At 40.9% G+C, this 132,558-nt stretch overlaps 2 protein-coding genes across 5 annotated transcripts; both read right to left on the bottom strand.

The window, feature by feature from the left end:
* Positions 1–26,218: 26,218 nt before the first annotated feature.
* ndst2a (N-deacetylase/N-sulfotransferase (heparan glucosaminyl) 2a) lies at positions 26,219–57,985 on the bottom strand. Of its 2 annotated transcripts, XM_041947490.1 has the most exons (16): positions 57,761–57,985; positions 52,660–52,721; positions 45,917–45,967; positions 43,919–45,559; positions 40,219–40,306; positions 39,578–39,732; positions 39,107–39,292; positions 34,589–34,717; positions 33,459–33,641; positions 32,989–33,085; positions 32,779–32,902; positions 32,312–32,486; positions 31,981–32,151; positions 30,013–30,122; positions 29,759–29,861; positions 26,219–28,198 (listed from the first exon to the last, which is right to left on the bottom strand). In XM_041947490.1, the coding sequence occupies exons 4-16, from the start codon at positions 44,990–44,992 to the stop codon at positions 28,073–28,075; spliced, it is 2,721 nt and encodes a 906-aa protein (XP_041803424.1). In that variant the 5' UTR covers positions 44,993–45,559; positions 45,917–45,967; positions 52,660–52,721; positions 57,761–57,985; the 3' UTR covers positions 26,219–28,072. The 2 variants fall into 2 exon arrangements, with proteins under 2 accessions (XP_041803424.1, XP_041803425.1); XM_041947491.1 differs by lacking the exon at positions 52,660–52,721.
* Positions 57,986–65,810: 7,825 nt separating this feature from the next.
* zswim8 (zinc finger, SWIM-type containing 8) lies at positions 65,811–130,799 on the bottom strand. Of its 3 annotated transcripts, none has more exons than XM_041947123.1 (26): positions 129,134–130,799; positions 118,459–118,612; positions 115,820–115,914; positions 113,641–113,813; positions 110,304–110,411; positions 110,082–110,163; positions 108,944–109,064; positions 108,193–108,394; positions 107,033–107,208; positions 105,543–106,869; positions 102,417–102,548; positions 101,972–102,151; positions 100,693–100,876; positions 99,881–99,988; positions 99,538–99,662; positions 98,660–98,981; positions 97,228–97,383; positions 95,209–95,431; positions 90,354–90,643; positions 89,976–90,199; positions 86,832–87,329; positions 75,762–75,939; positions 73,806–73,979; positions 69,774–69,893; positions 69,155–69,333; positions 65,811–68,309 (listed from the first exon to the last, which is right to left on the bottom strand). In XM_041947123.1, the coding sequence occupies exons 1-26, from the start codon at positions 129,309–129,311 to the stop codon at positions 68,106–68,108; spliced, it is 5,913 nt and encodes a 1,970-aa protein (XP_041803057.1). In that variant the 5' UTR covers positions 129,312–130,799; the 3' UTR covers positions 65,811–68,105. The 3 variants fall into 3 exon arrangements, with proteins under 3 accessions (XP_041803057.1, XP_041803058.1, XP_041803059.1); XM_041947124.1 differs by having other exon boundaries at positions 99,881–99,979; XM_041947125.1 differs by lacking the exon at positions 129,134–130,799 and adding an exon at positions 125,496–125,558.
* Positions 130,800–132,558: the final 1,759 nt, after the last annotated feature.

Below are 132,558 nucleotides of genomic sequence, written 5' to 3'. Positions count from 1 at the left end.
TCCTAAAGCAAAAGAGCTTCACTTTAAAGTATTCAATGATATATATCCTTCAAGCAATCTCCTCAGACAAAGATTTAATATAGAAAACAAAAACTGCCTATTCTGTGATGAACACACTGAGACCACGGATCACCTATTCTTCACTTGTACATTCAGTAATACTTTCTGGAATGATATGCATGTGTGGCTGGAGCCCAAAGTTCCCTCTCACTCTCCTTCACTTCACCAACAGAGACATCACATTTGGAATTCTAAGGGAGGATAAGAACTCAGACCTTCTATTGAATACCCTACTTATTCTGGGGAAAACCTTTATCCACAAATGCAAATGTATCAAAACACAACCACTGTTGGCGGTTTTTAAGAGAGAGCTAGCTTTGTTTCATAAATCTCTGACGTTTATGAAGAAGAAAGGGAAGAAACTCCTGAATATCATTGTTGACCTAAAACTGTTATAAGTGACCCCTTAGGGTTTGTCCTTCTTTGCTTATCTTTCGTTTTTTCTATTGTTTTCGTTTCTTTTTTTCCCCTTCTCTCTTTTCTTTTCTCTTATGTTGTTTTCTCTTATTTGATTATGTCTTCTTTCTTTTAATGTACATGTTCTACCTCATTATGTTACGTATGTGGTTCTATGCAAAATGTGGTGTGTGTGTATGTGAGGCTGGGGGTTGGGTTTTGCATGTGCTCTCTCCGACAGTATCGGTGTGGCTTGCGGGTTGGAGGAGGAGCTGGCTGCACACATCTGTGCCTGATCTTCATCAGGAGCTTACTTAAGGCGAGCCCGCCGGTGTTCTCGCTGCCAGATCTTGCCTACATTTACACCCTGGTAAAGAAAGCCCATAAACAGCTGTATTTCTGAAGGAAAATTAAAAACACAAAAATTCCATGGAAAGTCCTTGTCAGCTTTTATAAAGGAGCAAAAGAAAGTATCCTGACTGGAAATATAACAAACTGGCATGGGATATGCACTGCCCAGGACAGGAGGCTCTGTAGTGGGTGATCAAAATTGCCCAGAACATCATTGGCACACATTTAGTGAGCGTCAGTGGTACTGGTATGGTGAGGTGCCTGTGCAGAACCCAAATACAAAGCCTAAAAGTCATACCCACTTAGCAACAGCCTGTTCACTCTGCTGCCATATGGCAAGCGATGCCGAATAATCCAATGCCATACTACCAGACTATAGAGCTGCTTCTTTCTTAAGGCTGTGATACTCCTCAACTTATCCTCCACAGACCACCATAAATAATAGTTTTGTTTATGTAACATCAAGGGATTTCAACTTGCATTTTGTTGTGCAACCCTGTGTTGAAAAATGACAAAGTTTGAAAAAGTAGTAAGTCATCAAATATTACTAACGCCTTTTCAAGTTATCAAGTGGCAACTGAGAATCTTTGTAGTCAAATATTCGCCAAGACAAAATCACCACAATTTCCACACCTTTATTGCTGGCATGAAGATTTGAGCACATTCCTCTTGGCTACACACAATTTAAACAACATTTCAACAAGACTTTAAACGGACAAACAGATAAAGTTGACATTCTGCATTAATTCCAAAAGTTTGAGTTTAGACTTCCGGTGTAGCGACTAATGGAGTAGGACGCGCTTCCCTGAGCTCCCGCAGCTACCTTCACTAATCCTATCTCAGGCACACTTTTGTATCTTTTTCCCGTCTTTTTTCCGCTGTGTGTTTTTTCCCACCACCATAATTTCAATTCAACGCCGACCTCTCTTCGATTAAAATTTTTCCTCACAGTTTTCCTCACAACCCCGGTATCCAACACCTTGGAGGTTCAATACATTACTTCTTTCAGATGATAAGTTTAATAAATTCATTGCAGCTAAAATTTATGATTTTATTGCTTTAAATAATAATGACACAGACCCAATTTCATGCTCATTGCTCTGGGAATCGTTAAAAGCATACCTACGGGGACAAATAATCTCGTATTCTGCCCATTTGAATAAGTCCCGTAAAGCCAAATTGCAAGAACTCTCTAATAATATCAATAATTTAGATCAACAACTTGCTACCTTTCCCTCTCCCAGTTTACTTAAACAATGTGTTGAGCTACAGACTGAATTTGATTTAATTACCACTAATGATGCAGAGCGGCTTCTTTTACGTTCACGCGCCACGTATTATGAACATGGTGACAAGGCAAGTCGGCTTCTTGCTCATCAGCTACGTCGCCAGGCAGCCTCACGTATGATTCCTCAAGTAAAAGATTCTTCAGGTATATTGCATAAAGATCCCGAGACCATTAATTCTGTCTTTCACTTATTCTATTCCTTTTATATAAATCTGAATCTCCACCTGACACCACTGGAATGAATTTGTTTCTAGATAGCCTCAACTTCCCTGTGTTAAACCCAGACTCTGCTAAAGAACTTGACTCGCCATTAACGGTAGAAGAAATTATTCTTGCTATGAGAAACATGCAGAATAACAAAGCTCCTGGCCCGGACGGATTCCCAGTTGAGTTTTTTTTTTTAAATTCAAGATAAACTGTCCCCATTATTGCATGCTGTATACAAGGAATCACTTCAACATGGCACTCTCCCTCCTACTTTAAGACAAGCCTCCATAAGTCTCCTCTTAAGAAAAGATAAGGATCCGGTTCTCTGCAGCTCCAACAGACCTCTCTCATTAATAAATGTGGATGCTAAGATCCTTGCGAAGGCTCTGGCCTATCGCTTAGAAAATATTGTACCATTTATTGTTTCACCTGAGCAAACTGGATTTGTTAAGGGGCGGCAGCTGTTCTTTAATGTTCGTACTCTTCTAAATATTATCTATTCTAAAGCTAACACAGCAACGCCTGAAGTAGTGATCTCGGTTGACGCCGAAAAAGCATTCGACAGGGTTGAATGGGATTATTTATTTACTGTAATTAAGAAATTTGGGCTGGGAAATGTGTTCATTTTATGGATACATCTCCTCTATACATCTCCACAAGCTAGTATCTCCACCAATAAATCCAATCCAGTTTTTTCACTCTTTCCCGTGGTACTAGACAGGGCTGTCCTCTATCTCCCCTACTGTTTGCGCTAGCTATAGAGCCCTTGTCAATGTTTCTCAGGTCCTCTCCATTTTTACTGGGATTTCACGGCACAGAATTTAAATTGTCTCTTTATGCTGATGATTTATTGTTTCAGATCCTGTCCTTTCCATCCCAATAATTTTATCTACTTTTCAGAGATTTGGATCATTCTCAGGCTACAAAGTAAATATCTCTAAAACTGAATGCTACCCTGTCACCCATGCTTCAGCATTACTACTCAAACAATCTGACATCCCTTTTAAATTTAGTCTGTCTGGCTTTAGGTATCTAGGGATCAATGTAACCAGAACGCTAAACTCTCTTTTTTCTGCTAATTTCCTGCCTTTAATGTCTAATATTAAATCTGACCTCCAAAGATGGGGAAGCTTACCTCTCTCATTAATTGGAAGAATTATTGCAATCAAAATGAATATTTTGCCTAGATTTATATTTTTGTTCCACTGTCTCCCACTTTTCCTCCCAAAGCTTGTTTGTCTATATCTTGTCTATATCTGTAAATTATATATATATATATATATATATATATATATATATATATATATATATATATATATATATATATATATATATATATATATATATATATATATATAGTGTGGTATGATATATAGTTAACTAAAAAATCTTTACATTTCATTGGGAATGAGCTTAATGTCTGCTCTCAAGACACAGCCTGTTAACCTGCACATGTTTAATAAGAAGAATTCAAGGGTTGTGTGTTTTTGAAATAAGTCATAGGAAGTCATAGAACCATTTATAGTGCAGTAAAACATAAATTCTTTATAACTGGATTAAATGGTAAATATGTATTTATATAGTGCTTTTCTCATCTGACAACCACTCAAAGCAACACAAGTCTGCATTTGCCCATTCACACACACATTTGCATGATGGTAGCAAGGCTACCTGTTCATAACAAGCATATATTCAAACCCTCTCGCACATTGACGGCATAGCAATTTGGGGCCCTTGGGCCCAGGATACTTCAAAATGGAGACTGCCGAGGCCAGGGATCAAACCACTGGCCGTCTGATGGGTGGACGACCACTCGACTGCTCTACCTCCTGAGCCACAAAAATCTATTCTATGTTCAATAAATGTATTTGCATGTTTGCTATTATCCATATTAACGTGCAATAATAACTCTTCCTGGCTGATCAGGCAGACTGCTGCCTCTCTCTCGCTCTCTCAACCTCTCCACTCTGTGTGCGCTCAGCTTTGCCTGCACATGCCACTACAGACATGAACTGTATGAGCTTCAAAGTTTTCTACACTGTCATCCTCACCTGTAGGTGTGGCTACGGGTAAATTGACCCTGACTGCCACCTGAGGCAGATGGGGAGGAAAGACATCCTCCACCACAACAAAATCAGGACCAGGTGACTCTGGCACATCTTCAGCCACTGGCTGTGCACTGGGCTGCAGCCTAGTCTTAGTTCTGGGTTTGGGAACTGGTTTTGCACAAGGCCGCAACTCTGACCTATGAACTCTCTTAATGGGACCTCCCTCAAAAGGTTCAACAGTATGTGTGGTGCCTTGGATGTCAGCTACCTTGTAGACTGTTGGACTCCATGCGTCTTGAATCTTATGTCTACTCAAGGGTCTGTGACGCAGGTAAACCAACTGACCATTGTCTACAGGGGGACAATACACCTTGTCATGTTGTAGTGCAATTCGCTCAGCTGCCTTCTGCTCGGAGTACTCCCTGGCTCTCTCATGTGCCTGCCTGAGTCTCTCCTGATGAACAGACAACCAGTCTTGCTTGTTGTCTGACACACACTCACGCCCTAGCAGTGCATCTACAGGGAGACGTGGCTTTACCCCAAAAAGCAAATAATAGGGCGAGTACCCTGTGGAATGAGGGGTGACATTATAGGCGTACACTAGTTCAGGAAGATATTCTGGCCAACGCCTTTTTTTCTCGGGAGGAAGTGTTCTTAACAAATCATGGAGTGTTCGATTGTATCTTTCACACTGAGCATTTCCTTGTGGCATGTATGGAGTTGTCCATGTCTTTCTAACCCCATACAGCTTGCACAGTTCTAATATAACTTCACTCTCGAAGTTTCTACCCTGATCAGAGTGAAGCCTCTCAGGGACCCCATACTTCATGAACCACTCCCTGAGCAACACTTTAGCTGTAGTGTCCGCTTTCTGGTCCCTAGTTGGATATGCTTGCGTGAACTTTGTGAATACATAGGTCACAACAAGGGCATTTTCATGTCCATCTGAAGCTGGTTCTAACACTGTAAAATCAACAGCTACAACTTCGAAAGGTCGGGAGGCCAGAAAAGCCCTGACTGGAGCCTGGATTTTTGGCTGAGGCACCTTGGTTAAAACGCACCTCTCACAGTTTTTAACCCAGCTTTCAACATCCTCATAGAGCCCTACCCAAAAACATCTCTCTCTTAGCAGGTTAACAGTGCGTTCTATGCCCTGATGCCCCATGTTGTTGTGTACACTCTTAAGGACTTGATCCCTCAAACAACTGGGCACGAGTAACTGCCACACCTCTCCATGGCGTGGATCTTTGACAACTCTGTACAGCAACGCTTCCCTTTGCTGTATGCAGCTCCACTGTTTCTGCAGCTTTTTCACTTGGCTAGACAAGGCTGCTCTTTCTCTGGGGCTTGGTCTCTTTCCCTGATCCCAGAATGTCCTGATGGCTTTAAGGGTGGGATCACTGCTCTGAAAAACTATCAGCTCCTCTCCAGTATAGCCTGGCAGAGCTGGGGTGTTACCTTGCCTTGTACTTACACCACCCGACCCTGACTCCACAGCACGGATTTCCCTCACCTTGTAACACTCAAGACCCTTACTGACAAGACTAGGGTCCAGAATTGTCCCTCGCCCAATCAGGCTACAAACTGAAATGCAATCGTCAAAATCTGAATCAGGATCTGTTTCAGGCTCCCCTGCAAACTGCTGCCTAGAGAGGGCATCGGCAGCGGCATTGCTAGAACCAGGACGGTACTTAACCTCAAAATCAAAAACAGACAGTTGTGCTACCCACCTCTGCTCTATAGCACCTAACTTAGCTGTCTGGCAGAGGGGGTTATTGTCTGTCAGGACAACAAACTTTGCACCAAGCAAGTAACCCCTGAATTTTTCAGCAACTGCCCACTTTAAGGCGAGCAACTCTAACTTCATACTACTGTAATTGCAGTCATTTTCTCAGCCTGCCGTAGTCTGTGGCTAGTGTAGGCTATGACTTTTTTGGTGTCGCCCTGCTGCTGACACAATACAGCGCCTAGTCCATGCTGACTGGAATCTGTCTCAAGTATGAAGGGTTGTGTGAAATCAGCAAAACCCAAAATGGGTGCAGTGGTAGGTTTTTTTTTAACTGTTCAAAAGATGAGCCACACTCTGGCGTCCACATTGCACAAAACTGGTCACCGTTTTTTCCTGTTATTTTCGCACCTGAACATCTGTTGACTTAATTAATGCAAAGGCCCAGCAACCTGTGAGAAACCTCGAATTAATCTCCTGTAGTAGCTACAGAAATCCAAAAATGACTGCAGCTCTTTAACAGTGGCTGGGTCCTTCCAGTTTTTAACAGCAGAGACCTTGGAAGGGTCAGTACCTACACCCTTTACTGACACCTGATGCCCCAAAAACTTCACTGACTGCTGTAGGAAAGCACACTTCTGCAACTTAACCTTAAGGCCCATCTCTGCCAGTCTCTTAAGTACAGTCTCAAGTCTCTCTAGATGTTGCTCAAATGTTTCAGAAAAAAAACAAGATATCATCTAGGTAAACTAGAAGTATCTGGAAAATTTGATTGCTCATTGTGACTTGCATAAGTCTCTGGAATGTAGTGGGTCCATTACACACACCAAAAGGCATACTCACATACTTGTATAAGCCAAACGGTGTAGTGAACGCGGTCTTCGGCCTATCTCTCTTATGCATGGCCACCTGGTGGTACCCGCTTGCCAAATCTATGGTCGAAAAGAATTTTGCCCCTCTCAGAGCATCAAAACTCTCATCAATCCTCGGGAGTGGAAATGCATCCCGTCTTGTCTTTGAATTTAATCTTCTGAAATCAACACATAACCTCAAAGTACCATCTACCTTTCTCACAAGCACTATTGGCAAAGCATAAGCACTGGTGCCCTCTCGGATGACTCCTTTTTTCAACAGCTTGCCAATGTTTTCTCTGACTTCACTGTACTGAGTGGGTGGGATTCGTCTGTATGGTTTTGTCACAGGTATATCGTCTGTGAGATGTATCTCATGTTGCACTTTGTCAGTGTACCCTAGATCTTCATCTTCAGTTGCAAATACAAAAGAGTACTTTTCCAGCAACAAAGCCAGCTGTGCGCGCTGTTCTGTGTTACCACCTACACTGAGCTGGTCCAAGATGGACTACGTATCTGTGGACATGGCAGGGTGCTTGTCAACACTCACTTCTTCAGTATCAGCTGAGATTCTCTTGAACTGTACCTCACAAACCTTATCACTTTTCACACTGTCTACATGAGTCAGAAACCCCAACCCAGTCCTTGGCTTAGCCAGATCAGACAGGTTCATGACTTGTACTGGGAAAATGTGATTTTCAGTCTGTTGGGTTTGAGTGATATAGTGATATGACGGCTGTTTCTGGTTAAACAAAAAGGATCGTACATCCGGGATGCTGAAGTTGTACCAAAGATGCTCTGTCTAATTGGAGACGAAACAGCCAATCATAATTTTCCTTCTCCAGTTCTCTAATTGGTTGATTTTGTGGCACATTGTAATGCTGTGCCAGGTTGAGCACATGTGCAGGCAAAGTTGAGCACGCAAAGAGTGGAGAGGTTGAGAGAGTGAGAGAATAGATTTTTGTTTGCTCAAGTGAAATAATTTTTAGTTTGCATATAATTTGTCTTTAAAATGTAATTTATGTGCTTGCAAAATCAATTTTTCTGTGCTCCAAATCAACCATTGCTTACTCAGGAATGAGGCACTCCATACAGCTGCCCATGGATTCTGACCCATTGCAAGAATACTGAAACCCTGCTGTCTTATTCTCCATTTAACTGTCAGTTTGTGTTTCACAGTGGGATATGAAATTTTAGCCTTATGTTTCATTCTTAATCTCTGCTTCATTCACAGATGACTCTAATGAATCCCACAGTGGTTTCTTGTGTGCCTCTGATCAGTATCTTGATTGTCTTTTCTGTAGGTAAGTGTTCAAAGCATCCCTAATGGTTTACTCCTTTTATATCACGCAAATGATGTATAGCAAACAGACACTAACATCAGGTATATAGATGTAACAGTATATTGTGGGCAGTAGAGTGGAATAATTCCTAGATTCTAAAAACATGTTGAGAAATGTTTTGTGTTTTCATTTGAAGCATGCAATAACAGCATTATTGGGTGTCTTTATAAATCAGCTATAGCTTCAGCATAAATGACTTTCACTTGTGTAAATATTATAGCCAAGAATAGTGCTGAACTTATGACATTAGCTACCAGTTTTTTACCTGTTGATGAACTGTGGTACCTGTCAGTGGGACACAAGCGGTTTGCTCTACTTATGCTCTACTTAGTGAAAAATAAAGAGAGAAAGAATGTGAGAAAAATAACTTAATTGGCCATATATTTATTTGTCTAAGCTGTTTTGGTAAGAGAAACAAATACAAATATATAAAAAAATCAGCTTAAATGATGTACCTCCTGTATTATTTATTATGGTGTTATTTATATTTTTACTAATCATTAGCTGTTTTATAATACTCTGCATCAAGTCTAACTGAGAAAAAAACAAGCAACAGTTTAAGCAACTATGGGTTTTGTTTTATTATTTTTACATTTTTTAATTTTGGTAATAATTGGTAATATTGTACGGCACAAAATATGTGAGCAAAGTAATTCCTTCATTCTAGAGGGTGATCCTGAAATGTATTTTATTTGTATTTCCATTGTGCTCAAAATATCTTTGAAAAGCTGAATGAGTCAATCTTTTTATTTGTTCTTTAAGTCGCCAACATCCAATAAGCAAAAAAGTATTATTGACACATTAAATAACTTACCTTGAAAAAAAATGCAAACAAGATGGCGGCGCGTGCAGACGCAGCGGCTCGTAGCTCCCGTGTTTACGTTTTTGTTTGTTTGTTTTTACTCGTTTCCACTTTTACTTCTCTTTTGCACATTTCACGTCCATATTTTATTGTTTATTGTTTAGTATATTTTATTGCCTAAGTATATTTTCATTCTGTTATATTTTTAATTGCTTCACGAATATTTTTTTTATTGCATGTTGGTTTATTTTATTTTATTGTAGTTATCGTAATTTTATTCACTCTTTCTAGTCTTATCTTTCTTACCATCTAACATGGGGGTTGCAATGAAAATTTCATTGACATGTGCAATGACAATAAAGACTCTTGAATCTTGAATCTTGAATCTTGAAACAATTCATATGCCAACACATCTGATGTTGCCCTTGCCTCAGTCTAATCCCGTAAATGACTAAAGTTACATAAAAACAAAAAAAATAAAGAAGACTGGAAAGAATTCAGTATGTGATACACTGGGGTACACAAACCTGAAGTTTAGTTGTTGTTTTCCAATTATGTGTAACCAACACTTGGTTTCCTTTTATCATTGGAAATGTCATAGTTTTGCCATGACATTTCACTGGGATCTCTTCATGGATTATTTATTTTCTTTTATAGCAGTGATCTGAACAGTGCAGATTTCCCGTACATTTGTTTGCATACAAATAAAGTAGTATGCGCCACAAGATTCCAGGCACTGCAAAAAAGACAGGTGAAGGCCTAGAGATAGGCCTAAAATGGTTTTAAAATGCTCTAATGTTTTCCTTTGCAGTTGTAGGTTCATATACTATGTGACTTCATTTTTCCAAGAAGAAAATATAACCAGGAAGTGTTGTTTTTTAATTTTAATCACAATTAAAATTGCAACAAAGCCCACAAAAAAAAAACACAAAAAACTTATAATAAATATGCAGGAAAGGAAGATATATTGAAACTGCTAAGAACTAACCATCTTTATGAAGATACAGGTAGGCTAAAAAAATCAATCACATGGAGTACCTAAATGTGTCAACCACTTACTCAACAAAAGACTACCATCTTGTTTCATTAGTTTGAATCAACCAAACACAAACAATATGTATAGTGATTTGTTTTGGAGGTCCTTCTAAAGGACATGATCAATCTATCTCCATTGTCTTAAAAAGCAGATAAGTGTAAGTTAATTTGTCTGCTCGTTTTACTTTTCTTTAAGTATTATCATAATACTTATTTACTTTTTCAGTGAATGTGCATATGTGTGTTTATGATGTTCAGTTTTGTTGTGACTTTGTGGGAGAGGTGTTGACTCTATGGTTGTCTTTGAAACTGTAGACCGGGATGTGAGGGATTAGGGTTACAGTTAGGTCAGAAATTGTCAATTGCTTACCCTGCCAGGCGTCCATTGGCATGTGTGTATGTCACACTCCAGTCAGCCTAGACCAAAACCAGGGTGGAGACGGAGGAGAGGGAGAAGGAACAGTGAATTAACCTGAGATGGTTAGGGCCAGCCACTGGTGAAGGGTTAGGTTGAGGTGTCACATATTGAATTATATTTTATTTCCCACTCCACACATTCATTATAAGCTTTACAAGAGTAGTACTTATTGCGGGATGGTTGTATCAGATTGCTTTACACTACACATGTGTTGTTTCATTTTGTCTCCGTCCTGTATTACAGTATTTTACTGGAAAGACAAACCAGTGTGGAGTGGCCCTCTGAAAATATTGGCAGCAAACAGCTGCAGAAATCAGGTTTACAATAGCTGAAATATTGAACCATAGACGAGAAATGGCTAAATATATAAATGTTCTTAATTTAACATTAGTCTCCTTTCTAACACAGTTTTTTTCATTTGATTTCATTTTTCGTAATGATTACACAAATGTCTAATCAGCATTTCCTATGAAGCTTTTCCATTGGCTCTGGTATCCATTCTTTCAGTGTGCAGATTATTCTATTCTCCACAGACCTGATCAGATAGGTGACATAACATAGCTTCAGTAGCTGGCTACTGAACACAGTGTTCAGGTTTTGTCCCATCCATTAGTGAGCAGGTCAATTAGTCGACAGCTGTAGTGGTCCGAGCACAACAGGCCGGAGTTCGAATGGAGGCCATCATCCTGCCCTTCTTTCTCTGACAGCCAGTATTCCCATTCTGCTGGGAGATGTTGGTGTTCTGGCGAGACAGCTTGGCAGCATGACTTTCTGTCTCCTTGATCTGCAGCTCCAGGTGTCTCTGGATGGCCAGGCCCAGCTCCTCAGGGTCTACAGAGGCCCCATACACCTCCCATGTCATCCCTTCTGCATCCCATTTCACCTCCTTCACTGGGGACTTGGGAGCGCCACTAGGTTTCTTGCCTCTATCACAGTCAGCGTAGGAAGTTTGGCTGCAGGAGGTCTCACTCTTGCTCCCCTCTGCCAGACAGATCTGGGGGAACATATGAGTTGTGACGTTTTGTCCTGTCTGCACCCCAACATCCCTCAGCTCTTTGTGGGTGGTCATGGTCCCCATGTCCCGAGTCATGATTCTGACATGGCCAATGGAACAGCTGCAGCACTCCTCTAAACCAATGTTTTTTGGGGATTGTGGCCCAGCACCAGGAGGCAGTGTGCTGATGCAAGAGCAGTTGAGGTTGCAGCACCGCATCAGGTGTTTAGCATCCAGGCCTGTCTCACTGACAGAGGACATGAGACGAGGCAGAGTGAGGTGGTTCATCACTAAAGGAGGTGCTACTGCACGCTGAATGTCACAGCTGGACTCTATGTGACGTGGCTGCACCTGGGAGGGGGCTGGGATGGGCTGGGGATGGCAGTAGGCAGCAAATGTGTCCTCAAAATTGCCATGATGGATATAGGAGCCATAGCAGAGTGCCTTGTCACATTTAGGGGGAACATGGCCCTTTTTGTCAACACCCTCCATTTTGGCTGCTGCCATGGGTGGCGAGATACCGACACACTGGCTCAGAGGCTGTTGTATGCCACCTTCTCCAATATTGACCCCTCTACAAATAGTGGTTATAATGTTACACTGTTGCAGCTGCATGGGCTGCTTGCAGGCTAACGAGGAGTGACTCTCAGCCTCTTGGATACTATTGTCTCCTCCATGGTAAGCAGGCGGCACTCCCTGTTTAACCAGAATTAAAGTGCCTGAGTGACTCCTATGAATAGGCAGGGAGACTGGCTTTATGCTGCGTACTGCATTGCCAGCCTGAGAGTTGTCTTTGATTGCATGTGATATCTTGTGGTGGTGTAAGGGTGTATATGTCTCAGCCGGACTATGAGGGCGATGTGAAGCACAGGGGTACACACAGTGTTCAGATGGGTTCTGTTTTTCTTCAGCAGGTTCTCCGCTAACCTTCAGAGTGCTGCAGTTAGTTTCTCTTGTAGGGGTTGCTGAGTGTTTTTTATAGATCTTACTGACAGCGTCCTCTTGCTCCTCCTGGCAGGTGTAACCCGGTCTTTCAGCCAGTCTGGAGGGTAATATTACCTGTGTAGCAATCTTGGAGGTGTTAAAGAGTGAGTGACCAGAGAGCTTAGATTCCAAGGAAATAGCTTCCCCAAGCGGGTACAGCTCTGACACAGGGCGTCCCGCTGCTGCCATGGAACCTTTAAGAATAAATAAAACACAGAGTGTGGATGTCTAACACTTGATCAGCTCAGGCAAAATACACACAGAAAATCATATAGATAAATAAAAAATTTGAAGCAATTTTATTTCAAGTGTTTAAGAAATATACAAGCAATAACAAATAAATAGATAAAATCATTGATGTATTTTTTGTAATATGACTATATTCACGCCTATATGAATTGTGGCCAAATTAAATTCTTAGATCTAGTTTTATTTTATCCATAGTTGAATATTGTGATTTTCTTTTTTGGTCAAATTGAGAAATCAACAACCAAGAACCAATTCAAATTGTGGCAGCTAGACTAAATAAGACTAAAATTTGACTAAATAAACCAGTCCACCTAACACTAATCCTTTATGCTACTTTGGCTGCCCACCCAAGCCTGACCTCATTAGAAGTTATTATTACTAACTCATAAAGCATTGCCTGGTTATCTATCTGACCATGCCATAACTTATTTAGGTCATCAAATGCAATTTTGCTTTAATGCACCACCATGCACAGTAGTCCTGTGCAATATATAGCCCCAGGCTTGCTGTGTGGTAGTGTGATTAAACATCCATTTTGCCCAATTGGTAGTCTAGTTTGAACAGGCATCAGCCTTTATAAAGAGTAATCCAGACAAGAGTTTGGAAAAGCCTGCTATGCTTTCTATGAGTTGAAAGCTAAAAATCTCTTGAACCCATGCCCATGCTGTACTTTGACGGCTCCCAGCAGTGATCTAGAATGGTACTTCATCATAGTTCCACAGTACATCAACAGAGTCAGCTCATTGAACTGGATGAGTCACACAAATAATTTTATCAAACCTCAAACACACATCTCTGTGAAGATGGTTGATATCTACTGGTGAAAGCAATCACTTAATTATCTGCTTCGATTGACTGGTCCTTGGTGACAGATGAATACACTGTCGCCCAGATCAGCCAAAGACAAATGAACAGTTCAATCCCTGTTTTCACCAATAAATTCAAGGGTTGTCACACATTAAAGTTTAGGGTTTGGTTGCTTGGTTATTCTTTTCTCTGGCCTCAGAACAAATAAATAACTGAAGTTGTACATGGCCAGCAAGGTATTTCTGTATTTTCTGGACACTCGATATCTGCATGTGATTAGCTTGCAATCACTTTAACAAAAACAACAACAACAACAATATGCACACGTCAGAGATAAAATTCAGATTAATATTAGGATTTTTTTTTTTTTTTTTTTTGGGGGGGGGGGGTTCCCAAAATCTGTTTTATTTCATGCATAAAATAAAGCAGAGAAAAAGCCTAATTTTAAGTATATGTGGTGTTATGATTTATATGCTGAGGACTGTCATATGCTTTCAACCCAAAGATGCTTTCTCCAAACCATATTAATGTTTCAACTAAATATTTCCAGGGAAGGCAACTTAAGACACAGATAGTCCAACAAGTGGCTCGATCAGATGTCCAAGGTATAAGCACTGAGTGGCATTACACATGACAGCATCACAAAAGACAGCTCTATTGCTACAACCATTGCTCAAACCATTCAAACAACTGGACAAAACCTTCACACATAGTAACGACCTCTGGTCAACACTAAAAAGATGGCCATAGAACCACATTAACACCACATTAAAATTGGTAAGAAAATGAGCAATGGATTATGAGTGTGCTTGGGGACCATTGTTGCATGACCTTTAACATTTCACTCTTCCCTCATCTGTTGTCATCTTTCCACTATTGACAATTAGTGTAATTACAATAACTTAAAACTTTGAAGTGCATGCAAAGTAATGATTTAATGACAACAAGAAAACATTGTGAGATTTTTATTGTGACACAATGTTTTCATGGATGAGGAAAACAAAAATGTATGTATGCATCTCCAATTCAGTCTTTGCAAACAGTTGTGAAATGGCTGTACACATCACACATGAATCTTAGCTTCATTAGTTAATTTCCTTCAATTTACTGGTAACATTCAGTATACTGCGTTTTAACCCAAAATGAATAGTTAAACATTTGGAAAATAGTCTGCTCTATATCATTCTTTACGTGGTGAACCGAGTAGGCAATTAAGACAACAAGAGGAAACCGCTAGCCCGGCTGTGTCCAAAGTTCAAAAATACATCTATGTACCAACACCACTAAAGCTCACTTGTTTTCCTGGTGTATATCATGTATCAAATACACATAAACAGAAATGTAAATTGTGACTGTAAATTGTGATTATAGGGGGATTTACATACGGTATTCTTTATAAATTAATTTCAACTTCAGTGTAGATTAAACACATGATATTCAAGGTGTTAATCAGTGAGCATTGAGAGAGAGGTGTTAGTGGTGTAATTTTGAACTTTAGACAGAGCCAGAAGCTAGCTGTTAACATGCTTCTAGTCTTTATGCTAAGGCTAACCATGTCCCGACTCATGCTCTGAATATAACACACATGCTATGGCACTGATATTGTCGAAACTGTTGCAACTCATCTCATTTTCGGAAATAATTTAAAAAATAGTTGCAGGGTGAATCTGATCAAATGAACTGGATCCATATTATGTCATGGGAATGTGTAGTGATTTAAAGCATCACAAAGCAAGTTCCAGGATCCAGACAGCAACAAGTCAGTGTTTGCTAAAAGTGCCAAGTCTGAGAGAGGGTTGAATCCCAGCTTGTGGTGTCTCTGAATCTCAGAGATCATTTTTAGTGTCTCTGAATCTCATGCACACACTGATTTTTAAAAACTTAGTTTAAAAGATGCTGGTCCATCATAATTGAAACTTGAATTCTGTAAATGTATTTTACTTTCAGGCGCTATTTCAGGTGCCGGTTTTAGGACATTAAACTTCATAACCTGATGTACAATTTTCGAATTTACCAAATACGCACACATAGATACACACGTAGATAGCAGCCATGGGGCATTTTCAGGAACTGACTCATTCAGGGAAACGACATGCAGCAACTCTGGTTGCTAACATCTTCTGCACACCGTTGTCACAATAAAAATCACACCCAGGAACACAAAACAGATGCACATACAGTATGCTTTCACAAACAGATGCAATAAGAATTGAGCCCCGGGAAAAAAACGGTTTTTCATCCAAAATCTTACCTTTCACAGAAAAATATTTGCTGCTGAGGCTCTAGCCTCCCCTCTTTCCTTTCCCTTTCGGATGTATGGGGGATGGCTGCATTTCCTTAGAAAGCCTTCTCCTTCTCCTAATATCCACAGGTGACCTCTCCCTTTCTCTCTATCCTTTAACTCCACTCCATTCACCAAGCTGCCTCTGATCCTTTCTGCTCTCCTCCACAGCCTCCTCCTCTCTCCTTCCTTTGTCTCAGCAGCCCCAGCCTGTGCACAAGATGGAGGAGACCTTCAGATAATCCTCTCCTACATCTGATTACGAATGTGAGGATGCACAAATCTTAAAATCCCTGCTCAGTAAGAGAGAGCTGAGCTGGTTAGTGGCTGGCTCATCCAGCTGTAGTGGAAGACAGATGGGGGGGTGGGGGAATGTTGATGAGTGGCGATAGCCAGGCATCCAGCGTCACTGTTCTTCCACCTGGCAAGAAGGGAGGAGGGCTGATGCATCAATGAATGTGTGCACTAGAGAGAAAATGAAGAAAACACCCCTTGTTTCTTTTTCTCCAGTGTCCACAAATTTTTTTTCATTGCTCACATACACGCTCAGTTCCACTCTGAACTCAGGTGCTGGTTTAGTTTCACACTTTGTCATTCTCTTGTTCAACCTCCCTGTAACCCTCACACCTACACCAACCTCTATCACTATCCCTGTTGCTATGGAAACAGCAATACTCAATGGGCCTGTATGTTTTTTTAAGCTGGCAATGAGACGACACAGGCAAAACAAATCAGCTGGGAACTGCTCATGTTGGTGGTTGACTCAACCACAGTCAGTTTCTCACATGAAATCATCGCTTTTCAATTCCACATATGTCAAAAAACACAGATGATGGTTTGTACAGTACTGATGAGGTTAACAGGTGGTGACAAGCATAGACTGTAGAGAACATGGATGTAGTGTCTGTGACATCACCCACAGGTTTGTAATGGAGTAGAGCTTGGGTTTACCCCCAGCTGCTTTATTGGACTACGAAAATCTAAATTTGATCAAATGACAGGAAGCCTGGGTGAAGCGAAGCTTGTATCAGCTAGTGGCAACCCCCATGGCTGACTGCGATTAGCTGCAATACCTGACAATTGTGCAAATGTACCCAAAAACATGCAAATTTCAAAAATGAGATTCAGTTCCCATTAGTTTCTATGTAGAACATGGAACAACACACCTCCATCGCTTTGTTCAGTCTGATTGAACATAAATTTCACTGGCTGCATCTTTAAAGAGTCTCAACCTGCTCCTCTACACACAGTTGAAAATTAACCAAAAAGTGTGGTAACAGTGAACCTTTTGTGGCTATTTGGTACTTTCAGATCAAGGTTTTAATGTCATGGTCTGGGTTTTGTCATTTCCTGTTTTATGTTGAAGGTTCGCCTTATGTGTCCTCTTTTGCTTAAATTCCTGTGTTTTCCCTCCTCAGTGATTGTTTGATTTGTTGTGTCTCATTAGTTGTCCTCCTCTGTGTATTTAAGTCTGTGTTTTTCCCCCAGTCTTTGTCTGGTCGTCGTCTTTGTTCCATGTGTCAAGCCTTGTGAATGTATGTGATTGTTCTCCACTGTATTCTAGTGATTCCTGTGATTTTGGACTTTTTGCCTTATTTTTTCACCTGGACCTTTTGCTATTTTTCTTTTAATGAACTTGCTGAACTGCACCAGCACCCTGTGTATCTGCATTTGGGTTCTATCCTTGTTCACATGTGACCCTAACCTTGTCAGTACGACCTGACTAAACATGAACCCAGCAGACATGCACCAGTGGTCCCCATTCTGGGGGACGCGACTGGCCATCAAGCCAGCTTCCACAAGGAGGAGAATAGGGGTACACTTCTCGTCAAACTCATTTTGACAGGTGTGACTAATCCGCAACCAATGAGGTGTTACCACAACATATGGGCCGTTCCCTTAGACCACTCTCCTTTCCCACAGTTTCCCCGCCCCAACCCCCTTTTTCCTATCCAATGAGGTGTTGTTACGTTAGGATAGGTGTTCCTAGGTATTTTCCAACGGTTTCACCGTCCCCTTTTTTTCTATCCAATGAGGTATTGCCATGTCACGAGAGGCGGCTCTCAGAATTTTTCCCGGGTTTCCCACGTTTATCCCGCCTCCCTCTAGCTAATTGACGGTTTGAGACCTTTGACCTTTAGGAACCTTTAGTAGTTTCCAGGCCTTCGCAGGGTGAGGAGATCCGGACACACGGAGGACGTAAAACATCTACTGTCTGCCCCAAACAAACACACGCACATTAGCCTCGCACATTAGCCTCCTACGGGTCATTAAAATACGTCTTTAACAGCCTGAGGGGACGATAAATAAGAAAGGTAAGATAGAGACTTTATTATCCTCAAAGGAAATACTGGCATCTGGAGTCTGCCACAAACAGACCTCTATGCGGGTAAACACTCGTATGTCATATAGTTCATTCAATCACTGCTTTAACTGCTGTGGAGAGGATGAGAAAAAAAGAAATGACGGAGACATGGTATTTTTGCCTAGGCGCTTATGTGTCAGTACAGACAAATAGATTGACGTGCTGACGTGCTGAGGTAAGCGTATTGTCCCATTTCCTGTTTCCGGTTGCTGCGTTAGTAGCTGTACTCCTGCTGCTCACGCTAGTCTGAGTTTAAACTGCAATTTTCCTTTTATTTATAAAGCGGTTAATCTATCTATTTAAACTAATGCTAGTTCTGCTCAAGCACTCATAGGTCTATCTCTCTAGCGACCGCTAATCTCACTTATTCACACACTTGTTCGGTCTGCTAGCCACATCACCTTAGCCTAGCAGCTAGCGATGGCTTCTCTCTCTCTCTCTCTCTCCCTCTCCCTCCCCTTCTTTTTTTTGCTCGATGTGTCAGATGTTTAGCTATTCCTCTGCCTCCTCTAGTGATACTGGTACATGTAATAAATGTAGTTTTTTTGCTGCCCTGGAGGCGAGGCTTAGTGAATTGGAAATGCAGCTCTGCACCATGGAAACCCAAACTCAAATACAGAAACCATAGATGTAGCTGTTAAACCTGTTGTATTTTTAGACAGCTTCTTTCCTGTCAAGCTTCACGAACCTGTATCTTAGATCCCAGCCCGACCAAGCTGTTAAAAATGTTTTACCCTTAATTGGATCTTCTTTATTAGACATGATTAACCTGTCTCTGTCAACAGGCTATGTACCACAGTAGCTGTAAGAAAACCTCTCCTCAAAAAGCCTAGTCTTGATCAAGAGGTTTAGCCAACTATAGACCTATATCTAACCTACCCTTTCTCTCTAAAATTCTTGAGAAAGCAGTTGCTAGTCAGTTGTGCAACTTTTTACATAACAATAGTTTATTTGAGGATTTCCTGTCAGGATATAGAGTGCACCATTGCACAGAGACAGCATTGGTTAAAGTCACAAACAACCTTCTAATTGCATCAGACAAAGGATCTTAGTGCTGCATTTGACATCATTGACCATGGACCACTGGAACACCTCATTGGCATGAAGGGAACTGAATTAAGCTGGTTTAAATCCTACTTTTCAGACAATTTCAATTCGTAGAAGTTAATGATGACTCCTCTGTGTTCACTAAAGTAAGTCACAGAGTTCTGCAGGGTTCTATGCTTGGACCAATCCTTTTCACTAAATATATGCTTTCTCTAGGCATTATCAGGGAACATGCCATAAATTTTCACTGTTATGCAGACAATACTCAGCTATATTTATAAATGAAGCCAGAGGAAACCAATCAATTGACTAAACTCCAAGCGTGTCTTAAGGAAATAAAGACCTGGATGGCCTGCAACTTCTTGTTATTGAATTCAGACAAAACTCAAGTTATCGTATTTCGTATCGTATCGTATTTCAACCCATGTAACATTGCAAAAATCAGGCACTTCATGTCTCAAAATGATGCAGAAAAACTAGTCCACGCATTTGTTACTTCCAGGCTGGATTATTTCAATTCCTTACTATCAGGCTGTCCGAATTCGTTGCTAAATACTCTCCAACTAATCCAGAATGCTACGGCACATGTTCTGACAAAAACCAGGAAAAAAGACCATATTTGTCCGATAGTAGCTGCGCTACGCTGGCTGCCTGTAAAAACTCAAATAGAATTTGAAATCCTTCTCCTTACCTACAAAGCATTAAATGGTCAGGCACCATCTTATCTTGAAGAACTTATAGTACCCTATTACCCCAGTAGAACATTGTGATCCCAGAATGCAGGCCTACTGGTGGTTCCTAAAGTCTCCAAAACCAGAATGGGAGCCAGAGCCTTTAGTTATCAAGCTCCTCTCCTGTGGAACCATCTTCCAGCTATTATCCGGGAGGCAGACACCCTCTCTACATTTAAGAGTAGGCTTAAAACTTTCCTCTTTGATAAAGCCTACATTTAGGGCTGGCTTAGGCTTACCTTGGACCAGCCTCTAGTTATGCTGCCATAGGATTAGGCTGCCGAGGGACTTCCAGTGATAAACAAACCTCTGTTCTTCTCTCCCTCTCCATCGTTATGCATTCCTGTCCTATCAAGGCATGTTACTGACTTGGCTTCTTCCCCGGAGTCTTTGTGCTTTCTCGTCTCGCAGGTCCGAATGGAGAGCGGCTGAACAGGACTACTGAGTTCAACTGCCGGACATCCACTGCAACTTTTATTGTTATTAGCTATGCTACCATTATTATTAGATCATTAGTGCCGTACTATGTTCATATACTATCTGCTATTAATATGTTAATACATCACATACATAAATCTATCACATGTATGTACTTTGCATACCTATAAATCTATAACAGCTGTCAAAACTGTGATTTCTGTCCAACCCGAACATCTCTCTCTCTCTCTGTCTGGCAAATCTGGCACCCCCCCTTTTGGTTTGGAGTGGTATATATTTTTGTAAAAACTTTATTGATTCTGATGTTTTTAAACAATCTCTGTTTTTCTCTTTTTTGTCACATAACAGACTCTCATCAGCACAGGCACCGTGCCAGGAGAGCCGGAGGTGATTTTTTTATGAGTCGTCTTTTAAATATGTATAAATATGTAACAACTGTATTTAGTGAATGCATGTGTTTTTTATGTTTTACAGCAAAAGCAGCACAGAGACGTTATCGGAGGCGACTGGTGAACAAACAACGAAGAAGGTGGTTGGCCGGAGCTTCTAACTGCTTTCACAAACAGTTCATCCTTCAAAAATTACATGATTTGTATGAAACAGCGAGCCAGACCTATGTTAAGATAGCTGAAATCATAAACTTGTAAACTCTAAGAGGTTAAAAAAATATGTCTGATCTCTGCCACGTTCATCAAAACCTTCATACTACGTACAGAACAAGTTTTCTCAGCAGCAGCGACTGTCTGACCCTTCATTAGAGTCTTCGTCACAGCACGGTGGGTCTCTGTTAGAGCCATATTCTCAAAATCAGAAAGAAACTGTGTTGCAACACCAGCGTTTAAATCTGGAATTAAGATGCATCTTTAACATTCCTCCCCTCAGAGAAGCACCTGATTTAGCTCAATTTTATTTCAACATTTTGCAGATTTAGTGGAGAGAGTCAGACCCGAGGCTAGACGTAATGACCTTGTACAGGTTAATAGATGAAAATGTGCAAGATCATGTCATCATTGGCTACGACGATCAGGTGGACAACATAATGACAGCTTTTGAGGGGTTGTTAGCGAGGTTAATACAATCTAACGCACAGATTAACATAGGCTCCCCTTTAGAATTTGTCATTCAAGTGATCCGAAACCCTCGAGGCGGTGGTAGACGAAAGCAGAAAATGAAAACAACAATCTCTGCTTCGCCGTCAACTTGGTCATCTCACCCATCCCCATTTCACCAATAACCTTTTGGCGGGTCTGAGTGATCAAACGGAAGTAACCCTGAGTGACATAGGCTGTAGATATAGTGGATGCTGAATTGTAAATGGTAAATGGACTGTATTTATATAACGCTTTTTTAGTCTTCCGACCACTCAAAGCGCTTTACAACACGAGCCTACATTCACCCATTCACACCTGGTAGCTAGGCCACCTGCTCATTACGAGCATTAACACACTCACATATCGATAGCAACTTGGGGTTCAGTATCTTGCTCAAGGATACTTCGACATGTAGACTGCCAAGGCCAGGGATCGAACCACCAATCTTCTGATAGGTGAGCCACAGTAAGATGGAAATGGCGAGCCGCGATTGGCCGGGGGAAAAGATGGAAATGAGGTGCCGCGATCGGCCGTCGGCCGAAAGATGGAAATGGGGGCCCGCGATTGGCCAGGGGAAATGATGGAAATGGCGGCCCTCGATTGGCCGTCCGGCGAAAGATGGAAATGGCGTAACACAAACAGCCCAGACCTTTCTCTCGTTCGAATCTCACTATCTGCCAGCAGATGTACAAATGCCCCGACTGTAAACATTTCGTCTCATGTCGTGAGGAGTAAAATGCCCAGCTAGTAGATGTAGAATCTGCGGGGCAGACCATCCTCCCCGCACTGACATAAACAGCAATCAGGACCTGTGTTACATCAGACGTCTGAAACTTGAAATAGACCACGTCAACAGTATTTTTTTTTTTACGATTTTGAAACATTTGTGAACCGGGAGGGTGTGCATGTACCCTATCTTGTGTGTACAAAATTGTTCGCTGAAGAAGAGTGGAACGCTTATGGTCTAGACTGCGTTCAAAAGCTTTCCAAAAATTCAGAAAGAAAAGACACAGGGAGGCTACGTTCATAGTGCACAATGATAAGGGATTTGACAGCTACTTGATTCTCAGTTACCTGGTGGGAGAGGGCATGACGCCCTTTATCATCATAAAAGGTAGTGTCTTTCCTCACCATGCGTCTCAGCGTTATGCCTAAGGCGGTTTTGAGGATAAATCCAAGGGTCATTTTCCTCACAAATTCGGCCTGATGAAATCTGTCCTCTGACCAACACTCGTTACGGGGATTTACCTGCAGCTAGTAAGTCGAGACTGCAGGAGCTGAGAAACGTTTACTGCGTCTGTATGGCAGTGATGAGGGAGCACGAATGGAACGAGATGAAAACGGGCATGTAAAAAAGTTCCTGGTGAGCTGTCCCCTCACTCATTAGGTGTCCTCCCCTGTGTATTTAAGTCTGTGTTTTTCCCCCAGTCATTGTGAGGTTGTCGTCTTTGTTCCATGTGTCAAGACTATGTGATTGTTCGCCAGTGTATTCTAGTGATTTCTGTGATTTTGGACTTTTGCCTTAGTTTTCACCTGGACCTTTTGTTTGTTCCTGTCTCAAACCTTCCATTATTTTCAAAGCACTATAGTTGAGACAGTTGCAGTATGTCCAATCAACTTTCTGCTCACATATTAGCATTAATTATTTTTAACATTTTCCCAGCCTGTCTCTGGCCATGCATGGATAAAGTCATATCAAATGAAAGAACAAAGTGTGTTTCCTATAATAATACAAGATATAAACTTTCTGATGTGAAATACAAAGTACCTCAGGGTTCTCTGCTTTTTCTTTTTCAACCCTGTTTCCAAAAAAGTTGGGACACTGTAAAATGTAAACAGAAACAGAATGTGATGATTTGCAAAACTCTTAAAACCCACATTTAATTGAAAATAGCAGAAAGACAACATATCAAATGTTGAAACTGAGAAATCTCATTGTTTTTTAAAACAATATCCTCATTTAGATTTTGATGCCAGCAACACATTTCAGAAAAGTTTGTACAGGGTCATGTTTATCTCTCTGTTGTATCACCTCAACACTCTCGGCATTTGGAAACTGAGCAGACCAAGTGCTGTAATTTTGAAAGTGTAATGTTTTCCCATTCTTGCTTGACATATGATTTCAGTTGCTCAACAGTTCGGGGTCTCCTTTGGCACATTATTAAATAAGAAATACGAAAATTCGACAAACATTTTCAGTGAGGGACAAGTTGGGACTACAGGCAGGCCAGTTTAGCACCCAAACTCTTACTACAGAGCCTTCATGTTGTAATACATAAAGAACATGGTTTGGCATTGTCTTGCTGAAATAACCAAGGCCTTTCCTGAAAAGATGTTGTCTACCAGGCATCATATGTTGCTTCAAAGCCTGTATATATCATTCAGAATACAGATAACATAACATAGCATAACAAAAGACTTTATTAATCTCCACCTGGGGAAATTCAGGTATTACAGGCAGGAGGTAATGGCAGGTGGAAAAAAATAGCAACAATAATAGAGAAAATACAATATACAAAACAAAAGCTGTCTACATATATATGTACATTTTATACAAAGGACTATATAAGAGAAAAAAATATGTAAAAGAAAAAATGTATACTGCCCCAAAGAACTATAAGAAAAATTACCATAAAAATATACTGCACAAAATTCTGTAGAATTTTAGAGACTTTACACAAATTGCACATGGTGGATAAAGTGACTACATCATTAATGCTATTGCACAGAAATAAATATGTATGTGTCACAGTAGAATACTATCATGTGATGATATGCAGAGTACTCAATGAGAGTGGAAAAAAAATAATATTGCAAGGTAATGGGTGTATGATAAATCACACATTAGTACAAAAAACAGACAGACTATGGAAACCAGTGCTAAATTTAGCTAAGATAACTTTGAACATGGCAGGATGAGTGGTGCAGAGCATAGTTCTACCTTGTGAACAGCAGTTTTCACATACTTCTACTTAATACTGTATCCAATTAATTAATCTACCATTTTATGTGAATTCTGAAGTTTCCCATGCAAATTGCTCGAAATTTATGTAAATGTCTTTAAAGGCTGGCCATGGTACATTCATGTTAAGAACACAGTGTGAGTTGTCTTAGAAACCTTATTCATGACCCCAGTGACATCAGTAGAGAATTAGAGCTCTGTAGCACTGCAAGTACATGTGTGTTTATGTAGGGATATAAGAATTTATCCTACTGTCTCTGTGTGTAAGTCTGTTGGGGGTTGGCTGACAGCAGCTGTGCACAGATTAAGGATAAGATTTTCTTTGAGCAGCTGTGTCTGTGTTGCAGTACAATGTTATTTGCTTGCAATTCATGTACGTTCAAACTATTAAAGTATATTTCTGCATTTTCAGTGCATGTCTGTAGTGATTTTGGATGGTAATCTTCAAACTCTTCATTCATTCATTATGTCCCACTCTCCACCGTGCTGTGTGATCACTCCTGTCAGTGTTCCTGATTCTAACGTCAGTGTGGTGTCCTACAGACTCCTTCCTCTTCAGGCTTTGCTACTTTAGAGGGGGATGATTATTTTATCCTGGATCCGATGAAGGTGATATTGATCAGGTCATAAGTCAAAGTCAATGCACAAGCACAAGTACAAGTACAATCCAGTGATAAAGGAACGCTGTGCTTATGTATTAATGAAGTCAATAACTCTACATGACAAGGAGGCCCCCTATATTCTTTGTTCAAACTACATAACATGTTCCTTCACTGGCTTTTCTCCAGCTAACCAGAGGATCTAAAAATGGTACATCATACAAACAACAACAGTGTAAGCTGCTCCCTGCATCCTACATGAGCTTGATACACCAACCAGCCAGCCCCATAATATGTCAACATGGAAACACTATCATTCTTCATCCATTTTGATGCAAAATATCTTCTGGAACTGACTTGTTGCAATTTCATAAACCCACACAATCACATTTAGCAGGCTCACACTGTCCACAAAGGGGAGCTGTTTAGTTATTGTCAGACCAGTTTTACACATGCCAACTTGAACACCTGTTTTTACAGTTGCATAGCACAGCAGAGGAACCTGTTGGGAACATCATTGTATGACCTGCAGTGCTATACAGCATGTGGTAGGGCAGCACAAAATTTTACTTCCCATTCTAATGATAAATGAATCAACTTAACTTGGCAGCACAGTGGATTAGTGGTTACAGCTATAAGGTCCTGTACTCAATTACTGGCTGGAGCAAATCCTTTCTGTGGGGAGTTTACATATTCTCCCAATTCTTGCATTGGTTTGTTCAGCACATCTAACCCACTTTTGTTAATACTTACACTGAACTTAAATAAGTGAAAAATAGGTACTGGGATTAATGTTCTTTTCTTGACAATAAAACCTTTTCATTATCACTTTTCCTGCCATGGTCCTGCTGACCATGCCGTGGCCTCTTAAAAACACTTAAAAATACTCCTCTTCCTGGATGTGGTTTTGATTAGGCTGATGGCTCTCTATTGTACAGCCTTATCGTTGACTATTTCTTCAATCACATACTTAACAGAAGGATGAGTGCGTAAAAAAGATGCAAGAGCCATCATTTCCAACCTCCCTACATGTTTATTAGAGATGATACAGTGCCCTTTTAACAGTTATACAAATCAAAAAGAAAACAAGACAGCAGCTTCTGATTCATCTCCATACTGGCTTCAATGTCTGTTGTCTGTTCTCTTGTCCAATGACATCCATTGGGTTACTGTTCTCAGATGGAGACAAGAGTGAGTGTGTGTGTGTGTGTGTGTGTGTGTGTGAGGTGAGGTGTGTAGCAATTTTTTCAGAACATATTTGGTTTATAATGACCTATGCCTTCTGTGGTTGTGGAGGAGCTTTGTCACGTCTGAGAAAATATCTCTGATGATGTCATCAGTGTTATCTCAGAGGGCAAGAGGCACAAACTTGACAGATTAAGTTTGAAAGAGGTGGTTATTGAGCAAGCAGGAACAGTATCAAGATATTTTTACATCTGTTGCTTCAAATTTGACCCTTTTTTGTTGACATGATGGGGGGCAAACTTGCTTGCTGAGGCTGATGCAAACAAGAATTTGCTGATGCTAGGGTGCTGACCATTATTTTACCTACATTAAACTTGGGTCCTTTTATTTGGCAACTTCACGTCATTGTGAACGATTGCCAAAAGAATCCATGATGGGGGAAATAAACATTTTTCAGCTTTTTAAGAGGGGCATGACAGAAAAAGTTTGAGATCCACCGGTTTAGTCTCTACAGACAAATTTAATTGGTAAACACACCGTGGCTCATTTTCATTTAATATAACGCTCCTCATAAGTAAAGACGCTGTCTCTTAGAAAATTCAACTACACTAGTGGGCTGTACATATTTCGACTTTGTTTCAGACTAATCATTCTCTCAGCTTGGTATGGAAATCACACTTAATATAACATTGCTTGAATAACCAAATATGCAGTCCTTGAACACATCCTTTGCTCAACAGTTTGTTTGATTCACGCATTTATTGAAATGTAGATGGTCTATTTTCATAAAACTGTGCTATGCAGGTTAACAGCAAGTATATAATTGATCTTAATGTATAAGTGGAGAATGAAGGGAGACCTTAAAGTATATCATTATCCAAAATCCATCTTCACCTTTAATAAACAAAGTATCATAAAGTTGCTCACCAACAGCTGTTTCCCTGACAGGATGTTATGTGTCGGGCAGAGCCTGGACCACTCCTGGGTTTTAGTCAAGTACCAAATCTAACATTATATTTACATTGACCTGTCATCATATTCGCTAAATCCATATTTAAAATGTTTGTCTCTACAGTAAACAGTCTGGAAAACTGTCGGGGTATAAGGAAATGTAGCACCCTGACTGTTGTCTTGACCTGCAGGTGTGTGTGTGTGTGTGTGTGTGTGTGTGTGTGTGTGTAACAGACAAATCTGGACCATGATATGGACTGTCTTTCTGTACGGTCTGCTTCAGGCTGCTGGCCAGTTTGTTTCCCAGCCACCCCTCAAACCTAACATATACAACTGCTTTTGTAAATTGGCTGCTTTACAATCATTCTTTTGGAGAGATTTTTGTGTGTGTATTTGTGCGTGTTCATTCTGTACACTTCATACACTCACATCCAGACTCTCATCCTGTGAGCTGCTTTCGTTGCATTAAGGCTGTGTGACCTGTTCTTTATGCCGTCTGGTCAGCCAGCCCTCTGAATCCAAAGCAAACTGATGTGTAAAGTGTCAGCCCCCTACAAACACACGTCGACCAAGATTGAGGGCTGTCCAGTGCACGCACGATGTTGGCAACAAATCAGGAGTTGGAGGGAGATTGGGATCCTTCTCTAATAGTGACCAACACTTACAGAAAGATCTCATCATGTACTGTCTTTTTTCCATGGAACAGGAGCACCAGTAACTTCAGCTAAAACCTTAAATAGCTGTTTTAGTGTGTGCTGCTGTTTGCAGATCAGTTAGTCCAATCTAATACAGAACCAAATGTTGGCTCATCCATAGATTCCAGTCCCGTTTTTTCTGTGGTGTGTCTGTATGAGCATGTGGCCTCAGCTCCAGCTCGTGCTCTGGAGTTCTTGGCGGAGCCAGGACGGAAGCGGTTGGCCCAAACGATTCAGCAGATGCAGTAGCTCCATGTTGTGCTCACGGTAGTACTCTGCCAGAAAGGCACGCGACTGCATGTGCGCACACAAAAACACACACACACAAAAACACACAAAAACACACACACACACACACACACACACACACACACACACACACACACACACACACACACACACACACACACACACACACAGACACAGACACACACACAATGATATCAGTCAAAGATTAGAAGAACTACAGGAGAAAAAATTATTTGATGTGACATACTGAAGATAAGAATGCAATGATATTCTTTGCACAAGGGGTTTCTCGAGTGCTGTACATAATATTCTCTTCTGTTAACTCAATGGCTGCTGAGGTTTTAAAGGATAATTCTGTGTTATTGAATATTTTTCTTATTGTCAAAAATAAAGGCCATAAATACCAAAAATGTGTCCCACTGTGTTTGTGACACAAATTCATTGGTTCCTATTGAAGATGCAATTTTTAAAAAATGGCTCACAAACGTTTTAAAACATTTATTTATTTTTATCTGATGTTTTCAAATGTATAAAAGCAAAAGAACTTTTTCCTTACCTCATTAAAAACCCTGTTTAATATTAGTAGTTACATCACGGCTCACAGTTTCCTGTGTTGTTACAGTGACACAGATGCAACAACAGCATCAGAGTAAGCAATGCAAAGATTTGCCACTGTAAATGGAGCTCAGGTACATGCTGATCAGATTGTACAGTTAGAGCTACTAGGTTTTGGCTGCTTGTGGAACACAGGTATTTAATCACTGGCATTCAGGGTGTTGTGGTCGATTGAAACATCTAATCTGTGTGAGCTAGTTTCTCATCCCTGCTATACATGAAATACAATACAAGGAATCACCTTTCTGGGGAGTCTTCATAAAGATGCAATGCACACAACAGCAGGTTGACACGTTTGATTTAAATGCCTTCAACCTTTCTATTTTATGTCATCAAACACCAAAAATGTGAGCTCATTTTATTTTTGAAGAGAGATGAAAGAAATACTTTCTACACTTATTAACTTCTACTTGCTACATTTATTAACTGTTAGTTTGAGTAAGCTGAGCATTTAACCATCATCTTTTTTGAGTGATTGAGAATAAGCCCAGTCTTATATTATTTTACTTTATAGTGAAGTTACATTATATATCACATGTGTCACGTGTGCACAAGTATGCATGTAGCCTGTGGACATTTGGGGTTGGGTGAGGAGTGCCATTACAAAATGGAGAGGTGCTGCAGTTTGGACATGTTGAACCATTGCTCTAGTGGGTATTTGGGGTGGCAGGACAGTGTATGTGGGACTGTGTCAAAATAAAGCATTGTGCGTGTATGTGTGTGTGTTCATAGTAACGAAGGAACATGTGTTTGTTTCCTAACATGGGATATGTTGACAGGAAGTAAAATATAGAATATTGATGTATCTTGCAAGTTTTTTTACACAGGCAGAACCAGCACAGCACTCTGTGTTTACTTGGAATGCTAATGCCAATTAGTAATACCAATTACATGGAAAGATCTCATAAACCAGAATTATCCTTTCATTTTTACCACTTGCACATGCCAAAGAGTGAAGCAAGGTGGTGACAGTGTGAGGTGTAGATGTACCTCAGAACTCATCTCTGGGTACTTCCTGCCTTTACTCTTCCCTAGACATCTGGTTCGACCTCCTTCCACTCGCTGACACCAGAAACCTTTGCTGTCATCATACCTGCAGAAACACAGTCAGTTACTTCACAATGCAGTAAAACACCTTTCACATGTAGTGTGAAGGATACAGGTTCTCAGGCTACGCAGGTTCTCATATCTCATAAGTGTGTATATTGTATGTTTGGTACTGTGTCTGTAAGTGCATTACAAACATTAGAGCCTGGGTGTAGTTGAAGATAGGAGTGACACCAAGGAATCTCTGGATTCCCTCCATCAGCATTGCTGGGTTGGAGCGAAGCAGGGCCCCATCCACGATGTGCAACTACAACATATGCACAGAGTCAGTGTCATACATGACTTGTATCTGGAGAGTGGTACATGATATTGTGATGAGAGAAGGAACTACTGCTGCTTCGATGCAATGAAAAAAAGTTGATGAATTTACTCTTTGAATTTGAATTACACATTTTGAATCTGTTTGGACCAAACTAGTCCTCTCTCATTTCAAATATGACTCCATTCCTGCTCCACACAGAAGGTCTGATGATTCTGCAATTGTGGGCATTTGTGGTGGACTTCAGCAGGTGGAAAACACCCATGAAGCTTGGTTCAATCCATGGCCAGGGGAAAGACATGGAAACAGGGCAGGATTAACTGTACCTGGGAGTACACCTGACAACGAGTTGGACTGGGCTAAGGACAGTGAAGCTGTGTACAAGAAGAGCCAGAGCCAACTCTGCTTCCTCCTCTGCTCATTTGATGTGTACAGCACCATGCTGTGTGTTGGGGCAGCAGGGTGAGGGCATCTGATGCTAACAGAATCAACAAGGTGATCAGGAACACTGTCAGTTTGTGCAACTCATCTATTGATGTCAAGAGATGGACTGCAACGGCTGTAGCTCTAGCCTCCATTTCAGCTCTGTTCATTTACTCTCCCCTTTTCTCCCTGGATTACTGTCTCTCCATGGATAATCATTACGACTTTCTGATTGATGGGATACGATGGGATATAATGTGCAATAACTGGACATTACATTCAATGATTATGTCCATGATATTGTACATAATGGGGCATAATCACTGAAATTTGAACTAAATTTAAAAACACTTAAAAGTACTTAAGATTTCATATTGTACATACATATAGTAGCTATATGCCTCTTCTCATACACATGTATAATCCTCACCACAAACCTGTTTATATTGTATCATCCTTATTGTTAACCTGTTATATTTTCTGATATAAACCGATTACATTTTTGGTATGGAGTAAATTTTGGATTTGACACCTAATTGATATTTTTTTAATATATTTTATTCTTTATTTGCACTCTTCCAACTTCCAACAACAGCAATTGTCATTGCTGCATAACATTTTCCCTTGGAATAATATAAGGTTAAATCTTATTTTATCTTGTGACAATGGATGTGCTCTTCACTGAGTTAGCTAGATTTTATTGTGAGCCTGCATAAATCAGCTCTTCGAAAATATGATCAAAGTCACAGCCAATAAGTGCTTAAGGTTGAACATGTAAAAGTACAGAGTTAGTCAGAGAGACTATATTATTATTATTTATTATTAAATTAATTGTCATAATCAGTTTTCAGAAACATTCCAGCTTGTACAAATCTTAGAAGTTGCTACTGTTCTTTTATTATATTGGTGGCTCATGTTTTACGATGTGATGGTGAAGTACATTAGAACTTTTAACAGATATTACTGCAAATAAAAATACCATCTTCACATCACCAGGTCTTTGTCAGGAAAGTGGTAAGCAGACATGGTCTTTTGTTTTGCTATTGGTGGAGACAGGCTAATATAATGTATTGCCATTCCTATAAAGATTTAGCATCACTGAATTTTTTGACCAGTGTTGGTATTGTTTTTCCAGATGCCTCAATGAGTTCACAGAGACAGTTTAAAATAAATTGTTGCACTGAAAGAATCCATTTGTGAAACTAGGTCAACAGTATGTAAGTGCAACCTTGATAGCAGGGAATTCATCCACAAAATACACAGAAATTACTTCAAATTAGCATAAAATTGTTTTATGAAGTGAAGCATTAATATTATTACATTGTTTCCAATCAAAAATACCCAGATGGAAACCAGTAGTTGTATGTGACATTGAAGTAGACTGGACCACACACTAACGTCCACCTGCTCCAGTGTTAGATACCTGGCTGGGTTGGTAGTGTTGCAGCCAGCGCTCCAGGTGAGTAGCATAGGCCCCGGGATGAAGGCAGCGTCTCTGAAGGGCCTGGAGGTCCCTGGGGGCTGAGAGGCCTGCAGTCACCACTGCATGGAAAGTGTTGTTGAGGGCCGTAGGGTCCTGGTGAGCCCTCTGGTGCTGTGGTCATTAATAAATTCACACACACACACAAACACAAAACAGTGAAGGGAATTTCAACTGCTTTGAGGAACCTGTACATTCTGACACAGTACTGGATGTGCGTATAGTTTGATAACAGCAGAGTGGGTGATCTTGCAGTTTGGGTGAAGGTTCTTACCTGGTACCAGGAGTATGCTCTGTCAGATGGGTTGATGAGCACTGCCAGGATTTTAGCTCTGGGAAGCAGGGCAGCAGCTCTCTTAGGTGCTACCTCTGTGTCAAAGTAGTTGGCACTCTTCTCAAACATGAAATCTGTGCTGACATTGGAAGGGAATGGGAAGAAGTCCATGTACCTGAGGAGAACACAGACGAATTAACAAATACTACTGTAGTTAGCTAGTGAACAGAAAAGTACTATTTTACTATTTTGATCACTATAAATTGTGACATTGATGAACAGAAAAGACTCTTCAATGCCAATCAGATCTCTGCAAACTGAGCAAAACTACGTACAATTACTAAACAAATTTGGCAGCGGTTACATCCCATTCTTATTTACTAAAATGCTCAAGCTCTGAAAAGCAGTTTGACACTGATTCTGAATTGGACTGAGGTCCTGGTAATGGACAGTAGTTCTGTCATTACCAGTCAATTCCATTGTCATAGTTTCCTCCATTGAAGAACTGGATCTCCTCAAAGGTGGTGGGACTGGAGAAGGAGCTGGTGATTGCTGGGTGGAGGCTCAGGAATGAATGAAGCGCTGTAGTTCCTTTGAGTAAAGACATTTATAACAATGAAGAGAGATGTACATATACAAGGAGAAATATGAAAATACAGGCAGAGAAAATGTGGTACCTGTTTTCTGTGGTCCAATGACGAGGAACTTAGGGAGTCGGTCACAGGTCTTTTCTTTTGACCAGATATCTTTGTGTCTCTTGTCATGACAAGGATTCTGAAAAATAATGTGGCTAGTTTTACTTTTTATCACATCAAAAAGCAAATATACTCAACACTATGTTCATATTCCAGTTTTTATGCTACTTTTGTTCACACCTTGGTTTTGTGAATTGAATTCTCTCACTGAAATAGTTACATGGCCATTTTAGCTATGTTTCATTAATCTACTATCACTGAATTATGATTGACTATGACAAACATTAAGAACAAAACTGTCCAGCAGATTCATACAAGGACAACTTCAAAATGCATTTCCACACTAAAATGTCAAATTATTATCAAAGTCTTATTAAGCCTATTCACCAAAGAAAGTTAAAATTACAAATTTCTGGCTGCAAAAAAAGAAAAAAAAAAAGATACACACCGACCTGCCAAAGTGGGTCTCTCTCCTCAGGAAAGATCTGGAAGTATTTCTCAGCAAGCTGGACAGGGGGCAATGTCTGCAGCCTTAGGTTGGTCCAACACTGGACAAACTTCACCAAAGACTCAAAGGTGTACAGACCCAGCCGATCATTGCCATAGTTAGACAGGTGGGTCATGAAGATACTGATCTGGATTGAGAGGAAACAATGTACTTTTTAAATTAGTCTAAAATGTACCTGCAGTTCAAGCAACAACTCCTTAAGCTCAAACTGTCAGAAGTGCAGGCTGAGTCAAAATTAGCTAGATAATGACCAACTGTTGTTAAGTTTATCCCAACTACACCATGAACTCAACAGAGCAGTATTGGTTTTCACACACCATGTTTTCAACACCAACATGTTGGCTACAATGGAGAAAAAATCAAGATCTGTTTTTCAAAGGCATAAATTTAGCAGAATTATGATCACCATTTAATTTATACAAAAACCACAATGACATATTTAAAGATGCAAAACAATACAACAAAACATTTTTATTACAATTAAAACAGTAAAAATAAAATTGCATACCACGAGCAAAATTAATCAATTCAACTTTTTATTTTTTGTGTGTATACGTATGTATGCTAAAGCTGTTTTTTAACTCTTTTGAACCAAGTCCAAGTCAAGTCTCTAGTCTATAGAGGGCAAGTCCAGTCCAGTCTGACATCTTTGAGATGTGACTTGCAAGTCAAAAAAGCAGCTTTTGGTCTATCAGTGCTTGAGATGAAAATTTGAATACAACAATGGCCAAAATCACGCCAATTTTTTAATAGAAACAAGGCATTTAATGTACAGTTGCAAATAAGGAATCAATGCAGATGCTGATCTGTATGTAACTAATAGTTCAGTGAGAACACCCAGAACAAAGGCATAACTGTGTAACTAATGAACACATTTTACTAACTATTTAATACTAATCAGGCACGTATTCAAGGTCATGGTAGAGGAGTCCAAGTCGAGTCACAGGTCCTTCTTTTTGTGACTGTAAGTCTACAGCTGTGCTGTGTGTGTGTGTGTGTGTGTGTGTGTGTGTGTGTGTGTGTGTGTGTGTGTGTGTGTGTGTGTGTGTGGGGGGGGGGGGGGGGTCCTCATACAGGGTTTAAGAGGACAGTGAGGAAGAGTTCTCCTCCTCTGATGCTCTTGTCCAGCTCCTTCGAACCTCCTGGGTATTCATTGTAGAAGATTGTATGGGTGAACAGACCACAGGTCTGCCTGGGCAGCACCTAAAGCACACAAAGAGATCATTAGTTGTTTGGTGTATATTTGTTGGGTACTGGGTATCTGGGTACTGCTCTCAGATTCCCCATTGCACTCTATCAGAACAGACTGAACTGCATAGCGTTTTGTTTTGTTCATATATTTCAGTGACATTTTGCAGGAGTTTCAAGTGGTAAGTTGAAACTTCAGTATTTGTTCTTCCGGATGATGCAGAAAGGCCAAAATCCTCTTAGAACGGATTCATACAGAAACTCCTCTCCCTAGGATGGAAAAAATACTATATGACAGTATATAGAATATTGCTGTGACACAAAAACATTTTCTTAAATAATTTTCTAGTCATTTGTATAAATGTACACACACACACACACACACACATATATATACATATATACACACACACACACATATATATATATATATATATATATATACACACACACACACACACACACACACACACACACATATATATATATATATATATACAGCCGTCCTCAAAATTATTCATACCCTTTCTAATTCTTGTGATTTTTTAATTTAGTGATGAAATGAATGCAAATTTTCAAGTTTGTGTACCAGTTATAAGTGACCAACAATTGAAAGAATGTCAACAATACAAAATTCAAAAAAAATCTTTATTTCAGAGGTATTTTATTGATGGATTCCCAAAAGATGCCATGTTCAAATTTATTCATACCCTCGTCCTTTGTCTTTCTTTAATAGTCAATCACATAGCCTTTGTCTGACTGCTTCTAGACGATTCAGGGGCAGCCGTGGCCTAGAGGTTGGAGAAGTGGCTTGTGACCGGAGGGTCGCCGGTTCGATTTCCCCCACCGGACTGGCAGAGAAACTTGGGTGTGGTGGAGTAAGCAAGGCACTTAACCCCCCAATATGCTCCCCGGGCGCCTGATGTGGTCCTGTGTGTGCATGTGTGTGTTTCAGTGAAGGGTGAAATGCAGAGAATAATTTCCCAGTTTTATTCACAATAAAGTGAATAAAATTAAAGAGCTCCCTGCATGTCTCCTGTGGGATGTTGGTGGCGAAGCTGGGCCTCAAACTGAGTCAGATTGGTCAGTTTCCTAGCCATCACTCTGGTCTTCAAGTGATGCCACAAGTTTTTAATGGGGTTCAGTTCAGGACTTTGACTTGGCCATACCTTGGCAGTGTGTTTAGGATCATTGTCTTGCTGGAACGTCCAGTTGTGGCCAAGCTGGAGTTTCTCAGGAGATTCCTTCACATTTTCATCAAGGATCCTGATGTAATCCTCCTTTTTCATGGTTCCTTGGACCTTCACGGGATTCCCTGTGCCACTGGTGGAGAAACATCACCATAGCATTATGTTCCCACCACCATACTTGACAGTGGGCACAGTGTTCTTCGGTCTGTTGGCTTCTCCTTTCTTTCTCCAGACATACTGAGTATCCATATGGCCAAATAACTCCAACTTTGTCTCGTCAGACCACAGGATGGTTGACCAAAAGCTGGGATCATGCTTCAGATGACGTCTAGAAAAGGCCAGGCGAGCTTCCAGATGTTTCTTCCTGAGCAACGGCGTCTTCAGAGGTGTACGTCCATGGAGACCTGATCTGTGCAAAACTCGCTCGATGGTGGACCGTGACACCTGTGTCCCTACCTGGTCAAGCATTTCAATTAGGGACTTGGTTGTGGTCTGTGGGTTGTTGTTGACCTCTTGGCAGATTTTCCTGGCAAGTTTAGAGGACACCTTACGCTTTCTGCCACACCCACTGAGGTTTTTAACAGTGTTGAACCTCTTGTGCTTGTGTTGATGATGCTCTGGACGGTTGACACAGGGACATCATACTGCTTGGAAATGGCCTTATAACCCTTTCCTTCACTGTAGGCACATACAAGACGGTGACGTAGGTCTTCTTCTTGACCATGATGACCAGAAATTGAGAATGACCTGAGCACTTTTCCCCTATTTATACTCTACTGGAAGGATGGTTTTTTTGTTTTTAAATCAGTGTTTAACATTTGGTCAACAATGTTAAAGGGCTTTATTCCATTGTGACAACTTAAAGTAACTACTGGACAAAGATTACCACATTTGGTACATTTTTGTTGAAATATTGTCAGGGGTATGAATAATTTTGAACATGGCATTTTTTGGGAATCCATCAATAAAATACCCCTGAAATGAATATTTTCTTAAATGTTATATTGCTGTCATTCGTTCAATTGTTGTTCACATATAACTGATACACAAACTTAAAAAAATGTAATATTTCATCACTAAATTTAAAAAAATCACAAGAATTAGCAAGGTTATGAATAATTTTGAGGATGGCTGTATATACAGTGGGGCAAAAAGTATTTAGTCAGCCACCAATTGTGCAAGTTCTCCCACTTAAAAAGATGAGAGAGGCTTGTAATTTCTGTCCACAACCTCAAACAGTCACACTCCAAACTCCACTATGGCCAAGACCAAAGAGCTGTCAAAGGACACCAGAAACAAAATTGTAGACCTGCACCAGGCTGGGAAGACTGAGTCTGCAATAGGTAAGCAGCTTGGTGTGAAGAAATCAACTTTGGGAGCAATTATTAGAAAATGGAAGACATACAAGACCACTGATAATCTCTCTCGATCTGGGGCTCCATGCAAGATCTCACCCCGTGGGGTCAAAATGATGACAAGAACGGTGAGCGAAAATCCCAGAACCACACGGGTGGACCTAGTGAATGACCTGCAGAGAGCTGGGACCAAAGTAAAGTGGGACAAAGGCTACCATCAGTAACACACTACGCAACCAGGGACTCAAACCCTGCAGTGCCAGACGTGCCCCCCTGCTAAAGCCAGTACACGTCCAGGCCTGTCTGAAGTTTGCGAGAGTATTTGGATGATTCAGAAGAGGATTGGGAGAATGTCATAGATGAAACCAAAACACAACTGTTTGGTAAAAACTGAACTTGTCGTGTTTGGAGGAGAAAGAATGCTGAGCTGCATCCATAGACCACCATACCTACTGTGAAGCATGGGGGTGGAAACATCATACTTGGGGCTGTTTTTCCGCAAAGGGACCATCCACCCCATTCATGAATGGAATGAATGGGGCCATGTATCGTGAGATTTTGAGTGAAAACCTCCTTCCATCAGCAAGGGCATTAAAGATGAAACGTTGCTGGGTCTTTCAGCATGACAGTGATCCCAAACACACCCCCTGGGCAACGAAGGAGTGGCTTCGTAAGAAGCATTTCAAGGTCCTGGAGTGGCTTAGCCAGTCTGCAGATCTCAACCCCGTAGAAAATCTTTGGAGGGAGTTCAAAGTCTGTGTTGCCCAGCGACAGCCCCAAAGCATCACTGCTCTAGAGGAGATCTGCATGGAGGAATGGGCCAAAATACCAGCAACAGTGTGTGAAAACCTTGTGAAGACTTACAGAAAAGGGTTTGATGTGATTTTCTGGATTTTTTCCCCTCATTTTGTCTGTCATAGTTGAGGTATACCTATGATGAAAATGACAGGCCTCTCATCTTTTTAAGTGGGAGAACTTGCACAATTGGTGGTTGACTAAATACTTTTTTGCCTCACTGTAGTCAGCCTTTTTTTTACATTTTGTATTTCTCTATTTCTGTTGCTGTTTTTTTTTTTCAACTGCCATTACCTGCTGCTTGTAATAGCCAGATTTCCCCGGTTGGGGTATAAAAAAGTCTGTCTCATCTTATCTTAAAACAGGACATTTCAATAGCTTGACGTATTGGAGCACAGGAGGGTTTGTGCTTACTTTGCTGCTGAAGGTATGTATAAAAACAATACTAATCATCATAAAAATACATATCAGACCTGTGCAATCTGTTACCTTTCACTTTAAATGAAGTGTAAGCACCTTCTTCAAACAAAATCCAATTAAGTGTCTTTCACAAATAAAAGTGTAGGTTTATGACCAAACAGCAGTGAAGCATTTAGCTTTGATCCACATAGTATTCGCAAGATGCGTAACTCGGGACTCAAAATGCTTCTCTTGCTATATTCATGACTCTCTTATACAGTGCTCGTTGGAAAAGACTGGAGAGGGCACACTGTATTTTTGTTTTACCTCAGTGTGACAGAAAGGCAAGTAAAAATCATATCTGGCCTGCTCACTACCTGCTCCATTTCTGTCCTCTGGCAGCTACGACAGGTCTTTGTCCCATAAAACATCTGCATTTATCGGTAAAAATACAGGTCAGTTTTCTCACTCAGTCTGCATGTTGAAGTGTCCTTGGGGAAGACACCGAACCACAAATTGGTCCCAATGCAGTGTCATCGGTGTGTGAGATTGTGCGTGAATGTACCATGTGTTGTAAAGCGTTTTAAGTGGTCAAAGTAGACTAGAAATGTGCTATATAAATGCAGTCCATTACCATTTTACTAGGACAAGGACAGTGGACAGACCTGGATCCCATTGTGGATGAAGCCTCTGCGGTAACGAGCTGGCCTCAGATGGGGGTATTCCTCTGTGCTGGTCACCTTGATGCCCCACACAGACTTCCAGGCCTCATAGAGCTGACTGTGAACTGGGTAAACCCCTGAATGGTGTGGAGCCACTGCATAGCCCATATCTGTTGGGATGCCATGTTCCTGGAGAGAGGCAGGTGTCAGGAAAGAACAGGATGTTTAAGAGGGGGGACAAGCAAGAAGGAAAGAAAAAGTTTGGCAAGGGAGCAGATACACACCTCCCCCTATAGTTCTTACACTAGCAAAGCAGGTGGTGTTTTTGTAACAATGCACACAAATCCTCTTGCGACAAGCTATTTTATTGACCATGAAGCCAGATAGCTACATAGTCACTTTCCAACTTGCTGTACAAAAATTATACAACTACACACTGATGCTGGCAATGTACAGGGCATTAGTGCTGCTGACCTGAGCAAAGATTTTGTTGAGCCTCATCTGCTCAGCCAACACACTGACGTTGTGAAAGAGGTGGGGTTGCATGTGGCTCCACATGTGAGGAAACCACCAGAAGTCCATCCTGTGTTGCAGCAGCATGTCATCTCCCCGATCTTCCTCATCAGTTCCTGAAAACATGCATGCACACACAAACAGTTCAGACACAAGTAATGTGGCCTGATTCAAATAAAACACTGTCTATGTGTAAGGTTAAAGGTTTTAAATCTGTGAAAAAGATAGACCTGCTGTCAGACTGGTACTCAGCACCGGCAGATTCCCAAAGATGATGTATCGGAATCAGCATTGGTCACAATTATACATGGATTGTTATCAGTTCCACTAAGACTAAAACTTAAACATTTCCCAGATAAATAAAAGTTAAAAACTATAATAATAATAATGATAAATAAAACACTTATTCTTTCAGTCAGAACATTGCAAATTGCAAAAGATTGTTGTATGAAAGGTGAAGGCAGAAATACCATCCCTCATTCACAATAATAGTGCTGCTTTTTTTTTAAATTTCCTCTACAAATGCAAAAGGCAAAGTTCCGTAAGTGTATCATAATGTTTCAAACAGAAAGCTTGATACAATAATGTCAGATGTTCCATACCTGTGTGATAGAACTTTCCAGAAAATCCCAAGTTGAAGGTAAAATTAGGGACCAGTGCTCTCAGCTTGTTTTGTGTGTTGAGCAACGCCTGTGAAAGAATAAAAAAATAAAATAAAATACACCCCACGTTAACACTTACTCAATGACACTATTTTATTTTTTATTTGATGATGAACCATTGTTGGTTAACCTTGATGATCCAACAAGGCCGAAGTCAAATGTAGTAACAATTTTATAGGGATGGTTGAAAATAAACCGATATACCAGAACTTCATATTAATACAACTGATAATGGTACCTTCAGTTAACCTGTAAGAACATGTTTTAATTTTCCGTTTTTTTCTAGAGATCAGTATGAACTTCCCTGGCAAAACCCAACCTATGCAGTAATTGTCAATATTCTAAAGGTTGAAATGTGTGTGTGTATATATATATATATATATATATATATATATATATATATATGTATGTATAAAAGCCATACACTTATGTCCATACGCCCCTGTGAATGTGAATCGAACGAGGGCGGCTATGAAGCTTTTTCTGATGAAGACACAATAGCAGTGTCTTAATTCAGGTGGCAAGTTTAAAACAATCGCCACAGTTTTTATAGTATAGTAGTATAGTATATAGTATAGTATAATATAGTTTCAAAAAACTGTGATGCAGACTTGCAGCAGAGAGAGCAAGAGAGTGAGAGAGAGGGAGCATGAGAATATGGACAGTGTCTATGTGATATAAAAACTTTCTTTGATCATGAAATCTAACGTTGCGCTACAATTCTGTGATTTATCCGTTTAAGTGTTTGAACTACACTGCAGACTGAGGATGCTGGTCGGGGTCAGATCTCTAGCCCACATCCAAGTGCTGTCTCTCCCTCTTCATTTCCTTGTGGTTCTCATGCATTACTTCTTGTGGGACGGCATTATCTCCTGTTCTTTTGTAATGGATGGTCTTCTATATCCTATGCTAAAGGAGATAACAAAGGGAGCATTGAAGCACCTTTCCTTAACAGCTCTTTTGATCAAAGCTCCACTTTGATACTTTCGGGTCATTTCATTCAATTAGAAACCCTTGTAAGCAAAAAAGACTATTTGACCACCATTGTGTATGTTTCTCCTTTGTTTTTCCCCATTCCTATGTAGCACGTGGCTAAGGTGGTGTATACAGTAAGTAGGGTGGATATGTCAATTTAGGTTTTGCTGGTTTAACCAGTTGCATTATCACCCCACCGATTTAGCGTGTGTAAGTGCCCCGCATAATTAACAGTTCGAAGACTAGGGCTGAGTTCGGTAGTATTTGGTGAAGTAGGTTTGGTAAATCCAGTTTTGTTTGTGTTTTGGGTTGCACTGTTGATTGTTTTTTTACTTGGATATAGGCAGGTGGCTTTGAATATGGGCTCTGTTGCGGAGGATTGTATTCAGACTCGTTCAGTGGAGTTATTAGGTCAGTGTACAAGGGACCAGTTATTAAAGATTGCTGAGCAATTTGGTATCAAGATGACTGATAAATGTTCTATAATTTCTGAAAAGTCAACTGGTGGAAGATAAGATTCTGTCTGATTCTCCAGCAGTTACCCCTGAGGCTTTAACGTTTGAACAGCAAAAGGAGTCGGTAATGCTTTAATTGGAACACAACTCTATCATACAAAATAATCAATTGGAAATTAGTTGGAATAAGTTTCATGGCTGGTGTTCTCCGTCTTGAGCTAATGGCTTTCGAGTACTATGTGATTTAGTTGCACTTAAGCAAATAAAAACTGCCAGATACTATTACTTAGAATTACTTACATAAATTAGTGGCTGTTCAGTATGGTCTGACTTTGGCAGTGTTGATGAATACTATTCCACTGGCCACAGCTAAACCTGTTGTGTCACATGGGGAAACTGGTACAGACAGAGATACAAACACTGGAGATTCCATTTTGATGTGGGGTATGGGTATGACTATTATACAGTACCAGTGCATTAAATGAAGCTAGTTGGCATTGGCCTGTGTAAAGGGTTGATATAATTCTTATTAATGGCCTGGTGATAGATCATTTGGGCTGATGTTCTGCCACCTAATGGGGTCATTCATGTTCCTCTACTGCTCCCTCAAAGTCAGAGGTGGAAAAAACAGTGGAGTCTGAACCTGAGGTTGAGTTGTTGCCTGCTTGTGTAATAAGTCAACGTATGTCACGGAAAAGACAATGCTGCTTAGCAGGCAAAAGCTGAAGTATAACCTATAGTAATACCTGTGCCTCTTAAGTCTATCTCTCAAAGTGAGCTAGTTCAGAAACTCAAGTCTGATCCCTCTGGGTGGCGTCTACTGCAGGGGACATGGTAACTGTGGCTCAGGGGTATTTTGCGCAAAGTAATGTGCTGTTGCATAAATGGTGTACATAGGGAGACAATTTTGTTCCCCACCCTACTCTCCACACACAGGGGGCCATACCAGTTGTTTTTCACTATAGGCCCAGAAAAGTGCCATGTGCTTACAAGTTACATTGCGAAAAATTCAAGATCAACTCACAGATCATCAAGTTGAACTTGATGAAGTTATTACTCACTTGATGAAGTTATTATTCCCTTGATGAGCAGTTATGGAGTCAATTTTAGACCAATATTCATCATTCTTCATTCATCCTCGTTTAGCTTTGTTTTCAGTCTCTACCAAGAAATATCTGGCTGTTCAGCTGCTCACCAGCTAGTCTCTAACACCCCATTTACATCTGAAATTAAATCTGTGTCCATACGTTCTTAGCTAAAATACAGTATAAAATAACCCCTGGCGCAAATTTAGAAAGCGAGTAAGCAAGAAGGCTGAATGAGACATTATACGATTATACGTCTGTTCTGTGCAGCCAAAGCACCAAAAGATGCATTATTCAACAGAACTGTGTGAAAAATTACAGTCAGTGTGCAATAGATTGCATTGCATTCATCTCTGCAGTTGATCTGCTGTTAAGAAGGCATAATTTATCCAAAGAATAGCTTACATGCCAGTACTGCAACGCAACAGAAGAATATTTTGTGTACAAAGAAAGGAATAACTTAATTTACTTAACTTAGGTTACATTTATAAGAGGGGATAAATACATAAGAATTTGTCGAAAAAGTTTATAAAGTCTCCTCTTACTCAACAACTTACTCAACAAAACTCTAATTACTCACACGCTTGCTCTGGAGGACAGAGATCCGATCTCAATGTGGACAAGGACAACTCATTAAAAATGCCAAATGTAAGCACAAGTGCAAGATCGAAAGTTTTATTATCAAGACAGCATATCCGGATATAGAGTCTATTTCAATATCAGATGTAAATGGGGTATGACTGTGGCTGTCTTCTGTTCGGTGCTGTAAGTTCATCACTATAACCTTTTTCATGCTCTCATATTCCTTGCCTTTTACCAAATACATTTTATTTACAAAAATATTGATGATGCTTTAAGGGTGTCAGTAATATTCATATGTCATATGAACTGCTCAACAATAGTCAGTGCACATTTGTATACAAAAACATGTACAAAAAATGCTAATTGATCACCTTTCAGTGTGTGGCCCAAGAACTTCCTTGGCATGCAATCTGGGCCCCTCTTGTTATGAATACAAATGCATGTCAGTGTCAATCAGCCACTAGGCAATGTGAGAGGCAACTTAAGTTAATATCTGATCATTTGTGGTCTCTTGTGTGACTGCGGATGACAAGTCTCACCCACCTCGACATCTGACACCTTCATACGGGTTCCCTCTTTGCCAACAAATATATCATCCACATCCACCAGGATGTGGCGGTCCAAGGACAAACACAGTCTCTTTCCTGTCAGATACGCAATGGCATCTACAAACACTAGCTTGTGAAGCCAGTAGTTGAGATTATTCCCAAAAAGAACTCTTTGAATGCCATCGTGAAGCCCCAAGTCCTGGACCACTGTGGCGTGGAGGGCTCGCAGGGGGCTGGCTCCAAAATGTGCCAGTACCTCAGAGGACTTGGTGCTGGCCAGAAGCACTGGTTCATAGGTAGAGTGGTTGGACTGGAAAATGGTCCAGTCATCCCCTGGTAAAGAGCCCTGCTCAACCTGGTTGGGCTTGGTGATGTAGAGTAGAGGAGCACTGGGGTTGATGCGGTAATCCCTGAGTCCCAGGTGTGAGTGAAGAAAGAGGGGGAAACCTTTGAGCTGTGCGCTGAGAAGAGAGTTTTCATTAGCTTTGAAGAAGCCAATGACACCTACTCCGTACTCAGCACAGTACTTGTCCAGCAAGTCACGGTTCCATGCATCCAGATTGACATATTTCAGCACATTTTCATAGATGATCAGTGTGTAGCGTCCACGGTTATGCTCCGTCAATGTGGGCATGTCACCTTTACCAGGCGCAATCTCTGTCCGGTAGTGGAAGCGGCTAGACTCTAATATGGCTACAATCTCCTGGCCCAGTTGGGAGTAGATGCTCTCTACAAACACCAGAACTACGGGCTGCGTCCTGGAATTATCCACTGCCTTCACCTGTCGTAGTCGGCCCTGACGTGAGGGAAGGAAAAGTGGTGCTCTCTGGACACCTGGACCTCCTCCAGCAGTTCCAGTACTTGCTCCAGGTGATATCCCCCCTCCTCCACCACAGTCACTGAAAGGTAAAGGGGGTGCCTCCTTGATTTTGGGGCTGTTGGAGACATAGTAAGCTAGGAAGGCCATGGACAGCAAGCAGAATATGATAAGTGCCAGGATGAGGCGGTGAAGCTCCAGCTGGCGGACACCTCTCATTAGTTTCCACACACCCAAACCTGCACCTACCATGGTGTTGGAGGGGAGAGGCAGGACTGGGCAGCAAGCAACAGTGGTGAACAGGGAAGGAGAGCAGATAGGTGGAGTAGGAGTGAGAAGAGGAGGGAGTGGAGGTGGAAGATTGAGCAGTAGATACTGGCACTGAGCTGTGCTGAGGAATAGCCATTTAGACTAGGTCACCATGGCCAGCATCATCCATTACCTGCTCTTCACTTCTAGCTCAGCAGCACAAAAAAACACTGTCTGGTGACTGAATGGAAAGAGGGACAGAGTGAAGGATAGCTGATTATTTGATGGATGGAATGTCAAATATGTGGGAATTGAAGAGAGAGAAATGAAGTTGGAAGACACCAACAAAGATGATCTCTCTCTGCAGACCAGTTGGATCCTGAATATCAGGTCCAAAGTTCAGCCTGCTTGCAGCTTGGTCAGTTCTCTCTTTCAAGCAGCTGTGCAGGTATCTTGACATGTGGATGTGTCCATCTGTAGATGCTTGTGTAGTGTGTCTGTGCCGGTGGCCTGTGCTTCGGGGCTGGACCCCTTCAGGCCACCTAGCCTGGACATCCCAGAAAAAGACACCTAGAGGAGGAGGACAGAAAAGGGTAATAAAGAAGAGAAGTGAAGGACGAAATGTAGGGGGTACAAAAGGACAAGAGGGAAGAAGTGTGTTTTCAATCAATATTCAGTTCTCTTAGCTGTTCTATATAATTGGCATGTTTGCTGCTCAGTGAGAGGTTATGATTGCATTTTGAGAATGTTTTCTGTGAAAGAAATACTGTACCATAAATACAAAGAGAATGATTCTCCCTCTGGATAAAGAACTAAACTGATGAATCACAATCCTTGGACGATATACAGAATAGAGGTATATATAGATAGATAGATAGATATAAATATATATACATAGTAGATTTTTGAAAGATCTGTAAGTCTCACCTGGAGAACACTGTAGATCTCAAAACCTTCCGATACAAATCTGGAAGACCCCTGAAGAAGAGATAAAGAAAGAGGAGAGGGCGGAGAAAGAGAGAAAAGACACTGTAAAATGGTGTTCCCTCAACTGGACAATAAGTTCAGACTTAAACTTGAAATGAAGACAAGCAAGGTTTTGTCCCTTACATACTTGAGTTCTAAAGAGGATTCCATTCATTTTCTGCATAGCTAGTCGTCTTCAGCTGCTAGAGCTGTTGCTCTCTATCTAGAGCCTGCTTGTTTGTCCCTGTGTGCCTAGCCAATTTTTTCAGTCTGGGTGTTGCTGTCATGCTGGTCATTGGCAACTTTTTGCAGTTTTTAGTGGTCCAGCTGCTTGAGATGCTGCATTTGAGCTAATAAGCAGCTGGATATTTGTTAAAGGAATCCTCATACGCTTTCCAAACTCCGTCGAAGCGATGTTGATAATGATAGCCCTAGTATTATCTCATTATTAGACTTGCTTGGCTTCCATCAGAGTGTACACGGACCTATTCACTGTTTTAACCACACTCTAAACCTTGTTCTGACATATGGCGTTAACATTCATGTTAAATTTCATATTCATATTGTACTTCCACTATGCAGCTTGGCACTGAACACTAATCATAAATAAATAAACTTAAAACTTGGATTGGGAAGTCCTTTAAATAATTAATCATCATTTGGTAATGCTGTTAGGCAGGGAAAGTTTCTATAACTCATTTTGAGGCCTAAAAGATTATTTCAACATCTGAGATTTAAATGCCTCTGTATGTTATTCCCCATAATAGGACAATGTTGGAAGGAAAGAAGAACATTCTGTTTTTTTATTTGTCTTGCCCCGTCACTAATGGAGCTAAAAGGAACATTGTGTCCAAGCAAAGGTCACAGGTTCATCTTTATCCCCAGACATGTTGACATTTTATTAGCAGTTTAATTACGAGTGCTAATGCTGAACGATATATACATGTTTTGGAGCAACATATGCTGCCAAATAGACATCTTTTTCAGGGAAGGCCTTGCTTATTTCAGCAAGACAATGCAAAACCACATTCTGCACACAACAGCATGGTTCTTAGTAAAAGGGTCTATGTGGTAAAATGGCTTGCCCATAGTCCCGACTTGTCACCCAATGAAAATATTTGCTGCATTATGAAATGTAAAATACAACAAAGGAGACCCCAAACTGTTGAGCAGAAATCATACATCAAGCAAGAATGGGAATGGGAACACATTCTACTTTCAAAGTTACAGCAATTGTTGAAATTTCTTAGCTTCAATATTTGATACCTTGTCCTTGAGCTATTTTCAATGAAATATTGGGTTTCAGTGCTTTGCAAATCATTACATTCTGTTTTTTACGTTCTGTATTTAAACTTCACACGGTATCCCAACTTTTTTTGAAACAGGGTTGCATATTTTTAAGTGGTCATTCATGCTTTAAGGTTGTAGAACTCCTCTACAAATAGAGGTTACATTGTATGAAGGCTTAGCAAAAGTTATTTTTTGTACATGGAGACCAAAGTGCTGTACAATGCACCAGACTGTCCATTGAAAGGGCAGAAAAAGACAGAGATACCTCAGGTGCATCCTGTTTCCACTGTTCCTCCTCCAGCTTAATTGGAGTCCACCTGTGGTAAATTCAGTTGATTTGACATGACTTGGAAGGGCACACAAGTCTATATAAGGTCCCACACTTGACAGTGCATGTCAGAGCAAAAACCAAGCATAAAGCCAAAGGAGTTGTCTGTAGACCTGCAAGATAGAATTGTCTAAAGGCACAAATCTGGGGAAATTGCAGAAAAATTTCTGCTGCTTTGAAGGTCCCAATGAGCACAGTGGCCTCCATCATCTGTAAATGGAAGAAGTTCTGAACCATCTGGATTCTTCCTAGAGCGGGCCGGCCGTCTAAACTGACTGACTGGGGGAGAAGGGCCCTAGTCTGGGAGGTGTACAAGAACCCCATGGTCACCCTGTCCGAGCTACAGCTTTCCTCTGTGTCCTTTTGTCTGGCCACTCTATGGTAGAGTGGTCAGACAGAAGCCACTCCTTAATGCAAATCACATGCCAGCCCACCTGGACTTTGCCAAAATGCACCTGAAGAACTCTCAGACCATGAGAAACAACATTCTCTGGTCTGATGAGACAAAGATTGAACTCTTTGACATGGAGGAAACCAGGCACTGCTCATCACCAGGCCAAAACCATCCCTACAGTGAAGCATGGTGGTGGCAGCAGCGTGCTGGGGGGATGTTTTTCAGCGGCAGGAAGTGGGAGACTAGTCAGGATAGAGGACTGGGGCGACGGTTCAACTTTCGGCAAGACAATGACCCTCAGCACACAGCCAAGATATAAAAGGAGTGGCTCCAGGACAACTCTGTGAATGTCCTTGAGTGGCCCAGCCAGAGCCCAGACTTGAATCCGATTGAACATCTCTGTAGAGATCTGAAAATGGCTGTGCAACGACGCTTCTTATCCAACCTGATAGAACTTGAGAGGTGCTGCTAAGAAGAATGGGCGAAACTGCCCAAAGATAGGTGTCCCAAGCTAGTGGCATCATATTCAAAAAGACTTGAGGCTGTAATTGTTGCCAAAGGTGCATCAACAAAGTATTGAGCAAAGGCTGTGAATACTTACGTCCATGTGATTTCTTAGTTTTTTATTTGTAATAGATTTTATCATTTTAAAAAACACTTTTTTCCAAGTTGACAAAATGGGACGTGCGTAGAATTTTGAGGGAAAAATGAATTTATTTCATTTTGGAATAAGGCTGTATAATAACAAAATGTGGAAAAGTGAAGGGCTGTGAATACTTTACGGCTGCACTGTATATTTTTCTATGGTGTTTGTATGAATTGTCCGTAATACATAGTCAGTTATTTTGTATTTTATATTTTCCATTGCCTTTGCAATTTTTGCTATTTTTATTGATGCTGCCTGTAAACCAAATTTGTGTTAATGAGAAAAAAAGGTTTCTTCTTTTGAAGGGATCTTGCAAGTACAAGAAAATATCATCTGCATAGAGGCTAATTTTATGTTGGAGGTTTGTGGTGTGAACTGCTTTGATGGCATTGTTATGATGCATAGCTGCAGCAAATGGCTCTACGATGATGGCAAACAAGGAGAAAGAGAGTGGGTATCCTTGCCTTGTGCCCCAGAGAGGTGTGAACTCTTTAATGTGATTCTGATTGTGGTGGCTATGGCTTTGGAAAAGGTGTAGAGTGTCCTTATCAAATGGATGAATGATATCCCACAGCCAAATTTGTGTAACGTGTTTAATAAAGTCTAATTAACTTGGTTGAATGTTTTTTCTGCATCTAATGATACAATACTTGTCCTGATTTAAGTTTGTTTTGTCATGTTGATAAGATTAAATGGTCTTCATATTATCTGAAGCTGAAGTCTGTTCTTGATAATACCTGCCTGATCTGGGTGTTTTAAGGTGGAAATGATTGTTTCGAATCTGACGGCGATGGCTTTTGTAATGATTTTTCAGTGAGTGTTTACCTGTGACAGAGGGTGGTAGCTGGAAGGTTGATATGGATCTTTGTTAGGTTTGAACAGAACTGATGTACTCATATTAGATTGATTAAATTAGATCCAGATTGTTAAGGAATGATTGTCTCTCTAATGGGTGAGGGTCAATGTTTGAAGAATATAAATTACTGTAAAATAAAGTTGCATCTATTTCTTGTGGGTTTTCTTGTTAGTTAACTATGCTATTATTTGGCCTCTAATCACCGCCTTACCTGTTTCCCACAGTATTTATGGTGAAATTTATGGGGAGTCATTCAGTTCCATAAAGGATGTGCACTTTCTCTGTATAAAGAAGGTATTGAAGTGTTAGCAGGGAGAATGAGTGGTTGTGGATTCAGTGTTGAGGTGAGGTCAAGGTGAAGGATATATGGTATATGGTGACTCATAATGACTGGATGTATAATGGTCTCAAATACCTTGGTTCCCTGTTTATTACTGATCAAAAACAGGTGTAATAAGGAGAATGATGAAATGGAATGTGGAGGAATAAGAATATTGTCTAGGTGAGGAGTTACCCATTCTCCAACTGTTGCCAAGACCAAAGTCTCTCAAATATCATTTTAATAGTTAGGTAGAGTGCCAGTTTCTTAAATTAACAGCTGTTTTTGACCAATCGATTGTGGAATTAATTACTGCAGTAAAGTCCCCACCAATTATCATATTTGTTGGTTCTTGTAAAGTAGAGAAAAATGTGTGAAAGAAAGATGGATCGGCATTGTTGGGACCATATAGGTTGGCAATTGTGAATGTTTGTCATAGATGGATGTAGTAATCATATTGACCTTTGGAATCTGCAGTTGTAGAGTGGTGAATTAGGGGGATTCTTTTGCTTACTAAAATAGAGACACCTCTTTGTCTATTGTTGTAAATTACAGAGAATACTTGATCAAATTGTTAAGATTTGAGGTAATACATTTCTGACTGCGATAAATAAGTCTCTTGCAGCAAACGTTTGTCTACTTTAAGGTTAATAAGGTGATTTAGGCTTTTTGTCCTTTTAGTGAAAGAAAGAAAGCTGCACACATTCCATGTTATAAAGTTGAGTGTCTCTGATATGTTAGTGTGAGTGAGCATCTGTTAGAGTTGACCTGTGGGTGTGTGAGTGTGTGCGTGTATTGTCAATAAGACAATACAACATTTTTTTGGTTAAGCAAATACAATACAATGACACATAACTGCACAGACATAATACAGAGGTGAAACACTGTAAGCAAAAAAGAAAAGCAAAGAAAGGTAAAAGAACAAGAGGGAGGGGAGAGAGCATTGTGTGTGTTTCTGTTTGGCTGTATATGGGGCAGCAGTCTGAGTGTGTGCATTTGTGCAATGAGTGTAGCCAGTGCATACATAGGTATACAGCTAGTTGAGAACAAATGAAAAAATAATCAAACAATAGAAATATAACCAGAGAATAACCAGAAAGAAGACCAGGGAACCGTTAAGAGTTTTGCAGGTGCATTATGTTGACTGTTCTGTCTGTGGTGTGTTTAGGGACAGTCTGCTAGCTCCCACTCCCCTTGCCACTATCTTGGCTGGTGAAAATCCTGCAGCTTCTCCTGAATCTACTCCTGGTGAGTCTGCCGGCTGGCTATATTCGCTGTTCACTGTCAGGCTGTCCTATGTACTTTCTCCGGGATCCCAGACTCAGCAAGCTTCTCACTGTTGGCTGGGAACCCCCTCTTCTTCAAATCCTCCTATTTAATCTCAATGGGCCAATTTTCCTGGTAAAATAAAGGTTTAATAAAAAATAAATAAATAAATTGGCCTGTCAGTCATGGGCCCACTGTCAAAAAAAGACTTGTTGCTTGTCTTGTTGTGGTGGTTTCCCCAAAGGATTCTCCTTGTTAGAAACTACAAGTTTTATTCCGAAAACTACAGAGTTCATGTCCCCTCTGCTCCACAAGTTGGTTTAAAGGGCAGACAATTAACGTGTCAATCACTGCCTCCCCCTGTAAGTACAGGCATGGATGGGTGGGACTGCCTCTCTTTGTCCTCAAACAAATGCAGCTGGAAGTTGTTTGATGATGCGCTGTGTGTCTTTTGGAATTATTTCAATGTAAGTCAAGTTTCATTTATTGATTAGGATTATATTTATTGATTAAGCTAATAAGTTAAATGGTTGATGATTTGATTTTACTTGTTTATTGTGAAGTTAATTTGAAGTTTGACTAAATCTTCTTTTAATCTAAAATTAAAATCTTACATTTAACAATTTATTGCTTGAAGGTTATTTCTGTTTATATTTTACATTAGACAAGATATTGTAATTCTCTTTTCTGTCTATATAGAACCATTGGCACTCATCCAGTTGTCATAAATTCCCAATTCCTGCAATGGAAAATACACTGAGAATTGAGTGCAACTTTGTTCCTGTGTGGTCTTTGTGGCTTCAGTTAGAACCTTAAATCTCCAACACTCCACATCTGTGCCTATGACTCCCAGTTATTTAGTTTTAAACCCTTCCAGCAAATAAAATTTTCAAAATATTGTTTGATGTCGTTTCCCTTAGTTCGCTCTGTGGTGCCATAAATGCACACGCTGCATGCTTGTAGTGACTGATTCAGCATCTGTTTTGAAGCCTGCAGTCCACTCTTCAATGTTGGCTATCAGATCAGTGTCAGTTGTAGTTTTAAGATTGGTTAAAACTTTGATTTTGTTGAATTTCCCGTCTTTTTTAGCTGATTCCTTTTCCAAATTGTCACTAATTTTACCAAAATTATTGTTTTTTTCCACGTCCACTGCTGCTAGCTCTGTATTTTGCCAGCATCCACCATAGCTGTTCCTCAGCTATGGCCTCTCAGTCGCTATTTTATAGGTCTACTCTCTTCTCCCTGACTGCTTGCCCTTCTTATATTTTTCCTCCTTCAATCATTACTTAAGGTACACTTAAAAGATTACTTGCATTTAAATTGTGGAATAAGCTTTGACCTACTGGGAGGGACTGTTTATGTGGTCATGCACTTCAGCACTCCCTAATCTCAGGCTTTGGGAAACACTGATCAACTTTTTTCACAAATTTCTGACATTTTATAGACCAAAAAACAAATAGATTACCTGGCAAATTAATCAACAATGAAAATAATCGTTTGTGGCAGCCTTATTGAAATTCTAGTATTATTGACTGTGGTATGATAAGCTTACATGCAGTATGCAAAAGTCACTCCTGAGAGCAAAAATGTATAAAGTGTACTGACTTGCTTGGACTGGCTTTCCCTCCACTGTCTTGAGTCCTTCAACCGAACATTGCCGGGAATGTCTGAAAATGCAAAAGGAAGCTATGGTTAGGGCTATGGTTACAATGGAGACAAAGGGCTTTAGGAAACATTTCCTTCATGGCTGGGACAACTGAAGAGAAATAACGACAAGGGGCTGCAGGAATAAATGGGTGCATTTATACTATGCTAACAGTTTTTCCTTGGGAATGAGAGGTCTGTGGAGCCAATGTTACACAGGGGGATGATGAGTAGGTATTAAATACCATTAAAATATTTGATGACTTTTTAAAGGAATACAGTACTGAAAAAATGCAAACACATACCATGTGTGGGAAGAAGGGGTACAGAAAACAAACCAATTTTTTAACTTGGTGTTAAAACTCAAGTGCTGACTCCGGTAACACGGAGATATGGAAGGTAACATTTCAATCAACAAATGCTCATTTCTCTCTTGTTGATTGTAAGAACCAAAACAAAAGTAGAGGTGCATGATAATTATCGGGCCGATAACAGGAAATTAAGACGTCATTCCAATAAGTCCGATATCATGACGAATAGCCCCGATAACATTTATATTTTTGTCAGCACGGCAGTGCCTCGCTCCCACTATGAAACCCGAATGGCCTGCAGTGAATGCTGCATTCAAGTGACGTTGGCATAATAAGAAAAACTCTTTTCTCACTGGGAAAAAGCAATACCCCCCTCATTCCAGAAAACAACTTGTTAACTTAATTTTGGTAGTTGCTGACTTGAATTAATATTCGCAGTGTATTTCTACATGTTACACATAAAATAGAAACATGAACTTAAATAGGCCGAAAGAACGAATAGCAAAAGAGGGAAGGGGAGAATGTACGTTACACCTTGAATACAGCATGCGGCACAGGGTAGTTAATTTCCGAAGAAGACAGTTCACTTTTTCAGTTTGTTTACAGAGAAATGTTTGAATCTAACTTATGTCAGTGCATTAATTTCCTCCTATGTATATCTATCTTGTACACACTGAAATGCACTTTTTCAGTTTGTAATCCTGATGCATGTATTTGCATCAGTTCAAGGGGCCTTTATTTTTTTTATCAGTAAGTAATGCACTCTATTTAAATTGATGTGAGATATCAAATAGTTTGTTTGATATCTTAAAGAAAATGTTTGAGAGGCTTGCCAATAGTTTTTCATTGGAAAAAATAAATACCTTCATTTGAAGAGTCAAAACTGTTTTGGTTTTGTTTATACTATTGATGTCATGATCTGAGGTATATGTGTGTGTTATTGTTCATCGGTGTCGGAACAGGAGCTGAAAGTTATCGGTATCAGTTTTAAAAAACGTTAATTGTGCATCCCTAATTTTGACTACAGTTTTTCTTAATTTTCAGTTTGATAATGCTTTGAAAAAAGAAACATGCAAAAGTAAAGTCAAAACGTGTGATTCGATCATTCAAACCACTTACTGAGTTGGTGTGGAACACATGCAACCACATATCTTTTGTTGTGTAAATGCTAATTCGTCCTGATGTGTCCCCGACGAGGATGTAACAGCAACACACTTCATCAATTCAGGACGCGGTGGTTGTTTTAGTCTAGTTGTCCTGTGATTCCTAACAGTTAGACTAACCCGTACATGTAGGTAAAGTGCATTCAGAAAGTATTCACAGCGCTTCACTTTTTCCACACGTGGTTACGTTACAGACTTATTTAAAAATTATTTAATTAATTTTTTTCCCTAAAATTCTACACACAGTACCCCATTATGACAACGCAAAAAAAGTGTTTATGGAATGTTAGCAAATTATTTTATATTAAAAAACAAAAACTAAGAAATCACATGTACATCAGTATTCACAGCCTTTGCCATGAAGCTCAAAATTGAGCTCATGTGCATCCTGTTTCCACTGATCATCCTTGAGATGTTCCTACAGCTTAATTGGAGTCCACCTGTGGTAAATTCAGTTGATTGGACATGATTTGGAAAGGCACACAACTGTCTATATAAGGTCCCACACTTGAAAGCGCATGTCAGAGCAAAAATTAAGCATGAAGCTGAAGGAAATGTCTGTAGACCTCCAAGACAGGATTGTCTAAAGGCACAAATCTGGGGAATGGAACAAAAAAAATTCTGCTGCTTTGAAGGTCCCAATGAGCACAGTGGCCTCGATCAAACCATTTGTTTTTTAAATTTAATGTCCGCTTCAAGAAAAAAGCAATGTAAAAAATATCTTTTTGTATTTTTTATGTTATTGGGCCACTAATAACAAGAATTTTAAAAAATCACATACCCACCGGTTTTTAAGATGTGTAACTTTACCAAATGGTTAAGCAGACTATTAAAGACTTAAGTATTCAATCTATTAAGAAACATTAAGAAATGGGACCAGACTAAAATTGGAGCGATAATCTGTGCACTGTACAGTCTACTTCCACTAGTTCAGGTCTTAAAGAGAGTTTGATTGGATGTTTTGTAACCCCCAAGTTAAAATGTGTACAGACAGGTGAGAAGGAAAGTGGCCTATATTTGAGGAAATGTGGAGATGAGATAAGATAAGATAAGATAAAACTTTATTTATCCCCAGTCAGGGAAATTTGGGTATTATGGCAGCATGTAATAGCAGTTGGAAAGGAAAATAGCAACCGAGTCGGAATGAAACCACCCGCTTGGTTGAGTGAGGCGTGTAGCAGCATTTTTTCACCGCAGTTCCTCTACCACACCTGAGCTGACCACCAAACAGACGGTTGAACCTGCCAGTTCATTTACTGATCATGGACGTCGTCACCTGATGGAACAGCTCTTTTAATTATTTCAAAAAAGGATTGCTATTGACTACGGCATTGTTTTTGTTTTGAAATTGTACATGGTTCAATCATTCATTGCCAAAGACGATTAATGCCAGTTTTTTTTTTTTTGCAAATGCTTAGGTCATGGCTGGCTACTTATATTTTATTTTATGAAAGAGGAAAAGCAGAAGCACTTTCAGTAAAAACATATTTTATATGACTACAAAGTGCCATACAAACCAATTTTGTAATAAGGGGCATTTCTAAAGACATTTTTCTTTTCTTTTTTTTAGTATCACAATAAATATCGCATTGTGGCCTTAATAGAGGTATTATCATACTGAGACTTATTGGTATCGTAACATCCCTATTATAAGTATCTGATGACATTATGGAAAGGATTCCTACACACATTTGGTCAACCAGAAATAGCTCTCTATAGCTCTCAACAAAGCCACCATACTCCATTGACAAAAACTGTAATTTCATCATCATTCATAAAACACACTTCATTAAAACACAATAAAACTAAACAAAACTCACCAAAACCTCATTGGTTCAAACTAATTCACCAATTCCAGGGAGGAGCAAGAAAGACCGGGTGGAAAGAGCACATGGAGGCAGATTAATGTTTTCATTTGTAATTCAAGAATTATTTTCACAGGATCGACATGGAGAGACAAATATGTCCGACTGCAACAGATTTCCCAGTAAAAAACAAAAACAAAAACTGGACAATAGAAACTGTTTTTTTTTTACTCCTGTGCACCATGCAGCACTGTCAATGCAGCCATCGCCATGGTGCCCCCCCACATGCAAATATTAATTTTCACAATCAAATGCATGGATTTTTTTTTACAATTAAAATATAAATTTGAATTTTGAATATTTGTTGCTAGCCGTAACACACATAGGCCTTTTCATTCCTATTTGGACCCAATAAACATCTGTTTTTTTAAATTAATTGTTCCTTCTTAATATATTATGCTCCCTTGCATTTTTAATAGAATGAAAACAGTAGGACAATGTTTTGATTGCCGAAATTTATTAGGATTTAGGATTTTAACCCTGGTTGAGCAGGGTAAAGACAAAAATCATCACTAGAATTGAGTATTAACCTCAGTTTGGAATGCAATATAAAAACAATCCACATCTTGTTTGGCCCAGATAAGAAACAATGCACAGACTTTCATGTTGTCATTTTAACAAGCATGAAAAGCAAAAACAACAAAATTCTCATTTAATTCAGGCAATAATTGATCAAAAGTTAGGAAAACATTGAAAAGAATCTGGCCAGGTATACAACCATTACAAATTACAAAATCTAAACTCGCACATCATTCATAGTTAGCCTACGGATGTCCCTTACACAAATCTATTACATTATTAATTGCTGCTAATTGTGTTATTTACAACAGGAGAAAAAAAAACTGTCATCAGTAATATAACTGAAACATATCTCCAAAGAAATTTTGTCAAAGCCTCTACCAATAAGTCACTTTACAAGATAATCTATGCACAGGCAACAACAACCGCTGGCTTCAGTCGTTGCTTAGATTCTGCAGTAGATAACGACACTTCAGTCTTAAAACCGAAGACAGACAATCGAGCTCGATGACATTTCAGCTACAGCGGTTATAAAACGATAACATGGCAACCAGTGGCCATAACAACTAATCTGTTGCCCGGTAGGTCTGACACAGATCCCAATCTGAGAAACGTCAGATACCATAACACTACCTCAGATTTAGCATTCACTGACGAAGTATTGTGCCCCACAATAAATGAAATTACGCATAATCACAGCACTTTCATGTCGGTGTCACCATTCGAAAGTATCATTACATAAACAAGACAAAGAAGAAAAGAAAGGCAGCAAGAAATAATTACGGGATAACGTTCACTTTATTTCTATAGTCAACAGCTCATCGTGGATTCCAGCTAGCATGCTAATAGCTAGCTAGGTCTGTAATGCAACAGTCTCACTAGACTGTCGCGAATGTTAGCATGGCTAACGTTAGCTTTCAGTGGCTCGTGGTGTTACTCTAACCTGCACCTACAAACAAACCTCTTCATATTCAATTTCCTCTGTAGTGCTGGTGTATGTTCTCCAGCCATTCATAAAGGTTCCCAGTACAAACCTCAGCCCTGTAACCACTGAAATAACTGAGACCTGGTGTAACGTTAACGTTACTGCTAACGATAGCTACTGAGACAACGACAAGTACTCACCGAACTCCGCAGAGAAAATTAGTTTCAACTTTAAGACAGTGTCACAGAATATGGAAGCAGTGACTGATTTCGGACTTACCAGCACACCTTCTCAACATATATCAATCCGACAAGCGAAAGAAAGGATAACAGGCCTCAGGGTTTAGAATTAAAAGTGAACTTCTGCATGTCTTTGCTCAGTCCGCCATCTTGGATCTGTTGGAACTCTGGACTCAACCAAACGTAGCATACGGAGGGAGGGTTTAAAATTTAACCCACAAAATTATTTATCTAGTGTTTGTTTTCACTGACCAAAGTCCAAAAGAAGATAGTGTAACCTCCGTTGTCCTAGAGAGATTGAAGGAATGTCATTGGTCATGTTGACATACTTCTTCTCTTACCTCAAATAACTGATCTATAACCCCGAAACCTCACAGGCCACAGTGAAGTCCCATCAAACCTCGCGTGTGTTGTTTAAGCCTTACAGATGTGCGGTGCAATAAGTTGGTGTCAATACAACGTTTAATGATTTGTGAGCAGTAGGTAGCAATTGACATAACAAATGCGTTTGTTTATTATTTCTTATATTTATCACAAAACAGATTTGCATATGTGAGCAATATACGTCTTTAGAGTAATTTAACCCATAAATATACATTATTGGTTCGATTCGTTGCACTCAAATAAAACAGTTCTGCAAGAAATCCCCGTTTAATGAAGATTAGAATGTTCACTTTCTGCTGAAACTGTAAAAGAAAATTTTGCTTCAACTCTCTGATCATTTTGGAGCATGTAGTCTGTGGTGCTGTTGAATAGTAGCTATTAATAGTAAAATAATAGTATTTTTATCGGTTATCATTGTAATATTTTATACTTACTTAAATAAAGATGGGATTTATGGCTCTTTGAGGGGAGCCAGAACTTGGTGAACCGTTCCTTTCAAAGAGCCGTTCAAAAAACTGGCTCATTTGGCTCATTTTTATATAAGTTTTAAGAAGCCGGTGTGGCCTTAACTTATTTTATCTAGGATGAATGAATTTAGATATCCAACCAATATGACTGAATTATTCTGAAATATTGATTATAACCTTTGACATGTGTGGATTAGATTAGTTTGATCTGGATTAATTGTAAATATTCCACAGGGTGGCGCCATATCACTTTGCTTTGACAGTGACATGAATTACCCTTTGTACAAATTCTGTGTATGTGTGTAAACCATGACTTGGACACGTATAAACATTAAAAAACAAAGCAGGCTACAATGAATTTCTGTGCAAAGCAGCTTTTAGTGCAAAGACTTCCACACAAGAACATTAATAATAATTAATGTTAATAATACAGAACAACAAAACATACAAACAAATAAACTGTTCAATAGACTGGTGGCATTTTCAGAGACTTCGTTGTCACTATTATCTGAGTCATCTGGCTCTCTTCTCACCTCTGCCACCTTTACTGTTGGATGTTGACTTTTCAGGTGTCTGTGCAAATTATTTGTGGAGCCTGACTTAAAATAATTTTTTGACAGATACTGCATTTTAGCCTTACTGTCTGCCACGAGAAAAGTGCATCCAAATTCTGCTTCGTTTCCTTAATTGGCTCATTTTGTCATTGTCGATGGACTGACGGAGAGTCAGTCAGTCCTCCTCATTTAGATCCCTCGCTGCTGCTGCTGCTGCAGCTCTCCAAGGCAGGGGGGCATTCACATGTTTCTGTATTGTTATTTTTTTTTTTGTTACTGGCATACTCACATGAAGGCAGCGTGCACAACATGGCGTGATGCTATTTGCATATCTAATAAGCACCGTGCAGCTGGGCAGCGCTCCTTCCCATGTAACTTGAAAAAAAAAAAGAACGGTTCCCAGCCGCGACTCGGTTCCCATCTGTTAACAAGCGGTTCAAAAGAACCAGTTCATTCGTGAATGTCACAACACTATACTTAAATCTACACCAAAGTCAAGTGTCATCCTGTCACATTTTAAGGTTCAAGATTTGTTCTGTGTCGACAGGATTGCACAATGAAATGCAGCTGTAGCCTCCTTCATGCTACAGAAACAGAAAATGTTAAAAAATATATATGCAAATATTGAATTGCACAAATATTCAGCCCTTCTGGGGGAATGTTCACTCAGTTCTCTGCAATGTGCTGGGATATATGATTCCTAAATCTTGTATTGTTTTATACTTTGGACATTTGGATGGGTCGGTGCATATAGGAGACCAATATCTGATTAAGATTCTCTTGGTGGCTGGGAAAAAGGCCATTACTAAGAACTGGCTCAAGACTGAACCCCCTGGGGTCCGTTTCACAAAGCAGGTTCAACAAACTCTGAGTGTAACCCTGAACTCTGAGTTGATCTACTCTGAGATAGGAAACTGAGTTTTCGATTCCACAATAGCAGATTTGAGTTAGTTTGATTAACTCAGAGTAGGTTCACCTCGAGTTAAGCGCGTGCGCCGCAACTTTAAAAAGACAGCATCAATGGAACCCCGATTTGAGGAGTCACCATGGCAACGACTGTCTGGAAAAGCAAGAACATCGTGGTCTGATAACTATCTCCCGACGAATATTTAATTCTCTCCGCAGTATCGCTGCACCTTCATCCACGGGATCATGATCAAAAGATGTTAACATGCCATGTTAACGAAAAAAGTCACCACCTACTGTGCCTAATGGACTTCCACTGACTGATATTTTTAATTATTTTTTTTAATAACAGACGGCAGAACTATGGCAAAACTCGTCTGCCGACTGAATGAATGAATGAGGAAATGAAATACGATGTGTGGTTGAAAGAGGGCGGAGACACAGAGAAACTCGAGGTTCCTTGAGTAAAACCTGGTCCCGACCAGGTTAGGTTCATAGAGTCAGTTACTGCGGTAACTGACTCAGAGTTTAACTTACCTCTGTCTGTGAAACAGGCTTGAGTTACCCCTCTTTCTCTGGTTTGACTTACCTTCCTATGTGAAACGGAAAACTCAGAGTTTCCCTCATTTCAGGGTTAACATACTCGGAGTTTTCAGTAAACCTGCTTTGTGAAACGGACCTCTGGTAACAAACAATGGATGTCAATCATAGACGACATATTAGGGATGGAACATCTCACATACAAGTTGAAAGTGAAAGAACACTTGTTTGTTAAAAGATGGAGGAAATGGTTATTATATAAGGAGAGACTGGATCTTACATAATTGCATACAGGCTCTGCTCTTAATGATTGTATTTTCTGTTTGTTTGTTTTTGTTGTTGTTGTTGTTTTTCATTCTCCATTATCTTAGGAGATTGTTTTGCAATGTATTGTTAACAAAAACAAATCAATAAAAATTGTTAAAAAATATATATATGCAAATATTTTGTGCATTATACCTGCTTTTATCTTTAATTTATTTGGTTATTTATCTATTTATTTATTTTTTCTTTAGTCTTTTAACTCCTAGCTTCAGTGTTTCCTCATGCGGGGGCCTCCACACTGGGGTGTATGCCCAGTCTGCCCACGGGGGCCGGTGCTTGGAGGCCGCCTGGGCCCGAGGGACTTGGGTGGCTCTGCATTAAGTGTGGAGTCTGCCCCTGTCCATCGGCGTCTGGGTGGTCTCTGTGGCGGTGCTCCCGGTGGCCGCAGGCTGTGGCGCTTCCCGGTGTGGATGGCTCCCATAGGTGTTTCCTCACATGGTTCCTCAGTGCCCTGCCATGTCTCAGCACTGTGTGTATGTGTGTGTATATGTGTGTGAGTGTTTGTGTGCGCGCATGTGTGTATATCTGGAAGTGGGATATTGTCTGTCATATTATGCTTTTATTCTCTCTGTTGTTGTATTCTTTTATCTTGTGAAGCACTTTGTGTTGCATTTTAAATGGATGAAAAGTGCTATATAAATAAAGTTTGATTTGATTTGATATTAAAAATGGAATAGAATGCAAACAAAATAGAACAACCTATTTTCATGCACTCCTGCCACACATTGTATTTCTCACGCTGAAAAAAATACCGGTCAATTTCTCTGGTGGGACGGTACTAAGGAACAGAGAAGAATCAAGCACGTCCTCTATTAATCGAGCCTGTCACTTGACTGTCAATCAAAAAAGGAAAGGTATTTACACTTGAACAGTTTCTTCGCACCTCGTTCAAATGTGCCAGCTGTGGGGGCAGAGTCTTTATACTGTTCAGTTGAAAGACTTCCAGGAAGGATGCACTCATGTATCCTTGCTCATGGCTCCTCCGAGATCCCTCCTCACTCCTCGATCCTCGCTCCTCAGAGCAGAAATAAGACCTTTGGGATGGCCAGCAAGATGGCAGACCAGACGCACTTCCAGTTCTAAAGAGGATCCAGAATCGAGGAAAGGACAATCAAGAGAGATGAGATGTACCCCTTGAGGTACTAGCTGTTAACATCCGGCCATATTATGGAGGAGGAGGAGTTTTTGCACGTCATTACGATAACTGTGGAGTCCAGCATGGCACTGAGGGACTGCTTTGACACCATCAACTGAAAAGCGTTGCGCAGTCCTCACATGGAAAACATTGATAGTCTACGCTCAACCTGCATCACAGACTACATCAGTTTCTATGTGGACAACACTGTGACTACCAGGAAGGCGCAGTGTTTCCCAAACAAACCCTGCGTGTCCCCTGAACTGAAACCCCTATTGAATAAGAAGAGGGTTTTTAGATCTGGGGACAAAACTAAGTTGAAGTGGGTGCAGAGGGAGCTGAAGAAGGGGATTAGGAGAGGCAAGGACAGCTACAGGAGGAAGCTGGAGGAGCGCCTGCAGGGGAACAATGCTGGAGAGGTTTGGAGGGGCCTAAAAACCATCTCAGGCCACAGCAGTGAAAGTGGTAGGGGCCCAGAATCTGGAGATTGGGAATGAGCAAATGAGCTGAACCTGTTTTTTGACAGGTTTGATTCTACCCCCACTCAGGAAGATGAAGGCAAGGAAGGGTACAGGTCCTGATGGCATCAGCACCAGACTGTTCAGGGACTGTGCTGATCAGCTCTGCGGGGTTGTTCAGCACTTATTCAACATGAGCCTCAAGCGGTGAATTAGCAAGTCAAGATGACCAGGGCATGAGCTGCCTGTCAGTCTTCAACAATCTCACCACTGAACTGTAATGCCCTCCACTGGCTACAGAAGAACAATGTGAGTCAGCGGCAGGGACTGACTCCATTGGCACTGGAAATCACCAGTTGTAACCAGGCAGGTAACTGATGTGATAACATTGACAGGTGTTGCTGCTTTACTGCCTCGACGAGCAATCAAGATACACTGTGGACAGATTTCTGACTCAGGTTCTGATGTTAGCTATAGCTCACTGTGTAGGCAGATTGATGAAGGGCTATCCAAGAATTTCACAGAGGCAAAAGTAATTTGCATTGTCCGAAAGATAATCAAGCCTGGTACAAGAGTAGTGCAGAGTTATATCAGGAGCTTAACAATGCAAAACAACAAAAACGAGAAATTCGACAACAAATTATGTACTGGTTAATTGGTCTAAAACAGAGAGCACTGTTTGCTTCCCGGTGAGGTAGCTCAGAGTTTCACTATGATAAAAAATTGGTCCATTGAGTATTTCTTTATTCACTGTGTGGCGAGGGGTAGGAGGAGACGGTAGAGGAAGATATTTAACTATTGTCAATATTGCCACCCTGGGAATTTCACCCAGAGAATTACTTTTCCAATTTTAAGTCACACAGGTTCATTTACCCAACAGTACGAGACGTGGTTCTCAGTTAAAATACATTTTTATTGAACACTTTTTAAAAGAAAAAATAGAAACACACCATTCACACAGGAATGGAAAATAGCCTAGCTAGTAACTAGTACTGGGGAGAATCCACCAACAAAAAAAAAAAGGAGGACAAGAAAAGGAATCAACTTAAATCACCGGGCACACGTGGCAGACAGTGAAGAAAACCGCTCCCAGGTGCACAGCAGACAATGGGGGGACGCCGCCACCACCGGCCTCCAGCAACTGAAAGGGGGGAGGAGATTAAACAAGTGAGGGTTACAACCAACCAAATCATAAAAAAAAGAACAAATCAAAATCCAACAAAAGAGTTAATGGGCAGGTCACAAACTCAATATATCCAAACCAATAAATGCCCAAAATAATTCAGATATCAAACAAAAACGGCTAAAGAAAACAAAGACAACAATTAGAAAATCTCTCACATTAAATGATTTACAAAAATAGACCAAATAAGGATTAGACAAAAATACACAACATAAAGCTATACAAATAAAGCAACTAGCCAAACCCTGAATAAAAGTTAGTTCTGCATCCAGGCAAGCAGCCAGCAGCAAGCGTCTAACATTAGCCACCTGTTATCATCAACCACACCACAAAGACAGAAAACACTTACCACAGCTAACGTATAAGCACGTGCAGGACACGGAGCCGCACCCAAGCAGTCGCCCTACAGCAAACGTAAATGTCTACATAACGTAACGTAACATGGCTACAGAACAATACACCAACGAGATGAAGCAGCGTATAGTCATACCTGTTGGCCAAACAACCTGACGCGGAAGTGACGCACTAGCAATGACGGAAGGGCAGAAGAAGATTCGGTGGGAGGACTGCCACTTTTATACCGGCCCACCTCATTATCAGCCAGCAGTGGTGGTCGTGAGCAGCAGCCACCCCCTAGAGCACTAGAACTCTAGATACATTGAGCTTTGTTGAGGTGCGGCGTATTACTCCACGTTTGCGCTTTACTCTTCGACCCTCAGCCCTTCTGTAAAGATGAGCGGAGCTAAGAAAAGAAAAGTGGACAGAGAATGTCCAGTTTTTAATAAGGAGTGGACAATTGAATATTTTTGACTGAACACCGATCAGCTGCTGTATGCCTGATATGCCAAGAGACTGTGGCGGAGTTTAAAGACTATGATACAGCAAGAAAACTGACTCCAGACTTTGATACGCTGGATAAAAAGGGAGACCAACAACACTGTGCCCCCTGAAATTAAAAGTACGTTTCTCCGTTGCGTTATGTAAAAAATGCATCTGAAAATAATCTCTTCAATAAGCCTTACATGTTACATGTCATGTCTGTTAAGGGATGCAAATATGAGGTGCGCAGGTGCACGTACGTTCTCAAAACCAAGTGCGCAAATGCAACGCGATCAAATATAACGCGCTCCGCATACTGGCGCGCTGTCACTGTTCCGTCCTCGCGCTGCTCATTGTTGAGTTTTGGCATTAGGGATTATTGAATAGAAGGAGAGGACAAGTAGACCTGCATCTCCTACCGTTTTTTTAAATAAAGACAGTCAGGAGGAGAGTAATGATGATCTCCTGAAGGATAACACAACTTTCAGTGCTTTAAAATAATAAAAAAAATTATTTTATTCATTTAATTTATAGTGTTTTGAGAGTCATTTCAATAAATAGCTCAGTTCTGTGGGACTTCAAAGACAGATATTTAGTTGTAATGCTTTTGTTCATTTTCAATTGAAATTAAAGCACATATTTTCTACATATCTCATGATATTTTCTCTTATGAGGTGGATTACTAAAACCCTCCATCCATCTGCTCCTGGTCTGGCCCCCCAGTCAAATTTTAGAACCCTTTGTGGCCCACAAGTGAAAAAGTTTGCCCACCCCTGGTCTAAACAGAGCAGAAAACTGCATTGGACACGGGAGCCGGTGCATTGGCAGCCTGGACACCCCCAGCTGACTGTGGGAGATGGTGTACATTGGAGTGCTGGCCAGCAGTGTGCCGCATGGTCCTGCATGGGGCCACCTGGCTCACACCAGGTCCACTGACCAAAGAGGAGGCTGAAGATGTTGGTGCTCCTGAAGGTGGAACTACTAAAGGAGCAAAATGAGAAGAGTCTGGGTCCGATGATGGCACTGGCCGTTGGGACATAGTTGGTCCCAGGAGGGCAAGGCAGATATAGCCGCAGAAGGTTGCTGGCCAACCATGAGCAAGTCATAATCAAATGAACACTCCCCTTCTGTCGATGGCCCTTCCACAGATGGTGAGTTATGGGAAATGATCCTACTCCTCCCTCTTGTGGCCACTGCTGACAGTGCGCAGGCTACCTTGAGCAGATTGTTTTTTGACCTCTGTAGGGAAATTAGATTAGACAACTCCCAAGGTCCCCACACACCACTCACAGCAAGTCAGTGTTGTGAATTATCTTTATTAAGTAAACTCTACACTTTTAGTATTGCTTTAATATTTTTTTATTCTTTTCACTCTAAATTAGAACTTTTTGCAATCAGCACATATAGAACTTTTCAATCAAGCTACACTTTTTGAGGAATACAAAAATATCACAGTACATTTTCTACTAAGTAACCTTCACCTGTTAGGTCCAGAGCCAATCAGAGAGGCGGGTTCAGAACCACAGCAGCTGCCTAGACAGAGTTGGAACGTCAACATGTCCTAAAGTAACAGCACCATGGTCTATGAGCTAACCACACTAAGGGAAGGTACCACTCAAACACTTACTTCTGACAGGTCTGGTTGAGTGTTTGGACTTATGTGCATTACACAGCTCAGTGAAGCAGGGCTTTCCAGAGTCAAACCACAATTTTGTTTCATTTCAGGGGCCACTGTGTTAAAAAGCCATGGTCTCTGAAGGTGTGGCCTTTGCAGGTGACTACAGTGCTATAGCTGCAATGTCCCTGTGAGACAAGTCTACAGGGGAGTCACTGTAGTGGCACTGCAGAATCACAGGTGTAGCCTCACAGAAACAAGTGAGTGACACAATGAATTTTGGGTTACTAAAAACCTCAAGGAGCCTCCAAATCCAATAGAAGATGGCTGGAAATGAGACACAACCCAAGTCCAACCAAACAAGTCTTTGCTCTGTATGGGACTGTCTGTGACATGCTTCCTGTTGAAAACATATAGTTGCCAAACCTTTTCTCTCTTGTGAAAAACATGTTATTTTAAAAGTAGTATGTTTTATCAGCAGTGTTTTCAAACTGTATGTTTTGGTTTTACAAAATGGAAAACCTGAAAAGACGAGGGTTACCACTAACTGAGTAGTTTGGCCAATGTACATCTGGGAAATTTCACCAAGACCAATTAAGAGCAGTGCACAGCTGCTTTTCAGTGAAAAGCATCTGGAACTGTCTCTGCATTTGAACTTGTCAGTGAATAGGATGCTGAAAAGAAAGGCTGGGTATGCGATCTCAATATTCTAAGTACACACTAATTAGTTACTATGTCTTGTCATAGAAAGGCTTTCATCACTTGATGTAAATCGTAATTTATTTTTTTACTGTACTAGCTGAGATTTTGCACAGTTGTGTTATGACAGCATTATGGAGTGAATTTGTCTTATTAAATGTCTAGAAATCATTTGCATAAAAACATTTATATTTAGCAAAAAACGTATTGAAAAACATACTAAAATTGGTTCAGAAAATCTAATGGGACATGAGAAGAACATTTTTTTTCCACAATCACTTGATTGTGGCAAGCACTACAATCTATTTGGAAAAAAAAGGTCCTAAGGAGGTCCAAATCCAAAAATGTTTAAATGATACCCAGCCCTATTGACAGTCACAACAAAAGACTGATCCAGATATTCTAAGTGTTGCACATTGAGTGCTGGGCCCAGCAGTGGTTAGGTGGCCTCTAGTTCTGATCTGGAGCTGTGTTTGCATTACTCCTCAGGCAGGCTGAAATGTAAATATGGATCCAACACAACATAACAGCACAAGTGACATTCTCTCATTCCCTTCCCATTTCCTCTCTGCATACATGTCATTCTATACAAAGTATAAAAAAAAAAGATTAAACAGCATACTGAAAAATCCTCATCTGTACTCACAATATAATTTCTCATATTACACATTTTTTTCCTGCACAGATCTTTCCTTTTTCCCCACTCTGCAAAGATTCGGATCCATAGTGACAAGCTATTGGCAAATGAGGCCTCGCAGAACCTACCACTCTGGACAGGAATGTTGCAGCAAGAAAATAAACCACATTGATTGGACTCATTCAAAACAAAACTGAACAAAACTACAAAACACAGGAAAGGAAGTGAGGATGGAGGTGAAAGATCCCTGTCAATGTCTTCAATTTAGGGAAAATGGAGGAGATGAGCTAGATGAAGAAAGGAAGGTGTACAATTTAATTCCACAGTTACACAAACATGAACCATGATAAAATTAGAGTGAAGAGTCTGTCAAGGATAGAGGAGGAAGTTGACTTGGCTTCTCCTTTGAGCTCTGGGTGAATGAACACACACAAAAAAGGAAGTCTGTGGGCTGGGGTATGGGAGCTGATTGTACTGCCTGTGTGCTGTGTTTGTTTGTATATAAGTCCACATAGCAGGAAGCTGGGTCTCGGACAGAATCAAACAGCATGAGTGTGCCCAGCTCAGTGCAAATGGCAGTAGTAATGCTGGAGGCTGAGTTGGCGCTGAATGGGACTCATCAAGCCCAGGCCCAGAGCCAGCATACTCCCACTGAGCAGCATGCTCAGGGAGAGAAGGTTGCCATCTCCAGGGAGATGCGCTGCCACAGCTCCTTGGTCTGCTTGCCTCTCTTCAGGTTCTGCAGCACGTCATTAAACTGCATCATACCCACAGGCGTCAGGCAGAAAGCACCTCGAGCGCTGCGGATGATGTTGACGAAGTCATCATAGTCGGCAGGGGTCAGGTGGATGAGCCGGTGGTGGATGTACTGCAGAGAGAAGGAGGAATGTTTCTACAGGCAGCCTAGATGGACATAAATATTTGCAGATCAAAGAGTACTGGGATTGAGCAGCACTGCATGAGTGAATTAAGATGTACAATATGATGCAGAATGAGATCTTACCCATTCACACAACCATTCGTATGATGGTCACCTGCTGATTATGAGCATCACCCATTCACACAGACGCACACACTGATGGCAGAGCATTGGGAGCAATTTTTCCCAAAAATACTGAACCCCTCTATATCTTGAAAAGGTAAAGGTAGGAGCATTCAAGTAGTGATACAGATATTGGACCAAGTAGTAGCAATTAATGTGATATTTAAAGACTATGTTTTATTCTGAAGTTTAAGTCTAGCAAAATAAATCAGGTGGTAGCCTGGTTACGGATTCTAGGGCCTGTAATCAAAATTTGTACATCCAAATGATGCCTGATCCTAACTTCTCATAACAGCTCTATCATGCCTTCCCTGTCATACTTTATACACACATAAAGTACACTTCTGGCTTACTGATGACCTGGGGAGACAGACAGTTCTGCACTGTTCTTGCTTTTCTGATGGAAGCAAAGCAAAGACCACCTGGGGAAATGGTGGGTTTTGTTTTGTTTTTTTTTTTTACTGTATTTGAGAAATTTTGAGTCAACACTTTTAGATCAACTCAACTGCTGCCATGCTTTTTTACCAGCTGGGAAGTTGTATAAACCAGGAATATCTGTTTACTGACAAATGTGGACTGATCCTTCCACAGATCAAACTACCCTGGTGTCTGTCCATCTACCCCTTTATGAATGCAGCTAGGGTTGCAGCCTGGATGTAGATGTCTTGTACCTGCAGGTAAGCCTGTTGGCAGCGCTGGACGAGCTGATGGAAAGCAGGTGTTCGGAGGTGAGCGTGGATGTGGGCGGGGTTCAGCCTTTGTAGAGCCTCCATGATGATCTCCTGCAGGACAAATGGACTGAGGACACCTTTTGCTGCTCCAACGCAGAACTGGTACACATAATTGACTCCTGACAGGATGGACAGGTGGAGAGAAGAAAGAGAAAGAAACTGATTGGATATGCAGATAGGGAAAAAAGGAACTGACAGTTAATGTGAGTATGTAAGATTTGCCATGTTGTTGTCTATTCAACGGAAGTGGCAAATGGGAACACTGCTATTTTTTCTTATCTCCATCATTGAAATGTTGCTTGCTCTTCTGTTATGATAGAGTAAATGTCTGTTTATCCACAGTGATGGGTGTAGAAAGGTCTCTGCCTTCTGTTCTTCTTTTGTATATTGTAGTTTGTTTGCTATAGCAGGCAGCTGTTTTGCTGATGTGTGTTTGCAGCCATACTCAGGTATGTACCAGACGTTTTAATAATCCACAAACCAACTAACTAAAGAATACACTGCAGCATCAGCCACATGATCCCTTCATTATTGTCCATTCTCTTTTGTGCAGGCTCACCTAGTCTTGCAGCCAGTCCCAGGAGCCATTTGACATCCTCAGTGTAAGGTGGGCTCCTGGAGAAGTTGTTTGGGTGGTCATTGTGAGCCCTCCTGCCCAGCATCTCCAAAGCCAGCATGCCTTCACACAAAAGAACAATCGAGATTACATATATTCAGTTAACATACTGTACTACAGTCAAGTCAAGTGAATTTACATAACGCATTTCATACAACAGGTGAAGAGTTTCCTTCAAAATAAAATGAAAGACAAAAAAGGCAAAGATCAGACAGACATTTTGAATATCATTAACATTAGTATCCCAGGGAGCAAAAAGCCATGTGAATCGAAAATCTTACCTATGACTGTTAAACAAATACAACAGCTAGAAATCTGACATTGAAAATTTAATTAGGTCTCATTATTGATCACAAACAGCAGCCAGTCTGGAATGCTAAACAAGGAGCATTCTTATTCTAGGATTCTGAGACCACTGGAAAACAAGCAGAAGGATATGTAGACTATGCCTATGACAATGACTTTTAGAAGTGTTCAGTCATGTCTACAAACCGATTTCAATGCAGTGCTCTCTGAGGGTCCGAAGATCATGGTCATCCAATACTGGTTTTCAACATTGTCCCTTGCATATTACTTCAGATTCTCTGAATCTTTTAATCACATTATGTACTGTAGACAGTGAAACTCCCAGATTCTTTGCAATTTTACACTGAGAAACATTCTTAAATTGTTTCAGTGCCAACACAGTCTGTCAGAGAGTGATCTACCCCTCCCCATCTTAACCTTAGACAGACTCAGCCGCTCTGGGATGCTCTTTTTATACCCAATCATCTTACTAACCTGTTGCTAGTTAACCTAATTAATTGTGAGATATTTCACCAGGTGTTTTCTTTTAGCGTTTCACAACTTTTCCAGTCTGTTGTTGCTGCTGTTCAAACTTTTTTGAAATGTGTTGCTGGCATGAAATTCTAAATGATGATATCATTGTCATTCTCAGTGTCAGCATCTGATATCTATTTTCTAAGCTATTTTCAATTAAATATGGGGTTTCAATGTTTTGCAAATCATCACATCTGTTTCTATTTACATTTTAAACAGCGTCCAAAACTTTTTGGGAAAGAGGGTTTTCTATTCCAGGCCTATTTATGTTAATGTTCAACCATCTCATCTGGTCGCATCTGGTGTAATCTGCAGACCACATTCTTTCGAAGTAGTTGCAAGATTTAACTTGTCTCGTCATGAATCTTTGGTGTAAATTTGCCTTGCCCAGAGGTAACCTCAACACCCCCCTTCCAAATATACTGCTACCAGTATATCCAAGCATGTCAACAAAGTAGGAAGGAGCTAAACCAGTTATAGATTTCTAAACATTAAGAAGTATTTTAAAATCAATTCTTTGTTTAACTGGGAGCCAGTGAAGAGAACTTCTTATTGTCTTACGTATTGTATTCAAATTGTATTCAAGCCTTTTGGTTTTAATTAATTAATACTCTGGCTGCAGCATTGTGAATAACCTGGAGTTTACTGAACACCTCCTTTGTCAGCCCAGCAGAAGTGCATTACACCAATTTTCTACTGGAAATTCATGCATGAACCAGCTTTTCAGAGTCTAAATGTGACAGGAACCGTCTAACTTTGGATATATTTCTGACGATAAAACGCAGTCTTTGAGGTATTAGATATGTACGTCTGGAAGTTAAGATCAGCATTTAAAATCACCCACGTTTTTGGCATGCTCACAACTGACAGGGGAGTTAAAAATAGGAAATCCGGTGCTGCAAAGCCTTGGAATCTACTAAAAGAATCTGTTTTGTCCTCATTCCGCTGTAGAAGGTTTCTGTCCAGCCAATATTTGATATCAGCAATGCAACAGATGAGACCATTAACTGGGCTAAGGCAGCTGGCAGGAACAGATATATATATATATAACTATGTGTCATCAGCATATGAGTGATATGAAATCTTGTATTGCTAAATCGTGGACCCAACTGGGAGACCATACAAATTAACGAGCAGTGGACCGAGACTTGACCCCTGAGGAACTCCATATGGAATACTGACTTCATCTAATTCACTGTTGCCAATAGAAACAGAAATGGATCTTCCAAGTAGAAAGCCAGTTAAGAACTGTTCCATTAAGAGGGCCGAGACAATGTTTAGAATTAGTGTGATATGGACAAATTTTCTATCACGGCATATGTAATTTTATATCACCACAACAATATACAGTATATCATGGTATAGTCGCTGCTATGTCAACTCAATTAAGAAATGATTTAAAATAACATTACTGTACCATGTTTGTTCACATTTGGTTATTTTCTTCTTTTATTTGACAAAACACCTGACGTAAAAACAAACAAACAAAAAAAAAGGTTTAAAACAGTAAAACTAACCTACTTTCTAAATAAAAGCTTCAAGGTTTCAAATGAAACCAGAGATGCATTAGAAGTACATTACTTCACCAACTGTCACTCTCAGGTCATGTGAGAACATGGTAAGCAGTCCTGCTGCAAAAATCCTGTTACCTTAAGATAAGATAAGATAAGATAAGATAAGATAAGATAAGATAAGATAAGATAAGATAAGATAAGATAAGATAAGATAAGATAAGATAAGATAAGATAAGATAAAACTTTATTTATCCCCAGCTGGGGAAATTTGGGCATTACAGCAGCATGTAATAGCAGTGGGGAAAAAAAATAGCAGCAGTGGTAGAGAACATTTGAAAAAAACAAAATACAAAATAAAAAGTAGACTTTATACACATTATACCAGAAAAATGAAATTTGACTATAAAAATATATATGTAGAAAAAAAAATATGTAAAAAGTATGTATTGCCCCAAATGCCCTTGCGAGACATTTGGATTGCTACACTGTGCTACCCTATACAGCAGAGACACCAAAGCCATTTTCTCATATGAACTCTGGACAATGTCAGCAGAATCAGGTCTGGACATTGTTCAGAGTTGCCCTTTCATACATGTAGCACATTTCTCTGCCGCAGACACATTTCACTTATAATACACAGTTTGACTTAGGCAAAAAAGGGGCCTCGGTAGGCGCCAAACCTACCATGCCTACAGCTTCAGACGACAGATAGCTGAACAGAAAGACATGTGAAAAAAATGACCAGCAGCTTCTTCTCTGCTGCAGCCACTGTTTTGGCTCCTTTCTTTTGTTCCATTCTCACACAATTTGTTAGTACTTTTTCATGTGACTTTTGTTTTTCACTAAGTAACGGATGTGACTTAAAAAGTCGTAGCACAATACTTGTTAAAAGATAAACTTGCAAATTTTGAAAAGTACTCGGATTTCAAAAGTACACAAAAAACAACTTTGTTATAGTAATTAGAGCAAATGTAATTTGTTACTTTCACCCCTGAAGAATACACATCTTCCCAGACTCTCAATTACGCAGCAAAGGGACTCCAGGTCTGCATTTGCTGGAATTTTACAGACATGGCGTCATTTGTTTCCACTGGTGTTACAACAATATTGACAGAAGGATGCAGGCCAACAAGAGCTGGAATTCACTTCAAGAGTTCACTTAGGTCAACTACCTTGCCACTGAGAGAAAATAAGTGATAGTATCTGGGAGAGTTAAATGCCTAACGACAGAATCCCCTACATTTCTGGATTTCTGCTTAGCTGTTGTAGATGGCTAGTTTTGGTTCGGAGTCTACAGACCAGCCAGAGTGACTGCAGCTCTGGGTGTTGCAGGAGGAGGTCCATCACTGCCCACTGATGATGAAGTGCACATGCAAGAGCATTTGTTAGATGGAGACACAACTCCAGCGTCCTCCAACATCCAGCTGACAGCCCACTTAAATTCCTAACTTCAGATCCGAACATCACATGAATAAAATGTTTTACCTTGTTTAAAAAATATAGGTCAGGATCGCAAAGCACAGCACAAAATTCTGGTAGAAAAACTGGATAAAAATGTGAATTTATGACAAAGCATTCTGGCAGACAAACACAATGTGTTTGCACATTGGTTTGTAAATATAATCATATGACACAAACTCACCAACTCTGTAGGCAGAATGCAGGTAGTGCAGGCCCTGTTGGCTGATTGGTTGGCTGTGCTGTTCATCCTCTGCTGGAAAAGGAGTGCTGACCAATGACCCAGGCTGGGAAGTGAGGGAGGGAAGAGATGCTCCCTGTATGGCCTGGATAGTGGGGCCTGAGTGAACACTGCCAACTGTAAAACGTGGCACATCATATGGTTAAGTATTGACCAACACATGTTAACCCACTCCATAGTACCAGAACATTTACTTAAGTACAATATACAAAACCCAAAACCAGTGAAGTTGGCACTTTATTTAAATCGTAGATAAAAACAGAATACAATGATTTGCAAATCCTTTTCAACTTATATTCAATTGAATACACTGCAAAGACAAGATGTTTAATGTTCAAACTGAGAAACTTTCTTTTTTTTTGCAAATAATTATTAACTTAGAATTTAAAGGCAGCAACACATTGCAAAAAAGTTGGCACAGGGGCCTTTTTACCACTGTGTTACATCGCCTTTCCTTTTAACGACACTCAGTAAACGTTTGGGAACTGAGGAGACCAATTTTTGAAGCGTTTCAGGTGCAACTCTTTCCCATTCTTGCTTGATGTACAGCTTAAGTTGTTCAACAGTCCGGGGTCTCCGTTGTCGCATTTTACGCTTCATAATGCGCCACACATTTTCAATGGGAGACAGGTCTGGACTACAGACAGGCCAGTCTAGTACCTGCACTCTTTTACTACGGAGCCATGCTGTTGTAACACGTGCTGAATTTGGCTTGGCATTGTCTTGCTGAAATAAGCAGCGGCGTCCATGAAAAAGACGTTGCTTGGATGGCAACATATGTTGCTCCAAAACCTGTATGTACCTTTCAGCATTAATGGTGCCTTCACATATGTGTAAGTTGCCCATGCCTTGGGCACTAATACACCCCCATACCATCACAGATGCTGGCTTTTGAACTTTGCGCCTATAACAGTCCGGATGGTTCATTTCCTCTTTGGTCCGGAGGACACGACGTCCACAGTTTCCAAAAACAATTTGAAATGTGGACTTGTCAGACCACAGAACACTTTTCCACTTTGCATCAGTCCATCTTAGGTGAGCTCGGGCCCAGCAAAGCTGGCTGCGTTTCTGGGTGCTGCTGACAAATGGCTTTCGCTTTGCATTGTAGAATTTTAACTTGCACTTGCAGATGTAGCGACGAACTGTAGTTACTGACAGTGGTTTTCTGAAGTGTTCCTGAGCCCATGTGGTGATGTCCTTTACACACAGATGTCAGTTTTTGATGCAGTACCGCCTGAGGGATTGAAGGTCACAGGCATTCAATGTTGGTTTTTGGCCTTGTCGCTTACGTGCAGTGATTTGTCCAGATTCTCTGAACCTTTTGACAATATTACGAACCGTAGATGATGAAATCCCTAATTTTTTCCAATAGCTTGTTGAGGAATGTTGTTCTTAAACTGTTCAACAATCAGCACACGCATTTGTTCACTAAGTGGTGACCCTCGGCCCATCCTTGTTTGTGAATGACTGAGCATTTCAGTGAAGCTGCTTTTCTACCCAATCATGGCACCCACCTGTTCCCAATTAGCCTGTTCACCTGTGGGATGTTCCAAATAAGCGTTTGATGAGCATTCCTCAACTTTCTCAGTCTTTTTTGCCACTTGTGCCAGCTTTTTTGAAACATGTTGCAGGCATCAAATTCCAAATGAGCTAATACTTGCAAAAAATTACAAAGTTTACCTGTTTGAACATTAAGTAACTTGTCTTTGCAGTGTATTCAATTGAATATAGGTTGAAAAGGATTTGCAAATCATTGTATTCTGTTTTTATTTACGATTTACACAACGTGCCACTTCACTGGTTTTGGGTATAATGTAGATTAAATTTAGAAAACTTAATGTTGTAACACAACGTTTTTAACATAAACACACATACACACACAAAGTGGGCAGTCCTTACCTGCTACAGTGGTGCTCAGGGGCAGGCCAGTCTCAGTGTGGTAGGGATGGACGGCGATCTGAGTCATGGACGGCACAGGAACACCAGGGAAGGTCACAGCTGTGGCTGCCATAGGTGGCTGGGGGCCAGCTGCCACAGAAAATGGGTACTGGGCACCAATGAAGGCTGGGTGCATTCCCTGAGGAGTTATACACACACACACACACACACACACACACACACACACACACACACACACACACACACACACCTTTAACCTCACCTTTAACCTTGGTGTGCTTTTAGCACATATACCTATACCACAGCTGACCTTGGTGACATGTAAATGCGAAAAAAGTGTTTCCATTAAACTTTTGCGATACACTTTTATATCGACACGTCTGAAAAGCCACCTCATGAGAACGTAAAAACGTTTTAGCGATATTTGAGAGGATTTTCGAAATATAGGTGTTTCCATAACCACTTTTTTATTGCGATATTTAGGATTTGCGCATTTCTAGGGGCAATGGAAACGCAGCGCTGATGAAGTGGCTGCAACAGCTAACCTGATGGGAGACATGCATCACGCTAAACAAGAGGTGAACTTCAACAAGAAACTGCAAGCCAGCAAGAGCCTTAACATCCACAACCCAAGTTTGATCCTTTGAAGGACAACCTGTTAATTTCTTTCCAAAAATCCAAAGATATAGCTTTTCAATCATAATAGAAATGTTGTCAACCAGTTAGTATAATAATGACAGGGAAATGACGGAACAGCAAGGCCCATCTCTGGCCTTTGTAGAGGGGCTTTACCTGAGCCGTTTTTAAGAGGCTCAGGCAGGGTCATAGAAGACACTAAATATTGCCACATGTCATACTTTATGGTCTTTTTGATCAGCAACTGTTTATGCTCTCTCATTTCCTATAGGGAGGGGAACGCTTTTTTAGTTTCTGATTTGGTAATGGTGTTAAGTCAATGTAAGGAGCAGCTTCTTTTAATGCTAACTTAAATTAACTTCCGACGCCTACGCGAGTGGCAGCCTCTCTAGCAGCTCCTTGTGCTCTTTGCACTCTGTTTTTCTTTTCTTCCTCTTTCTGTGTTTCCTGGAAAGTACTACTCTGTCCTATGGATATGGACTCTTCAACGCCAACACTTGTTTATTCAAGGAACTTTTTACACGCCTTGAGAGCAAAGTCCTGCTTCGGTGTGGTCCCGTGTTTACCTGTGGACGTAAGGAAGCAGTACCGGGGCTACAGAGCTGGCGCTATGCTAAAAGCTAAGCGGCTAGCAAAGAAGTGGAGAATTAGGCCTACGGTGCCTTCCATGATCATGGGAAACGTGAACTCACTACCAAATAACATCGATGAACTGGCTGCGCTGACGAAGAACCTTAAGACCTTCAGGGAGTGCAGTTTCCTGTGTCTTACTGAGCTGTGGCTAACAGCTAGCATCCCAGATGCTAACGTGGAGCTACCAGACTTCAGCACAGTCAGAGCGGACAGAGAAACAAGAGCCTGTGGGAAGTGCAAAGAAGGGGGACTCGCACTGTATGTGAACAAATGGTGGTGCATTCCTGGGCATGTGAAAATTAAAATCTTTAGCTGCTGCAGGGATATTGAACTCTTGGCTGTAAGTTTAAGTCCCTATTACTTCCCAGGGAGTTCAGCCATGCCATTGCTCTCATTGTTTACATTCCCCCGCTGACGCGGAGGCTGCGTTTGCCGTCATCCACAGCGCTGTGGCCAAACTTCAAGCACAGCATCCTGAGGCCCTTGTGCTAATCTCTGGGGACTTTAATCATGTCACTTTGGACAATACACTGACTGCTTTTCACCAGTAAGTGGACTGTAACACCAGGGGGAAGAGGACTATAGATCTGATGTATGCAAACGTGAAGAATGCATACAGAGCCACCCCCTGCCTGCACTGGGGAAAGCAGATCACAATCTGGTCCTGCTCAAAACTCACTACACACCAAGAGTGAGGAGACTACCAACAACCACACGCAAATTCAGGAAGTGGTCTCCTGAAGCCGAGTAGGCTCTGAAAGACTGCTTTGAGACCACAGACTGGGAAGCATTGCAGGGGTCTCACAACGAGAACATGGACGAGATGGTTGACTGCACCACAGACTATATTAACTTCTGTATGAACACTGTTGTTCCAGAAAAATCTGTACACTGCTTTGCTAACAACAAGTCCTGGATAACTAGAAGAAGAAGAAAAGGATGCAGAACAACAACATGAGGGCGGTGTGGGAGGGGATGAAGACCATCACTGGCTGCAGCTCCAAGAAGGGTGCCCTAATTGAGGGGGATGTGGGAAGGGCAAACCAGCTTAACCACTTCTTCAACAGGTTTGATCACCCCAACCCATTCAGACCTCTGAGCACAGCAGCCCCCACCCCGACCCTCCTACTCCCGCAAGCCATTACCAACAGAAATGAGGACCCCCCCCCCACCTCACACCACCCACAACAATTACAGCAGCTCAGGTCTGTAGTGAGCTGAAGAGGCTGGCCCCAGCAAAGCTGCAGGTCCGGATGGAGTATCACCACAACTACTGAAGGCCTGTGCGAGGGAGCTGGGACACCCCCTTCAGCGCATATTCAACCTGAGCTTGGGACAGGGGAGGGTGCCCCAGCTGAGGAAGACATCCTGCATTATTCCAGTCCTCAAGAAACTACATCCTGGTGAGCTGAATGACTTCAGGCCGGTCGCCCTGACGTCACACGTGATGAAGACCATGGAATGGCTGCTGCTCCATCACCTGAGGCCACAGATCCACCACGCTCTAGACCCTCTGCAGTTTGCTTACCGGGAGAAGACGGGAGTGGGGGATGCCATCATCTTCCTGCTCCATCAATCTCTCTCTCACCTGGACAGAGGCAGTGGTGCTGTGAAGATTACATTCTTGGACTTCTCCAGTGCCTTTAATACCATCCAGCCACTGCTCCTCAGGGACAAACTGACAGAGATGGGAGTTGAAACACACCTGGTGGCATGGATTACAGACTACCTGACTGGCAGACCTCAGTATGTGAAGCTGGGGGACTGCAGGTCCAACTGTATGGCCAGCAGCACAGGAGCACCGCAGGGAACTGTGCTTTCTACGGTCCTGTTCACCCTGTACACATCCGACTTTCAGTACAACTCAGAGCTCTGTCATGTACAGAAGTTCGCGGACAACACAGCCATAGTGGGCTGTATCAGGAGTGGACAAGAGGATGAGTACAGGAAACTGATCCAGGACTTCATCACATGGTGTGACTCCAACCACCTGCTCCTCAACACCACCAAGACCAGGGAGATGGTAGTGGATTTTAGGAGACCCAGGCCGTGTCCATAACCACTCATAATTAAAGGGGACTGTGTGGAGGTGGTTCACACCTACAAATACCTGGGAGTGCAGCTGGATGAGAAACTGGATTGGAATGCCAACACTGACGCTCTGTGCAGGACAGGACAGAGCTGACTGTACTTCCTCAGGCTGGCGTCCTTCAACGTCTGCAAAAAGCTGCTACAGATCTTCTACCAGTCTGTGGTAGCGAGTGCCCTACTGTATGCAGTAGTGCGCTGGGGGAGCATCTATCTATCTATCTAACAGGGTAGTCAGTCTGATTAAGAGAGGGAAGACACTGTGTAATATCTTTTCTGCAAGAATATCATCAGAGTTACAAAGAGCACACCAAATTAAACATCAGACAGGAGACATGTGTAATACGTTGTCTGACTATATATACAGTGCTTAACAAATTTATTAGATCAGATGACATAAAAACACAAATATTTTAGAAATCTACCAAAAACTTGTTTCAAACGGAAAATGGTATTGTTATTTATTAGGCAAATAACAAACGGGAACAACTAAATAGTCCTTATTTACATCTTAATATTTTGTATGGCCTCCATTAGGCCTGATAACAGCTTGCATTCTTGCTGGCATTGTTTTTATGTACTTTTCGAGTCTAGTCTCTTTTGTTATTGAGTTCCAAATAGTTTCTAGCTGTTCCCAGAAACTTGCTTAGGATGAAACCTTTGTGCGATCTATTCCTGAATTCAATATATCCCAGATCTGTTCAATAGGATTCAAGTCTGGACTTTGACTTGGTCTGTCGATCAGTTCCTGTACTCTAGATTGCTTCTTCCTCGTCAAGTAGTCTCTGCACAGCTTTGTAGTATGCTTGGGGTCAATGTCTCCTTGGTATATGAACCCAGAAATGACCAGGTTCAATCAAGAAGGGATTCCATGATATACCAAGATGTTGTGGTAGACCTTCTTGTTCATTATACCGTCAATTTTAACTAATTTGCCGATGCCATTTCCACATATGGAACCCCATACCATAATGGGTGCAATGCATATAGCATCAAAACATTCTCCAGCTTTCTGCGGACATGAACACGACGATGCTGACCGAAGAGTTCAACTTCGACTCGTCCGTCCAGAGTACCTTCTTCCATTCATCTACAGTTCAGTGTTTGTGCTCTGTGGCAAATTTTAGCCATTTTTGGATGTTTGCAGGACTTAATGATGGATTCTTAGCAGCTATTATTCCCTTGTTCCTTCAGTTGTCTGCTTATGGTCATTCTGAAGACTTTCTCAGATCCTTTCTCAGATGCTTTTTTGTAAAACAGGAAATGTGAAATGTGATCTGGCTTGTTATCTTCGCACAGTTTAAAAAACAGCATCCGTGATGGTAAAGGCAGCTTGCACATTTGTGAAGGCACCATTAAAGCTAAAAGACATATACAAGTTTTGGAGCAATATTTGCTGCCAAATAGCTGTTGGCTTTTTCAGGGAAGTCTGGTTTATTTCAGCATGACAATTGCAAACCACATTCTGCACGTATTAAAACAGCATGTCTCCATAGTAAACGAGTTTGGGTAGTAAACTGGCCTGGCCGACTTGTCACTGATTGAAAATGTTCGCTGCATTAAGAAACGTAAAATACAACAAAGGAGACCGTGAACTGTTGAGCAGCTGAAATCATACATCAAGCAAGAATGGGAAAACATTCAACTCTGCATTCCACTGATGCAAAAGAGTGGCAAACATGACCCTGGCCCAACTTTATGAAAGTTCCTGGTATCAAATTCTAAATGAGGATATAATTTTTCAAAAACAATGATATTTCTCAGTTTCAACATTTCATGCGTTGTCTTCGCACTATTTTCGCTTAAATTTGAAGTTTCAATGTTTTGCAAATCGTCATTCTGTTTCTAGTTGCATAAAGTGTCCCAAATTGGAAATGGGGTTGTGAGAAGCGTCCATAAAAGAAAAAGGTATGGTCAAGGCAGGCAAGTTCAGAACTGAAGAAGCCTCTTGGATGAGAGGCGAAACGTCTTCTAGAACCACAAGCAAGTCCAGTTACCATTTGGAAGCACTTAAAAGTACCATGACTTGGATGAATGAGAATCTTCAATGACAGCACCTTCCAACCTCACAGGCACTGACATCATTACAGAGAGACCGGATCATCACCATCTTGCCAGCGGATAAAGGAGGATGCACAGTACTGCTAAACACAGCTGACTACCATGCGAAGGTGACCAGTCTCCTCAGCTACAAAGCCACCTATGAAGCACTGAGGCGAGATCCCACCAGTAGCTACAAGAAGAAGATCATCAACAGCTTACAGCTACTGGAAAAAAGGAAAGCCATCGACCGACCACTATATTACCGTCTGTACCCCAAGGAAGCCACTCGTTGCATTTATGGACTCCCCAAAATACACAAGGAAGGAGCCATGCTCAGACCCATCGGCAGCAGCATCAACTTGGTTACTTACAACATTGCCAAACATCTAGCCAATGTCCTAGGGTACAGTGCATTTCTAACAGCCCTCCTGAACCAGAAGAAAAGGGCTTTTAAGTTAGGGGACAGAGATGAGCAGAAGAGAGTCCAGTGCAAGCTACAATGGAGGATCAGGCAGGCCAAGAAGGATTGTGGGAAGAAGCTGGAGGAGAAGCTGGCCCAGAACAATCCGTGGGACATGTGGAGAGGACTGAAGAACATCTCTGGATTTGGACAGAGCGCCAGAGGGACAGCTGATGGAGACCAGCGCTTGATGAATTAAACTGTTACTTCAACAGATTTGATTCACCCCGGTTCCTAAAATACCTCACGGCAAGGAATCGGCCCACTTCAGACCTGTTGCCCTGACCTCCCACCTCATGAACATCATGGAGAGGCTCCTCCTTGGCCACCTCCGCTCAGTGGTGAGCTCCACCCTGGATCCGCTGCAGTTTGCCTACAGGCCCAACATCAGGATAGAGGATGCCTTCATCTACCTACTGCAACGGCCACTCACACATCTGGAGACCGCTGGCTGCGCTGTGAGGGTCATGTTCTTTGACCTCTCCAGCGCTTTCAACACCATCAGACCAGCATTGCTGGGGGGAAAGCTGGAGGACGCGGGAGTGGATAGACATCTTGCTGCCTGGACCATCAGCTACCTCACTGACCATCTACAGTATGTGCGAATGCGCAACTGTGAGTCAGAGGTGGTAGCCTGCAGCATGGGAGCACCCCAGGGCAATGTCCTCTCACCTTACCTTTTCACCATCTACACCTCAGACTTTACCTACCTACCTCAACAATAAACTGGACTGGTCCCACAACACTGATGCCCTGTACAGGGGGGGCCAGAGTAGCCTCCACCTCCAGAGGAGACTGAGGTCCTTTGGTGTGTGCAGACCCCTGCTAAGGACTTTTTATGACTCTGTGGTAGCCTCTGCTATCCTCTGCGCTGTCGTCTGCAGGAAGTGCAGGAAGGAGCGCTACCGCAGGCCATTCATTCCCACCGCTGTCAGACTGTACAACTCAAATGTACAGTTATTATGTGCAATTAACTCTGTTCCTCTGTGATTACAAACATCCAAATACACTGCTACTCCAGATGCACTAATGCTGACTCTCTACTGACTCTAATCTAATCCTGGTGGGAGCAGCCTCTGCACACAGAAGTTGATATAGTCCAACATACAGTGTGTGAGACCACAATGTCATCCCTATGAGCATCACAAAGTACTTACCTTGCAGTTGTATCAAAACAGTCCTTCAATACAGTATCTTACTGTTTCTGGTGTCATGAAGGACTGAGAGGCATGATTAAAGACACCAGAAATAAGAAGCAGGGCATGACAGTATTGTGCCTGTAGCCTCGTAACTGGGTGGGTGACATCACAGGCCATATCGGCGTTTGCAGATGAGGAATATACACTGAACACGATAGCATGTGAGAATTCCTGTGGTAGATAGTATGGCCTCATGTTAACAGCAAACAGCTCAATGTCCTTACTGCAGAATTGTTTTTCAATAGTGATGAGCTTAGAGTTACACCCTCTACCATTAACAATATTGCCAACCGTACTCCCTTCCTCTGATGGCTCTCCTTTGTCATGTCTGCCCACATCAACTTGACACAGTCCAACGCAGCATTCCTGTAAGTGAACAGCATATTGCTACCTGTATTGCTCTGGTGCTGTGTGGGCGCTGCTGACTTCTCCTGCTGCTGCGGGGCTCTATCAGCTGATCCCCAGTGTAAACAATGGGGTCACGGCTATGTTCGGGATCCTCAATGTTGTCAACATTGAGCGAGAGCTGTTGTAACAGGCTGCCATTTGCCATCTTAAAGAGGCTAAATCAAACATTACAAAAATAAGGAATGAAATACATGGAATAAAAACAAGAAATGCAAAAAAGGTTTTGACAGAAAAACAGTATTATGAAGTTGGAGAGAAATCTGGGCCAATCTGATCACAACCAGGTTCATCTGCAACCTACTTACATACTTTTGGTGAGTAAACAACGGCAAACCATTAGGTATGTAAAGACATGGTCAGATGAGTCCAGTATGGCACTGAGGGACTGTTTTGACACCACCGACTGGGAAGTGTTGTGCAGTCCTCACGGGGAGGACATTGATAGTTTGACAACATGCATCTCGGACTACATTATCTTTTGTGTGGACAACACTGTGCCAACCAGAAAGGTACGGTGTTTCCCAAATAAACAAACTGAGTGTCCCCTGAACTGAAAACCATACTGAATGAGAAGAAAAGGGTTTTAAGTCTGGGGACAGAACTGAGTTGAAGAGGGTGCAGAGGGAGCTGAACAGAGAGATCAGGAAAGGCAAGGAGAGCTATAGGAGGAAGCTGGAGGAGCTGAACCTGTTTTATAACAGGTTTGATTCTACCCCCATTCCCTCCCCCATCCACGAGAGCCCAGACCAGACTGAGTTACCTCTCAGCATCCCCTCCCTTCCCCCCAGTGCATCCATGACACCAGCAACTCAGTCCTCACACCACTTCACCCCCCTCCAATCCACATCACAGACATCAAACCCAGCCCCCCTCCTCACCCAACAGGAGCCACCCCCCTGTCCCCCACCTGGCCTTCTACATTACAGCTAATCAGGTGAGGAAGGAGCTCAAGAGGACAAAGGTGAGGAAGGCTACTGGCCCTGATGGCATCAGCTCCTGACTGCTCATGGATTGTGCAGATGTTCAGCACATCTTCAACATGAGCCTCAGTCTGGAAAGAGTTCCTGCCCTGTGGAGAACTTCCTGTGTGGTTCCCATGCCAAAGACTGTTCATCCCAGGGAGCCCAACCACTTCAGGCCTGTAGCCTTAACTTCCCACCGGATGAAAACACTGGAGAGGATTATACTTAACGATCTCCGCCACCTGGTGTGCAGCGAGCTGGACCCCCTACAGTTTGCATACCGACCAGGCATTGGTGTGGAAGACGCTATCATCTACCTGCTCCATCGCTCTCTTTCCCACCTGGACTTCTCCAGTGCTTTCAACACAATCCAGCCATCACTGCTGAGGGGGAAGCTGGCAAGTGCCGGAGTAGACTGTCACCTGGCTGCATGGACTATTGACTACCTCACCAAACGGCCAACAGCATGTGAGGCTTCGCGACTGTGTGTCGGATGTGGCAGTTTGCAGCATCGGGGCTCCACAGAGTACTGTGCTCTCTCCTTTCCTCTTCACACTATACACATCGGACTTCAGACACAACAAAACCAGCTGCCACCTCCAGGAGTTCTCTGATGATACAGCCATCATTGGATGTGTTAAGCAGGGGAACGATTTGGAATACAGGGAAGTCATCACTAACTTTGTCGACTGGTGTGGACTAAGCCACCTGCAAGGCAGACAAGACCAAGGAGATGGTGATAGACTTCCGCAGGAAAGCACCACAGACTACATTGGTGTGCATCCAGGGATTTGACATTGAGATCGTGGAGGAGTACAAATACCTGGGTGTACACCTAAACAATAAACTGGACTGGTCCACTAAGACTAATGCCCTGTACAGGAAGGGCCAAAGTCGTCTTCATCTCCTGAGAAGACTGAAGTTCTTTGGAGTATGTAGGACATTACTGAGGACTTTCTATGACTGTGGTTGCATCTGCAGTCTTTTACACAGTGGTCTGCTGGGGCTACGGAAGCTCTGAGAGGGAACGAAAGAGGCTTAATAAACTGGTCAGGAGAGCTGGCTCTGTTCTGGACTGCCCTCTGGACACCACTGAGGATGTAGGTGAGAGGAGCATGTAAGCCAAACTGACATCCATCGTGGACAACCCCTCCCACCCTCTGCATGACACAGTGGGGGCCCTTAGCAGCTCCTTTAGTAACAGACTGTTGCATCCAGTGTGAAAGAAGGAACGCTACCACAGGTCCTTCATTCCATCAGATGTCAGATTATTCACCACTTAACATAAGACTGTGTTGATGTTGTTTGACAAATTACACTCATATCCATACATGTTGTGCAATACTACATATTTCCTTTTACATTTTGTGCAATATTGTATATAATATGTATAATATGTACATATATATAGTCTACTTTTTATTTATATATTTATTTATTTTCCCGAATGTTCTCTAAGTCTGCTGCTATTTTTCTTCCCACTGCTTTCACATGCTGCTGTAATGCCCAAATTTCCCTGGCTGGGGATAAATAAAGTTTTATCTTACCATATCTTCATACTTCTATTTTACAGACTAAAAATACAACAAGCAGACAACACTATCTACAATATAAGAAATAATCCCTCAGGAGAATGAGACAAGTCTAGAAATAATCCAACATCATAAAAAAAGCATCATAAATTACTATACTCCCAACCACAAATTAATATAGACATTCAGATTGAGTTATTTCTACCTTCATTTAATTTATGTCCTATTACTAACAAATGAAAAACTGACAGTTGAAATAAAAGAGGATTATACTCGGCAATTGGGAGACGAAAAGCAAATAAATCCCTGGACATGTTTTCAAGTCTGACATTCCACCATTTATGTTGGACCCAATAGTTACAAAACTGGGTGCTACAGAAGAGGGAAATTCCAATGAAGGATGCAATCATTTCTGTCATATCAAAAGACAGGAAAGGCAAACTAGATTGCGCTATTTGCCGGCCCATTAATGTATTAAATGTGGTGTGTAAATTATTCACTTCAATACTGTCCAGAATAATAGAAAATATTCTACCAAAACCCATCTATTAGACCTAACAGGTTTCATCATTATATAATAATATTTCTCAAGTACTTTCCTTTGGCAATATATTTTCTATTGTCTTTTGTATAAAATGTACAAATACAAAGTTTACTACTTATTTTGCATTTTCATATTTTGTATTTTGCATTTTTTATTTTCTATTGCCTCTGCTAGTTTTATTGATGCTGCCTGTAACACCAAATTTCCCCAGCTGGAGATGAAAAAAACTGATCTTTTCTTATCTGATGTAATTTCAGGAGGACAATGCATATTTTTAGACATATCAATATAGTGGCTGCCATCAATGCTATGTGAATTCACTTGCAGTAATAGTGATACTATGTACTAAGTACTGAAGGTGAAATGAATGCTTTTCCAAAATGATAAGAAAAAAAAATAGTCAAACATGACACACAAGTAATGTACACTGACTGCCTGCAGCCTTTTATGTAGTTTTGAGTGCTGATGTGAAGATAACATTAAAACTGTACTGTCAAATTCCAGTTGTGGACATCCTCTTAACTATTTCTGAATAAAAAGAAAATTGCACCAAAAGAGTTCTGACCTGTGGATATGCAGCTCCAGACACAGGGAAGACGGTGGGTCGGGGGACATGTTGCAGAGGGTGTCCCAGGTACTGGGGGGTGCAGACAGTGGGGAGATGGGCCTGGATGGTGGTGTAGGGGTGTAGGCCCTGGCTGTGGGGGTGAGCCATGGCCTGCCCAGGCATGGTGTGGGACTGGTAGATTGTGGAGCCCACCGAGATGACAGGTACAACAGCTGATGCAGTGACTGCAGCTGTGACTGTTGCCATCCCCTGAGACTCTATATTGGCTCCGCTGTCAAGGACACCACAGCTGGACTCTGGGGGCCTCCTGCCTGAGCCCCCGTTGGCTCCACAACGCCCAGAGGTCTCTCGCAGCTGGCCTGAGCCCCCACCAACTGACTGCTCATATAGCCAGTACCACTGGTGAGCCACCTCAAAGAGAACCTCAGGGTACACACCTCCACCCTTGGCTGCTTCCTCTACTGCCATGCAGGCCTTCTCCAGCATCACATTGTCCTGCAAAGAGAGTGATAGAGAGGGAATTGGGGGGACGAGAATGAGTGAATAGGTGATCAATCATGGATATAGATATGTGCTTCCAAAGGCAACTGGACTTGCTTGTGGTTCTAGAAGATGTTGCGCCTCTCATCCAAGAGGCTTCTTCAGTTCTAACTGACTGGTGGGAAATGTCAGGACAAAACACCCAGGCAAACAAGCAGAGCAATGCAGCGAGGAATGCACAGACTTGTACATTGGGAAAACAAAACAACCACTTCACAAGTGCATGGCACAACACAGGAGATCAAACACCTCAGGTCAAGTCTCAGCAGTCCACCTACATCTGAAGGACAAGAGACACTCATTTGAGGATAATAATGTACAAATTTTAGCCAGGGAAGACAGATAGTTTGAAAGAGGAGTGAAAGAAGCTATCCCTGGCAGCTCAACAGCCATTCACACCAGGACTCATGTGACCATGATGACTCATATGATAGCTGGGTGGGTCTATGATCCTGCAAGAGGATATATATCTGAGACTTATCATCGGTCGGTTAGAACTGAAGAAGCCTCTTGGATCAGAGGTGAAACATCTTCTAGGACGACAAGCAAGTCCAGTTACTAGAATAAATCATGCAATGTTTTCTTGACTTCATTATCAGCAGAATTTAGAAAGCTAAATACCTTTTTAGACTTTCATTGTTTTTAAGAACACTTCAGTAACAAAGTTGGCAATAACACATTGCTCTACGGTGCAGCAGAAGAGTGGAATAATTTGCCCACAAATGTGGAATTGAGTGTTTCACAGAGCACATTTAAAGTGGCCTTAAAGAAATGGTTACAAAGTACCATGTAACATTTTCAATTTGAGATTTAATCTTTCATGACCAAGAAAGCACTATTATTATTATCAGCTTTAGTTTATTTGTTTTACTTTCGCTCTTTTCTTTCACTAAACATCTACTCATTTCCCTGGTCACACCGCACACGTGTCATGGAGATCACACATCTCAACCCTTGGAAAGAAAGCTCAGAAGCTAATGTATTTCTAAAGGAAATGAAAAAAAAAATAATCCCGTGCCAAGTTCTTGTCAACTTTTACAGAGGAGTGATAGAAAGCAACAAACTGGCATGGGGGGTTTGTGGCTCAGGACAGGAAGGCTCTGCAGTGGGTGATTAAAAACAGTCAGAACATCATTGGTGCCAATCTTCTGAGGATCAGTGATATTAGTGACATGGGGTGCCTGAGTCCAAAGGAAACTAGACGACAATACCCACCCCTGCAACAGCCTGTTCGCCCTGCTGCCATCTAGTAAACTATGCAGAAGTTATCTGATACTGTACCACCAGACAAAGGGGCAGCTTCTTTCCTCCGGCTGTGAGACTCCTCAACCTATCCTCCACACTCTACTAAAAAGAATACTTCTTCATTTTATTTGTTGCATGAAGAGACTACTGTTTACATTTCATTGTGTATTAACCTCAAACCTTGTCAGTGTTGTACATGACAGTTACCCAGTAAATCTGATACTGAACTAGTCACCTGATGCATTAAAAAGTACCTTTAATAAAAAGCTAATTCCTTGCCATGTTGGAACCAAGCACACTAGTGTCACACCAAAATTAGCGTGTATATGCAAGTTTTCAAAATATGTAAAAACTCAATAGAGTCGGCGACTGACTCTTTTCCCATTGCCAGTGGCAAAGTTTGCCTTTCTGTTTTTTCTCTGACGCATGACATTTGATGTTACAACCATGACAGAAAACAGGGAATGATAGAAAGCTGCATAGAAGCCAGTGACAATATTGGAGATTCCTTTTTTATATCTTTTATGAGATGATGAAAATGAGATAGAAACAGAGTGTAATGAATTTAAAATTCTGTCTGTTATCAGGCAATATTTACACGCCAACGTCCAAACCTTTTAAAAATTTTAAATTGTTTATGTGGTTGCCTATTTGCACAGTTGCTATTTATTGTTCTTATTTGCACCTCCAATGTTGTTTGCACTGTTGTTTGCGCTGTTTGAACCTACCGCAGGTCCTTCATTCCATCAGCTGCCAGATTAATCAACTCCAGCATCACATCTTGTCATTTATGACAACATACGCTGATATCCTTTACATCCTGTGCAATATTACATATTTCCTTTTCATTTTGTACAATATTACATATTTTTTACTCTATATTCTATTCTTCTGAGCAATAGTATTAACACTATTATTATCACTGATCTAATTTTTTTCCCACAGTAATTGCAGCAATGCATATTTTTTAAATATTTTTTCTACATATTTTTTCTTTTTTGAATTTCTCTATCGCTGTTGCTATTTTTCTTTCCATCACATGCTGCTGTAATTCCCTAATTTCCACGGCTTGGGACGAAAGTTTGATCTGATCTTATCTTATCACACCAGAAAAGGGGCAGAAATTGGCGTCCACCTGGGACTATCACCACCAATCAGAGCTGGAGCAATAAATACCAGTGACTACTGCTGAGACATTTGATCCAGGAACGAAAGTCAATTGTACCCTTTCAAACTTAAAACAAAAGGTAGATGTTACTGGGTGTTGGTGGGCTTTTGTCCAGTATGAAAGAGTGTGAAACTAATTCAGAAGCATCTGGCATGCTCAGCAACATTGTAAACCCCCTCCCACATTACCTGCTCTTTGCACTGCACCAGCGCTCTCTGGATTTCATTAGGATTGAGGGCGTGAGCATGAGGCAGGCAGCTCAGGGCCAGCTCTGCCGCTGCTCTAACCATGTTGGGGTCCCTGGCCCTTGACGCTCGGTCAGCCAAGGATGCCACCTCTGGAGGGGTGAGGTGACCATCCCAACACTCCACTAAAATGTTGAGGGCAGCGCTGCCAATCTCCATGGCCTGGCCTGAGAGAAGGAAAGAAGACACAGCATGTGGGCAGGATGGAAAATGGCTGAGTAGGTTGAGGAAGGAAAGCAAAGAATGAAAACACTGGATTTGAACATCTGGGTCTTCATGTTGCTGTTTAACTCTTTCTCTCTGACACATACTCCCCCTCACCAGTGATCCAGGACACATGGGAGGAGTAGGTCCTGGACAGCCAGTTGGGTGAGACAAAGTTGTGGAGGCCAAGAGCATATAGGCCAATCTCAAAGGCACACAGGTGCAGGTTTCTGTGGGGCCCCTGGTGGCCGCCGCTGGCTGAGGGCTGGGTAAAAATAGAGGTGGAGGAGTTTCCTCCGGCTTTGATTAGCACCGTCTTGGCCAGCTCAAAGTAAAAATGGGCTGCTGCCTCTGATGGCTGGTTGGGCACGTGGGGCGCGTGGCACTCTGGACGTCGCCCTTTGTACCTGAACACAGTGAAATGTACAACATGTTAATTAGAATTCATCTTAGTTAGAATGAAGACACAAAAAGAGCTACTATAAATCACCTTTGTTTTCAAGAGGACCTGCCCAACAAAGCAGGCTGACATTTCCAGGCCTATCTGGTTCTACAACATACTGTATCTTTACCTGATCGCTGATCTACATTTTTAATGTTAAACTGTACAGTTCCCTGAATCCTGAATTATTGTTATTGTATTTTCTGTTGCCCTCTTGTCTATTATGTTATCTGTCTCTTGTTGTTGTTGTTAGATAAGCAGCATAAACACAGTTTTCTCTCCCTTTAAATGGCAGGTAAATAGCTAGCCATCAAACACAACAATTTACTGAAAGTATAAACGCAGCAGACAGTCAATTAGTATAATTTCCATCATATGCTAATTATTAAGTCACTTTCCAGATTACCTGCAAACAAATGTGTGCAGCTCTAAAAGCTGAATTGATGTGATCTGTGCTTGACATCTGACAACTGTATTTTAAAAATTCTGAAGATGTAGCTATCTTGACTGTTCTGAAATAGCCTTCTGAACAGTTAAATCACAAATCAGTTTGGTAGTTTAAAGTTGGTCTTCAAGCAATTAACATCACTGGTGGATAATGTGCAATGTGTCTCCTTAAATATACACTACTCACTCAAATGTTTGGAATTATGTGCAATATTGATGTTCTTCTTTTCTTCAAAAATAGCTATTTAAACGGAGATTTAAAAAACAGGATAATCAGCACTAAGCATATTATTTACATTTGAAATAGAACAATAATAGAACAGGAATTAAATAAAAGCATAGCGATGTTTGTGAACAAGAGATGGTGTGATCCAAAACACATTAGTGTAAAGGAGCAGCGCTGCGTGGTCTCGCACGTAATTGCGATAACTGTGTACATTTGCCGCTGACGCTACAGCAGCATGCAAGCTCCTACACACTGTGGTCTCACAACTGCAGACATCGCACCCCAAAGGCCTTCATCCTCATCTCTGGAGACTTCAGTTATGCTTTCCTGTCTTCAACTCTCCCCACCTTCACCCAGTATGTCAAATACCACACCAGAGACAATAAAACACTGGACTACAGTTCTTCAACCCTACCCCCACTGGGCTGATCTGATCACAACCTGGTTCATCTGCTACCAACTTACATACCCCTGGTGAGTAAACAACAGCCAACCACTAGGTATATGAGAAGATGGTCAGAGGAGTCCAGCATGGCACTGAGGGACTGTTTTGACACCACCGACTGGGAAGTGTTCCGCAGTCACGTGGAGGACATTGACAGTTTGACAACATGCATCACAGACTACATTAACTTCTGTGTGGACAACACTGTGCCTACCAGGAAGGTGCGGTGTTTCCCAAACAACAAACCCCGGGTTTCCCCTAAACTGAAAACCATACTGAACGAGAAGGAAAGGGTTTTTAAGTACTCACACCACTTCACCCTCTCCAATCCACATCACAGACTACTGACCCAGTCCCCCACCTCACCCAACAGGAGCAACCCCCCCTGCCCCCCTCTCGGCCTCTCCATAACAGCTGATCAGGTGAGGAAGGAGCTCAGGAGGACAAAGGCGAGGAAGGCTACTGGCCCTGATGGCATCAGCTCCAGACTGCTCAGGGACTGTGCAGATCAGCTCTGCAGGGACGTTCTGCATATATTCAACATGAGCCTCAATCTGCAGAGAGTTCCAACCCTGTGCAAAACTTCCTGTGTGGTGCCAGTGCCAAAGACTGTGTATCCCCGGGAGCCCAACCACAGCCTTAACTTCCCACCTGATGAAGACACTGGAAAGGATTATACTTTACCACCTTCGTCACCTGGTGAGCAGCCAGCTGGACCCCCTACAGCTCACATATCGACCAGGCATTGGTGTGGAAGACGCCATTGAACACCTGCTCCATCACTCTCTTTCCCACCTGGAGAGCACTGGGAGCACAGTGAGGATCATGTTTTTTGACTTCTCCAGTGCTTTTAACACAATCCAGCCATCACTGCTGAGGGGGAAGCTGGAACTAGCCAGAGTAGACTACATGCACCATCGACTACCTCGCCAACAGACCACAGTATGTGAGGCTTGGCGACTGTGTGTCGGATGTGGCAGTTTGCAGCACTGGGGCTCCACTGTGCTCTTTCCTTTCCTTTTTACAATATACACATCAGACTTCAGACACAACACAACCAGCTGCCACCTCCAGAAGTTCCCCGTTGATACAGCCATCTTTGGATGTGTATCACAGGGGAACAATTTGGAATACAGGGAAGTCATCACTAACTTCGTCGACTGGTGTGGATTGAATCACCTGCACATCAACACCAGCAAGTCTAGGAGATGGTGATAGACCCTTGCAGCAAAGCAAAACAGGCTACGCTGGTGTGCATCCAGGAAGGGCCAAAGTAGTCTCCATCTGCTGAGAAGACTGAGGTCCTTTGGAGTATGTAGGACATTACTGAAAACTTTTTATGACTCCGTGGTTGCATCTGCAATCTTTTACGCAGTGCTCTGCTGGGACTGTGGAAGCTCTGAGAGGGACAGGAAGAGACTTAACAAACTGGTCAGGAGGGCTGGTTCTGTCCTGGACTGCCCTCTGGACACCACTGAGGAATGTAGGTGAGAGGAGGATGTTAGCCAAGCTGACAATCATCATTGACAACCCCTCCCACTCAGCAGCTCCTTCAGTATCAGACTTTAAATTAACTGCTGCATCCAGTGCATAAGTGCATTCATTCCTACAGCTGTCAGTGTGTTCAACTCCAGTGTAGCTTAGCGTAGCACTAGTTTCCATATTCAGACTGTCTTTTGCACTGATGAATAATTTATTTTTTTTCATACACGAAATACCTTTCATACACCAATTACCTTGCAATAATTATTTTCTTTATTCACCCTCATTGACCATTCTACCTATCAGTTCATACTGGTATTCTACTGTGAAATATATATTTATTACTGCGCAATATCATAAAAGCTGTAGTCACCTTATCCACCGTTGTGCAATTTGTGTAAAATCTGTGAATTTCCATAGTATTTTTGGTTGTATATTTTTACGGCATTCTTCTTATAGTTCTTGGCGGCAATATATGTATTTTTTAATTGTGTTTCTTCTTCTTCATGTGTATAGGCAGTTTTTATTTTGTATTTTGTATTTCTCTATTTCTGTTGCTGTTTTTTCCAACTGCCATTACCTGCTGCTGTAATACCCAAATTTCCCCGGCTGGGGATTAATAAAGTCATTTTATCTTATCTTATCTTAAAGAACTTCCAATGTGAGTCAATGTACCCACAGTGTTGAATGACAGGGGAGAATAATGTTGTCACATTTTTTTCCTCTAAATAAGCTTCTTCTTTTGAATTTGTTTTCCAGTCCTGAAAAGCATAAACAACCCTAGATCATTAATGAACCACAACAGTGCAACTGGTCTCTAAATATTTTGGGAACCGGTTTTTCTTTAGGCCCTCTACTCAGTGGCTAGAATGAATATGTTTAAATAGTGATTTGTCAGTCCTCAGTATGTTCAACTGATACTCTGTGATCCAGTTCCAATAGTGTTAACCCCAGACTAACCTTCTATTCCTATTTTGAAGTTTGGAGACATGCTTTGCTAAAACAACATGCTTAAGCATTGTTGTGCACTTGATAAGGAAACAGGGACCGGTTTCTATTTAAATCTGCACAGAATTTTAAGCTCAGCTTTCAGTTTCTTTTACCAGGGATTGGTTATTTCTTGTATCATTATTTCACTTCTGCTCAGGGCAGCAAAAACAGAGCAGCACCCTCAGTCATCTGACTGCACCAAATCAAGCTTTTGTGGCAGGCAATTCCAAATGTTTTAACTGTAATGTAACTGCACATTGAAACTACAGCAACTACAGATAGAGTTGTGACTGAGCAGCTTGTACTGTTTGTGTTTTCTCCAACAAGTTTCTGATACTGGAGGAGATTGTTGGAGAGACAATGTTAAGGAAGATGAAGAAGGCCCAGTGGTACAACTGTAGTTTTTTTTCCAGCAACACACTTTTAGGAAATACATTTCCACCACAACTCTTCTGCGAGCCCTGCTCTCTAAAACAGTGCATGAAAAGAGTGATGAGACAAGGAGAAATAGAAGTTGCCTTGATGTGACTCCAGTTCTGTAAGTGCGTTCATAGGCCAACATCGCTCTTCCCGTTCAAAGTGTGCCTTTTCAGAATGGCCTGATTGTTTGGCCTCTGGTGTTCCTCCTTGCAGCTTTCTTAACAACTGCTTGCCCATCTACTTGACACTTGACACTACACTTCCTTGGGTGTGAAGTTGATCGGAGGGACAATCACACATACATATGTCCATACAGACAGAGATTTCTTCGTATATAGTTAAATACCCTGCAGGGAGTTCACTGCTGGCAAGTCAGCAGATCCTAACTGATGAAGAATCACTCACAATTACACTAAGCAGCATTTGTTCTGAACTCATCTTTTTAAATTTATTATTAATCCAGCTAGTGTGTTTTCTACTTGTCTTAGAGGCCTGATGAGGAAGAGGTCTACTGGTTTACCTGCTGGTGTCGGTGCTCTTGGCCCTGGCCCCACCTCCTGCTCTGCGAGAGCCGCTGGAAGAGGATGATCCCAGCGAATCAGATGATGAACTGCTGATGCTGTCACTGTCCTGGCCCCGTCCCCAAGAAGTTGCTGCCCAGCCCCCCCGGAGCGGCCGCCGGCTGAGAGTTGGGGAGCTGTCTGAGGTCGTTTCCGGAGCACTGCTGTCGATACTCGCCATACCTGTTCGAACAACATGCACATCACATTCACATCACTCTTATGTGTGTTGAGTAATTCTGGACCTCAAGCTGTTTCAGTTAATTGTACAAACCCCAATTCCAAAAAAGTTGGGTCACTGTGTAAAATGTAATTAAAACAGAATGTGATAATTTGCTAATGCTTTTTGACATATACTCAATTTAAAAAGTACAAAGGGACAGGGGGCAACAAAAGACTGGGAAAGTTGTGGAATGCTCAAAAAACACCTTTTTCGAAAACTCCAAAGGTAAACTGGTAAATTGGAAACAGATAGATAGCACCATGTTTGGGTATGAAAGGGCCATCCTCGAAAGGCTTAGTTGTTCTCAAGAAAGGATAGGGTGAGGTTCACTGTTTTGCGAAGCACATGATTGAATAAACACAATACAATTGCAATTCGATTGCAAATTACTGCATTCCGCTTTTATTTACATGATACTTGTATACACTCACCAGCCACTTTATTAGGTACACCTTGCTAGTACCGGGTTGGACCCCCTTTTGCCTTCAGAACTTTATCCTTCGTGGCATAGATTCAACAAGGTACTGGAAACATCTCTCAGAGAGTTTGGTCCATATTGACATGATAGCATCACGCAGTTGCTGCAGATTTGTGGGCTGCACATCCATGATGCGAATCTCCCGTTCCACCACATCCCAAAGGAGCTCTATTGGATTGATATCTGGTGACTGTGGACTCATTGTCATGCTCAAGAAACCGATCTGAGATGATTCGAGCTTTATGACATGGTGCGTTATCCTGCCGTAAGTAGCCACAGAAGATGGGTACACTGTGGTCATAAAGGGACGGACATGGTCAGCAACAATACTCAGGTAGGCTGTGGCATTGAAACGATGCTCAATTGGTACTAAGGGTGCCAAGAAAATATCCCCCACACCATTACACCACCACCAGCAGCCTGAACCGCTGATACAAGGCAGGATGGATCCATGCTTTAATGTTGTTGACGCCAAATTCTGACCCTACCATCTGAATGTCGCAGCAGAAATCGAGAGTAATCAGACCAGGCAACGTTTTTCCAATCTTCTATTGTCCAATTTTGGTGAGCCTGTAGGAATTGTAGCCTCTGTTTCCTGTTCTTAGCTGACAGGAGTGGCACGCGGTGTGGTCTTCTGCTGCTGTAGCCCATTTGCCTCAAGGTTCTACGTGTTGTGTGTTCAGAGATGCTCTTCTGCATACCTCGGTTGTAACGAGTGTTATTTGAGTTACTGTTGCCTTTCTATCAGCTCGAACCAGTCTGGCCATTCTCCTCTGGCATCAACAAGGCATTTTCACAGACAGAACTGCCGCTCACTAGATATTTTCTCTTTTTCAGACCATTCTCTGTAAACCCTAGAGATGGTTGTGCGTGAAAATCCCAGTAGATCAGCAGTTTCTGAAATACTCAGACCAGCTCATCTGGCACCAACAACCATGCCACGTTCAAAGTCACTTAAATCACCTTTCTTCCCCATTCCGATGCTCGGTTTGAACTGCAGCAGATCGTCTTAACCATGTCTACATGCCTAAATGCATTGAGTTGCTGCCATGTGATTGGCTGATTAGAAATTTGTGTTAACAAGCAGTTGGACAGGTGGACCTAATAAAGTGGCCGGTGAGTGTACATTTATATATGTATATATATATTAATGTGTGTGTGTGTGTGTGTGAAAACAGCACTGTCTGTCTTACAATTAGGTCACAATGATTCTCTGAAAGAGCAGAGGTAGTGTTAAGTCTGTCTTCTGTGTAAAAAATATAGACATTAAGTGTTTACCGGTGTGTTTCTTCTTCTGCCGGACAGGTGAGCCCCAGCAACGTTGGCTGTATCCACATCGCGCCCCCAGTGCCAGCCGACTGGGCACTGTGGCCTCCAGCTTAAATGGAGCCATTTCATTCTGCTGTTCACTTGATGAAGGAGGCCCATCTGATACTGCAAGGAAGAAAAATAGACATATATGTCTAGAAAGAATACTGTGTTACCATAAAGTGATTATTTAATGTATGGTAGCACAGGATATCTAGGTTTCAGAAATGTAAATCAAATAAAAAATCTGAAGTTCTCACTGACTGCTACTGGAACACAGCAATCTTGACCATCAAGTGATACTAACAAAATTAAAGAGAGAAGATCCGGTCAGCCCTCTTCACGCCTCTCTTGTTACCTGTCAATTTTCCGTTGATTTTACCAGGGTTTTTTTAAAAGCACTTCATGCACTGGCTCCAATTCATTTTACCACTGCTGCTCCCCAATTAGACATCCACAGATCCTTAGCCAGGACTCTTCTGACCGCTCCTAAATTCTGGTTCAAGATGAAAGGTAGGCAGGCTTCTGTAATCCAGACTGCTCAGCTCTGGAACTCCCTGCCTGAGGATCTGAAGCCTGAGGATCTCTTTAAATTTGCTTTTAATCTATGTTATCCCTGTTATTTTCCCTCTTATAATATGCTTCTAATATGTCTAATATGCCATCTGCTATATTTGTTAATTTAAGTCTTTTTTTTCTTGTATTGTTGGGTATCTTTTCCTATTTAATTCTTTCTTGTGTAATTTTATGTAATGAAGGTGCTTTATAAATACAGTTAACTACCTGTATGTTTTTAACCAAAGACTGAACATGCACTGTAAAGACATATATTGCTCTATGGTGAAAACATAACAAGTCTAATTACTATTTTCTTTAAATATGAAGCTGGTGTGGATACAGTACAAATAAAACCCTAATTCCAAAGAAAGTTGTGTTGCTGTGTTAAACATAAATTAAATAGAATGTGATAATTTGCTAATCTCCTAATATATGCTTATTCTGAATTTGATGCCATTTGAGACAGGGGTAAGAAAGGACTGGGCAAGTTGTGGAATGCTCAAAAAAACCCACTTGTTTAAAACATTCACCGAATAAACTGGTGATAGTATCATGATTGGGTATGAAAGGGGCTTGGAAAAGGAAAGGAGAAACAGCCTCTACAGGCTAAGTTGGTCACAAGCAAGGATGGGGCAAGATTCACCACTTCATGAAACACATATATGATCGTTTAAATAACACTACTGCATGGAGTCAGGAACTCTTTGGACTACCACTGTCAGTAAATACAGTTCATTAGCAAATTTCTGCATTCTGTTTTTATTTACATTTCACACAGCTTCCCAACTTGTTTGTAATGTGGGTTGTAAGACATGCTACCCAGAGAATTGGTGGGCATTCTCACCATGCTCCCTGGTCTCAGCTGTATTCTCCCCTGCTGAACTGTTCTGCACTGGGTGTTGTTCAGCCTGATGAGCCACTTCTTCACCAGCCAGTGCTACAGCAGAGGAGGAACTGGAAGAAGAGGCCGCCATAGTGGTTGCAGATGAAGATGAGGGTGTATGTTTGGAGACACCCCCTGTGGCCCCACTCACCCCACTGTGGCTGGTGGCAGTATGTTTGGATGGGCTGCGCTGGCTGCCAGCTGCTGGCTTGCTGGAGTAGAAGGAGCTCAGGGTCTGGGGCTTGTGGGTCTGACTCTCTCTGTCCAACAACTTATCCAGTATCTGAAGATGGGACAAGGGAGAGAGAGCGAAAGAAAGATACACAGGAAAGTGAGAACATAGGGATCATCTATTCAGTTCTCAAACAATATATCTAAGTGCAAGTCCACCTTGCTCATCTTCTTTGCAAAGAGTAAATAGCTCATGGTACCAGTGCTATGTGTCTTGTGTTGAATATTGTTAACCTCCCAGTATCTGGGAGATTATTTTAATTTCTTTCCAGATAAGATAAATTACACATTAATTAACACAAGGAGCTCACAAATTCTATGACTCATAGTCTGTCAACACTAAAGTAGAGAGTTTGTAAATATTGTAAAGTATAAATACTAAAAACAGCAAAAAATGCAGCATTTTCCAGGCACTGTCTTAGTCTCATCCTTTTCTAAAGCCAGTGGGCACCTCTGCTACAGCAGGAAGAAAACACAGGCAAAAAATCTGACTGCTTTGCTACTGGACAAATACATCTCATAGTTATCAAGCATACCAGTCATATCTGAAATGTGTGCCATTTTCTTATCAAATGGTCAAAATGATCAGATCAGTGATTGATGGCTACCTTTTTGAGCTTGCTCTGGTCATCCTTATAGGTGATCATGAGAGCCAGAGCCAGGTCACCTTTCACTCTTCTAGTGCCTTCACACAGCAGAGGATGCTCCGCTTCACTTACTGTTGTCTTCATGCCTACAGACAAAGAGGGTGGAGACAAGAGGAAAAGTTACAGCAAGAAGTGAGGGGGAGTTAGGATAAGGCACATCGGATAGTATACACAAAGTTAGAGGATGTGAGAGAAATGGTGAAAAGAGAAAAAGGGATACTGGGAAACTGAAAAGAAAAGGTGACTGAATGTGATCCAAACAGATATGAATCGGAAAAATGAAAGAGGACAAGAAAAAATTTACCAAGCGCAGCAACAGCAGCCTCGAAGCCCAGCTCCTCATCACCAGGCATCTCATTATTACGGTTGCGGCTTGGTGGACGGGAACCAGTTGGGGACACAACTGCACAAACAATATGGAGAAAAGTGAAAGGGATGTTACCTCTTGAAGTTCCCATTTAAAATGTCTTAATTCAGGACTTAAAAAATAATAGTGCAAGTGAGTTGGCACTTGCACAAAATCAGGCAGGCAGTATATTCCTAAGAGTAGGAGCATTACACTGAAAAAAACAACAAACAATTTAACAAAATCACAATTCCTTCATTTAGGATAAGCAAATCTTAGATTGTTGTATCAAAAGATAACTAATCTTGTGAAACATTATTTGCATTAGGTTATACAACTTGTTTGGGACATCCTAGTGGTTCAGATATATACCAAATAACCACAATGTCTTTGCTGCCTTTCAGGCCCATCTCTGCCCCTATATTTCCAGTCTGCTTCTAAACTGTCAAAAAAAGGCAAAAATGCCATGAAACATACTCTAAATTGAAAAACAAACAAATAAAAATGATAAAACTTTAAGGTATCTTGAGCTGACAAGAGAAGAGAAAGAAAGAGATAGATAAAAACAAATGGCTGTGTATATTTTTATTTGTATCAGACCAATCTTAAAATTAGGCAAGACAAAACAACACTGCAAGTATCTTTTTTGTTAAAGTTATTAACAGGAACAGTCTTCACTGCAAAAAAATCACAAATCCAAGTATGTAGAGTTCAAAATTTTAAATCTTATACTTAAAATGTCCAACGATCAAACAATAATTGGTGCTTACCTGGGGTACACAGTACATCAAAGATAAAGCTAGCCAACATGAGAGGCAGCACAGGTCGGTAATCACAGAAGTTTCCATCTCGGAGCTGCTCGGCTCTCTCTCGGATGGCTGACATCTCCACTAGACCCAGAGGAATCTTCTTCAACAGAGCCACCACCTCTGACTCCTGGTAGGCCAGTTTCACCTGGTCAACACACACACCCACAGTCAGTATATGTGTGATACACATTAACATCTGAATGTTCTGTAAGAGTGTACACTCATAGTTTGGATACACAATATACATTAGACATACATGGAGCTTACACAGGCATAGGGAAGCCCATCTTAAAATGACAACCCTTTATCTATCTACATTTATAGCAAGTGGCAAACAGTATAATTCCTTATATGTGGGTATGAAAATGAATTTAATATGGGCAGGCCACATCCTTCCCCAGTTGATCTCACCGTATAAACTTGAAACCTTTGGAACACATGACTAGCATGACTCAATTAGAAATTACCATTTGTGACTTGGTAGCTACAGAGAGGGAAGCAGTTAACGAAGTTAGCATAATCCATCAAAAGCCTGGATGACACTTTTGCCATGGCAATCTGCATGTATCACAGCATGTTTCTTTTTTGTTTACTTTTTAGCACTAATTTATTTCTGTGTTTGATGTGCTCTCCATTCCTACCCTGGCACCAAAATGATGGTTAGTAGTATCCCTAGATAGATAAAATCATCAATCATTAAGCACAATCAAAGACTCCTGAGGCCATATAATTGCATTGTGAGGTAAAACTCTCTCCACAAATGGACAACCACCCTACAGTAGCCAGTAGATCCTTCCTTCTAATGCTAATGACGTTCAACAAGACATTCAGAAAAACTTTCCGGCTTGATGAAAAGTGGAGAAAAAGTAGTTGACCAGTAGATTTCCCTGTGTTTAACAGTTCCTCCCGACTGTATTGTATCAGAGTGGGACAGCACAAAATGCAACAAACAAACAAAAACAAAGCAAGTACGAGAGAGTGCAGCACCAACGCCATATGGTATAACCTTTTAGGATGCTTGGCATACATATGATTTAATTTTCCTTAATTTCCTTCATTTTTAACTGGATATCATGTGACAAAGAATGCATTAAAACCACAGTGGTTTATAGCATGATCAACTGATAACAGATAAAATACATTTAACTCTATAACCATTCAATACAATTAACTTTCTCAATGATTTTTAAGTACCTGTGTATACAAAGTATGTGTATGTATTTATGTGAGATTGAGAGACCTCCAGAGCTTTGGTAGATGCCGGTGGTCTCTGGAGTTCAAGGGAGAACATGCCGGTGCTGAAGGCCAGGTTGTGTAGCTCCAATCGTTCACTGAGAACAGTGAGGAGGAAGGCGGCTTTTGACAGCGTGTTAGTGGCTACCTGCGTCTGACGGCTGGTTGACACCTTGCTCTTCTTACCCTAAATCCAACAATCAGGGAAAAAATCATGTTAGAACATTAAATAAAACTACTTTTGACAAGCAGATTCACACTGACTGTTATATTTATTGCTCATTCACAAATTGGCACAGTAACAATTTGGCAGAGTAACAATGCCAATATCAAGCAGAATTTGATGGCTTTCCTTCATGAAGAAAGGCTCAATGCTCGACTACATAATTCAAGATGCTGACTGGACATAGGAGAATATGTTTCAGGGTGCTGGGACTTGTCACTGTATCTACCTTAGTCTGTGGTTGCTCCACTTTCAGGTCGGGAGGGTTGGCTAACAGGTCTCTAGCCAGCTCCACAGCCAGTCGGCAGGCCTCATTACTGTAGCCATGAGCATGAAGAGCCTCGGCACATGCAAACAGCACCTGCGCACGCACACATATCGAAACACAATTCAGATCAGGAAAAAGAGCACTAGGGTTTTGACATCTGTGCTTCTGAGTCTGGAAATATTTTTGTCCAGTGGCATTAGGTCCAGTTAGATACATGTTACATGTGGTAACAGCCAGTACAGTTAACTATGGCAGATCCCATAATTTTGGGGGCAGCAAAACAAACTCAGGCAATAACTGGTCTTTTTCCATCATTCTGTGATCAACTATGATCTGATTTTATGCAGCACATGGCATGAGTCTGTAAACAGCAGGGCACATTTAAAGGAGTTAGTTAGTTACAGTGCAGAGAAGGTGGTGGTGTGTAGCCTGTTACCTTCAGTTCTTCATCTATCAGGTCACTATGGCTGTTCCTTGTTCCATTACTCCCTACAATGTTTCAAACTGATCTGCTATCAAAAAAGGCCAAAACTGACTCTCGTCTGCTTTTGTAGATGCATTTTTGATCAACAAAAGTCGTTGTCAAACTCACAGACACAGACATTGCATTCCAACTGACTACTTCATGCATGAGGTCAACTAATGTTTGGCCAGTTTAAATGAATTTTAAAGTGAATGCTGGGTTTGCATTAGCAGTAATGTAATATGGCATGTTTTCAGGAATGTCACCACAGATTGTAATACTGCAAATATATAAATATTGCTGTTCTTTCATTAGTGGGTCATAGGCCCAATCACAATTGTGTTACCTCATTTCATGATAGTGACTTAACAGACAATTATTTAAATGGAAATCTTCAAGATTCTAACTTTAATTAGTGGCATGAGGTAATGCACGAGCCACTCGCCTCTATAGCTCATAGAGCTATAGAGCCGCATAGCTCGAGCCACTATTGTAATCTCCCGCGTTTTTTCTTCTTATTTTTCATATTCCGCCAGAATTTCGATGCGTAACTAGTCCCGCAGCTTTGAGAAAACCCTCGCAAAAAAACGTGCGGCTCGATCGGGAATGGTGTGCTATGTACTTATGACAGGATTCGTGAATAATTCGCAAAGTTATTCGCAAAAAACTGCGAAAAGTTTCCCATAAGAAATAAATGGGAAATTTCCTCAAATTTCAGCCTTTTCAAGTTTCTGCTGCCTCGCCATACTTTCTCCTAGAGACTTGATTCAAACGTAGATAATTTTGTCGGCTCAAAATGAACCTCGGCTCACTTTTTGATATCTCTTAGGGTTTTCGATTCCTGACCATCTGAAGACCATAAAGTTTCTCAAAAAATGCTCAGAATTTCTGCCCCTAGAGTGGGTGATGTCATCAACTAGAGTGCGAGAGGCAGTGAGAAATCGCCTGAATTTTTTTTAAAAAATTGCCATAAAGTCCAAAGGGTGAATAGGAGACACAGAATTTTTGGATCCTTTTGTAGACAAACGTCTCTTCTCGCCTCTAGCTAGCATTAACTAGTGCTACTGATAATTAACGCTAGCTAGCTATGGCTATAACTAGCGCTAGCTAGCTACCGATAACTAGTGCTAGCTTCTATGCAAGAACATGAACAGGAGTCAGGTCATAACTTATATGTATAGCCATGAAAAAAGCCACATTCAGAGCTAAAAGCAGCAACTCCAGCCCCCTTCACTCTCTACAATAGTACAGAAAAAAAATGGGAAAAAAATGAAGCTGCACTGCAATTAGCCACCACATTCTCTGGTTTAAATAGCCCATTTATATTATTTTATATTAGGCCTATTATATTAATATTCTATATTAATTTTTAAACTTTTTGCCATACATGTAGACATGCTGCTTTGCAATAAAGTTGAAGTGGCCCCTTCATTTTTTTTCCAGAGCTGTAAATGCACACACACATGATCTTTATGAAGCAACACATTTTTACATACACATTTAGCCATTTAATATGGTATTAAGATAGTAACATACCATTTAAAGACTTTGGTCCTACTTAATACAGGCTGTATCTAATGAAAATATTTTTTAGGTTATCTGTCTCAACCAATAATGACTTGTTTTTCTTTTTTTTTTTTTGAAAAGTATCAGAAAGTATTGAAATACATGTGGGTATCATGACAACACTAGTAGATATTGATATATATACCACGGTTTGATAATCACTAATTTTATTGAAATATGCCAATACATCTGATGGCTACAGACACTTCCCTGTTGAGACATGGCAGGGGAGTCTCTCCCATTAACTGCCATTAATTAAAAGTATGCATATTGTCCCTTGAAGTCACCTTTAATTATGTTTTAACTAGTTAAACAAGGGAGAGATATCTTGAACTGAAATTGTGACTACTGAATGTTTAGTATAGATCAGTGTTTCTTAATCCTGGTCCTGGAGTACCACTGCCCTGCATGTTTTAGATGTTCCGTGCTCCAACACACCTGATTCAAATGCTCAGCTCGTTACTGGGCTCTGCTGAGGCCTGATAACGAGCCATTCATTTGAATCAGGTGTGCTGGAGCAGGGATACATCTAAAACATACAGGGCAGTGGTAGTCCAGGACCAGGCTTGAGAAACAGTGGTATGGATAACACCAGCAGCCCCCTCGTGCCACTGTCAAAATTTCGGCGGCGCCGGAATTGTCTAGTTTTGGATTTGTAATCCTATCCATCACATAAAATTAGCTGTGATCTCACTTATGCACTACTCTGTGATTTGTGCAGAATCATTATGTAGTAAGTCCATGACAGCTCATGGCTGCCTATTTTTAGTGCTCACCCACACAGATATTGCAACAATCAAATTACAGTACTGACATTGACAGTCTGTACCAAACCACCCGCTGGAAAACACCAATATAGGTGGCACTGTCACAGCAGAAAGACAAATGAAAATTTCCTCTTTTGGTAATAAGAATTTTGACGAAATTATTTGAAGCTGTGTTATAAAAAGAGATGTTTTATTTTCAATGACATGACCTTTATGGATGAGGTCCCAGTGTACTTGAAGATTTGGCTGTGAACAAAGTAACCAACACAACAATTTGTCTTCCTTCCTTACCTCCATATGCCCCTCTTGCTCCAGTGGTTTCATGCCTGCGAAGATGTCTGGCTCCTCATCCTGGTGGTTGTCACCCAACTGTCTGTCTCCTCCCTCCTCTGAGGCAACGCTCAGGTAGTATGCCTGATAGTCATCCTCACCCACACCCTCACCTCCTGCAGCTCCACCTGCTGCCTCTGCTCCTGGGTTAGCTAGTCCACCTGCAGGTGCTGCCCTGATCCCTGCTGTTGCTCCAGCAGATGCTGCTACTCTACAGCCTTGCATTGGCTTGGCAGACATTTCATTGACACCTGATCTTGCCGTAGTCGTGGAGGTGGAAGGCTGGTTACTACCAGCTGAGTCTACATCTTCATCTCTGTTCTGGACAGGCTCCACCTTCAGCACTGTTTCCTTGTCTGAAGTGCTGGGCATGTCCATAGCAACCACCACTGTTTCTTTGGAAGGGAAGCAGGGTGGAGCAGGGTCTGCAACAGGAAGTGCAGCTGAGGCATGGCTGACACGCTTTGTTTCAAACATCTTGCTCCCCCCACTGCTGCTGCTGTATTTGCGTGAGTCTCGAAGCAGTGGGCTCGGGGAGGGCAGCATCTCTGGTGGTGGGGGGAGAAACTCAAAAGTGTTGCTGGCCTCAGCCCCCAGCGCCAGACTGCAGCCATCGTCCAGGCTGAGCTCAGCCAGGTCTGGTTCCAGGGAGCTATCCTCACTGCTGGTTCTTCTCTTGGCACTGGCATGCTTTCCACCTCCTAACCCTCCACTTCCTCCAGGACCTCCTACAGATGCTCCCTTCCCACCTCCCTGTGTCAGTTTCAGCTTCCCACCAGGGGAAGGGGCCGGCCCTTTGTACATGCATTTGCCTCCTCCATCCTCCAGGGACAGAGAGACACTCCCACCTAGACGGACCAGCATCCCTCCCCCTCCACTCACTGACAGACCCTTCCTCTTGGTTAGCATGGTCTCCTTTGGTCGCACTGCCACCTCCTGTTGGCACGAGTGACCACTTCCTCTTCCTTTATAATCTCCCCCAGCTCCACCTTCAACTTTTGCCCCTCCCCCTGGTTCAGAAGGTTCTCCAACCCCTCCTGCAGCTGCTTTGACTCCTCTTTGGAGCTGTACTGCCCTAGACCAGCAGAATGTGGCACTCTTTTTATCAGCACTACAGTAAGTGATTCCGTCCAGTGGGTAGGCCACCTCCCAGTTGAAATAGCAGGACTCCACAGCTGGCTTGAAGCCCTGGAACAGCTTGTCCAGGGACTTGCGGTGTTGCCCCCGCTTAACTATTTCTATAACTTTCAGGTGCCACTGCTTCAGCTGGCCAGCCAGTTCAAGACGCCTGGAAGACAGCATACATAATATATTTTTAACTTGAGTCCTTACTTAATATAAAAAGTGAAAATGTCCTGATATTACATAACTTTCCCACGGGATTTATCATAATTCATGATTAAGTTGTTTGACAGTTTAACCAGTGCGGAGCCTGGTGCTAATGGTCTGACCTGCAGGGGCTCATAGTGGGGTCTAGCACTGCCAATCTCCATAGCACCACCATCTCATCACACATGCTGGCACAGGCATGAGCTGCCACTTCGGACTGGCCGTTGCTGCGCCCAGTGTGGCCACTGGCACTGCTGTGGGATGCTGAGGTCCGAACACTATACCACCAGCTGATAATCTGAACACACAGTCAGACAACTCAGTGAGCAATGTGTCAATCTCTTTTTACGGAGATTGTATATGTGTGTGTGTGTGTGTGTGTGTGTATGTATACACAGACAAACATATATATATATATATATATATATACATATACATATATACATGTATACATATATATGTATACGTATATATATGTATACGTATATACACACACACACATATATACATATACATATGTATACATACATACATACATACATATGTATACATACATATATATATCTGCACACGCTGTACATTATATACTCTGGAACACTGCCAGCAAACAATTTATTTTGTTTATTTATAAGACTAAAAAAAAAATCTAAGAGCTTGTGAAACAAATCAAACACACTGCTAGTATACAGTACAGGGGCTACACCATCACATTATCACCTCTTGAAGAAAATAGTGGCATTACGAGACAGCACGGGCTAGTAAGCTAATGTCAGAAGATATCTCTGCAACACAATACATAGATGACTCTGACATGACGTCAAACCTGTTATTTACTCACATTCTGCTGAAATTTTTCATTCATTTTGGAAAATTTGCACCTTTAATAAGTGGCATATGGTCCGGCCCATGCTGACTTGCAATTTGGGGCCAGATCCAGATCCACCCCATACTTGGAAGGTAATTGGTGGACTCAAAATTAGTGCGTGGCATTGTAAACAATATTAAAAGGATTCAAATCAGGATATGGTAAAATAAAGTGTCTGGGACATCTTCAGTTTTGGTTGTGGGAGCATTTGCAATATCTTCTGACAGTCAATTTCCAATTCAATTTAAAAATCACAACAGAGATTTGCAAAATGCATTGAAATTCTACATATAAGAATTGTTGAATGGAACACCTTTTAATTTTCCAACTACAACAACACACACATGTTCATGTCTGTAGTTTTTAATCAGTGGTTAACTTTCAGCAGTTGGAACTTGTGTCATGTTGAGGATGTACCTGTTCGTAAGTGAGGCACTGCTCAGTGAGGATCTCAAGCAATGGGGCAGCATTGCTGTCTCGTCTCTTGAACATCTCTCTGACAATGGACAAAAGGTTCCAGATGCCTTCTGGCTCTCGACCCCTCAGAGGTCGCAGCAGACACGCCCATTCAGCAGCAGCCGGTGGCTCAGTGGATGACAAGTACATGGAGTTTACATCACTGCAGTAACACACACAGAACAAATTTTAGCGACACTGAGGTACATCGGTGAGGAAGAAAGAGTAAAAGTGAAAAATAAAGTAAAAATAAAGTCAGAATAAATCACACTTACGGTGCTGATTAAAATGATGAAATATGTCACCTGACGGTAGTATGAGGGTGTAGCTTTTTTTTTTTCTTAATAGTTTCTAGACAACAATGGAGCTCTACAACCTCAACACAGAGGTACAATCTATATTGTGCTCTGGACACAGAGACAGTACTAGTTGTAATTATTAGGATGACAAGTATTCCTTTAGCCTTCCTTCAATGTGAAAGGATACAATTCAGACTTAAGAATATGTTCTAGAAATGTCCCATGGTCCTATTAACAGCTTGCCAGTGTGACTTTTTTTTCTGGACGTGTTTTCAAACAAAAAGCTGACATGTAAAATTGTGTGCGTGTATGTGTGAAAAGGAAGATGTGTTTTAGTATGGCCCTGAAGATTAGAATATGTCAGGTAAAGCCTTTAAGAAACGTTTTAAGGACATTTTTTGAGAAATGTGTACCTGAAGACAACAGGTGAAGGCCCACAGAACTTGTGCAGAGTCTTTTTGATGTTGTCGCTGAGAGTTGACTCATCCAAGTACCAGGTACTCTGGTCAGATGCTGAAGGGCCTGCTGTGGGGTCTAGACACACATATACACACAGACACGTCCACACCCACACACCCAAATGCAAGGATGCAAACACGGACACACAGACAGACACGCAAGAACACCATACAGTGATCATTTGACCTTTCAGAGGCAACTAGAGAAAATCTGGTCTGCATGATAGAAGTCTAGAAATTGTTGACTGTTTTATTTTAATTTAAGAACTTTTCTATTCCTGTTTTACAATGCTGCAAGTGAATAGACCTAGACAGTGGTGTAGTGTAGGGACACAGGTACAGGGCATACACCTACTTGTTTTTCAGACAGCAATGTGTATGCCTATTTCTAAATCATCTCTAATGTGCATTGCTCAGTAGTGTACTGCATGTCATTTCTTTTCCCTCGGATATCGATATCATGACTTGCCCTACAATGACCCAGAGTGGCTATTGCTTGTTGCCTTCATTGGTTGGGTTGGTTAGGATTAGGAATGAGGAGGTTCACAATGCTAAGAAAAAATACAGACTGCTGCCTACCTGGCCTGTTGATTTACCTCAAATAATAACATGACAAAATGTGGCATTTAGGATATTAATTAATGAAATTAGTAGGAAATATAAAGAAAATTACTCAACAAATATTTGCTTTCAGAATTCAATACAACCTTCTGATGCCACATCAGTGCTTTTAGGGTTAGAGGCATAAATTAAGAGTACACTCATTTCTCCAGGTACCAATACACCACTGGCCATAGCACATCTGTGGTCTAAAACATTTTTTTGGTGGGCAACAGCTCTGAGAGATAAACTACTGGTCTCTCTCCATAGATACTGCTCTTCACACCAGGAGGACAGCATAGAGGAGCACATGCTATTTCCTCTCCCCATACTATAGGTAACATTACTGCCATCTGGCTGCAGAAATGAGCAAAAATGTAAGCTGAAGCTTGTCCATTTTTTTTATTTTCAGATTAAGTTATGTTCAAAAGTTCTCCTGTGGTTGTTTTCTCACTGTGTTATGAACATTTTGTTTTCATTCCTGCTACTGTACCTGGAGCTCCACACACAGTGTTTATGGCAGTAGACTGAGAGGACAGCAGCTCATCTAGCAGCCGTTGAGCTGTTGGTAGGATCTGGAGACACAAAACGGGATGAATACCAAACTTGCTTTGTCATATAAAGTATGCACCATTTGTATCACAGAGATATACTTGCATTTTGTTCAATAGTTCGGTCTATCAAGAGAATAACTGGTTTGGGACACAATTGGTACCTGCTGAGGAAGCTCACTGATGAGATACTGGGCAAACTTTTGGAGCTGGTCCCTCTGCAGCCTGGACAAAGACTCAGAGACTGGAGCCCGCAGACACACTGCTGATGCCTGCATGCACACGCAGACACACAAAGTCAGACAGAAACACACAACATGAGTCATGCATGTCCGCACACACTCGCTCACTCACTCACTCACTCAAGCTGCAATAGGTGTCATCACCCAATAACCTCAGTTAACAAGTGCAGTGAGTATGTAGCACTCACAAAAACTTGAGGTGGGGTGAGTCATTTTGGAGAAAGACTGTTGATATTGCCATCTCTCCTTCTTCACAATGTAATTACACATTAGCATTGTATACTTTTTTATTGACTATTTTGATCCTCTGACGTCTATCTTTTATTGTTTGCATATAACAGTTTAATTTCCCTGGCATAGGATTACTAAAGTGTTATCTTATCATGCCAGATTTACCCACCACTGATGTGGCTGTGTGGCTTACTTTGAGACACTTTGTTTGTATCCCGTCTACATCATTTTGATACAAATTTCAGCTTTGTGTCAACAATGATACATTCTTTCTGGTGAGATGGGCATAGATACTTGGAACGTCACACAGCAGTACTTTACCCAGTGCCATGTTCAGGGGTCTCATTTATAAAACAGCACGTTGGATGTACACTAATCACGTAAATGGATACAAAAGCCAAAAATGGCGTGCTCCAAAAAAATAAGCAGACTTAAAAAAAACTATACGTACACACAACTGCCGGCAATGGTCACTTTATAAGTCACAGTTCACCTGGAAATGAGTGCACATGGACCAGCCCATATCCCACCCTCACTGTTCACTGCAGCAATTTTAAACACAATGACTATACAGTATAGCGACTAAAACTGCACTCAATGATGTGCACATTATTATAAGATACACTTAAAACTAATGAGGCTCTGTTCTGCAAAGCTCTAATGCTATGTGAGGTAATCTTCGATTTCTAAAACTAATGGTGATAACTTCATCAGTTAGTTATTACACATTCAGGCACTCTCTTCTGCACTCCGGTGGTAAGGAAAGTGATGGTGAGCTTAACAGCACTGACGAAATAATGAGCGGACTTTGATTCAAGATTTGAGTTGGTTTACATCTTTTACAACTGAAACGTGCTTAAGGAATAGTCATGGCTCACTACAAACAAGTAGAAATAACACTGCTGGTTTGAGTATTTATGATAAAGTTGATCTACAACATTTGATATGAAGTGAACAGGGTTTTACATACTCCTGTCATGTTTGTGTTTATACAGTACCAGATGATCCACTTGCAGAAGAATGTGACCAGCAACATAATAAAACTTGCCAGTTTATGTTGAATAACACATTTCTTTGTCAGATCCCAACCAAAGCTATGGCTGCTGTGCCACGTGCATAAATGTGCACATCACTTTCTCAATTTAAAGGCTGACTTATTGTTTCATCTGCTGTGTGTTGCTGCAGGTGTTTAATAAATTCAAAGGAAAAAATCTGTCAGCCAGCTATGAAAAACAAAAAGAACAACAGTGCTGAAGTTTCTGAATGATCCTAGACACATTCAGTGGCACCTGAATGACATTATTGTAAGAGTCAGACATTAATCTAACAACTTTCAGACCTGCATGAGTCATATTTATAGCTGTATTTTGATGCACATTTCAGAAGATTATGTTATAGGTACAATATAAAAGTAAAAGAAGCAAATTAAAGTTGGTTTGTGATGTTGGGAGCTGTGTGCTCACATCTGCTGATCAAAGCCATGCAAACAGAGGTTTTTGTGCTCTCTGCAGTTTTCATTGTGGACCAAACTTTGTATAAAAAACACTGTGTCAGTTTGTCCCAGTGTGTTGTAGTACTGGTGTGTAGACACTCTGCCCTGCAGATCAGCTGTACAGATAAGGGCAACATACCGTATACACACAGTAAGGCCTATTTCTGACTGTATATCATTAATTCCCCAACCATATTGTGCCCATTTTCCAGACAGTTCTGTTTAAGACCACATCTTTTGGCGTTTTCATGGCACAAAATGGTGTTGTAACTACTGCAGAGGTGTCTCCCACCTTCAAGCTTGCTCGCTCAATTTCAATAACAACCTTTATTTTACATTAGCAAAAAACAAATATCTGTATCAATGCTTTACAAAGAGTTTCAGCATAATGTTTTCATGACCTTAAAATAACAGGGCAAACTACAGTGGTCTGATAGCAGTAAACGGTTTGAGCTTTTCATTGCTCTTCCTCAAGGGCAGATAAAGCATTGCACCTGCTTTCCACACATGGTACCTAGGGGTGTTACGAGTCTGGGCTGCATTCACTATGTCATCGAGGGGGATCTCATCACCATCAGGACCAAACAGGAACCCAGGGAGATTTGCTAAGGATCTGTACCCGCCCTGTCACGGACCAGCTGGTAGTTCTAGGAGGCTGTATCTGTAGATCACACCTTTTGCAAGGGAAGAGGCATACCCCTCTTTCAGGCCCTGCTTTGTCCATACACCATAAGTAGTTATAAATGAGACTCGTGATTTGTGTGTATTCTTCAACATAAAAGACATTTTAGTTTGACACTCCCAAATCACATTAAACTTACCGTATCTCACTCTCCCATGACAATGTCCAGTAAAAATAATTACTGGGTTTGGCAAGAGCGATAACAGTTGTCTCTGGTTAAACAAAACAGATCTTACTCTATAATCTCTATGACAAAAAGGTACGTCTGTAGAAATCTTTTCCATAATGTTGTCAGACTCTTGGAATAACAATGTGAGCCTTCCAGTGGCAGAAACAAACACTTTTAGTGGACGTACATTGACGGTGCACAAACAATTAGGGGAATTAGGGATTAGAGGGATTGTTGTCTCCATTAGTCACTTTGCCACAAAACCATGGGAAACTAAGGTCCATAATCAGGCAATAAGCCCCATTTGTTCAAGACATTGAAATCATGGACTGGCACCACCTGGAAATTGCATAAAACGTCATTTTGACCGATTGAAAATGAAGGGCAGGTCAAGCTGAAACGAGCAAATAATGCAACAAAACGGTTGGATATAATGCACTAAAATAAGATACCCAAATGATTTAAACCTATGTGGGAATAATCAAACATTTTAGGCCAATGCTGACAGCCCTACAATTTACTATTAGATTCAATGTCCATTGCTGTGTTGCCGACTTTTTTATATAACTGATTATTATATAGTTTTTAAAATTTTGTTTAGTTTTCTGTTGATTAAATAACATCAATTGATTTATGAAAATGTGATACAGTCTGATAGAATTTCTTTGTGTAGACAAAAACTCACATTATGGATCCTGAAGAGGCAGAGTGCCACCACATGGGCACACCATTTGGCCCCTGCGCCACAGGTACAGCTGCAGGAAGTGATGCGGCAGCGATCAAACATGACCGCAACATTGTAGGCTCCTTTAGACTGACCGGCCTGACTGGACACCACTGTAGCGCTGAGATGGAAGCCTGGTTAAAAGGGACAGTCACAAAAAGACGAACAGAATTAGAGAACACGACAGGAATCGATTGGACAAGGAAACATAGCTCTTTACTGTATTTTATTTAGCTCACTCAATTTAATGGAATTGTTAAGTATTTTATTATTAAAGGTACCGGATTTAAAGGAATTTTTCGTGAATGGGTCATTTATAAATACAGTGAAAGTAAAGGGATTGCCTTAGAATCACTGTAAACTATGCTAAACTGAACATGTCATCATTACAAGCTGAAGTTAAGTTGATTCGTATGAGATACTGAGCAAACTACAGGCATGTGAAAAAATTAGGACACCTCATGAAATCCTGTGTATTTTAAAATATATTTGGACATATGGGTATTTAATGTCAATTTTAATTAAACTGAGGGATCCAAGTAATATAACTAAACAATAAAAAAATAACAAAAGCCTGTTTAAAACTTTCTGTAAAATTTAATTAAAAAATAATGCAATTTCTGGTGAGGAATAAATTAGGACACCCCCCTATATTATCCCTCTTAAAATGTTGCAAATCCCAAACAGGTGCATCACGTCAGGTGCACATGATTAGTACATCGTTACCCAGCATTTGAATGGAGCCTTGCCCTATTTAAACCTCAAATTTAGTTTGGTGTGGCCCTGACAGTTGGTATGTTGAGGTGAGCGCCATGGTGAGGTCTAAAGAGCTTCCTGATGCCCTCAGAAAGAAGATTGTGGCCGCTTACGAGTCTGGTAAAGGATTTAAAAAGATTTCAAAAGAATTTAACATCAGCCATTCCACCATTCGCAAAATTATTTACAAGTGGAGGACATTTAAAACAACTGCCACCATGCCAAGATCTGGCCGTCTGAGCAAGTTTACCCCCAGAGCAGAACGCAAGATGCTCAAAGAGGTCCTGAAAAATCCTAAAGTGTCATCAAGGGAATTACAGCAGGTTCTGGCAACTGTCGATGTGAAAGTGCACGACTCTACCATCAGAAAGAGACTGCACAAGTGTGACTTGCATGGGAGGTGTGCAAGGAAGAAACCTTTGCTCTCTAAAAAAAACATCAAGGCCAGACTGAAGTTTGCCAGAGAGAACATAGACAAAGACCACGACTTCTGGAATAAGGTTCTTTGGACAGATGAGTCTAAAATTGAATTATTTGGACACCAGAACAGAAGACATGTTTGGCGTAAACCAAATACAGCCTTCCAAGAAAAGAACCTCATACCAACTGTAAAGCATGGAGGGGGCAGTGTCATGGTTTGGGGATGCTTTGCTGCAGCAGGACCTGGCCAACTCACCATCATAGAATCCACCATGAATTCTACTGTGTATCAGAGGGTGCTTGAAGAAAATGTGAAACCATCTGTCAAAAAATTAAAGCTGAAGCGTAACTGGATACTGCAACAAGACAATGACCCAAAGCATACCAGCAAATCCACCAAGGACTGGCTAAAAAGGAAGAAGTGGAGAGTCCTGGAATGGCCAAGTCAAAGCCCTGATCTTAATCCCATCGAAATGCTGTGGGGTGACTTGAAACGGGCTGTACATGCAAGACACCCCTCAAACATCTCACAGCTGAAAGAATTCTGCATTGAGGAGTGGGCCAAACTTTCTCCTGATCGATGTCAGAGACTGGTAAAAGGCTACAAAAAGCGTCTCGTTGAAGTCATATCAGCCAAAGGGGGCAACACCAGCTACTAGGGGGTAGGGTGTCCTAACTTTTTCATCCATTGAAATACATACTTTATTTTTTTTCTTTTTTTGGATTTGTCAAACAATGTTCATTTTTGTTGTTAAATTGCAATCAAATCACTTTCTTTTTGAAAAATACATAAAAACATGACTGGATATTGGTATGTGTACCATTTCTAAATAAAGAGCTGATTATTTAATGGGGTGTCCTAATTTTCTCACATGCCTGTATACTGCATACTGCTGTAGTTTACAATAGGAATGAAAGCTGTCTCCATGAGTCCATATACAGTAAGAGTGACGACTTAGCTCACCAATCTGCAGGGGGTCTTTGACAGCTCTGATCCTGTAGAGCTGCTCTCCACGTTGGAATTCATCTGGACTCCCATTAGCCAGGCAGGAATATAACCTGCATCAGGAGTAGAACAGAGACAGACAGAGGGACAGAAGAACCACAGAGAACCGACAGGAGGTGAAAAAGACAGGAAGAGAAAATGACAGAAGAAAGATATGAAGGGAACAGAATCAAATTAGTAATTAGTGAGTCACAAAACTGAGTGTATTGCACTGGTGAGGCCTGTTTATTCATCTGTCTATTTTCTAAGCATTGCATCCTGTTCAAGGTCTGTGATGGTTTAGAGCCTCTCAACAAACTCCGGGGGACAATTAGGGTATCCCAGAACAGGTCAGTAGTCTATCTGTGTTAGGTTTATTTGTTTACATCAGAAATAATTTCCAGCTAACTTTCTCCAAGACATAAGATGCCAGAATGTTAAGAAAGATGGTGGGTAGCCTTGTTTGCCCACTTGCCAATCAAAATTGGCCTAAAGGTGGAAGCTTCCTATGTGTCCCTCTGGATAGTACTATCAAAAACTGTCAACTTCCAACCTAGGAGATGTTGCCTGTTGCTTTCTGGAACACCTTATTTGTAAGAACAGGTGTGTTGTTGTGTTAAAATCTAAAGTTAAATTTATTAACTTAAATTGGTCAAGGGATTTGAAAGGATCATCATATTATGATTGAATATATGCAGACTATCTGGATCGACACATCTTGTGTCTTAGTGCCAATTTAATCACTACCTGTAATACATACTGTATATATTTAATCTGACATTGATTACTGGTAAAGATGCCAACTGTATGGAAATCAGCTCAGGTAATTCCACTGCAAAAGAGGAATCCCACTGACAAAATGACAAAATCTCACCCCTTGCAAGGACACACGCAATCTGTACTGATGTTCTCACACCAAACTCTCTCTTAATAACTGAAGTGGTAGCACAAGGTTCTGTGCTTCGTCCATTATTATTTACAATCTACATCATTAAGTCAATAAGTCAAATCAAGTCCTGGGTCTACCAACATGACATACTGCCCAGGATCATGTGGCCTGTGGTAGTGGTATATGAGATCCCCATGTCAAGCATAGTGTCAGTGTAGAGGAGGATCAGCAGCTACTGGAGTCTAAGGAGTACAGTACCTATAGCTCCATTTCAGTCGTCTGAAAGAGGAGTTTATGGTGTCATGCACAAGAAAGGTGCTTTTGTACAGAGATTCAAGGGACCCCAAAGTCGTCAAGGTGGGCAGGCAGGAAGTGGAGAGCAGCAGAGGCACTACAGGTGGTGGAGTGAGTAGGACTTTGTAGGGAATGTGGCCACAGGCTGAGTTGGTCTCAGTTACTTCCCAGGACTCAAATCTGATGTTGAAAGACCCGAAACACTTGATGACCCCAGGTTACATCACTGATGATGCTTGACCAACATCAACATCAACCAAACATCACAATGTGTGGACCTTAGCAGGAAAATGGCCATAAGTCAATAAAAGTTTGTCCAATCATAATAAATCTAGGTACATATCTTCAGACTACGTTGGGGATTACATTTTCGAATACTTCAACCAAAGCATTTTCAGTGCGACCAGAATCAGAATCCAAAATCTGAAGTGCTGTATTGATTGATGCAAGTGGGCGTGGCATATCATATATGATGTGATGTGAAGATGCCTTTGAGCAGTCCTCATTAAAGTCATTGCAGACATCTTGTGTCCCAAGTATCATTCAAATCCGCTGAAGGGGGGACAAATGCGGAACTTTGAGTATTGAAATGCTGCATGCTGATGATGAAACAAGTGTGTTATTGGTCTCACTCTTTGTACACAATCAAACTAGCTAAAGTGACTTGAAAGCTCCTCGTGGATGCTTGTGGCTTTAATTTTGAACCAATTTGGCCAATTGAGCTGATTCATTCTGTTGAGCATAAAAGGGCTTGAACCACTTTTGACCGTATTTTTTTTCGGTTTCCCATCCCTCTCAGCTGCTGAACAGTACCTTAAGCTGTGTTTCATTGTTTGATCCCAAAAATTTTATCCACGTGGGGTTCATTTGTACTTCCACCAACTAATGCATCTGATTAAGACGTCATAATTGATCTGGTCTGATGGATGATTCACAAATGTTGTATGTTGCTGCCTTGACATCTTCAGTCATTTAGTCATTTAATACTTAATTCTTCCTCACTATATTCTTTGCATTTATTCATGGTAACATTTAGCCTATTCATAGTTACATGCACCTGTTAATTTATCTGTATGTTCAGTAGTTATTAGCTGTGTCTGTATTCATTGTATTGATTCATATTCATATTATTCATGGTTCCACTTTTTCGTTCATTTATATGTTCAGTAGTTGTGTGTGTAGTTAATAGTTCATTGTGTCTTTCATTTATAAAGAATTTGCTTTGGCAAGTTTGTGTGTGTTAAGTAACTGGCTATCAATTTTTCCCTTTCTTTCAATGACTGTTATTTTTTTTAAAAAAATGTTGTGGTTTGGAGTCAGTGTGTAGGTGTTTTCTTTTAAAAGAGCTCACCTCTTCCACGGTCAATAGCTGACAGGATTGTCACATCTCTAATAAAAGGTGAAGAAAAAAAATCCAGGTTGTTAGTGTTCTAACCTGATGTCCTCCTCATTTTCGGGGAAGCTCCAGTAGGCAATACGGAGTTGGAGTTGTTCTGGGACAGGGGGGTAGACCTTCTCCACAACTTCAAACGGAATGTGGAATGCTACTTGCTTCGCTGACAACTCCACCAGTGGAATCACCTGGCCATCTGGGGGAGACCACAGAAGAGAGAAAGATTAGCTCAGTCAACTGGCCCGGAAAATAAATTATTCAGGTAGGCTGTGCATCTATGTTCCTTTACTCTATCACCACATGATTGAAAACTGTAGGTTGAATTGCTCAACTACCTGACAAAAAGTTTTAAGATTAACTTAACAGCAGGCTGACCAGCAGTGTTTCTCAGCCCTCTCTGGCTAAAAGTTTCAGTCTGTTTCACATCTGAAACAGGTTGGGTGTGTTGTGGTCAGAAGTGTGCTCTATCACTCCTGTAATCACAGATGTCACCATGTACTGACACACCTGGAGTACACTGGATTAAATCACTGCATCAATGTGGAGGCCAGCAAACCACTGGAGGCCAGCAAAAACAAAACTTAGAGTTTCTGATACTCTTTAAAGCAAGAAAAACAAAAGTTTACAGAGCAGACTGTTCTAACATTTAATGAGTACATTCCAATTTCAGAGGATGAACTCTTTCCATTTTGGACACTATCCACAGGTCAAAATATCAACTCTGTTTTTCCTTTGGAAAGAAAATTTATCATTCTTTTTTTTTCATGCTCCTCAACAATAACTCTATCTATTGAAGGGTCCAACCTGCCACCTGAGGGAGGACAATATTATATTTAAACGAACTGGGGTTAGCAAAGTAACCTTATATTGTATTGCAGGTCTACAAATCAATATACCTAATAGCCTAATGAATCTAAAGGTACTCCTATCAGCTCTGCTGAGCGCCATCATCATTTTGGGGTTAGGGTTAGTGTGTGAACTGTGAAGTGCATGAAAACTGGCATGCACTGCTGCTCTTTTCCACCATGACTAATTGTTTATTGGTGGAACATATCTGTATTTTTGTCAGCAGAATTTGTACATACTGTGATTTTTTTAAATCTAAGGGCTGTACATTACCTTTTATTTTGGACATAGCACTGGTACTATAGAAGTTGACGGTTTTGTGACAGGCCACAAAACTGTAGCACGCGTACAAAACGTAGATTACCATCTCCAGACATAACCACAAGTGGTGCATTTCATCATTTTAACAGACATGTGACTGGCAAAAGACATTCATATCGCATACAGGGAACCATCCAAACCTCAACATTTCTTGTTGAGGTTTGAATGGTTTGAATGTTTTATTTGGCCATAATGGCAAAATTCCATTCACATAACACATCTTGCTATACAAAACATCCATATTTATGCTTCGAATGAGCAGTACAAATCTCAGTTAATTTATATCATCATAGATGCAATATAAAATATATTAAATTATAATATAGAATTTATTAAATATATACTGATCATACAGTATAAATCTGTAAAGTGTTTTTGTAATTTACACAAACATGGGAAGTGGTATTGCAACTAAAAACTCAAAGATTCAAGTCACTGGCCACAACTAAGGTCTGTGGGCAGACATCGAGTCAAGATAGATAACATGAGAAAATGAAGCTCTTATTTTTAAGTTATTGACCCAACCCAACACCCCAAAAGAACCTGTACGGAACAAACAAAGAGATTAATTTTCTTGTGTCATCTAGCTCATGTCACCCTGTTTTGGCTTGTGAGGTGCATCCCTACCATATTGCAACAGGTTCTGACTAATTCAAATAGTAACAACAGACTTGTGCTGTCTTTGAATGTTCTCATGTGAAATATTTCACTTAAAACATAACTGTGAATTGTGTTTGAACTTTAGTGTTTGGTGTATAATTAGGTTATTTTTTATCAATTAAAAAATTATTAATCAAAATTACATTGACGAAAGCCTTATTGGCTGCCTTCCTACAGAAAATGCATGCACACAGGTCACTCCTCCTCAGGAACCATAATGGTAAATGTTTGAGTCAAGCATAGAAGCTACATTATATGTAGCTCTGATTGTGTCTGTTTCTCTTGGCCTTGGTTTGTAAAACAAACAGCAAGCGGTGGTGCTGATACAGCAGATTGTAAGATGTAGTTTCCCCGTTAACACACCAACCTCTTCGGTTGTTACAGTCCCCTGCGCCTGATCTGTTTGTCGAGGTCACTCCTCGGGTCTGTTTTCAATCTGGTTTCTTTTTATATTTTTGATAACCTGCCTGCACATGCACATGTGCATGTGCATACATACGTCAAGTAGGTTTTCCACAGGTCTGTTTCTGATTGAGTCCAAAGACCTTTAAGATTATATCCATTGGATTATACACGGCTTCATACTCTTTCCTCTTGCACCAGCCATAGGACAAAGTATGGTGGGCTGAATGTGAGAGGAAACACTAAAATGGCAAACTGAGTTTTAAAGTTTACATTTCTACACCAATCCAAAACCTTGAAATCCAGGTAAGGGAGCTGATCCAAAGCTGGAACTGCAACAAAATTTAAATAAAAGCCTGTGAGCATAGCTTTATCAATGACATAGTTCACCAGGATTCATTTTTTCCCATTTGACCACAATGACATCTGGCACTGACAAAGTAGTCCCATGCTGACAAGGCCAGCAAAAAGCGTAATTATCAGCATTGTGTTCTTTCTATTCAAAACTTGATTATAGCAGAGTATAATGGATCTAGCAGTCTCTGGGGGCCAAAAGCACAGATACAGACTTGTAATTTTGGTAAGGTATAAAATATTGTTAATACAAAAACCGTGGCAAACAAAGGAACTAGAGTCGTGTGTGTCTATTGAAGAAATGGAAGCTTAAGCACAATGACAGAAGTCTTATTGAGTGCACAGTGGTGTGCCACTGAGAGAAGAAAAAGTGATAGGTCTCAGATTACAGACCTCATTTCCAAGCCACTACTACCACTGCTTCTGTTTACCATATATGGAGGAAAGCACTCCCTGCATATAATGCCATCCCTGGATAAAGGCTCTGGGGCTCATGGTTACAGGCCAAGGGAAACCCATCAAGACAAGCAGAATACCATCACTCATAAGCTAAGCCATAGTGTGACAGAAAGTACAAAATAAAATAAAACCAGGTAGAAATCACTCTTTTGGACACGTACGTGTACATATGCGAGAAATATGTGAAATGAACTTGCACACACATACATACTATATTGTTAAGAGCAAGGATAACAAAGCTGAACAAAGTTTAACACAAAGCACATTTAGCTATTATTTGCATACGAATGGTGCCTTCAATGTTGCAGACTTGGCAAATTAATTTATTGGAGTATACAGAAGTAGCTACAGCAGAAATCTGTATTGTAGCAAAATTGTTGCATTTGCTGCACAATAATCTATCCTGTGTGAAATTTTTAAGTGTGAGTGTACCCAAGCAAATTTTGTCTTTCTTCCTTTCTTTAATCTCAATAGCAAGACTGCTCACATTAAAGTTGTGAATTTTTCAGGATTCTGCTGAGCTTAAGTACTGTCTTTGACACAGTTGACTATAGTGGGTAAAAATGTGACGGGGCAAAGAACACCCAGAAACCTCTTAGGGCTCAGAGGGTTAAAAAGCCAAAAATTGAAACCTTATGTCTCTGTGATAAAAGTGTAGCAGCAGAAGGCCAAGTGAATTAACAACCAAGTTTCTGAGTGTAATCTTCCAGGAGAAGACTTCTGTGAGAAGCCAGAAAAAGCACAGTCCTGAGTGGCACTCAGTCGAACAGCTTGAGGTGGACAAACTTAAAAGTAAAATGGCAAAGTGAATGGCTTGCCTTTCACCAGAACAACATTTATCATTTGACACTACTGAACAATACTTGCATGTGTATGTGTTCTTATTAAGTCTTCCACTTTCTGCTGACAATATCAACTCATTAGAAAGTTTCACTTTCTGCTCTCAGTTGCTTTGAGCTTTTCACAGTCAAGTTAAGATGGGCATACACCGTACGATTTTTTAGGTCTTGTTGTTTCATCCAAATTTGCTGCGATGTAAAGCCAAAGTTCATGATTTATGTGCTCACACTGTAAGGTCCGACCGTCAAGCCACGACCTGAGTGCTCACACTGCACGGCCCATCAGAACCTGTTCCCATTCTGGGCTATTGACAATCGTCAATTAGAATTTGTTAAAAAACTCCTTGTTTGAGTCAGAGACAATTGAGTCTAAATAGCACGCAACTAAGGCAGAAACATGCTGCCTTGATAATTTGTGCAATTCTGTGCATCAAATAGGCATGTATGCTGTTGCCACGGCTCAACCAACCTGGCCTCCATATTTGTGTCTACTTTGTATAGGCACAGTGAGAAAAAAGGCAATGATCTTGGGGAACTGACTTTTAGCTCTGCTTCAACTGTGCGACAGCCGGTCGGGAGGAGTTCATGGTTCCTCACTCCCCCATACGCTGCATGGCAAACAACGCCGGATGAAGATGAAATTCAGCCTGACTCAAAAATGAGTCGTGAATCTTAAAAATCGGGTCAAAAATGGGCTCAAATCGTATGCCCAGCATTACACAACTCACATTAAAATATGTATTGTTGCTGTTTTTATCTCACAGTTACAGTATTTTTGTTTGTGCCGCAAAGGTTGTTTCACCCTCAATAGAGTCAATGCTACACGCTTGTATTGCTAGTTATAATAATTCAATTCAAGAAATGTCAGCAATGATTATTAACTTTCATATAAAATAGTAATGTTGTTTTGTGCTAAGCAACACATATTTCAAGCCTACAACTATCACTGACAAATTAATACCTAGTGTAACTAATAATACTGCTACTGTTGCATTGCTACTCCTTTTTCTATGAACTGCTCTTTTTCCATTCATGGAAGGAAAAAAGCTAAAGGTGTCACTATTGCAATCATTCCTTTTTTTTGCAACAGCTGAAGTAACCTACTAAATCTTTAGGATTTAGGATTATCACTATCTGTGGTCTTTTGAAAATGGTGACAATATTGTCAAACTGCAGCTTGACTAATCTCAACAACAGCTTCCTTCATTCAATTCCTGTAAAATCATGCATGTAGCATGCTATAAACATTGCATGTTATGTGCATTACAGTACTAGTATGTAGTAAGAAACTGGGACAATCTGACTGTCTAACAGAAAAAAGCTACAACCTGAAGAGAATAAGTTCATGTAGCCAACCCATAACTAGCTGTGGCAGTTGAATGACAAGTTACACAGACTGGATTCTCTGTTAAGTGGCAAGTAGGTTTAGTTTGACCACTCAGCTAATACAAAAAACTTCACTTTTATTGGTACCATTCTACAAAGTCATCCACAGTTAATGACTTATTACTGATTGACATATCTTTATTTGTGTCTGTTAGTTAAAACAATGAATAGATAAAGCAGGAATATCTGCTTCTCTTGTGCAGCTACCACCAACAATTACTACCACAAGTCGCTCATTGAATTGGTGTGGCACAAATGCTGACTGTGCTATGCTGTCTTTGTGTTTGGTATCTCAGGCATCCTCTGTGCAACATAGCTCGATACTGGTTTTCTAATTTGTTCTACTTTTGGAGTGTTATTTATTTATTTATTCATTTGTTGTGTTAAAGATCACTATTTTCCTTGTGTACTGTCTCTTCTTCACTATTAGTTGCCATTCTATAGACTAAATATTTTATCAAATAAATAATTGACATAAGAAAGCTGCAGCCCAAATAATTTTTTCTGTCTTCTGGCCAGTACAAATATTTCAAGTACTTGCTGTCTGCTTAGTCACATACCCCTTTCTTGACACTATTTTCTCCTCAACTACTTTTCTCTGCTGCCCTTGAGTATGGGAGGCACACATCAGGTCCACAATACTGACAGAATTGAAATAATCAGAGTATAGCCGCTGAGCTTTTGTTAATATGTATGTGAATAAAACCTGATTCGATTTGGTGACAATTTGCAAGGACACCTGTTGAGTTTTCATGATGGAGGTGATTGTACACTTGAAGGAAAACTTTTTGTTTCTTTCTAAAACCTCAGTCTTAATTTCATAGCCATGCAAATCATTACTATCATATCATATGGTATCATTCTAATAACTACTGCCCAACCAATGACATGAATGATTATTTTTCTTGTATTAACGTGTGAACTATCAGTACCAGATGCACAGACCTTATTGGATCTAAAGTGCAAATAAATCACTAGCTATGATATATTTGTTAGGTAGGTCAGCAATGGAAAGGAATAAATTATGGAAAAGGTGGGCTTGTCATTGTTTGGTCAGTTTATATATTTGTCAAATTTATTTTTTTATTCAGTAGATTACCTTGGGCTGTGAGAAATCTTGCTTCTGGGTCATTCATTACATTTTGCAGGGCACCAGTCTTTGGAATTTGGAGACAGTATGGCTAAATTTTGTGACTAGGAGTAGTTGTTTTGTTTTTTGAAATCATAGTATACATGTTCAACATCAGCAGTGTTTCCACTCGTAATGTTTTTGTGATGGTGGGCCACCACAGCAATTAGAAACATGACATGATCAATCATCTAATATACTTCCTCAATACATATGCAGTTGTTGCAGATGCGTAACACATTTGTTTCTCTTTGTTAGCATAAGCTCTACTTGCCAGATCTATTTTATAATCAAAAGCTATAACCAAATCATAATTCCTATGACACAAATTGTCCAAAAGCATCACAGCAGTAATAGCAGTTACCTTATGAACTCTCCCCAGTGATCTGTCCGACCCTGATGTGTATTACTTGAAATCATTGGGACGCTTGAAAAATTTCCTCTAAAAAACCTCAATGTTTTTTGTGCAATAGTCAGTATCACAAGGAATCTAATAATAAACCAATACATCTGACAAAAAAATAGAGAAAAAACAAATCAAATCCTCTTTGCCACCACAAATACTTAATAATAATGGAAAATGACTTTCTCTTACAGCACTTTAAATAAAACAGCAATTGTTGTACGTTTAAGTTGTCTATTTATTACCAAGGCATTTATCAGTAATACAGTTCAGACTGCACCTTCCCACATCCGGCCCACCTCCTCCTGAAGGTCCAGACACCAGACTTTGTAGGCCTAGGCAGCTGTAACAGAATTGTATTTCTTAGTGAACTCCAAACAATCTGACATAACACAAATACATAGCAATTTCACATTACATTACAACGGATGCAACAGGTAACTGTTAAAATGTTATCAGAAGTAGTAATAATATATCTGGCTCCAAACCTGTACCCCTGATGATGAGTCCGCTACTGTCCTTGGTTTGTCTCTGTGGTGGGACGGCCTGCCAGTGATATGTTGGCCTGTATGCAAGAAACCACTATAGTTTTACTCCAGCATCATCTAAAATGGGCAGTTACAGTATAGAGACAACTGTAGCAAAAGAGGCATGTCTATCAAGTACAATTAAATACGGCAGCAACACACATGCATACCATCGAGGAGCAGAAGGGGCTTTTTGTGTAACAACAAACCTAGCTGAGCTAACATTGCAGTATTTCATTTTATAGTTTCACAAAAAGCAACATGGAAAAACACTTATGCACGACCTACTGCTCTCGTAATAAAATTGGCTTCAAATGAGGCTTAACGTTCACAGAATTTCTCTTAACTGACCCTGAATATAAAATACGCCAACATTAATTCAGCATATGAGTCTACAACAGATGTCCACAAGATTAGCCGCGCAACATGCCAACACCAATTTCAACAGGCTAATATGCAGACAAAGAAACAAACAGAAAAGCAACAGAAAAATAGCAAAACTTACAGCTTTCAAGTTTGAAGTCAGTATCGATCCATCCTTGAGCTTCATTAGGTTTCCCATTGTTGGGGGACATTTACATGAAAAATAGAGTTAATCCACTCAGCTCTTCTGTCCTCTGAGGCTGGGATATATGTAGTGATATGTGCTGTCTGTCTGTGTTGCCAGCAACAGAGCAGTTCCCGAGCTTACCTCTTAGCGTCAACATAATGCTGGTTGCTCCAGTATTTGCAAGAAAAAAAAAAAGGTACACAAAGGTAGTTCTCAAGCCGTGGGCGGAGATACTCAGACAAGGGGTGGGATGAGCCTGCACTTTACATAGGAAGGGGAACCAAATCTGAATTGCTTGTTGAATGTCATCTCTTCTGACCAAGTCAGGCCACAAAAACTGGGTTGTCGTTTCTCAAATTTTGTGGGTTGGTAGACACTGCAGATACCCAAATGTATGTGTGCACAAGCACTGATATGTGAGTTTTTTATAATATGACCCCTTTTAAAATATGATACGCTATACCCACAGCAAAAAGAAAAAAAACATCCTAGGATAAATTGTTTCTTATGTTTATTAACAACCTGCACCCAGTGCTGGCACAGAATCACTAAATACACTCAAACACATTTGTAATAATGTGGACCACTTCATTTCCTTTGTTTTTTATAGCTTCAGCTAACTGTGAATACTATCAAATGTGTAATTAATGGAGATTGCATCAATTTAAACATGTGGTATCAAAAAAGTATTGAAGCATTGATATGTTTGACAACCTTACTGCTGTGAATTGTGAATTTCCCCCTGGGGACCAATAAAGCCTTTTGGAAATCGTAATTTATTTACTGAATATATTTTGTATTGCTATTCTAAATCTGCTAATCAACTAGTAACTAAAGCTGTCAGATAAATGTAGTGCAGTAAAAAGTACAATATTGCTTCAAAGATGTAGTGGGATAGGGGTATAAAGTAGCAGAAGTAAAAGTAAAATAGTCAAGTACAAGTACCTCAAATTTTTATTTAAGTACAGTACTTGAGTAAAAGAAAAAAAAACATTCCACCACTAGAAACTTGCCATCTTTGTGGCTTTGTGAGAAATGCCATGACGTTAGCTAGGGCTAGCTACTTTAGCTAGCATAACATATCAGGGAGGTGGCTCTCTTTACTTTGCATTGTTCTGTAAGGCAGTGGCAGTTGTGTCGTTACTTGTTACCTCACTTTATTTGCTAAGGCTGCAGGTAATCAAACTGGACTCACAGCAAACTCTCGCGTCACTGGGGAATCATTCTTATCATTCTTAAACATGGCATGAGTAACAGTGCATGTTAATGTTGCCTACTAATATAAAAGCTTGCCTCAAGTTCTGCTAGTTGAACTTTTGTGTTTCCAGATCAATACAATTCATGTGACTGACCTGACTGACACTTACAATGGCCACTGTCACCCTGAAAGGAGAGGCGTTTGCAGTTATGAACCGCAGTTTAAATAGGATTATACAGTTAACAGCTGACAGTGCAACGGATTTTTGAATTTTGAATAGTCATCAAGTCATAGAAAATCAAATAGTTTGTATGACTTTTGTCTTAAAAAATATATTTTCCCATGTTTTTGACCTGTGTGGGTGTGATGTTCATCGGGTGTTGTGGAAAGTAGGCATTTCTTGTCTGTGAGACTGAGGAGTACCTGCGTGTTATCTCAGCCACTGTGAAGTATATGCTACAGGTAGTAAGTTATGATAGTGTAAAAGTGCCCAAATAAGCGCAGGTTGCAGCGTAATAGCGTTACAGCCCATAAGTTCGCTGCTGCAGATGAAATCACTTCCTGTTTACAAACACCAAGACAACATCTTACAACCATCATTCATCAGCAGAGCTGATTAGTTTCTCTTCTCTTATGAGACACGTTTAGGGAATTAAATCAATACCTGACACCTCTCAAGTACAGGGTAAAATCTTGGCTGTGGCAGATAACAAAAACTCTTCTCTTCTGTCTTATATAAAGAAATGCTATTTTAAAATGGCAATTCTTAAATTAAACAATTAAGGTTACATAATATATTTTGCCTTTCTAGTGTCTGGTGCCAGTGGTTAAGAAATGAATTAACAAGACACATTTTTATCTTTGGAACAAGAAGTAGTAGTGAGGAGTTTAAACAAACATTTCAAATAGAATTAAATGAATTTCAAAGTAAATCAGTTTGTCCCGACTAAGACATTTTTATTCTTACTGAGCTCTTATTCTGATAGTAGAGTAATGCTGCATGTGAAAGCAGATAGTGTCATTCACTAGCACTGGTTGCTGTTCCTGTGCGCTAGGCTTTCTGCTTGTTGATGGGTTTAGTAAACAGGAACATGGGGGAGTCTCTTGAGAATAACCCCAAAGATGAGCCTGAGGTTGCTATGAGGCATCTGTAGCCAGTGGGTTGCACATTCCCATGGCACTTCCATGACATTATAATCAGAACAAGTGCTCTTTCAAAGGGGTTTTAGACTAGGACTGGACTGGAGGAGGAGCTTGTTGACTTACTTGTGAAAAACTGCCACTATAATTTTGCTTAAGTCCAAGGAAGTTCAGTGGCTAATATGTCAGTCAGAGCAATAAACTGATTAACCTTAACTGAAGCAGATAGAGTTTTTTTACTGAGTAGCAATAATATCAGTTACAGCCACATTACTAAACTAAAAAGTGAGATTTATTGTATCACTCCAATTGATATGTATATTAAACGAATAGTAGTTTACTAATATGATACAAATACAATAGGTTTCCTAGCAACAGGTAACACTGCTCATGTCCTTTAACCCTGTTGTAACTTAATAACGCCTTTCACTCGCTGTTGAAATTCATGAACGCATTCAGAATGAATGAAAATGTTGGTGTGTGAAAGTGTGTCCTTCTCCAACCTTTAATCTTCACAGTTGGAGAGTTAGGTCCAGCCGACTGCTTCCTCCATCCCCTCCAGTTTTGACAGAGACTCTCGGCTTCTGAGATGAAGGAGCACAGAGAGTCTTCCTCGAACCGGTCCGAGTCTTCGAAGGAGAACCTCTCCCCATCCTCCCACTCGGCGAACATAAGTTCCATTACATCCACTTTTTAACTGCTTTGGGGTCCAGGGGACTGCGACTTGCGGACACGGCCTTTCTTCAGTCTAAAAATCCAGGGGAAACCCGACAAATAGTGTGCAAGTCTCGCGAAGAATCAAGACTCTCAAGACTGGGGGAGGGGAGGCCACTAGCAACCAAAACACAGCTGAGAGGCTTACCGCTGGGCCCTCAAACACAACTACATAATACAAACTCTGACAAAGCGGTGCTCTCCTTTAAATAGTCTATAATATATACACAACAAAACTAAAAAGTGTTTATATGTAACTTGTCATATGTTTCTTTAATACTGAAATCAAACGACTGATTTAGATCGCTTTCACAATCCATCCATTCCGCCTGGCTGAGTCGCGGCTCCCAGACTATTACTTAGAAAAGAAGGTCCTGACGTCTGTTTGACTGTACTATTGCCGACTGCTGCCCCGGAGAGGACAAACAAGCCAAACACACCAACTGAGCAGTGTTACTGTCAAACAGACCGAAGACTATATCGTATAAAAATGAAAATTCCACCCACTATGCAGCTAAGAAAGCCAGTACATCATATTGAAGCTTTGCAACAACCCTGGCTCGGGGTCTTGATGGGATTAATTTTGTGATTAAATTTTTAAGGTTAAATTGGTTTCCTTCATTCCGAAGTCCTACTCTTCTCAGCCAATGAACTGGGCTACAGCGGGTATCTCGATTATCTACTGTAGCATTAAACCAATCCTGAAAGTGTTGAATCTCTCTCATAGCAAAATATAATTTAAATAAGCCACTGCCAAAAACATGCATAGTATAGTCAAATGTCTTCTTTCTACTACATTTAGTGTGCTAACGTTAGTTTAATGTTATTAAGCTGGGCTGCTAATGCAAATACCATTTAGCCGACGTTAGCTTAAAAGCTAACTACGCTAATAACTGCATACTGAGAAAACACTAACAGCTGTCATCGACTGCAGACGACTATATTGGGGGTTCATTTGGTTTTGAACCCGGCAACAGGCTGTTTAGGTCGGTTTACCTTTGTTCTGGTAAAACTACCTTTTAGCCGTTAGCCGTGTACTAGTTCTAGAAAGCTAACCCCAATCGGCTAAATTCAACTAGCTTGAATAGCTGTTTGTTTACATGTACTGGTGAAGCTGAACACCTGTCGTACTTAAAGGACTACATGCTTAATTTTAACGCCGATCCTCTGGACTTTTGCATTTCACTAGGTTACATATGTTTCATATTTCGATATTATTCTACGCCCTACTAGCTCAATGTTTTCCGTTCTTTGTATTAGTGTTACTGCCTTCTGCCTAACGTTAAAAGCTAGTATAGTCCTCAGTCAGTTCGGGCGCAGAACTTCAGATCGGTCCTACAGATATCCTCCTTAGCGAATGAGATCGGTTGTCCTTAGTCGTCTCTTCCTCCAAATGACACGGGGATCCCCGTTTCACTCTCGTCCAGACTCTGTCAGAGAATAGCAATCTGCCGGGGGAAGATGGCTCATCTCTCCGACAGCACCACCTTCATCAGCTGATCACAGCTTCCGGCTGCCAAATCTATACAGGCAGCGGTTCAGATGGTTTGCAGTTCGACTAGAATACAATGCTTCCAGGCGAGGTGTCGGCAAACCACATAAGCTGAACCATAGTGTCATGTAGAGCCCACCGACTGTTCGAACTTGATATTGGGCATTAAATCATTGACATTAGATGAATTTATGTTATCTTACGCCATAAATATCGCCCTCAAAGCTGACCTCAAAAAGTACACCAGGGGCCTGTTGCACAAAACTAGGATAAGGGATTAATCCAGGATATGTTGGTTATCCTGGATCAATTTATCCTTGATCTGGGTGCAAAAAAGTGGGATAAGTTGGAGTGGGATATGTTTTGACATAAGTTACCATGGAGATATATTCTGTGGAGCTAGCCTGCTCCAGACCAGGCTAAGTTCCAGGATCTATTTAATCTCATCCCTTTTCTCAGTCAGCAGTTACCACAAATGGAAACCAATATTTATTCCACCTCCCACTACACATTCTTATCACATTCAATGAGACCCAATGTCATTATTTAAACATTTGTGATCATTAATTGCAATCACATATTATATATATATACAAATACTATGCTATGCATACTATGCAAATAATGTATAAAGCAAAGAATAACTTACTGCCAAGTAATGTTAACAAACTGTTTTGTGATAGAGAGGGATGTTATAAGAGATGTTATAAATTAAGGGGTGAGTTAAATTTTAAGATTCTTAAAGTGCGCACTACATTGAAAAGTTTTTGTGTTACGATCTGTGGAGTAAAACTATGGAACAAATTGTGTGTAGAGATAAAACAAATATCTAACATAAGTCAGTTAAAAAAAAGGTATAAAAAATTGATTCTTGCGTGATATAGTAATGACTAATAGGTATTTGGGTGTGTGTTGTGAATCACAACACTTTTTTCTATACATAATGTAACTGTCAATGCCTGCATACTGTGCACGTTATTTATCGGTAATTGCTGAATATATGGATCATGTATAGGTTGAGGATGAATCCGGATGATTCAGTCATGAGTTTTTGGATAAAAATGTAATAGTACTTAAGGGGTAGGGTTTAATAAGTTTACACTTCTTCCTACTCCCTTTCGCTCATGTAATCTGAGATCAACATGAATTGAAGAGGGTGACACCTTTTTTCTTCTTTATTTTTATTATTATCACTTTTTGTCTGTTTGCTTTGTTTTTTTATTACATGTTCGAAAAAAAAGGAATCAATATAAAAATACACATCATACAGTAACATGATGACATGACGTTCCTTTATTGAATAGGATAAATCAAAGCAAGTAATCCATCAGTTCCTTTCAAAAGTGAAGTCACACAGTGCTCTACAAGATAGAAAGCACAGAATCAAAGCATCTTATTCGTCACAAGAATAAATACACATTCTCAAAGGTCTGTATATAAAACACCCTGCATGTCTGCACACTGGAATAAATGCAGGACAAATCCATACTTAACAAATGAACAGACAAATGTCAGGCCTGTACACACAGTACACAGCACAATAGGCCAAATGAATAGCTATCTGCTATTGCAGGCCATATTCAACTTAAATGTACAGAATGCACTTTAATTTAAATAATTTAAAACATATTGGTCTCTGATCAGCCGACCACTGTCGTCATCTGAGGGCACTCTGGGGGCCCTCTCCTTCCTCAGACAGGCCACATTATGGAGGACAGCACA

Source organism: Chelmon rostratus, chromosome 11, assembly GCF_017976325.1.
Source record: "Chelmon rostratus isolate fCheRos1 chromosome 11, fCheRos1.pri, whole genome shotgun sequence".
Lineage (NCBI taxonomy): Eukaryota > Metazoa > Chordata > Actinopteri > Chaetodontiformes > Chaetodontidae > Chelmon > Chelmon rostratus.
This window is presented reverse-complemented; position numbering and strand designations above follow the sequence as displayed.

Bases quoted from the DNA above. Each gene is read 5' to 3' on its own strand.
- zswim8 (XM_041947123.1), bottom strand. From the start codon at position 129,311: ATGGAACTTATGTTCGCCGAGTGGGAGGATGGGGAGAGGTTCTCCTTC. The intron at 110,164-110,303 runs GTACCAATTGTG...TTGTGTCTCCAG, and splicing joins TCAGTGAGCTTCCTCAGCAG to ATCCTACCAACAGCTCAACG. The intron at 73,980-75,761 runs GTAAGGACTGCC...CACGTTTTACAG, and splicing joins CCTGAGCACCACTGTAGCAG to TTGGCAGTGTTCACTCAGGC.
- ndst2a (XM_041947490.1), bottom strand. From the start codon at position 44,992: ATGGTAGGTGCAGGTTTGGGTGTGTGGAAACTAATGAGAGGTGTCCGC. The intron at 39,293-39,577 runs GTCAGCAGCACT...GCCTCTCTCCAG, and splicing joins TCAACAAAATCTTTGCTCAG to GAACATGGCATCCCAACAGA. The intron at 34,718-39,106 runs GTCTGTCCACTG...TGTGTGCTTTAG, and splicing joins TCATCCACAATGGGATCCAG to GTGCTGCCCAGGCAGACCTG.